This window comes from Salmo trutta, chromosome 8 (assembly GCF_901001165.1).
Source record: "Salmo trutta chromosome 8, fSalTru1.1, whole genome shotgun sequence".
Classification (NCBI taxonomy): Eukaryota; Metazoa; Chordata; class Actinopteri; order Salmoniformes; family Salmonidae; genus Salmo; species Salmo trutta.
This window is the reverse complement of record NC_042964.1, coordinates 23,657,598-23,801,776: the sequence shown is the minus strand read 5'-3', so window position 1 is coordinate 23,801,776 and position 144,179 is coordinate 23,657,598. Positions and strand designations below refer to the sequence as shown.

At 43.0% G+C, this 144,179-nt stretch overlaps 6 protein-coding genes across 14 annotated transcripts in view; 2 read left to right on the top strand and 4 right to left on the bottom strand.

The window, feature by feature from the left end:
- The window catches only part of LOC115198553 (sentrin-specific protease 3), an 18,348-nt gene extending 1,852 nt beyond the window's left edge, over positions 1–16,496 (bottom strand). The window contains exons 1-8 of the mRNA XM_029760570.1: positions 16,287–16,496; positions 14,732–15,493; positions 14,280–14,438; positions 13,504–13,615; positions 12,469–12,616; positions 5,300–5,347; positions 3,523–3,600; positions 3,121–3,258 (exon numbers count right to left, since the gene is read on the bottom strand). Coding sequence (XP_029616430.1) covers positions 3,121–3,258; positions 3,523–3,600; positions 5,300–5,347; positions 12,469–12,616; positions 13,504–13,615; positions 14,280–14,438; positions 14,732–15,455 — 1,407 coding nt within the window. The 5' untranslated portion in view covers positions 15,456–15,493; positions 16,287–16,496. The remainder of the gene's footprint in view (positions 1–3,120; positions 3,259–3,522; positions 3,601–5,299; positions 5,348–12,468; positions 12,617–13,503; positions 13,616–14,279; positions 14,439–14,731; positions 15,494–16,286) is intronic.
- A 4-nt stretch (positions 16,497–16,500) lies between these two features.
- acox3 (acyl-CoA oxidase 3, pristanoyl) lies at positions 16,501–45,190 on the top strand. Of its 4 annotated transcripts, none has more exons than XM_029760567.1 (18): positions 16,501–16,523; positions 17,216–17,369; positions 17,543–17,776; positions 18,468–18,542; positions 18,927–19,016; positions 19,271–19,414; positions 19,604–19,692; positions 20,117–20,213; positions 21,742–21,924; positions 22,528–22,650; positions 22,779–22,899; positions 23,339–23,461; positions 23,784–23,897; positions 30,178–30,293; positions 35,603–35,777; positions 36,109–36,176; positions 36,872–36,958; positions 44,451–45,190. In XM_029760567.1, exons 1-18 carry the CDS (start codon positions 16,516–16,518, stop codon positions 44,568–44,570), a joined length of 2,121 nt encoding a protein of 706 aa, XP_029616427.1. In that variant the 5' UTR covers positions 16,501–16,515; the 3' UTR covers positions 44,571–45,190. The 4 variants fall into 4 exon arrangements, with proteins under 4 accessions (XP_029616427.1, XP_029616428.1, XP_029616429.1 ...); XM_029760568.1 differs by lacking the exon at positions 16,501–16,523 and adding an exon at positions 16,567–16,703; XM_029760569.1 differs by lacking the exon at positions 16,501–16,523 and adding an exon at positions 16,718–16,837.
- Positions 45,191–63,771: 18,581 nt separating this feature from the next.
- LOC115198551 (serine protease HTRA3) lies at positions 63,772–78,461 on the bottom strand. Of its 2 annotated transcripts, none has more exons than XM_029760563.1 (9): positions 77,314–78,461; positions 70,144–70,243; positions 69,649–69,871; positions 66,692–66,886; positions 66,439–66,471; positions 65,999–66,194; positions 65,672–65,729; positions 65,482–65,577; positions 63,772–65,228 (listed from the first exon to the last, which is right to left on the bottom strand). In XM_029760563.1, the coding sequence occupies exons 1-9, from the start codon at positions 77,732–77,734 to the stop codon at positions 65,060–65,062; spliced, it is 1,491 nt and encodes a 496-aa protein (XP_029616423.1). In that variant the 5' UTR covers positions 77,735–78,461; the 3' UTR covers positions 63,772–65,059. The 2 variants fall into 2 exon arrangements, with proteins under 2 accessions (XP_029616423.1, XP_029616424.1); XM_029760564.1 differs by having other exon boundaries at positions 65,999–66,113; positions 77,314–78,460.
- Positions 78,462–82,711: 4,250 nt separating this feature from the next.
- Positions 82,712–110,652, bottom strand: LOC115198549 (SH3 domain and tetratricopeptide repeat-containing protein 1). 3 transcript variants are annotated; one of them, XM_029760561.1, is made up of 20 exons: positions 110,527–110,652; positions 106,915–106,986; positions 105,162–105,292; positions 104,477–104,582; positions 103,891–104,034; positions 102,013–102,211; positions 95,147–95,223; positions 94,676–94,874; positions 94,252–94,382; positions 94,085–94,126; positions 92,533–93,912; positions 92,340–92,448; positions 92,174–92,234; positions 90,708–90,900; positions 85,962–86,142; positions 85,701–85,851; positions 85,482–85,604; positions 84,781–84,931; positions 83,718–83,914; positions 82,712–83,335 (listed from the first exon to the last, which is right to left on the bottom strand). In XM_029760561.1, exons 2-20 carry the CDS (start codon positions 106,943–106,945, stop codon positions 83,057–83,059), a joined length of 3,885 nt encoding a protein of 1,294 aa, XP_029616421.1. In that variant the 5' UTR covers positions 106,946–106,986; positions 110,527–110,652; the 3' UTR covers positions 82,712–83,056. The 3 variants fall into 3 exon arrangements, with proteins under 3 accessions (XP_029616421.1, XP_029616420.1, XP_029616422.1); XM_029760560.1 differs by lacking the exon at positions 110,527–110,652 and adding an exon at positions 110,104–110,499; XM_029760562.1 differs by lacking the exon at positions 110,527–110,652 and adding an exon at positions 110,104–110,497 and having other exon boundaries at positions 93,781–93,912.
- A 4,204-nt stretch (positions 110,653–114,856) lies between these two features.
- On the top strand, positions 114,857–119,810 carry LOC115197916 (calcium-binding protein 2-like). The gene is made up of 8 exons (XM_029759599.1): positions 114,857–114,887; positions 115,380–115,469; positions 115,987–116,119; positions 118,203–118,233; positions 118,591–118,734; positions 118,825–118,934; positions 119,163–119,310; positions 119,516–119,810. The coding sequence occupies exons 2-8, from the start codon at positions 115,381–115,383 to the stop codon at positions 119,542–119,544; spliced, it is 684 nt and encodes a 227-aa protein (XP_029615459.1). The 5' UTR covers positions 114,857–114,887; position 115,380; the 3' UTR covers positions 119,545–119,810.
- Positions 119,811–122,937: 3,127 nt separating this feature from the next.
- tdrd7b (tudor domain containing 7 b) lies at positions 122,938–143,496 on the bottom strand. 3 transcript variants are annotated; one of them, XM_029760557.1, is made up of 19 exons: positions 143,330–143,496; positions 141,595–141,807; positions 140,995–141,139; positions 137,758–137,989; positions 135,681–135,760; positions 134,836–135,086; positions 133,810–134,438; positions 132,981–133,176; positions 132,647–132,758; positions 132,330–132,532; positions 131,957–132,091; positions 131,370–131,453; positions 130,818–130,952; positions 130,159–130,272; positions 127,814–127,965; positions 127,448–127,659; positions 127,040–127,223; positions 126,642–126,802; positions 122,938–125,232 (listed from the first exon to the last, which is right to left on the bottom strand). In XM_029760557.1, exons 2-19 carry the CDS (start codon positions 141,805–141,807, stop codon positions 125,012–125,014), a joined length of 3,459 nt encoding a protein of 1,152 aa, XP_029616417.1. In that variant the 5' UTR covers positions 143,330–143,496; the 3' UTR covers positions 122,938–125,011. The 3 variants fall into 3 exon arrangements, with proteins under 3 accessions (XP_029616417.1, XP_029616419.1, XP_029616418.1); XM_029760559.1 differs by lacking the exons at positions 140,995–141,139; positions 141,595–141,807; positions 143,330–143,496 and adding exons at positions 139,027–139,283; positions 139,483–139,591; XM_029760558.1 differs by lacking the exons at positions 140,995–141,139; positions 141,595–141,807; positions 143,330–143,496 and adding an exon at positions 139,027–139,591.
- Between the last annotated feature and the right edge of the window lie 683 nt (positions 143,497–144,179).

Genomic DNA, 144,179 nt, shown 5'->3' with positions numbered 1-144,179 from the left:
ACGCAGCAAAAAAAGAAACGTCCTCTCACTGTCAACAGCGTTTATTTTCAGCAAACTTAACGTGTAAATATTTGCATGAACATAAGATTCAACAGCTGAGTCATAAACTAAACAAGTTCCACAGACATGTGACTAACAGAAACGTAATAATGTTTCCCTGAACAAGGGGGGGTGGGGGGTCAAAATCAAAAGTAACAGTCAGTGTCTGCTGAGGCCACCAGCTGCATTAAGTACTGCAGTGCATCTCATCCTTATGGACTGCACCAGATTTGCCAGTTCTTGCTGTGAGATGTTACCCCACTCTTCCACCAAGGCACCTGCAATTTCCCGGACATTTCTGGGGGGGAATGGCCCTAGCCCTCACCCTCCGATCCAACAGGTCCCAGACGTGCTCAATGGTATTGAGATCCGGGCTTATCGCTGGCCATGGCAGAACACTGACATTCCTGTCTTGCAGGAAGTCACACACAGAACGAGCAATATGGCTGGTGGCATTGTCATGCTGGAGGGTAATATCAGGATGAGCCTGCAGGAAGGGTACCACATGAGGGAGGAGGATGTCTTCCCTGTAACACACAGGGTTGAGATTGCTTGCAAAGACCACAAGCTCAGTCCAATGATGCTGTGACACACCGCCCCAGACCATGACGGACCCTCCACCTCCAAATCGATCGCGCTCCAGAGTACAGGTCTCAGTGTAACGCTCATTCCATCGACGAAACACACGAATCAGATCATCACCCCTGGTGAGACAAAACTGCGACTCGTCAGTGAAGAGCAGTTTTTGCCAGTCCTGTCTGGTCCAGCAATGGTGGGTTTGTGCCCATAGGCAACGTTGTTGCCGGTGATGTCTGGTGAGGACCTGCCTTACAACAGGCCTACAAGCCCTCAGCCCAGCCTCTCTCAGCCTATTGCAGACAGTCTGAGCACTAATGGAGGGATTGTGCATTCCTGGTGTAACTCAGTTGTTGTTGCCATCCTGTACCTGTCCCGCAGGTGTGATGTTCGGATGTACCGATCCTGCGCAGGTGTTGTTACACGTGGTCTGCCACTGTGAGGACAATCAGCTGTCTGTCCTGTCTCCCTGTAGCGCTGTCTTAGGCGTCTCGCAGTACGGACATTGCAATTTATTGCCCTGGCCACATCTGCAGTCCTCATGCCTCCTTGCAGCATGCCAAAGGCATGTTCACGCAGATGAGCAGGGACCCTGGGCATCTTTCTTTTAGTGTTTTTCAGAGTCAGTAGAAAGGCCTCTTTAGCGTCCTAAGTTTTCATAACTGTGACCTTAATTGCCTACCGTCTGTAAGCTGTCAGTGTCTTAATCTCTCTTGGGGAGGTGGGATGCTAAGGTTCACACTATTCAACAGCCAGTGAAAAATCAGAGCACCAAATTCAAAACCACAAAATGTCATAATTCAAAGTTCTCAAACATACAACTATTTCACAACATTTTAAAGATACACGTCTCCTTAATGTAAACACATTGTCCGATTTCAAAAAGGCTTTACGGCGAAAGCATAAAGTTCGATTATGTTAGGACAGTTCCAACACAAGAAAAACCACACAGCCATTTTCCTAGCAAGGGCAGGCGTCACAAAAACCAGAAAACCAGCTAAAATTGTGCACTAACCTTTGACGATCTTCATCAGATGACACTCCTAGGACATCATGTTACACAATACATGCATTTTTTCTTCAATCAAGTTGATATTTATATCCAAAAACAGCATTTTACATTGGCGTGTGATGTTCAGAAAATATTTTGCCTCCAATACTGCCGGTGAATCAGCACAACAAATTTACAAAAATACTCATCATAAACGTTGATAAAATATTAAACTGTCATTCAAAGAATTATAGATGAACATCTCCTTTATGCAACCGCTGTGACAGATTTCAAAAAAGCTTCACGGGGAAAGCAGACTTTGCAATAATCTGAGTACTGCGCTCAGAAAAAGACATCAAGCAATACAGATACCCGCCATTTTGGAGTCATTTAAATCATAAATAGCATTAGAAATCATCACTTACCTTTGATGATCTTCATCAGAAGGCACTTCCAGGAATCCCAGGTTCACAATAAATGTTGTTTTGTTCGATAAAGTCCATAATATATGTCCAAATACCTAGTTGTTTGCTTGTTCAGTAAGCTACTGTAAGTGTAAGAAGCGCGGCCAAAATGTCACGATGAGAAGTAAAAAAAAGTTATATTTACGTTCGTTCAAACATGTCAAATGTTGTATAGCATCAATCTTTAGGGCCTTTTTAACTTAGAACTTCAATAATATTCCAACCGGACGATTCCAATGTCTTGAAAAACGTTTTGGAACACAGCTACCCCTCACGTGAAGGCGCGCCAATGAACTCATGTGCTTTCCTGAGTCAACAACTTCCAACTTCCTTTGTTCGCTCTCTGTTCACCATAGACGCCTCAAACAACTTTCTAAAGACTGTTGACATCTAGTGGAAGCCTTAGCAAGTGCAAAATGAACCCTAAGTCACTTTGTGTTAGATAGGCAATGACTTGAAAAGACTACAAGAACCTGATTTCCCACTTCCTGGTTGGATTTTTCTCAGGTTGAGTTCTCAGGTATGAGTTCTGTTATACTCACAGAAATCATTCAAACAGTTTTAGAAACGTCAGAGTGTTTTCTATCCAAATATAATAATAATATGCATATTCTAGGTCCTGGGCCCGAGTAGTAGGCCGTTTAATTTGGGTACGTTTTTCATCCGGCCGTGAAAATACTGCCCCCTACCCAAGAGAGGTTAACGACTGTTCCACAGGTGTATGTTCATTAATTGTTTATGGTTCATTGAACAAGCATGGGAAACAGTGATAAAACCCTTTACAATGAAGATGTGTGAAGTTTAGAATTTTACGAATTATCTTTGAAAGACAGGGTCCTGAAAAGGGGACGTTTCTTTTTTTGCTAAGTTTACATGTCAGAGAACAAAAAAGGTATGGCACAAAAAAGAACGTTCACTCAGATTTTAGCAAGCAAAGTTTCTCTATGTGACCCATGGTCAGGTCTCACTTGGGAAAGAGGTGTTCTGACCGTAACTGGACTTCCGAGTTAAATAAAGGTTAAATATGCATTTGAAAGATGGCCGTCTCACCTTTGGGCAGCGTCGGTTGAGAGTGCGTTGGGAGTCGAAGTAGGTGATTGCCCTACGGGGGATGTCTACGCTGACCAGGGACCAGTGGACCTCCAGGTGGATGGGGATCAGGAGGAGATCCTTCTTGAAGATGTCCACCTGGGAGAGAAGAGGTAGGAACATGTTCAGGCGTTGGTGGTTTAAGGCCCGGATCTCTACGCGTAACAGATTTTCCCCACTCATTAAATTCGTGACAGGTGCACAAATGTCAATTGGTTCACAATTTGTTGCATATTTAGTTATAATGCAATATACTGACAACATTTGATTGCTTGATTGAGAAAGGATAATGCAAAGCAGGTATATTGAGGACAACACAACAAAAAAAACTATTAGATAACGAATATCTTTATGGATCCTTACATTCTTTGTCCATCGTTTGACTCCATCGTAGCCTTTCGTCCTCAACTTGTCGTAGAAGAAACTGTTGAAGAAGTGAACCTGGGAGAGAAGGAAAAAAAGACATCAGATGCTACAGATGTTCTACTTCACTGAATATAGTGTCAAGAAAAAGTATGTGAACCCTTTGGAATTACCTGGATTTCTGCATAAATTGGTCATAACATTTGATCTGATCATCTAAGTCACAACAATAGACAAACACAGGGTGCTTAAACTAACACACAAATTGAATATTTGTATATTGAATACATCATTTAAAAACATTCATTGTGTAGGTTTTGGAGCCAGGAGTCAGCTAACCTGGAGTCCAATCAATGAGACGAGATTGGAGATGTTGGTTAGAGCGGCCCTGCCCTATAAAAAAAAAAACTCTCAAAATTTGAGTTTGCTATTCACAAGAAGCATTGCCTGATGTGAAGCATGTTTCAATCAAAAGAGATCTCAGAAGAACTAAGATTACCACTTGTTGACTTGCATAAAGCTGGAAAGAGTTATAAAAGTATCTCTAAAACTGTGGATTGATGAACATCAAGGTTAAGGCAAATGGTCTATAAATGGAGAAAGTTCAGCGCTGTTGCTACTCTCCCTAGGAATGGCCGTTCTGCAAAGATGACTGCAACAGCACAGCGCAGAATGCTCAATGAGGTTAAGTAAAAAACAAAAAGTTCCAGAAATATCTGGAACATGCCAACATCTCTGTTGACGAGTCTACGATACATAAAACATTAAACAAGAATGGTGTTCATGAGGACACCACGGAAGAAGTCACTGCTGTCCAAAAAAACATTGCTGCACGTCTGAAGTTCGTATAAGAACACCTGGATGTTCCACAGCGCTACTGGCAAAATATTCTGTGGACAGATGAAACTACAGTTGAGTTGTTTGGAAGGAACACACAACACTATGTGTGAAGAAAAAAAAGGCACAGCACACCAACATCAAAACCTCATCCCAACTATGAAGTATGGTGGAGGGAGCATCATGGTTTGGGGCTGCTTTGCTGCCTCAGGGCCTGGACAGCTTGCCATCAGACGGAAAAATGAATTCCCAGGTTTATCAAGACATTTTACAGGAGAATGTTAGGCTGTCTGCCAATTGAAGCGCGACAGAAGTTGGGTGATGCAAAAGGACAACGACCAAAAACACAGAAATCAATCAACAACAGAATGGCTTCACAGAAGAAAATACGCCTTCAGGAGTGGCCCAGTCAGAGTCCTGACCTCAACCCGATTGAGATGCTGTGGCATGACCTCAAGAGAACGGTTCACACCAGACATCCCAAGAAAATTGCTGAACTGAAACAGTTTTGTAAAGAGGAGTGGTCCAAAATTCCTCATGACCGTTGTGCAGGTCTGATCGGCAACTACAGAAAATGTTTGATTGAGGTTATTGCTGCCAAAGGAGGGTGAACCAGTTATTAAATGCAGGGGTTCACATACTTTTCCCACCCTGCACTGTGAATGTTTACACTGTGTGTTCAATAAAGACACGAAAACCTATAATTGTTTGTGTTATTAGTTTAAGCAGACTGTGTGTCTATTGTTGTGACTTAGATGAAGATCAGATCAAGTTATATGACAAATTTATGCAGAAATCCAGGTAATTCCGAAAGGGTTCATACTTTTTCTTGCCACTGTACTGTATTCAGGAGAAATATTATATTAATATTTATATAAAATGTATATAAAATATTAATATTATTAAGTATGTTGTATTATACATTTAAAATGGTTCCTACCTTCTCGGACACCGAGTCCATCACAAGGTCACCATACATGTTCATGACCTAAGAAGAGACATTGAATAAACAATGCACAATGCCTTGCTTTTAATCTGTTCAAAAGTAACAGATATTTGCATACAGGGCTCAATCTTAACTAGACATACCCACAAATAATTTTGCATAAGTCATGCAATATTTCAATGCAGAAAATGCTAAATGTATGCAGAAATTCATGTTACAAATCAAATCTTAGTCACATGCGCCGAATACAACAAGTGTAGACCTTACAGTGAAACGCTTACTTACGAGCCCCTAACCAACAACGCAGGTAAAAAAAATAAATAGATAAGAATAAGAAATAAAAGTAATTAAAGAGCAGTAGTAAAATAACAATAGCGAGACTATTTACAGTTGTGGCTAAAAGTTTTGAGAATGCCAAATATTAATTTTCAAAGTCTGCTGCCTCAGTTTGTATGATGGCAATTTGCATATACTCCAGAATGTTATAAAGAGTGATCAGATGAATTGCAATTAATTGCAAAGTCCCTCTTTGCCAGGCAAATGAACTGAATCTCCAAAAAACATTTCCACTGCATTTCAGCCCTGCCACAAAAGGACCAGCTGACATCATGTCAGTGATTCTCTCGTTAACACAGATGTGAGTGTTGATGAGGACAAGGCTGGAGATCCCTCTGTCATGCTGATTGAGTTCAAATAACAGACTGGAAGCTTCAAAAGGAGGGTGGTGCTTGGAATCATTGTTCTTCCTCTGTCAACCATGGTTACCTGCAAGGAAACACGTGCCATCATTGCTTTGCACAAAAAGGGCTTCACAGGCAAGGATATTGCTGCCAGTAAGAATGCACCTAAATCAACCATTTATCGGATCATCAAGAACTTCAAGGAGAGTGGTTCAATTGTTGTGAAGAAGGCTTCAGGGCGCCCAAGAAAGTCTAGCAAGCGCCAGGACCATCTCCTAAAGTTGATTCAGCTGCGGGATTGGGGCACCACCAGTACAGAGCTTGCTCAGGAATGGCAGCAGGCAGGTGTGAGCGCATCCGCACGCACAGTGAGGCGAAGACTTTTGGAGGATGGCCTGGTGTCAAGAAGGGCAGCAAAGAAGCCACTTCTCTCCAGGAAAAACATCAGGGACAGACTGATATTCTGCAAAAGGTACAGGGTTTGGACTGCTGGGGACTGGGGTAAAGTCATTTTCTCTGATGAATCCCCTTTCCGATTGTTTGGGGCATCTGGAAAAAAGCTTGTCCGGAGAAGACAAGGTGAGCGCTACCATCAGTCCTGTGTCATGCCAACAGTAAAGCATCCTGAGACCATTCATGTTTGGGGTTGCTTCTCAGCCAAGGGAGTGGGCTCACTCACAATTTTGCCTAAGAACACAGCCATGAATAAAGAATGGTACCAACACATCCTCCAAGAGGAACTTCTCCCAACCATCCAGGAACAGTTTGGTGACGAACAATGCCTTTTCCAGCATGATGGAGCACCTTGCCATAAGGCAAAAGTGATAACTAAGTGGTTCGGGGAACAAAACATCGATATTTTGGGTCCATGGCCAGGAAACTCTCCAGACCTTAATCCCATTGAGAACTTGTGGTCAATCCTCAAGAGGGTGGACAAGCAAAACCCCACAAATTCTGACAAACTCCAAGCATTGATTATGCAAGAATGGGCTGCCTTCAGGGGGCGGCCCGTCAGGAAGCCCAGGATCCAGTTGCAGAGGTGTTTAGTCCCAGGGTCCTTAGCTTATCAATGAGCTTTGAGGGCACTATGGTGTTGAACGCTGAGCTGTTGTCAATGAATAGTATTCTCACATAGCTGTTCCTTTTGTCAAGGTGTGAAAGGGCAGTGTGGAGTGCAATAGAGATCGCATCATCTGTGGATCTGTTGGGGCGGTATGCAAATTGAGTGGGTCTAGGGTTTCTGGGATAATGGTGGTGAGCCATGACCAGCCTTTCAAAGCACTTCATGGCTACAGACGTGAGTGCTACGGGTTGGTAGTAATTTAGGCAGGTTACCTTAGTGTTCTTGGGCACAGGCACTATGGTGGTCTGCTTAAAACATGTTGGTATTACAGACTTAGACAGGGAGAGGTTGAAATTGTCAGTGAAGACACTTGCCAGTTGGTCAGCGCATGCTCGCAGTACACGTCCTGGTAATCCGTCTGGTCCTGTGTCCTTGTGAATGTTGACCTGTTTAAAGGTCTTACATCAGCTGCGGAGAGCGTGATCACACAGTCTTCTGGAACAGCTGATGCATGTTTCAGTGTTATTTGCCTCGAAGCCAGCATAGAAGTAGTTTAGCTCGTCTGGTAGGCTCGTGTCACTGGGCAGCTCTCGGCTGTGCTTCCCTTTGTAGTCTTATGGTTTGCAAGCCCTGCCACATACGACAAGTGTCAGAGCCAGTGTAGTACAATTCGATCTTAGTCCTGTATTGACTCTTGCCTGTTTGATGGTTCGTCGGAGGGCATAGTGGGATTTCTTATAAGCTTCCGGGTTAGAGTCCCGCTCCTTGAAAGCGGCAGCTCTAGCCTTTAGCTCAGTGTGGATGTTGCCTGTAATCCACGGCTTCTGGTTGGGGTATGTACGGTCACTGTGGGGACGACGTCATCGAAGCACTTATTGATGAAGCCAATGACTGATGTGGTGTACTCCAATGCCATTGGAGGAATCCCAGAACATATTCCAGTCTGTGCTAATAAAACAGTCCTGTAGCTTAGCATCTGCTTCATCTGACCACTTTTTTTTCTAGTCACTTTTTTCTAGTCACTTCTTGCTTTCATTTTTGCTTGTAAGCAATAATCAGGAGGATAGAATTATGATCAGATTTGCCAAATGGAGGGCGAGGGAGAGCTTTGTATGCGTCTGTGTGTGGAGTAAAGGTAGTCCAGAGTTTTTTCCCTCTGGTTGCACATTTAAAATGTTGGTAGAAATTTGGTAAAACGGATTTAAGTTTCCCTGCATTAAAGTTCCCGGCTACTTGGAGCGCCGGCTCTGCGTGAGCGTTTTTTTATGGCGTAATATATCTCATTCAATGCTGTCTTAGCGCCAGCCTCTGACTGTGGTGGTATGTAAACAGCTATGAAAAATACAGATTAAAACTCTAGGTAGATGTTGTGGTCTAAAACTTATGAGATACTCTACCTCAGACGAGCAATAGCTCGAGGCTTCCTTAGATATCGTGCACTAGCTGTTAGTTACAAAAAATACATAGTTCCCTGCCCTATCTTACCAGACGACGCTGTTCTATCCTGCCGGTGCAACGTATACCCAGCCAGCTGTATGTTGATAGTGTCGTCGTTCAGCCACGACTCCGTGAAGCATAAGATATTACAGTTTTGAATGTCCCGTTGGTAGTTTAATCTTCAGCGTATATCATCCATTTTATTGTCCAAAGATAGCACGTTTGCTAGCAGAATGGAAGGAATTAGGGGTTCATTCAATCGCCCCCAAATTCTCAAAGACAGCCCGCCTTCCGGTCCCTTTATCTCTGCCTCCACTTCACACAAATCTGGGCCCATTCCCGAGAAAGCAGTGTATCGTTCGCGTTGGGCTCGTCAGACTCGTTAAAAGGAAAAAAAGGATTCTGCCAGTCCTGATGTCCAGAAGTGATTTTCGGTCATAAGAGACAGTAGCGACAACATTATGTACAAACTAATAAAATAAATAAGTTACAAACAAAGCAAATGCAAAAACAATTGGATGGGGGCACATAAAACGTCTGCCTTCTCCGGCACCATTTTACATGAGCAAATATCAAGTTAGAATCCTAGACCCTAGCATGTATGTGGCCTTACAGCGTATGAAAAATGTATTAGTGTGGCTCCACAATAATTGACTACACAAACTACAGATAAAACATTTTTAAAAAATGGTCAAACATGGTACAGTATTTCCTTTGGCGTCATCTATAATACATTACATCAATTGTAACATGCATGCATAAACAAAAAACTAAGTACAGTAGATAAAAAGGACAGAGGCACATATAGAAACACCTTCATTAGAGGATAGGTGGCAGGCTTTAGCACAGGCATTTTACAGTGCCTTCAGAAAGCATCATACCTCGAACTTTTGTTGTTACAAACTGAGATTAAAATGGATTTAACTTTTTGTAATCTACATCCAATGTCAAAGTGGAAGAATTGTAGTATTTAATTATTATTTTTTTTATAGAAAATAAAACAAATACTTGATTAGATAAGTATTCAACCACCTGAGTTAATTGATACATGTTAGAGTCACCTTTGGCAGCGATTGCAGCTGTGAGTCTGTGTAAGTCTAAGGGCTTTGCACCCCTGGATTGTCCAATATTTGCCCATTATTCTTTAAATTCTCCAAGCTCTGTCAAGTTGGTTGTTGATCATTGCTAGACAGCCATTTTCAAGTCCTGCCATAGATTTAAGTCAGAACATTCAATGTTTAATTATGTTACCTTTATTTAACTAGGCAAGTCAGGTTAACAACCAATTCTTTTTTTCAATGATGGCCTAGGAACAGTGGGTTAACTGCCTTGTTCAGGGGCAGGACAACAGAATTTTACCTGGTCAGCTCAGGGATTCGATCTTGCAACCTTTTGGTTACTAGTCCAATGCTCTAACCACTAGGCTACCTGCCCCCACCCCACACACACACACACTGCTCAAAAAAATTAAGGGAACACTTAAACAACACAATGTAACCAAGTCAATCACACTTCTGTGAAATCAAATTGTCCACTTAGGAAGCAACACTGATTGACAATAAATTTCACATGCTGTTGTGCAAATGGAATAGACAACAGGTGGAAATTATAGGCAATTAGCAAGACACCCCCAATAAAGGAGTGGTTCTGCGGGTGGTAACCACAGACCACTTCTCAGTTCCTATGCTTCCTGGCTGATGTTTTGGTCACTTTTGAACGCTGGCGGTGCTTTCACTCTAGTGGTAGCATGAGACGGAGTCTACAACCCACACAAGTGGCTCAGGTAGTGCAGCTCATCCAGGATGGCACATCAATGCGAGCTGTGGCAAGAAGGTTTGCTGTGTCTGTCAGCGTAGTGTCCAGAGCATGGAGGCGCTACCAGGAGACAGGCCAGTACATCAGGAGACGTGGAGGAGGCCGTAGGAGGGCAACAACCGAGCAGCAGGACCGCTACCTCCGCCTTTGTGCAAGGAGGAGCAGGAGGAGCACTGCCAGAGCCCTAAAAAATGACCTCCAGCAGGCCACAAATGTGCATGTGTCTGCTCAAACTGTCAGAAACAGACTCCATGAGGGTGGTATGAGGGCCCGACGTCCACAGGTGGGGGTTGTGCTTACAGCCCAACACTGTGCAGGACGTTTGGCATTTGCCAGAGAACACCAAGATTGGCAAATTCGCCACTGGCGCCCTGTGCTCTTCACAGATGAAAGCAGGTTCACACTGAGCACGTGACAGACGTGACAGTCTGGAGATGCCGTGGAGAATGTTCTGCTGCCTGCAACATCCTCCAGCATGACCGGTTTGGCGGTGGGTCAGTCATGGTGTGGGGTGGCATTTCTTTGGGGGGACCGCACAGCCCTCCATGTGCTCGCCAGAGGTAGCCTGACTGCCATTAGGTACCGAGATGAGATCCTCAGACCCCTTGTGAGACCATATGCTGGTGCGGTTGGCCCTGGGTTCCTCCTAATGCAAGACAATGCTAGACCTCATGTGGCTGGAGTGTGTCAGCAGTTCCTGCAAGAGGAAGGCATTGATGCTATGGACTGGCCCGCCCGTTCCCCAGACCTGAATCCAATTGAGCACATCTGGGACATCATGTCTCGCGCCATCCACCAACGCCACGTTGCACCACAGACTGTCCAGGAGTTGGCGGATGCTTTAGTCCAGGTCTGGGAGGAGATCCCTCAGGAGACCATCCGCCACCTCATCAGGAGCATGCCCAGGCGTTGTAGGGAGGTCATACAGGCACGTGGAGGCCACACACACTACTGAGCCTCATTTTGACTTGTTTTAAGGACATTACATCAAAGTTGGATCAGCCTGTAGTGTGGTTTTCCACTTTAATTTTGAGTGTGACTCCAAATCCAGACCTCCATGGGTTGATAAATTGGATTTCCATTGATTATTTTTGTGTGATTTTGTTGTCAGCACATTCAACTATGTGAAGAAAAAAGTATTTAATATGATTATTTCATTCATTCAGATCTAGGATGTGTTATTTTAGTGTTCCCTTTATTTTTTTGAGCAGTGTATACACACACACACACACACACACACGCAGTCCATGTCCCCATGTGCAGTTTCAAACCGTGTCTGGCTTTTTTATGGCTGTTTTGGAGCAGTGGCTTCTTCCTTGCTGAGCAGCATTTGAGGTTATGTCTACATAGGACTCGTTCTACTGTGGATATAGATACTTTTGTACCCGTTTCCTCCAGCATCTTCACAAAGTCCTTTGCTGTTGTTCTGGGATTGATTTGCATTTTTTGCACCAAAGTACGTTCATCTCTAGGAGACAGAACGCGTCTCCTTCCTCAGCGGAATGACGGCTGCGTGGTCCCATGGTGTTTATACTTGCGTACTATTGTTTGTACAGATGAACATGGTACCTTCAGGAGTTTGGAAATTGCTCCCAAGGATGAACCAGACTTGTGGAGGTCTACAATTTTTTTCCTGAGGTCTTGGCTGATTTCTTTTGATTTTCCCATGATGTCAAGCAAAGAGGCACTGAGTTTGAAGGTAGGCCTTGAAATACATCCACAGGTACACCTCCAATTGACTCAAATTATGTAAATTATTATGTAAATCAGAAGCTTCTAAAGCCGTGACATTATTTTCTGGAATTTTCCAAGCCGTTTAAAGGCACAGTCAACTTAGTGTATGTAAACGTCTGACCCACTGGAATTGTGATACAGTGAATTATAAGTGAAATAATTTGGATTTTTTTTTTAACACTTTCAGGTTTGTTTATCAGTTGGTGCCACTTTAGTTCATCGCTCTCTGAAAGTGCTGACTGAAAATCATTTTGGTAATTTATAGAATACACTGCGCCTGTAAGAGTGAGGGGTCATATGAATGGAGTTAAAAACAAGGCTGACATGGTATATAAAAATGTACAATTGTAACATCACAAGCCCATAAAAAAAATACATGTTGACAGACGTGCATTTGACAAATTACATAAGTGTTAGTAAAGGGTCCCACCCACTTGGTCATTGAGCCAATTCTGTCCATACAACGTGCTTAAGTCATCCATGGTGAGGACATGACGCTTGTAGTTGACACGGAACCCTCGCACCATGGCCGTGCCGGACGACCTCTGGTAGGACTGGATTAGGTGTTGGACCACTACTTTCCTGTTGGAAATGGAAACATGAGATGAGCTATATGGAACTTTTACAAAAGTTTTTCTGCATTATACCACCTTGTCTTTTTGGGAAATATCAGATGGAACTGTATCAGTCAAGGATTACTTGAACCATAAACATTTGTTTCTCGTTAAAACGTTACACTGGGCAACAGCTGGGTCATATTCATTAGTGCACAACATAGCGAAAACAAGCGTTTCTTATTGGAGAGTCCAACTTGTCCGTACCAGTTTCAATCAGTTTTCTTCCGTTTGGTTCCCAAGCTCTGGTGATGAACAGGGGGTTCCATCGCAGATGGTTTACATCACGATCTTCAATTTGTAACATTTGTGTCTTGTCATAACACGAAGACTCATTTCCATGAACATACTCAGAACTTGGGTGATACTAATGACATGTGGGTGGTTTCATCATGTGGGTGTTTCCCATTCCCTATGTTCCAATTCACTCCGGCAGAATGTGTTGGAAGTGTTAAAAACAACTCATTTGGAGGTCTAAAAATTATAGAATTGGAATAATTCTATGTCTGAAATTAGAGTGCTGCGTAGAAGCTAGAAGGAATACGTGACAACTCACCAGGATAGATGGACTTGGTTTACATTCCACCTGGCCTTGGCAAAGAGCACCAGGCTTTTTATGGCCAACATTTAAAAAGGAATCTCACATTAGGCAGACATCAGGGATATCAGATTGTGTAAATATTAGGCTGTGTTGGTGTCGTTCTCTATAAGATATGAGTTTGTACTGTATGTGTGGGCACTGTGTGAGAATGTGCACCTGCGCGTGTATTGCTTTGCATGTCTGTGCGTGTTCGCACATCTGCCTGTGTGTGTGAACGTGTATACTACGTGTGTGTGTGTGTACACGTCTCAGACCTGTGAGGCTGTGAGAAGTTGTCGTTGAAGATGTCTTTTAATTTCTCCACCACATCGTCAGCGTGGATGGGGATCAGACTGCCGTACTTCTGGAGGGAGTCATCCAGGATCCCTGAGACAACGGGAAAATAATACAGAATGTTGGGAGAGTAATATGGAATCACACTGACTGTAGAGGATTCTGTGACCTTGAGCAGCCAAGGACAGTCCTATATTCATATCCTGTTGGTAGCAGATGTGTAACGCTAAACCATACCAACATGTACACATTACCTCAACTACCTCATACCCCAGCACAATGATTTGAGAAAAGAACAAGCTAAATTTCCTACCTGAACAGGGCCCCGTTTCCCAAAAGCATCTTATGGCTAAGTTCATCATTAGACCCATTGAGGTCAATTCTATACAATGTAGCAATTTCGATCTCGTCTCATCGCTGTAACTCCCCAACAGGCTCGGGAGGCGAAGGCGCCCGGCACAAGGAGTCGCTATAGCACGATGAGCCATGTAAAGCCCCCCCCGGCCAAACCCTAATCTAACAACGTTGCGCCAATTTTGAGCAGCCCTATGAGACTCCCGATCACGGACGGTTGTGACAGCCCGGGATCAAACCCAGGTCTGTAGTGACACCTCTAGCACTGCCTTAGACCACTGCACCACTCGGGAGGCCCCCTGCCCAATGATTTCAATAGCAGGAAATCCTTGAGTTACTTCATTACATAATTTAAACTAGAAAAGGTCATTTTCCCAAAGCAAAATTGTATGTTTCAGTTTACCATGCACACAGCTCATGTGTTCCTCAGTGAGAGTGACCTCCACAGGTTTCTCTCTGACGATGGAGTACGATAAGGCCTCTGGTTCCCTTCTTCCGCTCTCCCCCAGACCACCCATCTGACTGGACTGGTAGTCTCCTGAGTAACCATTCAATCGGTTGTCTGCATGGACGACAAAAGTCTAGTAAGTGAATATTATGAAATAATTATAGTATAGTTTATATAAAAATTGTGATACCTTTTGAGATGCATAGTCACAGTCATTCAAACATATCAGCCCAGTGCCAACACAAGCATTCCAATTTTGCCAACAGTGGGTATATTAGATAATAATTCTATTTGCCAGCAAAAAATAGAGACTTGTGTGTACCCTCTGTTGTTTTGATCATATCAACAGCCCTTTCGAACACTGAGTCTTCAGTTTATCAGATACACCTTCCATGGGATCATCTCACCTCTTTCAGACCCAACGAGCCTCTCGTCATCTGACAGTGGGCTGCTCAGACCCGGGTCCGCTCCCCTCCTCTGGCGGTTGGAATACAAACTATACCGACGCCAACTCCTTGCCCTCCTGTGCCCCAGGGTGCCCACCCACTGTGCCCGGTGACGCCAGGTCTTCCAATGCTGGGTGAGACGGAGCCGTAGGCCTTCATGGGAGTGGAGCTTCCTCCAGCGCCTCAGCCTGCGCTGCCTGAGCCCGTTGAGCCTGGACTGGATAGGGATGCTGGGAAAGTCCCTGGCTTCAGGTTCGGCCTGGTTGTTGTCATGGTCATCCAGTGGTGATTGCAGCTGGTGATGATGATGATTCTGCTCTTGTAGGGATGTGGTGGGGACCATGTGTGGGACCTCCCATATGACCTCAGCCTCCTCTCCTTTCTCCTCAGCCTCCTCTCCTTTGTCCTCCTCATCATCATCCCAGCCCTCACCTTCAAAGTCTTCCTCATCGTTTTCCCCCTCCATGTCCATGTACTCGGCCTCCCAGGCCACCCTTTCCTTCTGGCCCAGCTTTAGGGGCATGGGGCTGGGAATCTGGTGGGTTGAGGTGGGGTCCATCTCCAGGTGACCCCCGGAGATTGCTACACCACCACCTCCTCCATCCCCACTGTCCTCCTGGCCCACAGCTAGGCCCAGCTGCCCTTGCCAACGGTTCTGTGCTAGGCTGCTACCACTGTCCCTCATGGTCCACGGGCACCCCACGACCTGCGCCAGCTCGTCGCCTGGGGAACGAATAAGGGGGAGAAATTAGAGACAAACGTCACATGATGCACCTCCAATGTTTTTCAGTAGGTAGGACACTACTATAATAAGCAAATCTACAACATGCAAAGCAAGTGCATAGAATTCTGCAAGCATGACTGTAACCCCATGTTGGTTTCTGCAACTCATTAGGGCATAAACTAGAACATTACTTTCCGGTTAGCCGAATTGTTGTAAGCAGCTCAACGCTTCAAATTTCAACATAGCGTGCATTGATGCATTTACATCCTGTGCCTTGCGAACGCCATTCATTTTGGTAGTCATTAATTGTAACGTTCATCTGGCGAGCTAGCAGGCTGCACTTTATATAAGAAACCTGTGTACTGGAAACAAAAGATACAACTATTGACGATGCAGAAAAGTGAATGATATGTCACAATGTATTCAATGTTGCTCACAAACGCTGGCAAGGTGGCTAGTTAACTATGCAGTTGATAGCTGTCGTTTGCAGCTAACGTTAGCAGCTGATAACTAGCTAACGTTAATGGGATAGCGATGAAACATGTTTAACTTGCTTCGACAGGACCGAAGTTAACTTTAAACTGTCAAAACTATTTTACAGTTCAGTATGTTGTTTTGTATGCACATTGTATAAGCAATGCACGAGTAACCAATTTAGCGAAAAACGATGCTAGCTACTTAGCAAGGATATAGCTAGCTAGCTACTTAGCAAGCTAACATTAGCTAAATAGCAACATAAACTGCCGGTCGCCTATCGTTTTTGTCTCAAGTAAAATGCAACCCCACACTCACCGTTAAACTGCAGTTTAGTGCAAATGTGTTTCTAATATACAGTTAAACGTTTGCGTAGTGTTCTAAATTATTTTTGGGACCAAAACAGACGCGACTTTTCTGTTAATAAACCTCATTCAATGAAGCAGACACTGATGTAGTAAAGCAATCGTCACCACCCCCCAGCTAACGTTGATCCCTTTCCGGACTTCCGGTTTCAAGAAAATAACATCGCTTTTAACAGAAAGGGATGGCACGGTGAATAATAATAACATATATTGAAATAAATGTTTGATAGTCTATAAGAGGTGCAAAGGAAGAAATAGTGCAGCAAGGCGAATTTATGCTAAAAACCCTCTCGACTGACAACACACGAAACCCGTCGCACTGCATCGCGTCATTTATGACCTAGCTTAAGCGGTGCAGGGCAGGGTACAGGTAAGAGTAGCACATTTTCGGCAAGATTTAGCTTCTCATGAAGTTAGAATAAATGTGTTATTTAAGCTATGGATGTGCTGCATCATAGAAAATAAACATTATACACAGTGGAAGCAGTGAAATTATGACAGGTGGTGAGTTCTCGTGCAGTGAGCTGTTGATCTGTTATGAAAGTTTGTTTATTTGCTTGTTGGTGTCAACAAAATGGCACGTTGATGTAATCTAGGTGATTGTGACAATCAATGTTATGAGGGTGACAGCTATTTGCTGGTAGAGCAGCAAGTTTTTGAAAGTCTACGTGATGTCATTCATGGTTTTGTCAGAAATTGACCCTTGCTCTATATAGCTGATTGTCTGGAAGGGACTTTTGAACTACACCACACGTGGCCTCCACTGCCATTGCGTGCTCTCTATCTCGCTCTCTCTGCAGGTTCTTAAGAATGTTATCCAGCTAGCTAAGCATCTTGTCCTTTTTAGTAAAGTGCCTTACATAATATAATGAGTGTCCACAGCTACACCAAGGCTAAGTACGACCGGAGTGACAAGATGGAGATGGATCTGCGTGACTTCCCTAGTGGACCTCTGGACATATACAGGAAGAAAGCATCCTTCAACTGGAAAGAGATGGTCATGTTCCTTGAGGGAGAGGACATGCTAGCATTGAAGGTAGGCTTTGTAATGAGCATTAAGGGTAGGCCGTGTTAGAGCCTTCTATTTGCAAATAGAACGCTCTGGGCTATGTAAAGAAACTCTGACAACAGAAACTGACTGTTAGACCTATTCTTAGAGGAATATTTTACACAAGTCACTTTATACTATTTTCTCCCACAATTCCACAGCAACACGTGTTCCGGATGTTGGAGAACGACCCTATCTTCGCCCGGCAGCCCGGCGAGGACATGTCAACGGAGAGGATGCGTGAGGTCACTTTCAGACGGTGTAAACAGCTGTTCCGGTATGACTTCTTGACACGCGATGACATCATGGCGAACCCGTGGAGGACGGTAGTGCTCAACGACTGTCTGGGCATGTACGATTGGTCATTGGGTGCCAAGTACTTCCTCAACAAAGGGGTGAGTTTAGATGGATGGAGGAAGGGAGGGAGAGAGAGTTAGATAGTGCTCAAGGACTGTATGTACATGTACAACTGGTCACTGGGGGCTAAGTTCTCCATCAACAAAGGGGGGACGGTTGTCAGTAGTGTTGTCAGTAGTTACGACCCTAAGTTTTGGTGTTTTATTAGGATCCCCCATTAGCTGCTGCAAAAGCAGCAGCTACTCTTCCTGGGGTCCACACAAAACATGAAACATGTCTATTAATGTTCTGTATTGTTCTGTATTATGTCAAGAACAGCTCAAGGACAGAACTACATCTTTTTTTTAAGGCACACGTAGCCTACATATCAATATATACAAACTATCTAGGTCAAATAGGGGAGAGACGTTGTGCCGTGAGGTGTTGCTTTGTCGTTTAAAAAAAACAAACAGGTTTGCTGTTCATTTGAGCAATTTGAAATGCAGTGGAGTTCCATGCATTAATGGCTCTATATAATACTGAATTTGTACTGGATTTGGGGACTGTGAAAGTGAGTTCACCCACTCACTTTGATGATCTCCCATGCAAGTCTATCTATTGCCTCTAAGCCTTGACCTTTAGTCATATGCATGTTGTAGAACCTCTGTATAGTATGACATTATACATGTATCTTCTCAAGAGTAATGATATGAGAGGTTACAGTATAATCATATTCATGCTCTGTTTCAGATGTTTGGTGCGACTGTGGCCAACTCCGGATCCCAGAGACACATCCAGTTTGTGCAGGATACAGAGGACATGATGGTAAACAAACAATCATCAGCATTCACATGAATTGATATTTACCTTCTTCCTTTCAAATGTATTGGAATCAATGTAAACACATCTTAAAAGTGATTTCATAGTTCCTTATTGTGTCAGGTTATTTCCTTTCAGTGTGTTATGTAAATATGCTCTTTGACCTCTATGCTGCTGGCTATGCATAGACTCTCACTCGAATGCTGTAACCAAAACACTACTTCTTACACAAATGGTTATTTAATAGCATTTTTTAATTATACAACAGACCGTTTATTTCTCTATTTCAAAAAACATGTATCCCCGTCACACAAAGCTGTTGAAATACAAGGTAACTGTTGTGGTGTCCCAAGTCCAAAGCTGCACCTGTTGTTGTTTGTCTATCCACAGACGTTTGGATGCTTTGCATTGACAGAGCTGAGCCATGGCAGCAACACCAGAGCTATGAGGACCACAGCCAAGTATGATCCCAGCACACAGGTGGGTGGGACACAGTTCACCGCAAGGCCTCTGACTCCATTTAGAACAGTATTTTATTCTATTCTGAATATTGAATTATTTAATCTGTCGATTTTGAATGTGTCAGTCCCCTTTTTTATTTTATTGCCTTTTGTTTGTATCTTGCAATTCAGCTTTTAGCTGTGTATGTATACACGATCAAATAAACCTATATATATTATGATCGTTAGTCTGTACTAAGAATACACTATACTCAAGTGAACTCTCTCTTTCAGGAGTTTGTGATCCATTCCCCTGATTTTGAGGCTGCCAAGTTCTGGGTGGGGAACCTGGGGAAGACGGCTACACACGCTGTGGTGTTCGCCCAGCTATACACCCCCGACGGAGCCTGTCACGGCCTGCACTCCTTCATAGTTCAGGTACAGTGAGCTTATTTAAATGAACCTTTTGCATACATGTACTACTTTGTGTCCTCAGAGTTAGCAATCCTTTATGATTTCCCAAAAACAAATCACAAAACGAATCTTAGATTTTAAAACTAAAATATGCTTCTACTGTCTTTGCTGGTGAAACTGTGATATTGTAACCTAAATGAATGTGTTTGACAGGTCAGAGATCCCAAGACTCTGCTGGCGATGCCAGGAGTAATTGTTGGAGATATGGGCAAGAAGCTCGGCCAGAACGGACTGGACAATGGGTAAGTTAAATACCATATGTTTTATTGCGAATAAAACGATGCCTTTCTCATCATCGCACCATCATCACACTATGGCATTCAGTCAAAATGAGCACCAGTAATAATATTACTGTAATATTACTAAAGAGAGTAATATTCATTGTGAACTTTGGTGGTGACACTCCGCAAGACCACCAGAGGGCACTTGAATCCTACTTTAAATTACTATAGAACTTCCACAATGTCCTGTGAAACAGACGTTCAACCATGAGAATGTTCTTTTTAATGAATGTTTTAATATTCTCTCCCAGGGTGTGCAGGATTTCTACAGTACCAGTGCTTAGAATTAGGCTGTACTGTATACATCACCACACTAACTATAATTTGAAATGTATTCCTAAGATAGGCTCAGACTTTTGTGCATGTCTTTTGTTTCCCGTACCAGGTTTGCGGTGTTTCACAAGGTACGAATCCCTCGGGAGAATATGCTGAATAAGACAGGTGATGTCACCCCTGAAGGACACTACGTCACACCTTTTAAGGTGAAGAAACACATACACGCATGAACACCTTTTGTTCCTCTCTGGAAAAAAGATATAAGGAAGGAAGTAGAAATCACATTTTTACAACTAACTATGATCAAATATATACTCTCTGTTCTTCTCTGGCTCAGAGCAAAATAGTTTGTCGTTGTAAAGTTCTAGCCGGGACTCCAACCTTCTAAAAAACTTGGCTAGACTTTACTCAGTTGTGACAGTGATGGGATGTCAAATTAAAATGTATATACAAACATTCTGGTTCGTTGTCTTCAGACAGCCACGCCTGATCTCACAGTAAAACTCTTTAATCTGTTTTTGTTCCAAACAAACATGGATGGGTTTGACCCGACACACGTGCACGCACACACACAAACATTGATGGGTTAGACAATCATGTAAAAAGAAAATACCAGGGCTCTCTGGGTTCTCTTGAATGATGGGAACTTGGTCTGAGGAGGCATCTGAGAAAACAACTTGGTCTGAGGAGGCTTCTGAGGAAACAACTTGGTCTGAGGAGGCTTCTGAGGAAACAACTTGGTCTGAGGAGGCTTCTGAGGAAACAAATAATGACTGTGGGAGGAGGTAGGCCTTAATTGTTCTGCGGTTCGTTTCAGTTTCAAGTTTTATTAGTCGTATGTATGGGATACACATGGTTTACATTGTCCAACGGAATGCTTACTTGCATGTTCCTTCTCGACATAGCAACAACAATAAGACATATTAAAAGAAAAGAATACAAACTTAAAGTAAACGGCTCAGTAGAATAGAATAAGCATTTACCGTAATTTCCAGACTATTAAGCGCACCTGAATATAAGCCGCACCCACTGAATTTAAAAAAATATATATTAGTTTGAACATAAATAAGCCGCACATGTCTATAAGCCGCAGGTGCCTACCGGTACATTGAAACAAATGAACTTTACACAGGCTTTAACGAAACACGGCTTGTAACAAAAATAAATAGGCTTTAACGAAACACGGCTTGTAACAAAAATAAATAGGCTTTAACGAAACACGGCTTGTAACAAAAAAATAAAAATTTGCAGTATGATTGGATCCCCTGCAAGGCCCTGCATGCTGGTCAAAATTGGTACCTTTTTACGGCTGGTTTAATTGGTAACTAGGAGCCTAAAGGAAGAAGGGGTGAGAAAGAAAGGGTGAGGGAAGGGTTGGAAAATGCTTCTGTACACATGAGAAATGTAAGGGGAGTGCGTCTTAAAATAAGTACTCTAAACAATCTGAAAATTTTCATGATCGTGGAAGTCAACAGTAAATAGAAACATGGACTTGGAGAACTTCACTCTCAACTTTGTTAATCAGTTGATTTAGTATTTGAGTGGGATTCCCCTCTTGAATCAGATTTTAAGTGAATACTTACTTGACAAGAGTTTTACACTCTTGCAATAAGCCCTATTTTTCAAAGTTTATTTAAGGGCTCCCAGAAATAAGCTATGAAACTATAGAAAAACTGAAAATATTAATATTCTCAAACTCAATGTTAATCCCTCCCTCCTCTCTCTGGCCCCCAGGACCCTAACAAGCGTTTCGGGGCGTCCCTGGGTGCCCTGTCGGGGGGCAGAGTCTCCATCTCCAGAATGGCTGTGGTCAACCTGAAGCTAGCCATGACTGTAGCTATCCGTTTTTCTGCCACCCGACACCAGTTTGGACCTAAAGACGACCAGGAGATTCCTGTCATAGAGTACCAGCTCCAGGTAATGTACAGTTATGGACCTTTCAGTTGGTTCATGGTTAGGTTGGTGGACATAGGTATAAGCCAGGAGTTTTCTCCCATTTTTCCAGAGACATTCCTGAGGATATCTGTCCCTAATAATCATTCCACTGAAGGTTAAATACGTTTTCTGTGAACCCCAGAGGGGTATGCTACAAAGCAGGATCAATGAGTTAGCCAGCTAATTTGCCTAAATATCCAGAAATAACTTTTTAGAAAGATTTACTCAACAACCAAAACACATGCGTTTAGCTTTCTTAATAAATCAGAAAATCAAAAGTAATTTTGTTTCTTAAAAATAACCACTACGCTACCTGCCTACAACAGGGTAAGAGCATTGGGCCAGTAACGGAAAGGTCGCTGGTTCGAATCCTCGAGTCAGCAAGGTGGAAAAATCTGCCGTTCTTGAGCAAACCAATTAACCCCCAACAATAACTGCTCCCCGGGCGCCGATGTTGTTGATGAACGCAGCACTCCGCACCTCTCTTATTCAGAGGGGTTGGGTTAAATGCGGAAGGCACATTTCGGTTAAACGTATTCAATTGTGCAACTGACTCGGTATCCCCTTCCCTTTGTCTGGTTGCAGCAATGGCGTCTAATCCCGTACCTGGCGGCCGTGTACGCTCTGGACTACTTCTCTAAATCCATCTTCGGGAACTTTGTGGAGTTCCAGATCGGTATGATGATGAAGGACAATAGCGACAGACAGGTAAAGAGGGGGGGGGACCGAGGTGGAGAGAGAGGAAGGGAGAGAGAGACAAAAGAAGAAATGGGGAGAGCGAAAAAGACATACACATACACCCATAGTTAGTTCTGTGCGGTATGTGTTTTAACTAGGCGGAGCTGGGCAGAGAAATCCATGCCATCTCCTGCTCCATTAAGCCCCTGGGGTCCTGGACGGCTCAGAGGGGTATCCAAGAGTGCCGTGAGGCCTGCGGAGGACACGGATACCTGGCCAGTAAGTCACACACATAATAATAATAAAACCCTAGCCCCAACCACAACCCTAACCCTAGCTTCATGTCCACATCCTGGTTCTACCTTACCCCAGCCTCATCCCTAACCCTAACTTCATGTCCACGTCCTGCTTCAACCCTAACCCCAGCCTCAACCCTAACTTCATGTCCACATCCTGGTTCAACCCTAACCCTAGCTTCATGTCCACATCCTGGTTCTACCTAACCACAGCCTCAACCCTAACCCTAACTTCATGTCTACGTCCTGCTTCAACCCTAACCCCAGCCTCAGCTCTAACTTCATGTCCACATCCTGGTTCAACCCTTACCCTAACTTCATGTCCACATCCCAATTCACAACTTGCCTCAACCACAACCCTAACTCTAATCCACATCAAATCTGTCTCCTAATAATGATGCTGGATGTTGACTCCCTTGTAGTGAATCGTCTGGGGACCATCAGGGATGACAACGACCCGAACTGTACATATGAGGGAGACAACAACGTGCTTCTGCAGCAGACCAGCAACTACCTCCTCAGCCAACTACATGCCAAACAACAAGGTTAGTATTAACACCAGGAACACTTTGTTTCATGGTCTGGTTCTAAATGCTTTATAAACCATTATGGAACTGCTTTGTAAATCATTACATATCAGTTTCAGAGAAACTGTGAAATCCTAAAGACCCTGGGGGCAGCTCATTATTATTTGTATGCTATTGAAATATTTCGATTTTACGCATGAGATTGTAATGTTAACTGTTTGTCTCACTGTTTTATGTGCTGGTTTTGTTGTTGTTTTTGTAGATGGAGTGAGGATTGTCGCCACAACCAGCTTATAAACTGCTTATGAATGTCTTCTAAACTATTATTTGTTCGTTGTAGATGGAGTGAGGATTGAGTCTCCACTAGAGTCTGTCAACTTCCTGGAAGACTTTGACAGCATTCTGGAGACCAGGTTCACGGCAACGTCGGTGGAGGAGTGCATGGACTCTGCAGGTAACAACACACACACCACACACTTGTCTCTGCAGCTACAACACCCACAACTCTCTCTAGTCACTACTCTGCTCCGTGCAGAAATTGCCTATGGCCAGTCAGTTATGTAAGATGCCCAGTGTTATTATACTACTGGAAAGCGCTTTACTGGAAAGCTATTTGTCATGATGCCAGAGGTAACACCCACTCTCCAGTTGTCACATCTGGTAGAAGGCAAGCAAGGCCATGCTGACCCTCTGAAGGACCCCATTCCTCCGCCAGGGCAAGCTGCCCCTGGAAGTGCCTGTTTAAAGCCCTCACAAAATCCCCATCTTTTCTATTGTAATATAGATCAACCATAGCTTTTAATTATAGAGGGCTGGAACAAAATGATCTACGTTTAAAGCCCTCACAAAATCCCCATCTTTTCTATTGTAATATAGATCAACCATAGCTTTTAATTATAGAGGGCTGGAACAAAATGATCTACATTTAAAAAGCAATCTAAACATACGCAAATAGAATGTGTTGAATCAAACACAGATACGCACACACACACACACACACACACACCGGCTTCAGCTGTGTTTTGCATGCTGCTGTGAGACTGAATGAATGCCCTTCCAAGGTAAAGCCATCCAGACAGCGTGGTTAAACCTTGGTTAAAGCCTCTTTCCTCATATGGCATATATATATATATATATATATATATATATATATATATATATATATATATATATATATATATATATATATATATATATACACGCAAAGCCTTCTCTTCCCCATCTGCAAAACATCTGGTCCATTTATTGACATTATACCACAGAGGGTGACTCGGGCCGCTGGTCGATGAGCGACCGAGGTCTACTCTGCCACCTAATTGACTGAATTGGAACGAGAAAGGGGGAAAATAAAGGCAGACATTTTGTGTACCGGATCGGTCACTGTCTGTCACCATCGTACTGTTTGTGTTGCCACAGTGAAGGCCAAGCAAATGCGTCTGTCTCATAAGGAGTAGGTGGAGTAACGTTCAAGACACGTGCAGGTGTGCTTCAGTTGCTTCCAACACTGTTGTGTTAACCGGGTTGGTTGCTAACGCACGCTGGTGACTTACTGTCATTGTTATAGAGATGGTCATCTCGTCCTGTTATGATGGGTTGCGCAACCTGTGCCGTTCGAATGCAGTCGCCCGACAACGGCACCACCACAGTACTCCCTAAAGGAGTATCTCATCCTCAACATGTTGATGACCAACTTTTGTTCTTATTTTCTCTCCCACCACTTTGATATTTTTACTCCTTCAAAAGTGAATTATGTTCAACTTGAAAAATGAAGGTTCCTGTAAACTAACATCATCTGAACACTAAATCGTAAACTCTAAAGCTCCCCAATTAGGGCTGACCCCATTTAGTCGACTGGTTGATTGTAGGCTGTTGGTTGACCGAGATTTCTGTAGTCGAGCAGTGACAAAACAAATGTAATATCATGGTGTACAAGACGACACCTACCTGATTCGTCCTGAGTGGACTGATCCATTGTGGAGGGCGTGGGGATGGCACAGTCCATCAGTCTATGACGTGCCACTGAAATTGTATATGGTTATATTACATAAGAACAATGGTGCAACACTAATACAAATAATATCATTTTATAACAAATGCGCTTTCTCCCTCCTTGGGTAGCGGTCGCTGTCCACGGTTCTGAAACACTGCGCTGTTGAATTGCCGTCTTCCTAGACCACGTTGCTATGTGCATAATAGCAAAGTTAACCAGCATATTAGTGTTGAGAACAATGCAGCAGCAGAATGAGGAGGTGAGAAAACAGCCCTTGCCTTATTGTCTAAGAAAAGTGAAGAGAGAGGAAACCCGAACTTAATTAGGTCTATAATCAACAGCCTAACTGTTTAATGTGCCTGGCTTTATAAATCATCCATATATATCTACAGCAATAATACAGATTCTGCTTCTGTTGCCTGTTTTGAGTGTTTGTTTATTAGCCTAGTGATCCCTCATGCAACGACATGTCAAGTAAACCCTTTAACACATTCGGCTGTTTTCAACCTGTGCTTTGCTGTAATAAAGTCTTTACCCTTTTAAAAAATATATATAATAACAGCCTCTCTGGTATTATTTTATAATTGATTTAGTGTTTACACTGTTCCAAATAGTAACACTTTTTCTTGATCTCCTTGTTATTATTACAATTATTGTGATCATCATTATAATAATAGGTAATAGGTCATTATCATTAGTAGGCTTAGTTTAGCAGGCTTGTTTAACCACCATCGAGCTGTGGGCCTAAGAGCACATCCTGTTTAGTCTTAATACCATAACTTACTTAGGCCTATTTTTCAATACTTCTATAGGCTACTGTATCAATCAGTCATTCATTCGTTCATGTCATCGCACAGCATAGGAGTCACTCATGATTTGAAATGCAATCTGGCATTTTAGTTTTAAAATAAAGTGAGCCTTGAATAATTGGCTTAAACAATAAATAAACCGTTCAGTTCCATTTCAGGAAATGTCATTCACGAATGAATGCAACTGTTTTTAGCCTTTGCTGTAATAAAAGGTTAACAAAAAAATACCGTTACGACAGACTCTGGTGTGGTTATACTTTATTTTGTGTTGTTTACAATGTTCCAAATGGTCAGAAAAATTATATTGTAATCTATACAGCACCTGTTTGGCACACATAATATGCACTCAGCGCTTGCTCCTTACCTTATTTTTCTTGATCTCCAGTATTTTCCACAACTAGTCACATTTATACCACACATCTGACTTTATTTTTACCTCCTGAGCAACCTGTAAATATTCCCCCTTTCGAGTGTATTTGTCACGTCCTCTGCATCCATTTTGCTGTCACGTGTTATGGTGTTCAGAGTTTGTTATAACGAATTTATTGATGTGATTATGATACGCTATAGGCATGGCATGGCCTGCCCGCTCTTTAGGCAGGATTAGATGGCTCCCTATGGCAGAAGATTAACTAGGACGGCATTTTCTGAGCTAAACTGACCAAAACGCACCTCCAACAACAACACACAAAACCTCACATAATTCTGCCCAAAAACAATGACAATTTCTCTCAACTCGGGGCATATGGGCATTTTGGGTGAGCACTGATGCCGCCCTTTGATAAGCAGTGCCCACTTTGTCAAAGGCAGGGGCCAAAAATATTTTTCTAGTCCATTCTCAGCGTATCTCTCCAGGGTGCTGTTCGATAAAAGCATCTCTGCAGCGCTCCACCGATGTTCAGTCAAAAAAAAAAAAAATAATATAAATCATGTAGCAGATAGAGTATGTGGCCTTTCTGTAACCTACAGGCTGGAGATAAAATGTGTGATGAGACCTGACACTTTTTACATCATGCAGGTTTCTCCGATCAAATAGCCTAACCTAAATGGCGCTCAATCAAATAAAAAAAAGTAGCTGTCATGTTATCAAAGCAACATATCCTAAAACAGGACAGGTCAAAGTAATCTGGACAATATGGAATTAACAATCACAATTGTTGTCCAGGAGTTTCACCCCATTGCTATGATCATTTGTTTCAAGTTTGTATCCGTCGATTATTGACAAGCTGATCATAGTGAAAAAGAAAATACTTCAGCATTTCCCGCTGTGTAAACACATTGCAAATAGGCTTGCGATAACTCCTGATAAAGTTGGCCAGCTGATATTCAGAGCTTAGATAGCCAAATTGATACGTCACAGGAATCAGGACTGATAAAGCCAATGCAATGGCCTGTTTTACAAATGGTGGGCCTACCACATGGATGGGCATTCATAAAATTCCATTGCGGGCCGACATGGTAGGCTACACCCTAGTACGCACGAGCTGACGTCTTTTTTGGGGGTCCTGTCTGGACATAGTTTTTTGTGTTTTACAAATGGTAGGCTTACCACATAGAAGGTCATTCATAAAATTGTATTTCAATCAACACTGTAGGCTACACCTCAGTAATCACGGACCGATGCCTTTTGGACGTCTTTTTTTGTTGGTGCAGTTCCGGACTGGACTTGATTACCACAACCACAGACAATGGTTTTTGGGCTGGTTCATACCAAATCTGAACCAATCGTAGACGTTTATGTTTGGTTCAGATTTGGTACGGTCTAGACCAGCCTTGATTTGGTCCAAACATAGACTTCTATAAATTATTTATTTTCAACTTTCATTCGGAACAAAAAATGAGTTTGATTTCAACATCAGATAAATACGCATATTTCAAAATATGCCTTTCAGTGCCCTGGAAAATATATATTTGAACCCACATATTTGTGATCATTGTTGAGTGGTCCTTGCAGCGTACCATTACATGTTTTTTGTTGTTGTTTTTTCCACCATTTATTATTCAAAATACAAATCAACAATTTACATTGTTACATCATACAAAACAGAACACAAGTATTAACGAGAAAATACTAAAACATACAAAAAATATCAAGTAATAAAAAAATACAATTCTAGTGCAATTACATTTGTGATAAACATTAGCAACAGAAGTATAACGCAACCAACCAGTCTAAACAGCATTGTCTGAAAAGCATCTAAACAATGTTTTGTACTGATGGTAAATAAAGGGCATCACAACTGTATTCCTAAATTTCACCTTTTATTGTAAAAGATAAATGCGAACTTCATCATCCAAACATCACACAGAATACATCCACATCCAAACTCATTCCACAAACCTGTCTAAATAACAGGTTGCGCTGATTTAAAAAAACTAAACATAAATTAGCGACCAAACAGCTAGACTGTTTACAATGTACCCCGTCTCTGGTGAGCACGAGGGAGAAATGTAAAATTGTTTAGAAAAGAGATGCGTGTCAGCTAAGCTAACAGCAGCTAAATTATTTATGATGGCGGACATGTTCGTTTATGTATGACAAGCAAAACTCCCTAATCCCAGAATTGCATTCACTGTAAAAAGCAAATAAACAAAGTCAAAGATGGCTGCGCCCATTGCCTGAAATATTACCTTAGTTTGGCCACTTTTCGGCATATTACAACTCTTCGATGTACGTGTTACAGTGTATACAAGAACCGGAGCACATGACTTGACAAGTCGTTTACCGTTTTTTGACAAATTACAAAGCAAATAAAATGTTATTACCCTAGAGAATCGCCTCGAATTCAAACTGTAGCGCGAACACTAAACAGGGACGAAGCCATTTTAGGGGGGGATTGTGTGGGGGTTCATTTCTTTTGTGTGTGTGGGTTTCAAGTCCATGGGGGGTAGAAATGGGGGAAGGTATCGTGGGGGGATATGATGCAGGAAATATCACTATGATGGGGGATTTATCAATAAATGGGGGCAAACACAGGAGAAGTTTATATGCTGAATAAAAATAAACCCCCTGGAAAGGGCGGTCTGGCCTGGCGATCCTGAGGTACCATAGTTACAATGTAATGCCATGTTCAAAACAACTGGGAACTGGGAAATCTCAGGGGGGGGGATGTGTCAATACATGGAAAAATACAGGTTTAATCGATTGGATTGAAAGAACAGATGACTCTTGGTCGACAAAGATTTTGTTTTTTTCTGGGACAGCCCTATCCCCAATATTCTCCTGTTATAACTCTTTCCTTCTCTGACCCTTCAAGGTTCTCAATGTCTCTGGTTAGTGTGTGTGTTCCTGCGTCTCCAAACCTTACAACCATAAAGCTTCTCATATCCTCCTAATAATCATTCCAGGATCATATGTTTGTTGTTATTCATCATCATGTTACACAGTCCTCTGCATACCTTGGCCCTAGAAGCTGTGAAAACAACCATCACACACACACACACCTGCACTCGCTCAACCCCCACTCCTTATAAAGCTAACCCAATAAAAAATGGTGTTATCATGGTCAAAAGGATTCAGGTTAGTCACTCACTACCTCTTCTATGTGATCTGACTTTTTGATTTCTAACAGACTATGACAGGGTTGTCCAAGAGATGTTCCATGACTTGCTAGAAGATTAAGTGTATTATGATAGAGAACAAAAAGTTGATTTGATACTGTATGCATTGGAAATCGTTCTTGATACTCTTCCATAAGTTCATATTTTAAATATTACCTGATAATCTCTGAAGTCAAAGTCATTTCCTTTTTAATACGCTCATATTGTAAATATTACCTGATGAAATCTGTGTTTTAAACACTAGAAAGCTTACTCATGTCTTCCATTATTTAATATTGTATATAAAATAATGGAATAAATAATATTAGCGGTTGAGATCTGTGTTTTTATGATCTGAAGCCCAACATATTTCCTTGTCTCTCTTTCCACCTCAGTGCCGTTGGCAGCGTATAAATGGCTGGTGTGTTTCCTACTGAGAGAGAGCGAGAGGAGACTGGCTAAGGAGAAGGCTTCTGGCAAGGCTGACTTTGAGGCCCGCAACAACAGCCAGGTAAATAGTACACACACACACAAGCAACGCATGCACGCACACACACACACAACAGGAGGGGACTAAGTAAGGTCAGATAAAACACTGAACTACTGGTCCTCCACTTTCATCTTCATCATCACCTTCGTGATTTTATTTTAACTTTATACAGCTGTCTTGACATTGATGTCATTGCATTTCAGAAGCTGAAAGGTCCTCATAAGATACTGTAGTTCTGGGCTATCCGCTTCAGGCACGTGTACCAACCAAGTGCTTCTAGAACAGTCATTAGCTAGCCTTCCATCCAATTGGCGAAAGATTTTCATGTAAATATTCTAAAACAATATGTGCATTTTCCCACCAGAGATGTTTCCATCAAATTGACTTGTTGCGGATGAAAGGCTGTGCGTCATGACGTAGTGCACATAAAAATTACTTTTGTGGTTAAATTCCCATGTACCGAATAATATATATATATTTTTTAAGTTAAATGGGTTTCCATTGCATTTTCAACTCTACCTATGGTTTTGTCACAAAAACTGTTGCGATAAAAAGCAAATGTTCCCAGTTTGGTCTTGGCACATGCACTGTAGCCCAGGGGTTTTCAAACTGTAGTCCACACCCCACTAAGGGTCTGTGGCAGTACTGCAGGGGATCCGCAAAGTTATTATAGTATTTTTGGGGGACAAATTGTTATTTTATGAATATCGCTAGCTGTAACAGAATACTATCGTGAATACCATTATGTCTTCGCATCCATTTTGAAGGAAGTTATAGGTAGTTTCATGAGCCAATGCTAACTAGCAGTAGCGCAATGACTGGAAGTCTACAGGAACAGCATGCTAGCTTTTCCTGTTCATCCGACTCTGGGGAAGTAGATAAAGGGCTTTAATGCCAAAATATCAAACAATCCCTTTAATATAGAGGAAATTACAGTAATCTGAGCTAATTACATTTTTTTTTTCTGTATAGAAAATTCTTAGGCACGCTGTGGTCATTTTCAGGATGGAAAAACAGTTTGTGTCAACTTAAATGACAAAAAACAGAAAGTATGCAGAAAATATATTGAACTTATATTAGCGGTCGACCGATTAATCAGAATGGCCGATTTAATTAGAGCCGATTTTAAAGTTTTTATAATCGGTATTTTTGGACAGCGATTTGCCGATTTTTAATTTTTTTATATATATATATTTTTTTTTTGTATTTTTTCATTTTTTAAAATTGTATATATATTTCTTAATTTATTTATTTTAATTTATTTATTTTTGTATTTTTTCTCTATTTTTATTTAAATTTTGTGATTTTTTTTATTTAATAAAAACAACATTTTTAAACCTTTATTTAACTAGGCAAGTCAGATTAAAACACATTCTTATTTTCAATGACGGCCTAGGAACAGGGGTTAACTGCCTTGTTCAGGGGCAGAACAACAGATTTTTTTACTTGTCACCACGGGGATTCGTTTTTGCAACCTTCCGGTTACTAGTCCAACGCTCTAACCACCTGCCTTACACTTAAATAGCACCTGTCTGGCAAAAACATTTCCCTCATTAAAATGCAAATCAATTTATAACATTTTTGACATGCGTTTTTCTGTATATTTTTGTTGTTATTCTGTCTCTCACTGTTCAAATAAACCTACCATTAAAATTATAGACTGATCCTTTCTTTATCAGTGGGCAAACGTACAAAATCAGCAGGGGATCAAATACTTTTTTCCCCCCACTGTGTGTGTGTGTGTGTGTGTGTGTGTGTGTGTGTGTGTGTGTATGTATATATATATATGTATGTATGTATGTATGTATGTATGTATGTATGTATGTGTGTGTGTGTGTGTGTGTGTGTGTGTGTGTGTGTATGTATGTATGTATACATATATTATATATATATATATATATATATATTATATATATTTGAGAACTAACAATCAAATAAAAGTTAGTCAGGAAGAATTGAAAATTCCCAAAACCAGGCATTCAGGCCACATGGCCATTGATTTTGTTATGTTTGAGCAGAGGAATACAGCATTAGTCATGGAAAAAAATGCATAGAATTGCAGGAAGTTACCTTTTAAAACAAAAAAAGTGTCTCTCAACTCCATGCCAAACTGTGTAGAATTGTTGGAAATTAGCTTCAAAACTGCAACATTTTATCTCAGCTCAATATATATTGATATTTTTTTTGTGTGCAGAAAATTACCTTTACAACGGCAACATTTTGGGTTGCCAGAGTACCTGGGTGGGGGTCCCTGGGCAAGAAAAGTTTGAAAACCCCTGCTCTAGCCAACAGCTTGCAGATACAGTGCGGGTGGGCTAGCCTACATGATGAGATTATTATGGACAAGAGCGAGATAGCCAAGCATCGATCATCACGTCACCAGAATAAGACCATCGATATTTATTGGAAAGGAGCATCAAGCTCATCACCGTGCAATTTCACCACCCTGTGAAGTTCATCCTAACTTATTTCATCTGTAGCCTTATAAACTGCGTTCTTTCTCGAGTCGTAGTGGGACGACCACACAACCTGTCATCGCGGGACTCTAAATTTACTTCGATATGATGGTTATTATATCAATATTTGCACAAAAGCCATTTCCACCACAATTTCTCCCATAAATAATTTCACAAACACAAAAAGATCCCACCTTGTCTAGCGTATTGTTTTGTCAACATTTGGAAAGTTTACCGACAAATTTGCTGTTTCCATCAACCTGTCATGAAATGTACTCTACTCTCATTAAGGCCTGGTTATTGACATTATACAGTCACGTCTCAACTATAATAAGGTTTAGTCCAATGATCTCTCCTGATCATTTGGGTATTTTCAGTGCTTTATAATATTTTACGTGGTGGCATGGTGAATATATTTCACCTCCATCTACTCTCTCCTCCCCACATAGTCCATGAAGGCAAGGCTCCCACATTCCAGTAGATACTGTTGCAGTCACAATACAGGATGTCCGAGAAGAACACACACACACACCATCACAACATGACCCCACAGCCCTGCACTCTGAATTATCTAATGGTTCTATGATATAATAACACAAAACAGATGGTTTTAAAGCAATGCTAAGACTGTAAAGATACAGCTAAGGTAGTGTGTAAGAATGTAAATATAAACAAGCATCATTACGAAGTTTGACAGTTTTAGCCTTCCTTGAGCACGTGTCATTACGAATCGAGGGTATTTTGGGTGTGCATGTGCTTGTTTCGTACAGTGCGAAGTCAGTTGAGCTGTATTCAGTATCAGTTTATAGGCCCAAAATCCTAACTTGGGATTCAAACACACAATCTTACATAAATCAGGGCTTACTGATTTATGTAAGATTACTGAGTGCAGTCCTTTTATCTTCTGGAAAGTCTTTGATACTCCAGGTGTGACTGTAGGAAAGGAAGTTTAGAGTAGATGAGATTGATGGCGCGGAACACCGATGAGACTGCTGGAATTTCTTATGGAACCAACATTAGGAATGTGCTGAAGTCAGGAAGACATCTGTTACCGCTGACACTCAGAGAGAGCGAGTAGGGGGAGAGCGAGCGAGAGAAAGAAGACAGAATATTTTCTGTCTTATCATATCTCTTCTCTGCCTCTTATCTTCTCTCTTCTTTAAAGGGTGCGTGTGCGCATCGCTTTAGAGCTGGGACGATAAACTGACAATTATCGACACCAACCACTTATCATGGACATTTTGATGTTATTGTCAATTACTATAAAATAGCCTATAGGGGCCTACTAGAGAAATGTGAAGTTTGAAATTATGTAAGCTTGCTAATATGGGTGATTGTTATTGCGACAATTGATAGATACAACATGAAAAGTAGTAGTAGTTGTAAGGGTAATACAAAAAAAATAACTGTGGTGCACATTTTAATCGTTCAATTTATCGTTATCGTGATATGGATTTTTGTCCATATCGTCCAGCTCTAGTGTGTGTGAAGAGTGAGCGTTTGCTTTGGCAACTTTCCTAGGCCAGTTGGCTCAGCGTGTATGGCTGTGGTGTTGTCCTAACCCGAACCCTGTATCCGGTTGGCTTAGAACAAAGATTAGCTAAAGACGGCTATAGTGTCAGCTCACACTTGCCTAATAAATGCGTTTATAACTGCTGAATCGGATCAATCAGAATGTGTTTTGACATATCTCATATGTTGCTGGCTGACTCCAGTTATTGCATGGTTAACGTCTGATAAGACTACTTCATACCAATATGGTAGGCTAATTCATGATTGCCTGCAATGAAAACCCCTCATAGGAATCGAACCCACTGCTGCTAGCAAGAGGGTTCTTTGCAACCATTCAGACAGCGAAGAACCTAGTGAAGAACCCTCTCCAAGAAAAAGGTTATTTGAGTAGAAATAGTATGACATAGAACCATTGCTCACTTCAAAGAAATTCTCAATAACCCTTTTTTTCTAGAGTGTATGACCAAAACAAGTTTGAACTCCACTATGGTGCCACATTATGACCAAAGGAAGTTTGTTTTCATATTCGGTCTATTAAGTGTCAGTGTTTTTAGTATTAAAAAAATAAAAAAATTGTCCATTACTGATGATTACTTCACCCATTGCTATAAAGGGACAGATGGACTGACTGACCTAATAGAAGGGGGGGGGAGAGTCCACAGATGTACAGCCAGAGAGCGATCTCATACCCACACTTGGGTTCAAATAGTTGAGCCTTTGCTTGAGCCTGGTTTGAGAGTGCCAGATGGGTAGGAGTTTGCAATTTTGGGACTTTTACATCAGTTCCTTTGCTTCTGCTGCACGGCAAGCTCAATCATGCTCATCAAGCTCAGCTAAAAGTATTGGAAATTAAACAAATACTATTTGAACCCAGGTCTTGTGTGAAATGACATGCAGAGAGGAGGCAGATCCAGAGTTCTCTTGTACCCAGACCAGGGGACTAGGCGGGGAACACAGCGACCTTGGCAGAGTGGTAGGGGAGTTCAGGGGCGTGGGAGAGGATCTGTGTTCTCTCTGCCGACATGGAACAGGAAGGGTGGGCATCGACCAGTCAAGGCCGGACAGGGGGAGAGACACACAATTCAATACCAGGGCTGAGAATGGGGTTATGATAACTGGAGGGGGGGTGGTGGATTGGGGTTTGTGTGTGTTTTGTTCAGTTTCACTCCTGCAGTGTTTGGAAATTGGAATCTAATAACACTGTTTTGTCTCTTGCTCTCTCTCTATGCGTGCGTCCGTTTAACTAGGAATAACTTTTGTCACTTTTTGTCATTCCTGCAGTGTTAGTACAAGTAGCTTTTTACATTTCCAAACGTTTTGCTCTCTGTGTGTTTGCGTACGTGTGTGTCTGTGCCTATCCAGGTGTTCTACTGCCGTTCCTTGTCCATCGTGTACATAGAGCACACCGTGGTGCAGAGGTTCCACGACCAGACCCATGATGAGGACACACCGGCTGGTCTCAGACCAGTTCTTAAACAGCTCTGTGCCCTCTACAGCCTGTGGACCCTCAGCAACCACATGGCCACGCTGTACCAGGGTCAGGTTCATTTGAGTGCTGGCCGTCTTTCTCATTCAAGTTTGACTTCCCCATATTCATATAGGGTCTGATCTAGGATCAGTTTACCCTTTTACATAATAAAGAATAAGATAACATGGACCAGGTAGGCCTGATCCTAGATCAACACTCCTACCCGGAGACACTTGATTCATACGGCCCCTGGTCAACATCTCCCAAAGACTGTGTCCTTGTAAGAGTTGAGCACGCCTGATTATGTATTATATTCTCTCTCTGTGTGCGCGTGTGTGTGTGTGTGTGTGTGTGTGTGTGTGTGTGTGTGTGTGTGTGTGTGTGTGTTGTGTTCCTCCAGGGGGTTATTTCTCTGGTTGGGAGCCAGCTGATTGGATCCAGCAGGCCATCCTTACCCTCTGCTCTCAGGTCAGTTCTCATATAAACTAGGGTTGGGCGGTATCCAGATGTTCATACCGTTTCTGTACCGTACCTGGGTATACACTTGGGCATGTATGTTTAATACAGTTAAAAATACATTTTAATTTGGGGGGGGGGGGCTGGGGGAAACAGGGATTTGGATCCAGGATGTCTCTGCTGTAACCAATAAGCTTGATCTTGACATCTCGCCACTTAGCTAGCAAGTTAACAAACCAAATGTATAGCTGGATCCCTGAGCTGGATATTATTTATTTGACACATCTTGGATTTCTTATAGTTATACTTAACTTATAGTTAGTTATAAGCAGTGGCGTAGCACGCACCCCTCAATTAAAAAAAAATATATATATATTATTTTTTAAACGGTATTGCAAATCATACTGTTGTTATCTAGAAATACCCGTGTTTACGGTATAAACAGAATATTGCCCAAGCCTAACATGCACACACAAATGAGATTGGCCTAAATAACCCATTAAATGTCATGTGGTCTTGAGTTAAAGTGATGATTGATTCATATGTTTGGTTTGGAGGACTGAGGGGGATGACCTCAAAGGTGTTTATTGGGTTGCAGTGTGCTCTCTTTAGAGAACAATCACTGTGTTTGTCTGTGTGTATAGTCTTTCTGTCTCTCTCCCTCCATTCTTCCCACTAGTCCCTCTCTCCTTCTCTCCCTCTAACAGCTGAAGGACGAGGCCATAGCTTTGGTGGACGCCGTTGCCCCTCCTGACTTCATCCTCAACTCACCCATTGGCAATGCGGACGGGGAGGTAAGACAAGTCAGACGTGTGAAATGTGTCAGCGCCAGAGTCATATCTAACCCTGATCCGGTGCATTTAAAGTACATTTTAGACACCGTCACAACTCACTATACAGAAACAAAAGTGGAAATATGAAAGGTTAAACTAGAAACAGAGGAGCCGAATGAGATTGTGGACCTATGGCTGCTTAACTTGCAGGAACAAAGCATTACACACACACACACACACACACACACACACACACACACACACTTGTCTGGTCTTACTCATTTACCCTAGTTTAATGGCTGGAGGTTAGCTAACATGACAAACTGCCAGCTCTTTAACAGAATGTATAGGTATGCATAATCCTTTTACTCATCTATTAAAACACACAATCCTTTCCGTGCTCTTCTGTTTGGATAACGAATAACACTAGACTTAATACTCATCCGTTGATTAAACCATGTCTGTTTGAGTAATGCTAGTAACCTATTCATCCATGAACTCAGACAGTGCTCTTGTGTTTGAAGAGTCTGTGGAGACACGACAATGTTTGAGACACTGAGTTTCCACATAGACCATCACAATGGTCCAAACAGCAAAAGGTCTCAATAAAACAATACAGAGTGTTCCGCTATTAACCTACTCTTAAAGGATGGGTGGGAACACTTTTTTTTTTTACTGGAACAGAGCAAGAGGAGAGTTCCAGAGGCTGCTGTCGTCTTCCAGTAAACACACTGACCCAAACCTATAAACATACAGACCCAAGTGTGTCAGCCAGGAGTGAGGTTGGGGAGGGACGGTGTATGTGTGTGTGTGTGTCTGTGTGGGTGTGTCCGCCAGGATAATGCATTACTAAGGAGGGATGATGTCGGAGTGTGTGTATGACCTTTAACTGTGTGTGTCATCTGTTTTGATTGGAGTCTGGCTTTCAAATGCTCCCCTCGTCTTTCTGGGCTCAGAAAATGGACGCTTTGTTTTCACTCTCTGAAGACTCACAGCTGCTTTCGTTGGCAGACAGTACTCACACTTGGAGATCTATGTTAATAATACTGGACCTGGAGAGAGTGGGATAAACATGCCTTCCTAGCTGAGCTGAGTAGTAGAATAAATCTGTGCAATTGTAAGCAAATCTAAATTGATCATTAATCAATATATTTATCATCATTGTTATTTAATAGTGACACTAATAGTAGAACGACAGAACAGTCACAGAAGCATGAGATGGAGTTCTGTGGTAGTAGTGCTGGTGGTAGTGGTAGTACTGGTAGTAGCAAGAATAGTGTTTGTCTTACCTGCTTTTGCTAGTAGCATTGCTATAAAATGTTATTGGTGTAGCTATTAATGCATGTTCACAGGTGCAAGTTTCAGAGCAGACATTTAACTATATTAGGGTTGTTTTATGGTGTCGTTGAAGCAATGGCATTTCCTTTCAACCTCACGCAATGGTGAGAGTCTGACCCTCTCTGCTCCCTGGCTGTGTGCTGTATAAGAAACATTTAGCTTTTTGACATTTAGCTTTAGTGTGTTTGAGACACACCCCTTCAGATTAGTGGATTTGGCTATTTCAGCCACACCCGTTGCTGACAGATGTACAAAATCGAGCACCCAGCCATGCAATCTCCATAGACAAACTTTGGCAGTATAATGGCCTTACTGAAGAGCTCAGTGACTTTCAACGTGGCACCATCATAGGATGCCACTTTTCCCACAAGTCTGTTTGTCAAATTTCTGCCCTTCAAATTTGTCAAATTTCTGCCCTTCTAGAGCTTCCCCGGTCAACTGTAAGTGCTGTTACTGTGAAGTGGAAATGTCTAGGAGCAACAACGGCTCAGCTGTGAAGTGGTAGGCCACACAAGCTCACAGAACAGGACCACCGAGTGCTGAAGCGCACAATGTCAAATACAGGTAGCCTAGTCAATTAATTAACATCCAATCACATTAACCGTTACTCTCTCGCGGGAAACCTTCACTCAGACATTTAGAAACGAAACATGACAATTTGAAAAATAAAACACGGGAGTTTTTTGAGCGTGAATAAAGACGACTTTCAAGTACTAGTAAGATAAATATAAAAGCAACCGGTACCGTTAATAAGAAGGGGCTAGAAGCGTCTTATATGGTGAGCTACTGAGTGGCTAGGACAGGCAAGCCCCATACTATTGTGGAGGACTTAATTCTTCCTGCTGCCGCAGATATGGCTGGGACAATGCTGGGGGAAAAGGCCAAAAAAACTGTACAGACAATGCCTTCATCAAACACTGTTTCACAACGCATCAGTGACATGGCAGGAGATGTTTTGAAACAATTACTGCTTCGCATACAAGCCAGTGAATTCTATGCGTTACAGCTGGATGATTCAACAGACGTGGCGGGCCTAGCACAGCTCGTATATGTCCGTTATGTTTATGGAGGGTCAATTAAGGAAGACATCCTCTTCTGCAAACCACTGGAAACCAGGACAACATGAGAGGATATGTTTAAAGTACTGGACAGCTTTGTGACATCAAATGGACTTTGGTGGTCAATATGTTGGTATCTGTACTGATGGCGCAAAAGCCACGACAGGGAGACATAATGGAGTGGTAACGAGCATGCAAGCGGTTGCTCCCGACGCCACTTGGTACACTGCAGCATCCATCGAGAGGTTCTGTTGACTCATCCAGCAACAGCGCCTCTTCAACCTCAGGAGGCTGAAAAAATGTGCCTTGTCACCGAAAACCCTCACTAACTTTTACAGGTGCACAATTGAGAGCATCCTGTCGGGCTGTATCACCGCCTGGTACGGCAACTGCACCGCCCACAACCGCAGGGCTCCACAGAGGGTGGTGCGGTCTGCACAACGCATCACCGGGGGCAAACTACCTGCCCTCCAGGACACCTACAACACTCGATGTCACAGGAAGGCAAAAAAGATTAAGGACAATAACCACCCGAGCCACTACCTGTTCACCCCGCTTCCATCCAGAAGTGAGATCAGTACAGGTGCATCAAAGCTGGGACAGAGAGATTTAAAAACAGCTTCTATCTCAAGGCCATCAGATTGTTAAACAGCCACCACTAGCACAGAGAGGCAGCTGCCTATCCATAGACTTGATATCATTGGCCATTTTAATAAATGGAACACTCGTCACTTTAATAATGCCACTTTAAGAATATTTACATATCTCGCATTACTCATCATATATGTATATACTGTATCCTTCACTATCTATTTTTTACTGTCTACTGCATCTTTCCTGCTCTGTCACTGCTCATCCATATATTTTAGACTTATATATTCTCATCCCATTCCTTTACTAGATTGTGTGTATTAGGTTTTGTTGTGGAATTGCTAGATATTACCTATTACTGCTGCACTGTCGGATCTGGAAGCATAAGCATTTCACTACACTCGCAATAACATCTGCTAACCATGTGTATGTGACCAATAAAATTTGACTTGATTTTGCTGCCAAGGGAATGCCTGAAAGACGAATTGGACACTACAGTGAAAATGGTTCACTTTGTTAAAGCAAGGCCCCTGAGCTCTCGTGTTTTTTCTGCATTATGCAATGATATGGGCAGCGACCATGTAACGCTTTTACAACATACAGAAGTGCGCTGGTTATCAAGGGGCAAAGTATTGACACGTTTTTTTTAATTGAGAGACAAGCTTAATAAAGTTTTCTTTTCTGACCATAATTTTCACTTGTCTGACCGCTTACATGATAATGAGTTTCTCACACGACTGGCCTATCTGGGTGATGTTTGTTTCTCACCTGAATGATCTGAATCTAGGATTACAGGGACTGTCCTCAACTATATTCAATGTGCTGGACAAAATTGAGGCTATGATTAAGAAGTTGGAGCTCTTTTCTGTCTGCATTAACAAGGACAACACACAGGCTTTCCAGCGTTTTTTTTTTTTGTGTGCAAGTGAACTCAAGCTTACGGACAATGTCAAATGTGATACAGCGAAGCACCTGAGTGAGCAATTACACAGGTACTTTCCCTAAACGGACGACACAAACAACTGGATCCGTTATCCCTTTCATGCCCTGCCTCCAGTCCACTTACTGATATCTGAACAAGAGAGCCTCATCAAAATTGCAATAAGTGGTTCTGTGAAAATGTTATTTAATCAGAAGCCACTGCCAGTTCTGGATAGGGCTGATCTCAGAGTTTCTTGCCTTGGCAAATCACGCTGTTAAGACACGGATGCCCTTTGCAACCATGTACCTATGTGAGAGTGGATTCTCGGCCCTCACTAGCATGAAAACTAAATACAGGCACAGACATATACTATGTGTGGAAAATGATTTAAGACTGAGACTCTCTCCAATACAACACAACATTGCAGAGTTATGCGCATTCTTCCAAGCACACCCTTCTCATTAACCTGTGGTGAGTTAGTCACCATTTTTGACGAACAAATAAGGTTTTCTATGTAAGATGGCTAAATAAAGTGCAAAATTATTATTTGTGCCCCGGTCCTATAAGAGCTCTTTGTCACTTCCCACGAGCCAATTGTGACAAAACCCAAACTCATTCTTATGTTTAATAAATGTGTTGTATAGTGTGTGTTTGTGGCAGGCTTACAATGATGAAAGAAGAAAAAAAAACATTTGAGAGTGCGCTGACCCTGGTGCTAGAGGGCGTACGCAGCTGGAGGTTGAATGTTTTGAAGGGGTACGGGACTATAAAAAGTTTGGGAACCACTGATGTAGTGTATTTGGTTGACTGTATATTAGGTAGAAACACATTATTTTTTAATTACATTGACATTTAGCTTAACACGATCCAGAGACTCATAACAAATGTGGAGCAATGTAGATCACCACGACAACACCCACCCAAACCCATATCAAGTGTGGGCCAAGAAATACTAACTAATACTGTACCGGTGAGGTCAGTGATATAGTGCCTGTGTCACAAATGGAACTCTTCCCTTTTATAGTGCAATATTTTTGCCAGGGCCCAGTGCACTATATAGGGAATAGGGTGCCATCACCCTGCAAACATTGTGTGAGTGACTGGACCATTAAAATTACATAAGTCATGCATTGTCCAATCAACACCCTGCCTGAGGTGTTGCCGGGGAAACAGTGCTGGAGATTGAGCCCAGAAGCACAGGGGGATTTCTAGAACTTCCTAGAAATTCTTCTAGAATGGGGTTGGACGCATTGAGGGGAATATACAATAATATACAGTACTATATGTACATCTATAGCTAGAAGATAGGGGTCAAATGTACCTTGAATATACTGAACAAATGGACCATAATGACTTGTGATGACAACAATAGCCCTGAGCACATACAATATTAGTGTCTGGATACTTGACTTGTCATAAAGGCTTTATAACAATCTAAATTATTAACATAACATATTGTAATCATTAGTGTGGTCTGTCTCTAACCCCCTGTTGTGGTCAGTAAATCATAGAGATCAGATAAGACTTAATGCTTCTTCTCAATCCTGTGTTGTACACACTAAACATAAATATAAAAGCAACATGTAAAGTGTTGGTCCCATGTTTCATGGGTTGAAAAAAGTTCCACGACATGTTCCATATGCACAAAAAGCTTATTTCTCTTAATTTGTGTGCCCAAATTTGTTTACATCCATGCTAGGGAGTATTTCTCCTTTGCCAAGATAATCCATCCACCTGATGGGTGTGGCATATCAAGAAGCTGTTTAAACTGGATGATCATTACGCAGGTGCGCCTTGTGCTGGGGACAGTAAAAGGCGACTCTAAAATGTGAAGTTTTGTCACACAACACAATGCCATAGATGTCTCAAGTTTTGAGGGACCGTGCAATTGGCATGTGGACTGCAGGAATGTCCACCAGAGCTGTTTCCAGATACATTTATGTAAATTTCTCTACAATAAGCCGCCTCCAATGTTGTTTTAGATAATTTGGCCGTATGTCCAACCGGCCTCACAACCACAGACCACGTGTATGGCGTCGTGTGAGTGAGCGGTTTGCTGAGTGTGAGTGAGCGGTTTGCCGCCCCATGGTGGCGGTGGAGTTATGGTATGTGCGGGCATAAGCTACGGACAACGAACACAATTGCATTTTATCTTTGGCAATTTGAATGCACAGAGATACCGTGAAGAGATCCTGAGGCCCATCGTTGTGCCATTCATCTGCCGCCATCACCTCATGTTTCAGCATGATAATGCACAGCCCCATGTCACAAGGATCTGTACACAATTCCTTGAAACTGAAAATGTCCCAGTTCTTCCATGGCCTGCATACGCACCAGACATGTCACCCATTGAGCATGTTTGGGTTGCTCTGGATTGACGTGTACTACAGCGTATTCCAGTTCCCGCCAATATCCAGCAACTTCGCACAGACATTGAAGAGGAGTGGGACAACGTTCCAAAAGCTATAATCAACAGCCTGATCAACTCTTTGTGAAGGAGATGTGTCGCACTGCACGAGGCAAATAGTGGTCATACCAGATATTGACTGGTTTTCTGATCCACGCCCCTACCTATTTTTTTAAAGGTATCTGACCAACAGATGCATATCTGTATTTCCAGTCATGTGAAATCCATATATTAGGGCCTCATTTATTTAAATTGACTGAGTTCCTTAAATGAATTGTAAGTCAGTAAAATCTTTGAAATTGCTGCATGTTGCATTTTATATATTTCTTCAGTAACTCCTATGTTGTGACCCAAATGGTACCCAAATCCCTTTTTATAGTGCACCACATTTGACCAGGGGAGCCCTCCAGTGTAGGGAATAGGGTGTCATTTAGGACACGGACATACTAGCCCAGCTGTGACTGTCTTATCGAGATACTGTATACAGCCACCTATGTCAAATCACCACATTGGTAACGTGTGTGTGTGTGTGTGTGTTTGTGTGTGTGTGTGTGTGTGTGTGTGTGTGTGTGTGTGTGTGTGTGTGTGTGTGTGTGTGTGTGTGTGTGTGTGTGTGTGTGTGTGTGTGTGTGTGTGCAACATCTCAATCATAAACCTCAGTGTTTTTATAAATATTGTCTCTTGTCAGCGTTACTCAACCAGCTCTTCTCAGAAACATCTCAGTTCATAACATAACAAACCTAGTTTAACACAGCTATAAACATAATGCTTTGTACCGTTTCTGTATGTGAAAGGTGTTTTTTGTGGTTGTTTGTGACATTAAGTATGTCCGGTTTGTTAGTGATCAATATTGGATAGACGCGAGGGGATTAGCAATAGGCTATGGCATTTTTTCGTCACTTCCCTTTGAAAGCCATTCTTTGTCCCGACATACTAGTTAAATAAAGGTCAAAATAATAATATTGTGAGCAATGCATGATTAAGATTAGTTGATTTTGACCTTTCCTAATTTTGCTTGTAATGCCAACAGTTCTTCAAGTAACTTGCCCCAATTACACACAGCAAACCGCCACTAGGATTCCAGCATGTTACTAAAAAAGAACAAAACATCAATCCAAACAGTTTGAAATCTTGTCATAGTCACACAAGACACTTCGTCCTATCAATTCTCGATGGTGTTGTTTTCCTGTGTTCCAGCTCTATAAGAACCTGTGGTCCACGGTGATGCAGGGGAACAAGGTTCTAGAGCGCCCGTCCTGGTGGGCAGAGTTCACCTCAGACAAGCCTGTGGTGGGTTCCCTCCGACCCAAGCTGTAGGTTTGTAGATCACGGTTCTAGAGTCCTCTGTTCCCCAGTTAAACTACCCAGTTTCATCAGCCCAGAAGACAACAAGAAGAGAAGCCTTCAGATTAGATGGATCTCCTTCTCCTCACTTTGAAATATGAACTTTGTATTATCAGATATGAAATGAATGACATATTGGGCCTTTTTAAGAGTGTAGAGGCAATGCAATTATAAACCGCTGTCTTCCTCTGAATATGGTAAAGAATGATAATCAACTATGTTTGTGGTAATTGTTGGAATCAGTGCCTATGACGGGAAGCACTCTAAAGAGAAGAGATTATGTTCAAGTACATTTGTTAACACGTTTCAATAGATTTGATGCCAGCTTCTTGATATGATTATGTATCTAACACTACATAAGGTTGTCTGTTATGTATAATTAATGTAACTATAAATTCATGTAATGTGATATTTGTGAAATAGAGCTTATTTTGATTGCCAAATGATGCAATGAGGCCACGTATATACTTACCACACATATAATACTGTGGTAATATATACATGTAATAAATTGTGCACATTTTGTAAAATAATGACTGAATAAAGGGTTTGTAAAATAAACAAAATAAAATATTTCTACTAATACAAATACATGAATTGCATTGATGGATTATTTCAGTGAATCAAAAACTCCTCATTTGATATTCTCAGCTCAAGTAACCATGCATGCTTGATAAGTAGTAACCTTGCCTGAGACCTGAAGACTTGTTAGCTCCCAAAGCATTTTAGCTCCCCAAGCTAAAAGGTTTTAGCTCAGCTGGCTAGCACTCGTATTTGAACTAGCGCTCTGCTACCTGACCCAAGCCCGATGGGGCCTACATCGGGTTAGACACAAAAAATAATAATGCTCCTTGAGTTGTTGGAGTTTAAAGTGATGACAAGTAGCTAGCTAACTGCTCTCTCATGTCTCGTTATTGAGCAGCGCAGCCCAAGCAGAGCTGTTGCTATGGATACTCACAGACCCAGACCCGATATGAGCAGAGCGCATGCAGTAGCGAGACAGAGATGAGCAGCTAATGGACTTTACTAACTGCGGAAGTTATTTCTGATATTTCGGCTTTCGGGCAGGGCCCGAGCCTTCAATTTGTCAGAAGCAGTCGGGCCTGGGTAGGGTAGGGCCTGAAGGTCTCGGGCATTGGTAGGGCTCGGGCTTAAAATTCATGCCCATGCAGGGCTCTAATTTGAACTCTAATGGGTCACATTAGTCGTTTTTTACGATCACATAACATTTAATATTGTTAGTCCTTTTATATACTCGTATTTTCTCATACCTATCAGTTGAGCTCCACGTTGGGCATTCAACATTCATTCCAATCAAAATCAGATTACATCCTTCTAACCTCCCAGAATGTCCAGATATTGTTTCTTTAAGCAGGGGGTTTGGTCATATAAATAGACATGGTTTTAAAAATAGCTTTGGGGCACTGCTGGCTTCTAAAATTAGCTATGTATTCTTAAGGAGGGACCGGTCGAGGTTCATCCATCTATGGGTCCGAACAAAGTTTGAAAACCCCAAAGATCCATTCTTATCAACACACCATCTAAGCTAAAAATGTGCTGATATTGTTTTCTTATGCAGGAGCTCGAGTCATGAATAGTTATGGGGCACACATAATTCTACATTTGGCTATGTCTTAAGAAGGGCGACCAATGTTTAGTTCATCCATCTACGGGTCTGAACAAAGTTTGAAAACCTCAAAGATTTCCCCAGTTTTGTGTTGTTAGTGTAGTGGTGGGTTAGCCTGGCGACACATGCACGCAACACACGCAAGCGTACACACGCATGTACGTCGTCTGGGAAATAAATGTTCATTATTCCACACTACAACCCTTGTCCTCCTACCTCTGGCCCTTCAAATTAAGCTTACATAAGGATGTGGAGGACATATTTTGTCCCATATTTTACAGTGTGTGTGTCAGTGTGTTGTAACATTCACTTAATCTCGGAAAGAATTGATCCTACATGTTTATGTTGCCGTTTCTCAGTGTATTGCAAACTTTCAAATCAGATAAGGGGTATTTATGAAGTAAAAGTGTGTTTAGGAGATTGCCGTGTAAGATATGTATATAATACCAGAGCGCCATTGAGAAAAGGGTTAGTCAGTCTCCAAACTTTTCTAGCATGAGCGTGATGTTGTGAGCTACTCATTTTTTTCTAACAGGCTAGTTCTTCTCTTCTCCCCTACAACTCTTCCTCCAGGTGTCGTAGGGTGCAGACCAAAACGCAGCGGGGAAATGTACACTCATCTTCTTTTTATTGAGTGAAGAAGGAAAACACAAACACCGTATACAAATACACAAACAAACTGGACAGTCTTGTCAGGCAAACAGCTAAACAAGAACAATCTCCCACAAAAACCCATGAAAAACAAACACCTAATTATAGGACCCTCAATCAGAGGCAACAATAACCAGCTGCCTCCAATTGAAGGTCCAACCCCAATAAGCTAAACATAGAAATACAAAAGACTAGATAGAACATAGAAATATACTAACATAGAACAATGACTAACAAACCCCGGACTAATAAATCAAATACCCCTCTACCTAAACACATACACAAAACACACCCTGAACCACATAAAACAAACACCCCCTGCCACGTCCTGACCAAACTACAATAACAAATAACCCCTATACTGGTCAGGACGTGACAAAGAGAAAGTAGTGCACTGTTTTCTGTCAAAATCCTTGGTAAAATAATTGTTAATAAACAACTCTAAGGGGGCCCTATAATATCAGTGTTGTTTTATTCCCCAAAATTATGTTTTCTTGGTTTTATTTTAGTTGGTTTTAGATTTTTTTGGTTTTTCACTCAAAAAAATGTAATTGTTTATAGAGAAACATCAAAATGGAATGTTCTAAGTCCATGTCAATGCTTAAATCACATCAGGAGACCCTTTTCTTTTAGGTCTGGAAGAAAACTAACACATTTAAAAATGTTTTGTGTAATTCCCCTTTAATTGCGAATCTGGCCCTTTAATTGCACATCTAAAGAGTGAGGAATGTGCCATCTAATGTGCCGGTCTAGCGATGGTTCTGTAGGCATACTGCTGCTGCTCATTTCATGGCAAAGTTTCCAAATAACAAATAATAGATACAAATGATATACTTGCTCATGATTTACTTCTGCCAAGTTTGCCTATTTTGCAGATATCATTTAATTGAGAAGGTTTAAAGGGGAAAGTATTTATGTCAACCCACAAGACGATTAGCACATCAACTGGCTGGCTGCACACCGTGTGAGACAAACGCACGCACCACACAGACAGATGGGCAATATTGCTGGAAATGTGGGATAATGTCAATCTTGCGTTGATTAGATAGTAGCTGGGAGCTTGCGGTGTCTGATATTTGTTTATGGCAGTTTGCGTTGGAACACTTGGCAATTGCATGTACTTAAAGAATTACTTGTCGAGCTACTGTTGGAGATCCCTGGTCTAAACACTTGACTTTAGCCTTATTTCTTACACAATAGTTCACAATAGATTCAGTGAGATTTGTCCCAAATCTGTCAATGTTTAATGTCAGTAACCTGGTGCTTAGAGAGTCTGCCCTAAGATTGGAAGGATGGGAGTTCGATCATTGGAAGGATTTTTTTAAATTGAACCTTTATTTAACTTGGCAAGTCAGTTAACACATTCTTATTTACAATGACGGCCTACCGGGGAACAGTGGGTTAACTACTTTGTCTAGGGGCAGAACGGCCCAACGCTCTAACCCCTAGGCTACCTGCTGCCCCAATTATTATAAAAAAAATGTTTCACCTTTATTTCACCTTTATTTAACCAGGTAGGCCAGTTGAGAACAAGTTCTCATTTACTACTGCGACCTGGCCAAGATGAAGCAAAGCAGTGCGACACAAACAACAGCGTTACACATGGAATAAACAAATGTACCGTCAACAACACAATAGAAAAGTCTATATACAGAGTGTGCAAATTAAGCAAGACTAGGGAGGTAAGGCAATAAATAGGCCATAGTGGCGAAATAATTACAATTTAGCAATTAAATACTGGAGTGATAGATGTGCAGAAGATGAATGTGCAAGTAGAGATACTGGGGTGCAAAGGAGCTTAAAAATAAATAACAATATGGGGATGAGGTAGTTGGGTGGGCTATTTGCAGATGGGCTATGTACAGGTGCAATGATCGGTAAGCTGCTCTGACAGCTGATGCTTAAAGTTAGTGAGGGAGATATAAGTCTCCAGCTTCAGTGATTTTTGCAATTAGTTCCAGTCATTGGCAGCAGAGAACTGGAAGGAAAGGCGGCCAAAGGAGGAGTTGGCTTTGGAGGTGACCAGTGAAATATACCTGCTGGAGCTGCTATGGTGACCAGTGAGTTGAGATAAGGCAGGGCTTTACCTAGCAAAGAGTTATAGATGACCTGGAGCCAGTGGGTTTGGCGACGAATATGAAGCGAAGGCCAGCCAACGAGAGCATACAGGTCGCAGTGGTGGGTAGTATATGGGGCTTTGGTGACAAAACGGATGGCACTGTGATAGACTGCATCCAATTTGATGACCTAGACTTGGACCTAGACTTGCCTTGCGGTAGCAGAGAGAACAGTCTATGACTAGGGTGGCTGGAGTCTTTGATAATTTTTATTGTGCCCAGCACAAGGTGCACCTGTGTAATGATCTTGTTGTTTAATCAGCTTCTTGATATGCCAAACCTGTCAGGTGGGTGGATTATCTTGGCAAAGGAGAAGTGGTCGAAGGGATGTAAACAAATTTCTGCCCAAAATGTTAGAGAAATACGCTTTTTGTGCTTATGGAACATTTCTGGAATCTTTTATTTGAGCTCATGAAACATGGGACCAAAACTTAACATGTTGCGTTCATATTTTTGTTCAGTATTAATTCAGCAGTTGTTCTGCTGAAATCGGAGTAGATAGCCAGAAAGAATTTACGATTGCACCCAATGTTAGCGAGCAGCTTGTTCATGTCGAAAGTAAAATGTCAACATCATGAATTGCACGTAGACTTATGTAATTCATTTCTTGGAGACCAATTGAACTACTTCTGACCTACAAACAACAACTGGTGAATCCAAGATAGATGACTTGTTGAAATTCATTATTTCCTGTTTAAGGATGGACAGGACCAATGAATTAAAGTTCTTGGCAGTACAAACAGTGTAGACACTTGTCTTCCCTGTAGATGACCATTGGCACCTAAATACACTATATGACCAAAAGTATGTGCTCGTCGAGCATCTCATTCTAAAATCATGGGCATTAATATGGAGTTGGTCCCCCCTTTACAGCTACAACAGCCTCCACTCTTCTGGGAAGGCTTTCCACTAGATGTAGGAACATTGCTGTGGGGACTTGCTGCCATTCAGCCACAAGAGCATAAGTGAGGTCGGGCACTGATGTTGGGCGATTAGGCTTGGCTCGCAGTCGGCGTTCCAATACATCCCAAAGGTGTTCAATGGGGTTGAGGTCAGGACTCTGTGCAGGCCAGTCAAGTCCTTCCACACCAATCTCGACAAACCATTTCTGTATGGACCTCGCTTTGTGCACAGGGGCATTGTGATGCTGCAACAGGAAAGGGCTTTCCCCAAAATATTGGCACAAAGTTGGAAGCACAGAATTGCCTAGAGTGTCATTGTATGCTGTAGCGTTAAAATTTCGCTTCACTGGAAATAAGGGCCTAGCTCAAACCTGAAATAGCCGAATCCACTCATTTGAAGGGGTGTCCACATACTTTTGTATATATAGTGTATGTGTGTTTGGATGGGTTCTTGTTGCTACAATTCTCCAGGCTTGACCACCGCATTAGATCTTCAGCGATACATGTGGTTGGGTTGTCTAGGACAGCCATGTTTTTTTCTGCTGTCTCCCTCCTTTCTATGTCTGTACATTCGCTCATTCTTTCCTTTCCTCCCTCCCTTCCTCCCTCCCACCCCCCCTCCCTTAAATGTCTGTCTGTTCTGCCATCACTCTTTCTTCTCCTCTCCTTTCTTCTTTGTCTCTTTTCCTCCCTCATTTTCTATATCTTTTCCATCTCTCCTACCCTCTCTCTCCCTTTTCTTCAATGTCTGCTCTTCCATCACTCCATCTTTCTCTCCTTCCCTCTCTGTCTCAAACTTTCTTTAGGTTCACTGACTGCGCCTCTATGCGTTACATTCCAGACATTCATTCTAGAACCCCAGGAGATTCTAGGAGGCCAAATTCTAGCTGTTTGTTTTCTGGAAGGACAAGTTCATTCCAATTAATTTCGAATAGAAGACTATAACTCAATCCAAACTGCCAGGTCATAAAAAGTCTCGCTGTGTCTATTACTGTATTGTCAGCAATATTTAAAGCTTCAACTCAACTTAGAGCATACTGAGCATACATTAGCCTAGATATGAATGTATTATTTTATAGCTAACATTATGAACTGTTTCACAGGGTTTGAAGCTCATAGCTGCAAAATATAAAGATTAATTCTAGTCAGAATAAAGGGGTGTGCTGAGCAGAGGTGAATTTTGAGGTAGAGCTATATATTGGTGTGAGACTGCACCAGTGGTTTGGGTTTGAGACACTCCTTTTCAAACACGTGGTCTGAAACAGAGATGGAATGGAGGCTCCAGCTGTGTCTAGAGAGAGGGAGAAAGAGAGAGAGACTGAAAAAGAAGAAGGATACTCAATGCATGGGATCCACATAAAACTGTCAACCAACTTCGGAGAACTAGACATTACCCATAAAAGGCATTATTTCTGATGCATGTCCTACTGAACCATATTTGTAGGCCAGAAAGTATCTTACATTACTTGATGATACATCCACTTGCGTTACATTACTTAGAGCATCTTGCATTGCCAAAATCCATAGTCTCACATTCAATCTGAAGGGAAAGGCTTGATTGAGGCTACTTGAGCTACGTTTAGACAGGCAGCCCAATTCTGATATTTTTTTCACTAATTCGTCTTTTGACCAATCAGATCAGCTCTGAAAAAGATCTGATGCGGACAGAATCTAATGTGATTGGTCAAAAGGAAAAATGAAAAATCTTTGCGCTGCCTGTCTAAACGCAACCATAGAACTAAAGAAAGTCTTCGATATGAACTTGGGAATATATTTTATGGTCACGTCTGTGTGTGTACTACTCAAATTGAGTACTGAATTGGCATGTTAAACAGAAAAGGCTTGACTCCTTCCCCATTCACTTTCGTCTAGCTAGAATACAAACACACATAAACAACCATCTACCACCCTCAGAAGATCTCCAATCATCTTCTGGCCTTGTGGTCTCATACCTCCACGCTTGCCGTGTTCAAAATAACTGGGAACACGGAAAAAAACAAGCTCTGACTGGGGAAAAAAGTTTGTAATTCCAAGTCGGAAACTCTGGCATCTTTCTAGAGTTCTGACTTTCCGACCTGAAGATTAATGACGCCATGATATGACCTACCTTTTCCCCAAGTTCCCAGTTGTCTTGAAAGCACCAAGAATTGAACCTTTTCCAGCATCACAGAAGTTCTACTTCCTCTCATTCCACCCACAATTTCCTGTTCTTGTTTAACTATCTTGGATCAATTAACTGCCAATGTCTGTTTGTCTTGACCTGAGATTAAGACACATCTATTTCTTATTTGTTATTAAAAAAAAATATTTTTACCCCCTTTTTTCTTTCTCCCAATTTCAATTACAATCTTGTCTCATCACTGCAACTCCCCAAAAGGCTCGGGAGAGGCAAAGTCATGCATCCTCCGAAACATGACCCGCCTAACCGCGCACCTTAACACCTGCCAGCTTAACCCGGAAGCCAGCCGCACCAATGTGTCGGAGTAAACACCGTTCAACTGGCGACCGGGATCAGCCTGCAGGCACCCGGCCCGCCAGAAGGAGTCGCTAAGGCGCGATGAGCCAATTAAAGCCCCAAACCCTACCCTAACCCGGATGATGCTGGGCCAATTGTGCGCCGTCCTATGGGACTCCCGGCCACGCCCGGTTGTGGCACAGCCCGGAAATGAACCCAGGTCTGTAGTAACACCTCTAGCACTGCAATGCAGTGCCTTAGACCGCTGCGCCACTCTGTTGCACATATTCATCACATATGCAGGAGAAGTGAGACATATTCATCACATATGCAGAAGTGAGACATATTTATCACATAGTGAGAGTTTGTTGTCAGTTAGTTTCACCGCTTGCATGTTGGTTTCTCAACTCTGTTAAATTTACATTTCCTAAGGTAGATGTTGACATGACTTTTATATCTATTTTCTCTTTAACCACAATTGCAAAACACTCACACTTTCATAGGTCAGTTTAAGGAGAAATCTAAACATTAGTCAATCTGTATCTCTAGCGCTAGCACCATGTCCTTCTATGAGAGAGGCAGAATCTATCAACACTTATTTTTAAAGTGACACCAGCGAGTTAAGCCTGTATACACTATAGTAAAAGCACTTCACCATTTATAGTATCAGTCCTCTCCAGCGTTTATTTCGTAAACATTAAATTGTACATTGGCTTTAAAATTAGAGCTGACAGAGATGAGACACACGCACGCACACACACACACACACACACACACACACACACACACACACACACACACACACACACACACACACACACACACACACACACACACACACACACACACACACACACACTTAGGGTTACAAGAAAGAGAGCCAAACCAAGACCAATTGCACAGGAGATGCAAGCCTTCTTATGTGGGAAGGATCTTTGGCCTCAACTCTCCTCTCCCAAATACATGCTCTATGATCCCCTTTGGACATTTTCCACTGACTTCACTGACTTTCCCACCCCATATTAGCTAGCTTGCATTTTAACTAAAATGTAAATTAAGTTTTCTGCCAATTTTCCTTCTGAGTCATGAAAGATGGCAGTTTAGAATGCAGAGGATTATCATTCATTGGGCGGATTGTGAAATGAGAAGTGAAGTGATACATTTATTAGATATATCTGTGGTTTGGTTCGCCAAAGTCAACAGTATGGTTGTTATCTGATTATATTTGGTTTCTGTCATCATGGAGATTCTCAGGATGGAGAAAAACAGTGTTTTATAATCTGTCAAACTCCTATTATGGTAGTTACCCAGATTAGGTTCAAGTTTTAGTTTAAGTATATTGTATCTAAGTTCATAGATTCAGTATATATAATCATTGATGCTATAAAGTTATAACACCATCCTCCTTATCTTGGCATTGCCCATAAGTTATACTAAGTTCAAGTTCATTAAAGGTACTCCCATGCGAGACTCATACATACAAAGTCGATGTTGCAAAAACCATGATCGAACCATCTGAAAACTAGCTTTCCTTCGACACAGTCTGGAAATCTAATATCTGGGGTTTAGGAATGCTTCTGTAATACTTTATTATATATCCATGACGGAGCAATACACTAAATCACATGGCTCCTACGTCCATATTGGATTCATCAGTTACCCACACAGATTGGGGTTTGAGGTTAGGGCTGGGAAAGTGGAGTCCGGCGGCCTCGCTCTGTGCCAAGACTTATAGGAACTGGGCTGAAAGGCTAGTATTACCATGGCCTATATAGGTAATTTTACAGAAGTGGGGCAAAATGGGGCTATCGGCGGAGCCGAGGAATGAGCCAGACACCGTCAGGGAGTCGAAGGAGGAACTCGATGAAAGATTCCGGAGAGAGGTGGTGGCGATGAGAGAGCTGCAGCGTGGGCGTGCTGAGGAGTGTGACATCAGTCCGGTGTCATCTGCACCGGTTTCACGCATCTGGCCTCCAGTGCGCCTCCCCAGTCCGGTACGTCCTGTGTCTCCTCCACGCACTCGCCCTGAGGTGTGTAATTTGTGCCGGTTCTATGCACCAGGTCTCCAGTGCGCCTCCACAGCCCAGTACGTCCTGCACCTGCTCCCCGCACTCGCCGTGCGAAGTGTGTCATCTGTCCGGGACAATTTGTGCCAGCTCTACGCACCAGACCTCCAGTATGCCTCCACAGCCCAGTACGTTCTGTGCCAGCTCCCAGCACTCGGCGTGCGGAGTGTGTCATCTGTCCAGGACAATTTGTGCCAGCTCTACGCACCAGACCTCCAGTATGCCTCCACAGTCCGGTACATCCTGTGCCTGCTCCTCGCACACGCCCTGAAGAGCGTGTCACCAGTCCGGTGCAACCTGTGCCGGCCCCAAGCATCAGGCTTCCAGTGCGCCTCCCCAGTCCGGTACATCCTGTGCCTGCTCCCCGCACTCGCCCTGAAGAGCGTGTCACCAATCCGGTGCAACCTGTGCCAGCTCCACGCATCAGGCCTCCAATGCGCCTCCCCAGTCCGGTACATCCTGTGCCTGCTCCTTGCACTCGCCCTGAAGTGCGTGTCACCAGTCCAGAGCCTCCGGCGACGGTCCCCAGTCCGGCGCCTCTGGCGACGGTCCCCAGTCCGGAGCTTCCGGCGACGGTCCACAGTCCGGAACCCCCTGCGACGGTCCCCAGTCCGGAACCCCCTGCGACGGTCCCCAGTCCGGAACCCCCTGCGACGGTCCCCAGTCCGGAGACTCCGGCGACGGTCCCCAGTCCGGAACCCCATGCAACGGTCCCCAGTCCGGAGCCTCCGGCGACGGTCCCCAGTCCGGAGCCTCCGGCGACGGTCCCCAGTCCGGAGCTTCCGGCGACGGTCCCCAGTCCGGAACCCCCTGCGACGACCCACAGTCCGGAACCCCCTGCGACGGTCCCCAGTCCGGAGGCTCCGGCGACGGTCCCCAGTCCGGAAATCCCTGCGACGGCCCACAGTCCGGAACCCCCTGCCACGGTCCCCCGTCCGGAACCCCCTGCGACGGTCCCCAGTCCGGAAACCCCATGCGACGGCCCACAGTCCGGAACCCCCTGCGACGGCCCACAGTCCGTAACCCCATGCGACTGTCCCCAGTCCGGAGCCTCCGGCGACGGTCCCCAGTCCGGAACCCCCTGCGACGGTCCCCAGTCCGGAACCCCCTGCGACGGTCCCCAGTCCGGAAACCCCTGCGACGGCCCACAGTCCAGAACCCCCTGCGACGGCCCACAGTCCGGAACCCCCTGCGACGGTCCCCAGTCCGGAGGCTCCGGCGACGGTCCCCAGTCCGGAACCCCCTGCGACGGTCCCCAGTCCGGAAACCCCTGCGACGGCCCACAGTCCGGAACCCCCTGCGACGGTCCCCAGTCCGGAACCCCCTGCGACGGTCCCCAGTCCGGAAACCCCATGCGACGGCCCACAGTCCGGAACCCCCTGCGACGGCCCACAGTCCGGAACCCCATGCGACTGTCCCCAGTCCGGAGCCTCCGGCGACGGTCCCCAGTCCGGAACCCCCTGCGACGGTCCCCAGTCCGGAACCCCCTGCGACGGTCCCCAGTCCGGAAACCCCTGCGACGGCCCACAGTCCGGAACCCCCTGCGACGGCCCACAGTCCGGAACCCCCTGCGACGGCCCACAGTCCGTAACCCCATGCGACTGTCCCCAGTCCGGAGCCTCCGGCGACGGTCCCCAGTCCGGAACCCCCTGCAACGGTCCCCAGTCCGGAACCCCCTGCGACGGTCCCCAGTCCGGAAACCCCTGCGACGGCCCACAGTCCGGAACCCCCTGCAACGGCCCACAGTCCGGAACCCCCTGCGACGACCCACAGTCCGGAACCCCATGCTACGGTCCCCAGTCCGGAGCCTCCGGCGACGGTCCCCAGTCCGGAGCTTCCGGCGACGGTCCCCAGTCCGGAACCCCCTGCGACGGTCCCCAGTCCAGAACTCCCTGCGACGGTCCCCAGTCCGGAACCCCCTGCGACGGCCCACAGTCCGGAACCCCATGCGACGGCCCACAGTCCGGAACCCACTGCGACGGCCCACAGTCCAGAACCCCATGTGACTGTCCCCAGTCCGGAGCCTCCGGCGACGGTCCCCAGTCCGGAACCCCCTGCGACGGCCCACAGTCCGGAACCCCCTGCGACGACCCAGAGTCCGGAACCCCCTGCGACGAGCCACAGTCCGGAACCCCATGCGACGGCCCACAGTCCGGAACCCCCTGCGACGGTCCCCAGTCCAGAACTCCCTGCGACGGTCCCCAGTCCGGAACCCCCAGCGAAGGCCCACAGTCCGGAACCCCATGTGACGGCCCACAGTCCGGAACCCACTGCGACGGCCCACAGTCCGGAACCCCATGCGACTGTCCCCAGTCCGGAGCCTCCGGCGACGGTCCCCAGTCCGGAACCCCCTGCGACGGCCCACAGTCCGGAACCCCCTGCGACGACCCAGAGTCCGGAACCCCCTGCGACGAGCCACAGTCCGGAACCCCATGCGACGGCCCACAGTCCGGAACCCCCTGCGACGGCCCACAGTCCGGAACTCCATGCGACTGTCCCCAGTCCGGAGCCTCCGGCGACGGTCCCCAGTCCGGAGCTTCCGGCGACGGTCCCCAGTCCGGAACTCCCTGCGACGGTCCCCAGTCCGGAACTCCCTGCGACGGTCCCCAGTCCGGAACCCCCTGCGACGGCCCATAGTCCGGAACCCCCTGCGACGGCCCACAGTCCGGAACCCCCTGCGACGGCCCACCGTCCGGAACCCCCTGCGACGGCCCACAGTCCGGAACCCCATGCGACGGCCCACAGTCCGGATCCCCCTGCGACGGCCCACAGTCCGGAACCCCCTGCGAAGGCCCACAGTCCGGAACCCCATGCGACGGCCCACAGTCCGGAACCCCCTGCGACGGTCCCCAGTCCGGAACCCCCTGCGACGGTCCCCAGTCCGGAGCCTCCGGCGACGGTCCCCAGTCCGGAGCCTCCGGCGACGGTCCACAGTCCGGAGCCTCCGGCGACGGTCCCCAGTCCGGAGCTTCCGGCGACGGCCCACAGTCCGGAACCCCCTGCGACGGCCCACAGTCCGGAACCCCCTGCGACGGCCCACAGTCCGGAACCCCATACGACGGCCCACAGTCCGGAACCCCATACGACGGCCCACAGTCCGGAACCCCCTGCGACGGTCCCCAGTCCGGAGCCTCCGGCGACGGTCCACAGTCCGGAACCCCCTGCGACGGCCCACAGTCCGGAACCCCCTGCGACGGCCCACATTACGGAACCCCATGCGACGGCCCACAGTCCGGAACCCCCTGCGACGGTCCCCAGTCCGTTGTGGCCAGAACTGAAAAAGCGTGTGTGAGCAAGGAGGCCTACAAACCCGACTCAGTTACACCAGCTCTGTCAGGAGGAATGGGCAAATGTATTGTGGGAAGCTTGTGGAAGGCTACACGAAACGTTTGACCCAAGTTAAACAATTTAAAGGCAATGCTAAATAGTAATTGAGTGTATGTAAACTTCTGACCCAGTGGGAATGTGATGAAAGAAATAAAAGCTGAAATAAATCATTCTCTCTAGTATTATTCTGACATTTCACATTCTTAAAATAAAGTGGAGATCCTAACTGACCTAAGACAGGGCATTTTTACTATGATTAAATGTCAGGAATTGTGAAAAACTGAGTTTAAATGTATTTGGCTAAGGTGTATGTAAACTTCTGACTTGTATGTAAACCTCTGTAGCTCAGTTAGTAGAGCATGGAGCATGTAACTTTTAAATGGATCTCTATATCTCTACTGTGTCAATTGTTTCGGTTGTGACCATTTCGGTTTGTACAATTTTGACTTATTTTGAACTTTAAAGAATCTCCATAGCTAACATATGGCTGGCTATCTTTCATTTGCACAGATGTACATCCCAGCAAATATACACTACCCTTCAAAAGTTCGGGGTCATTTAGAAATGTCCTTGTTTTGGAAAGAAAAGACCACTCCTCTTTCTATTCTGTTTAGAGCCAGTTTGCGCTGTTCTGTGAAGGGAGTGGTACACAGCGTTGTACGAGATCTTCAATTTCTTGGCAATTTATCGCATGGAATAGCCTTCATTTCTCAGAACAAGAATAGACTGACGAGTTTCAGAAGAAAGTTATTTGTTTCTGGCCATTTTGAGCCTGTAATCAAACCCACAAATGCTTGATGCTCCAGATACTCAACTAGTCTAAAGAAGGCCAGTTTTATTGCTTCTTTAATCAGAACAACAGTTCTGTACGCCTATGTAGATATTCCATAAAAAATACTCTGTTTCCATCTACAATAGTCATCTACAACATTAACAATGTCTACCCTGTATTTCTGATCAATTTGATGTTATTTTAATGGACAACAAATTTGCTTTTTTCTTTTTTTGTCCCATAACCATACTTTACATATTTCTTGATATATTAGATATTCAGTCGGTAGTAATACTTCTTAAAAAGATGAAGATTTATCAACTTGCTCCATAAATTTCTCCAAAAAGTTTTCAGACAGACTACTCATCATGTGGCCATGCTGGAGAGGGGTGCAATCCCATCACCTGGTGGTATTTGTAGGGTCGTAGTTTAAGGCACATTCATTCTACAGTCTTTTAAAGTGTGTGTTTCGGTAGTGACCTCAAAAGGTGGGACAGCATTTTTAAGAGAAAGATATAAAAATGTTTACAAAACAACTTATTAGATCAGTATTTTAAGTTTAAGTTTAGGAGTCAGGGTTTGGGACAGCCACCTCTCAATAGAAATAACTGTACAAACAATGACTTTGTACTATATTCATTTAACAAGATGTTTGTTATTACCTTGGATTGAATTAGAAATAACTGTTTTTTTTCATTGTTTTTTGGGGTGGGACTGTAATTTGCACCACTTCTGTAGAATCACCCATATCTGATGTCGTTGTCTTAACTACCAACAAATCTCCTGTATGTCTGAGTAAATCTTCCAATGTACATACTCAGCTAAACCGAAATGTGCATGTTCATAAGGCTGAAACGTTACAGTGTTGCAAATAGAAATGTAATTTATAGAGCAGACATGATAGATAATGCTCTGTGACAAAGAATATTATCTGTTCAACATGATGTATTTCTATCTGGACTTTCTTCAATGTTTCAACCTCTGGAATAAGGACCTTTATTGAGAAAGCATAGGAGTGCTAATGTAGCGTCAGTTTTGCATTTTAGGTCATAATAAATTAGATTATTTGGACAGGAGGGACCTGATCCTATATCAGCTATTCTACTCTGAGACGCTTGATACATATGGCCCCTGGTTTCTTCTCTTTGTTTGAGCGACTCAAACTAAAGCAGGATGGAGAATAGATTGAGTTTCTTTTTAATACCTTTTACCTAGAAATCATTTCTGGAATCACAAAGCTTTAAACCAAACGTGTACCTTGGCTGTTCCTTACTCCTTGGGGGATCTGTTCCAAGTTCCAAATGGTGATTGGTTACTCATTGGGTTAAGAGTGAAGTTGAGGGGCAAGTCAACACCCTATTGTGATGATAATATTCATAAAGGGTTTCAGGAGGGTTATGCTTGAGCAAGATGGATAAACCATGACCTAAGTCGTATAGTCAATATTGATGGGGAAAACTGAACCCAGACGAAAATAATTTTATTGTTTTATGAGATCCAAGAGAGACTTCACACTGAGAAGACTATTAGTCGAGGCACACCCAATAAGGTTGTTATACTTCATAATCAATGGATCTGCAGTTGCATGTATAGCCCTATTCACCGGGTACAGGGAGAGAATCAAATCAAATGTATTTATAAAGCCCTTCTTACATCAGCTGATATCTCAAAGTGCTATACAGAAACCCAGCCTAAAACCCCAAACAGCAAGCAATGCAGGTGTAGAAGCACGGTGGCTAGGAAAAACTCCCTAGAAAGGCAAGAACCTATGAAGAAACCTAGAGAGGAACCAGGCTATGAGGGGTGGCCAGTCCTCTTCTGGCTGTGCCGGGTGGAGATTATAACAGAACACGGCCAAGATGTTCAAATGTTCATAGATGACCAGCAGGGTCAAATAATAATAATCACAGTGGTTGTCGAGGGTGCAACAGGTCAGCACCTCAGGAGTAAATGTCAGTTGGCTTTTCATAGCCGATCATTCAGTGTATCTCTACCGCTGATGCTGTCTCTGGAGAGTTGAAAACAGCAGGTCTGGGACAGGTAGCACGTCCGGTGAACAGGTCAGGGTTCCATAGCCGCAGGCAGAACAGTTGAAACTGGAGCAGCAGCACAGCCAGGTGGACTGGGGACAGCAAGGAGTCATCAGGCCAGGTAGTCCTGAGGCATGGTCCTAGGGCTCAGGTCCTCCGAGAGAGAGAAAGAAAGAAAGAAAGAAAGAGAGAAAGAAAGAAAGAGAGAAAGAAAGAGAGAGAAAGAGAGAGAGAATTAGAGAGAGCATACTTAAATTCACACAGGACACAGACAGTAGAAATACTCCAGACCCTAGCCCCCCGACACATAAACTACTGCAGCATAAATACTGGAGGCTGAGACAGGAGGGGTCGGGAGACACTGTGGCCCCATCCGACGATACCCCCGGACAGGGCCAAACAGGCAGAATATAACCCCATCCACTTTGCCAAAGCACAGCACCCACACCACTAGAGAGATATCTTAAACCACCAACTTACCATCCTGAGACAAGGCCGAGTATAGCCCACAAAGATCTCCGCCATGGCACAACCCAAAGGGGGCGCCAACCCAGACAGGAAGATCACGTCAGTGACTCAACCCACTCAAGTGACGCACCCCTCCTAGGGACGGCATGGAAGAGCACCAGTAAGCCAGCGACTCAGCCCCTGTAATAGGGTTAGAGGCAGAGAATTCCAGTGGAGAGAGGGGAACCGGCTAGGCAGAGACAGCAAGGGCGGTTCGTTGCTCCAGTGCCTTTCCGTTCACCTTCACACTCCTGGGCCAGACTACACTCAATCATAGGACCTACTGAAGAGATGAGTCTTCAATAAAGACTTAAAGGTTGAGACTGAGTCTGCTTCTCTCACATGGGTAGGCAGACCATTCCATAAAAATGGAGCTCTATAGGAGAAAGCCCTGTCACCAGCTGTTTGCTTAGAAATTCTAGGGACAGTTAGGAGGTCTGCGTCTTGTGACCGTAGCGTACGTGTAGGTATGTATGGCAGGACCAAATCGGAAAGATAGGTATGAGCAAGCCCATGTAATGCTTTGTAGGTTAGCAGTAAAACCTTGAAATTAGCCCTTGCCTTAACAGGAAGCCAGTGTTGAGAGGCTAGCACTGGAGTAATATGATCACATTTTTTGGTTCTAGTTAAGATTCTAGCAGCCATGTTTAGTACTAACTGAAGTTTATTTAGTGCTTTATCCGGGTAGCTGGAAAGTAGAGCATTGCAGTAGTCTAACCTAGAAGTGACAAAAGCATGGATTAATTTTTCTGCATCATTTTTGGACAGAAAGTTTCTGATTTTTGCAATGTTATGTAGATGGAAAAAAGCTGTGTCCTTGAAACAGTCTTGATATGTTCGTCAAAAGAGAGATCAGGGTCCAGAGTAACGCAGAGGTCCTTTACAGTTTTATTTGAGATGACTGTACAACCATCAAGATTAATTCTCAGATTCAACAGAAAATCTTTTTGTTTCTTGGGACCTAGAACAAGCATCTCTGTTTTGTCTGAGGTTAAAAGTAGAACATTTTCAGCCATCCACTTCCTTATGTCTGAAACACAGGCTTCCAGCTAGGGCAATTTTGGGCTTCACCATGTTTCATCGAAATGTACAGCTGCGTGTCATCCGCATAGCAGTTAAAGTTAACATTATGTTTCCGAATGACATCACCAAGAGGTAAAATATTTAGTGAAAATAATAGTGGTCCTAAAACGGAACCTTGAGGAACACCGAAATTTACAGTTGATTTGTCAGAGGACAAACCATCCACAGAGACAAACTGATATATTTTTCCGACAGATAAGATCTAAACTAGGCCAGAACTTGTCCATGTAGACCAATTTGAGTTTCCAATCTCTCCAAAAGAATAATGTGATCGATGGTATCAAAAGCAGCACTAAGGTCTAGAAGCACAAGGACAGATGCAGAGCCTCTGTCTGACGCCATTAAAAGGTAATTTACCACCTTCACAAGTGCAGTCTCAGTGCTATGATGGGGTCTAAAACCAGACTGAAGCGTTTCGCAGAGGAAGAGAGGAATGGGAGATTCGATATAGGCCGATAGTTTTATATATTTTCTGGGTCAAGGTTTGGCTTTTTCAAGAGAGGCTTTATTACTGCCACTTTTAGTGAGTTTGGTACACATCCAGTGGATAGAGAGTCGTTCATTATGTTCAACATAGGAGGGCTAAGCACAGGAAGCAGCTCTTTCAGTAGTTTAGTTTGCAGCTTGAAGGTTTAGAGGCCATGGTTATTTTCATCATTGTGTCAAGAGATATAGTACTAAAACACTTGAGTGTCTCCCTTGATCCTAGGTCCTGGCAGAGTTATGCAGACCGAGGACAACTGAACTTTGGAGGAATACGCAGATTTAAAGAGGAGTCTGTAATTTGCTTTCAAATGATCATGAGCTTTTCCTCAAAGAAGTTCATGAAGCCATCCTCTCTTGGGGAATGCTACTTTTTAGTTAGCTTTGTGACAGTATCAAAAATACATTTTGGATTGTTCTTATTTTCCTCAATTAAGTTGGAAAAATAGGATCATCGAGCAGCAGTGAGGACATTTCGATACTGCACGGTACTGTCTTTCCAAGCTAGTTGCAAGACTTCCAACATGCTCAACTCATCCTCTTAGGTAAATAAATCAAAGGGTCCTTGGAGCCAACAATCCATCATATCAGAAATGGGGAAAAAAGGGGCCAGCATGAGCACCCACTTAAATATGAGTTGCAATTAAATCTTTGTTGGAATTGTCTTTCTGTCATAGCAACATGTCAAGTTTGTATACAGAGCTAACTTAGCAGTAGCAGAATTAAGGAGATTAGCCAACAATACACAGACTCTCTGGCGGACCAGAATATGGGTCAAGTCTACCATGGAAGAAAATGGTGTATGAAACTCTCCCAGTTTCCTTCCAGACATCCTCCTAGGACATCAGACATACATTTATGACCTGTGACAAGACAAGTAAAACTGTATGACTATTTTTAGGACCCTTAACTTAACATAAATACGTCTTCACCTTACCCCATGACTGATTGTGCTGGTGGAGGATGGAAAAGTATGCCCCCTTCAGTGTGTGTGTTTGTGTGCGTGCGTGCGTAGCAGCCACAATAACCTGATTGTACTTAAACAAGGCTAAGCTCCTTACAGCCTGCAGCAGTAAACATTCCTAGCTTCCTCGTCAACCATGTCCAAGTACAGCAGAATGTTGTCAAAGGAATCACACCCACACACGCATGTACGCACACACGTCTCACTGGATCAATGCAAGAACGTCCTATACAGCAATTTATTTTATTTTATACACATTATAAAAGTAGCAAAAACTAAAACAATCACTCCCATTGACATAGCCTGTTGGTAAGGAATCCAGATTTGTAAACATTGAATCTGTTCTTAAGTCATGATGATTAAGATATAAGTAACTGACTGTAAAGGGAATTTATTTATTCATGCTATAAGCACAGGTCAATATTGTAAAGTGTTTATAAAACTGCTTATAACACCTTTACAAACCCTTTATAAACCCTTAGGACATTAATGTAAAGTGTTCCCAATGGGTCGGTTATAGTAGAAGACATCAAGAATCCAGTAACAGTGAGATTCAAACAGACATTTGCTTACATTTTACCAGTTGAATAAAAATGTGGTCTTTCTTTCAACTTATAACTGAACATTTCTGACCAAATGTGGTCTTTCTTTCAACTTATAACTGACCAAAAAAACAACATTCACAGTTGGTTATGGAATGGTTTCAAACTGAAAGCATTGGACACATAGCAACTGTACTCGCATGTACAGAAATAAGTTCTGTTCAACAGATAAAAAAGCCTATAAAAGCAGTGTAACAATGGACAAATCTTTGAATTAACTATATGCTAAACTTGTCTTACCAATGATCAGTTGCATTGGGAGTAAGTGAGTCTCAAAAAACAGCTAGTATGCTTTGACAAAGACAGATGATACAAGATACAAAACACAAAAACAACAATACTAAAAATCAAGTGTTTCATTTCGCTGGGCGTTCCAACATTCAGTCCTAAATGCATCCAGATTCCAGAATTTTCTGGCTGGATTTACCAAGCAAGGGTCAGTCAGTCTCTATTGTTTCCAGATCAAGGTTCCAACAAACACAGTTTTCTGTTTCTTGACTTGTTTTTGTTGATCGTTCTCTCCGTGGCTCTGAGTAGTTAAAAGTCACCCTTTAGGCACTGAGTTAGGATCAGTTTTACCCTCCCAAAACAAATACAAATTGCCCTTAGATCAGTAACTATAGGGGCAGCTTTATCAGTGTATAGGGCTCTCAACCAGAGTTTTTGTTTTGTTTTATTTTGTTTGCTCATTATACTTTTTCAGTCTCCCGGGTTCCACACCACGGTTGCTGTGATTACTGCATGAAGACGTCGTCTGGCTCGATGTTGAACAGCTGGGAGCATGTTCACGAGTGACGTTGTAACGTTTACAGAATGTTTCGATAGAAATATATCTTGAATATGGTACTCCTGGCCATTGTCTTCATGATTACTGGGTTACTGCATAATGACATCAGGCTGGATGTTGAAGAGCAGGTCGTCGTTGCCCCTCCTGACCTCCAGCAGCAGGGCTGTCTCCTCCGTGAGCGCCCCTTGTAGGTCAGCTGTGGTCAGCAGAGGACGGCCGTTCAGCTTCACGATGATGTCACCGTCTCTGATACCACCTCTGTGTGTAGAAAGGAGGATGAGGGTAAAAACCCATTATTTTGAGATGGGAAAGGCTATAGTGCAAAGAGAGACACTTGGGTAAAGATATTATAAGTATGAAAGAGAGTGATAAATTACTCCTTTAAGAAAACCAAGAGATGTAATGAAATAGTCCATGCTACGAAGTCATCTTGACCCTTCTCAGGGAAACTATGCTATTTGCACAGTGTATGGTAGCTTTGACAATGTATGGTAGCTTTGAGGCCACCTACTTCTGTGCAGGAGAGTGAGGCACCACTTCATGGACGTAGATCCCACTAGAGACATCAGGGAAGTCTGAGTTCTGCTGCTTCAGCTCCTCAACCAGCCTACACAAGACGAATTAGAAACGTCTGTCTTAGTTTAACACAGTATTATTGGTAACTGTAGTATTGCACAGTGTCATGCTTGTATAAGACTTACGCTGGGTTGATGGTGAGCATCCTTATTCCAATGAACCGTTTCTTCAATGATCTCACTTCTTTAAAATAAAAAAACAATAATTTGCCTTTAACATACATAATAATACATAATTTGCCTTTGTTGAATTATAATGTGATCATACTAGTAGCTAATAGCTGTCTGGCTATCTCAGACATAGTTACCTTTGCTCTGCTTGTCCATTGATTCGTTGAGGAAGAGTGTTATCCTATCATATACGAGGGGCGGGCCTGGCTTTACTTTTCGTTTCCATTGATTCGTTGAGGAAGTGTGTTGTCCTATCAGAGGGGAGGGGAGGGGCGGGCCTACCTTTGGTCTGCTTGTCCATTGATTCCTTGAGGAAGCGCGTGATCCTATCAGAAGGGATGGCGAAGGAGATTCCAGCAGCCACTTTCAGAGTGTTGATGCCAATCACCTCCCCGTCCTGGTGGCAGTCAGACAAACAACTTAACAGAGTGTTACGAATAGGAACTGGATCACAACTGATACCGATCACCTCCCCGTCCTGATGGCAGACAATACAGGGTGAAAGGTTATAAGGGGTTTAGAACAGGGCTGGCTCCATTGAATTAAATAGAACACTACAACAGACATTAACATCCTGGTAACGTGACCAAAAAGATGGCCATCTTGGGATACTTTCATACTAATGTATTTAAAAAGCTCTATAGCTGTCTCACTACTGCTTCTACTCAATATTATCACAGTGAAGATCGTGAAAAAGTGTTGGGGGCTGACATAACACTTACCAAGTTAACAAGAGGTCCGCCTGAATTTCCATACTGAGAAAATATCAAAAACAATAAATCAATCAATTATTCAGTCAATCAATGGGATGTGTATGTATTTGTCTGTGTATTTGATCTCTATGATCATACATGCCCTCTTCTAAAATGTCAAAACAGACAGCTAGACAGCCTTTTGAGTTGGTTATAAGTGACGTCTGCTATAATTGGCCTTTAAATAAAGTTAAGCTAAATTGTATTGAATTGATTGTCTCACGTTGATGATGGCGTCCGTCTGTATATAGTCCATGTCAGAGTCTCTGATGCCCAGCTCCTTCCCGTCTCTCTGTGCAGTGCTCACGATCCCTGTGGTAACCGTGTTCTGGAGAGCGAAGGGGCTGCCAATGGCAACCACAAACTCACCAGGTCTAAGGTCGGCCGAGTGGCCTAGCAACAGCACCGGGAGATTTTTCTGAGAGGGAGGAAGGGGATAGAGAGAGAGGGGAGAGGGAGAGAGGGCCGGAGAGAAGCGTTAAAGGGGTGCTGAATTTCCTGATTTGGACACATTTTTCGGCCTGGCCATTAAGAAATGCAGCGGCCATGACTGACACCAAACGAGAGTTGTCTGTGGGGTTGGTTTAATTTGGGTGTCTCTTGTGTGTGTGTTCGCATGTGGCAAGCGTTTGTACATTTAGTACACAGTTACAGTCACTAACCCTTCCAGATAACTTGTGTCTTGAAGTCGCCTAGGCTAGCTAACTTCTTTCGCCAATTAGCTTCAGCTGGCTGGTGTGCAACCTTGGCAAAGTTGGTTTGACATTGGATAGATAGCCTATCTCTGGGGCTAGTTAGAGACTGTCAATAAATTACACAACGTAATTGAGACAATATTTTTATGTTGCACATCTTTTAGTTGTCTCATTAAATGCTTTCAATATTTGTATATTAATTGTCAAAAATGTTATAAATTGATTTGCATTTTAATGAGGGAAATAAGTATTTGACCCCCTCTCAATCAGAAAGATTTCTGGCTCCCAGGTGTCTTTCATACAAGTAACGAGCTGAGATTAGGAGCACACTCTTAAAGGGAGTGCTCCTAATCTCAGTTTGTTACCTGTATAAAAGACACCTGTCCACAGAAGCAATCAATCAATCAGATTCCAAACTCTCCACCATGGCCAAGACCAAAGAGTTCTCCAAGGATGTCAGGGACAAGATTGTAGACCTACACAAGGCTGGAATGGGCTACAAGACAATCGCCAAGCAGCTTGGTGAGAAGGTGATAATAGTTGGTGCGATTATTCGCAAATGGAAGAAACATAAAAGAACTGTCAATCTCCCTCGGCCTGGGGCTCCATGCAAGATCTCACCTCGTGGAGTTGCAATGATCATGAGAACGGTGAGGAATCAGCCCAGAACTACACGGGAGGATCTTGTCAATGATCTCAAGGCTCCTGGGACCATAGTCACCAAGAAAACAATTGGTAACACACTACGCCGTGAAGGACTGAAATCCTGCAGCGCCCGCAAGGTCCCCCTGCTCAAGAAAGCACATATACATGCCCGTCTGAAGTTTGCCAATGAACATCTGAATGATTCAGAGGACAACTGGGTGAAAGTGTTGTGGTCAGATGAGACCAAAATGGAGCTCTTTGGCATCAACTCAACTCGCCGTGTTCGGAGGAGGAGGAATGCTGCCTATGACCCCAAGAACACCATCCCCACCATCAAACATGGAGGTGGAAACATTATGCTTTGGGGGTGTTTTTCTGCTAAGGGGACAGGACAACTTCACCACATCAAAGGGACGATGGATGGGGCCATGTACCGTCAAATCTTGGGTGAGAACCTCCTTCCCTCAGCCAGGGCATTGAAAATGGGTCGTGGATGGGTATTCCAGCATGACAATGACCCAAAACACAAGGCAACAAAGGAGTGGCTCAAGAAGAAGCACATTAAGGTCCTGGAGTGGCCTAGCCAGTCTCCAGCCCTTAATCCCATAGAAAATCTGTGGAGGGAGCTGAAGGTTCGAGTTGCCAAACGTCAGCCTCGAAACCTTAATGACTTGGAGAAGATCTGCAAAGAGGAGTGGGACAAAATCCCTCCTGAGATGTGTGCAAACCTGGTGGCCAACTACAAGAAACGTCTGACCTCTGTGATTGCCAACAAGAGTTTTGCCACCAAGTACTAAGTCATGTTTTGCAGAGGGGTCAAATACTTATTTCCCTCATTAAAATGCTAATCATTTTATAACATTTTTGACGTGTTTTTCTGGATTATTTTGTTGTTATTCTGTCTCTCACTGTTCAAATAAACCTACCATTAAAATTATAGACTGATCATTTCTTTGTCAGTGGGCAAATGTACAAAATCAGCAGGGGATCAAATACTTTTTTCCCTCACTGTACATGTTTCTGAGTCATATCGTGATGTGAGATTCAGAAATAGAGATAAAGAGAGAGGGACCGGGCTGTGTAGGAATTCTTTGAGGTCTTTCTCACTGCTCACGCGGTTCCCTGTCATTCTCTCTGTAGGCCGATCCATTGTTTTGGAGACTTTAGGGGCTTTCGTTGACTGAACACTTACGTAATATGGTTGACTGGCCCATCTTAAAATCCCCCTACTTATCCCTAAAGTGGTAGGGTCCGTGTCATAAACTATGCACCTGGGCCTAAAACATTCAGCTACACCCAGGGGGGAATTGAATTGAACTGTGTTTCACCACGCCTGATTAATCCTATCACAAACAGGATATGACATCAGTCATAACTATTTGTGACCTCAGACATTCATGACATCCATCAAATAGCTATTCAACTCATTAACATACAGGAATTCCCCCTGCTTTTTTCTTTTCTTTGCTGTTTCTTTGTTCCTATTCCCCCTGTATTTAACAGTAAGACCATATTGTAGAATACAATACAGCTATTATGTGAACCAGAACATAGTATTTGGACGGTTCCATTTGAAAAAATACAGTGTCAGTCTTCCTCTAACCACAAACATTGTTGTCACATATGTCTCGTTACAATGAACAATAGGTCTAGAGATTTGACAATAGGGCTATGCATAAGAACATGCCTAAGACAAAAAAAGCAGCATGTCTTTTGTCTGACTCTTACGCAATATCTAATTCAGAAAGTAAACAACAATTGGATTTGGAATTTCAGTGTACTTCCTGAATTGATTGGAATTGAAGCGAAATTGACCACAATCCTGAGACACTCCTCTCACCAGTGGGTTGACTTTGATGGTGGCGATGTCTGACTTCTTATCGATGTCCTTGATGGTCGCTTCGTAGACGTCACCATTGTGCATCTGGACCTTGAGCTGCTGACGGCCCGACACAGGCCTGGTGCTGGAGACTACATGGGCGTTGGTCACTATCAAACCTGTGTCTGACATCACAAAGCCTGACCCACTGGACAGAGGGACATTCCGGCCGAACAGAGGGTGCCTGGAGGTCAAGAGGTCAATATAGAGCTCAAAAGAGGTCAAGATAGAACAACAACAAGACAAGAGTTTACTGTGATGTGTTTTGTGTTTATTGCTTATGATGAAAGATTACATAAGATCTACACTGTTGTGAAGTTACTACCAGTAAGTTATATGTGATAAAAAGGATTATTTTGGTTCAACCATCATTACACATACTTTACAGACACAACACACACTGTAGTACGACTACATAAAATTGTGTCTGAGTCTGCCTACACAAACACACCGTACCTGAGGAAAAGTTCAATGTGGACAACAGCCGGCGCAATCTTCTCAACCACGTCAGCTATGAAGTTAAACTTGTACCTGGGACTGGTGGGGTGTGAAGTACCTATACTAGCAGGAAGAATTACTCATGTTAATAATATAACACATTCACTCCTCTACACTATCACCTCTCTAACAATAGTACTATCGCTTCTTAACATGTTACCTGCAACCTTACGTGCAGAAAAAAATATATTGGAAACGCTTTACTTAAACCATCCACATATAATGATGTATAACTTGTTATAAGCATGTATGAGCCTTTATAATGTTGTATAACGCTTTTATTAAATGCACTGCTTAAAAGTGGCCACAAAGTAATTGAGGCCAGGAGTGGTTTCAGGTTTGATCAAGTGGTCCGAAAAAAATGTGACTTTAAAAATAGCCACAAGAACAGCAACAACAACATCAAAATAGCAATGGCACATATTTCTTTAGTCCGACAAGTACAGGTTCTTAGGTGAACTTCCTTTGCAATACCCTGCAATATTTTTTTTCTATACTCCACCCCTTCCTACATGAAACCTCAGTAATTTGGTCTAAAAACAGCCGGGTAGTTTTGCCGGGCTGCGCTCCTTCAGGGCCATGAAAAAGCCTTAGTGGCCTGTGCATGAGTGTGTGGGTTTGTGTGTGTGTGTGGCGTGCTGCAGTAAACTAATGTTAATTACAGTCGGTTATTTCCAGCACATGGCGGTCTGCTCCGCTGACTGGCGTTCGTTCTCCTCAGCTGACCGTGGCTTCCTGTGACTAGACTGCTTTGGCTATGTGTGTGTGCGTGTATGTGCATGCATGTATGCGTGCGTATGTGTGTGTGATCGCCTTGGCTCGTATAAACAGTCAGGTTACACAGCTGATTTTAGAGAGCAAACAAACAACACACCCTGTCCTGGAACTAGCTGGCGGTGTACTAGTGACCTAAATATGAAAAGCATGATGTCCATTCAGTTACTCCCATTCATCTCATGCAGCGTTAGCAGGGCCAGGAGTTTTTCCTGCACAGATGACCTGCTCAGGAAAAACTTCCTATAACTATGGTCCAGAGTTTTTCTTAGTCAGGTCACATGGCTAGGGAAAAACTCCTGTCTCTACATTTTAGACTCTACATGGCTCTACATCTGGCTCTACATTTTAGACTCTACATGGCTCTACATTTAAGATTCTACATGGCTCTACATCGGTCTCTACATTTTAGACTCTACATGGCTCTACATCTGGCTCTACATTTTAGACTCTACATCTGGCTCTACATTTTAGACTCTACATGGCTCTACATTTTAGACTCTACATGGCTCTACATCGGTCTCTACATTTTAGACTCTACATGGCTCTACATCTGGCTCTACATTTTAGACTCTACATGGCTCTACACCGGTCTCTACATTTTAGACTCTACATGGCTCTACACCTGGCTCTACATTTTAGACTCTACATGGCTCTACATCTGGCTCTACATTTTAGACTCTACATGGCTCTACACCTGGCTCTACATTTTAGATTCTACATGGCTCTACATTTTAGACTCTACATCTGGCTCTACATTTTAGAACTTTTCCCAACACATCCTATCCATTTGCTAATCAAATATTTGGCTATGGTCATCCTCCTAACCAATCGGAAATTGTTGGCTATGGGAGTGTAGAATTAAACACGCAAGCAAAGGGGAATCTCAGAAGAGCATATTTCAGCACTAGGTTACAAATTGGCCCTCTTCAGTTGGCTAACCAAGCATTAGAAAACCAAACCAGTGGATGGCACAATCTTGGCAGTAACCATGGAAAAATCCAACTCGGCTATTATTCTAGCCTGCTCCCAGATTTGTTTGTGCTGTTTTGCCAACAATAACCATATGAGAGTAACAAATCATTACAAACAAATCTGGGACTGCAGGCTACTATTATCCTGAGTGGTGGACAAAGAGCTTTGAGATGACTCTGGAAAATGTGTTTTTTGATCGAAGAACAGTTTGAAGATACTAAACATGTCATTAGCCTGAAGGCCAGCCCATCCTAATGATAATGACAAGATCATTTTAGGTTTAGTCTAAAGTGGTAGTAGACCTATCTGAAATAACTCAAGGATGACTTGAAATACATGTTGTAAGTTGAATGGGTTCATATGATGATATAGTATTTGACTGAAGTAAGTAAGAGTGAGTAATTCTGATCTTTTGCCCAATTATTATGGTTGATCAAAAGATCCATTAGTGGAAAAAGATCAGAATTGGCCTGCCTGTTTAAACATAGCCATATAGACTGAGACGTGAGAGGCAAGTGAAATGTACGTGGGATCTGAGAAGTAAAGACAAAATGTAAACAGTACTCATCATATGATAATATCATACACATATTCACTACCGTTCAAAAGTTTGGGGTCACTTAGAAATGTCCTTGTTTTTGAAAGAAAAGCAAATTTTTTGTACTTTAAAATAACATCAAATTGATCAGAAATACAGTGTAGACATTGTTAATGTTGTAAATGACTATTGTAGCTGGAAACGGCAGATTTTTTATGCAATATTGACATAGGCATACAGAGGCCCATTATCGGCAACCATCACTTCTGCGTTCCAATGGCACGTTGTGTTAGCTAATCCAAGTTTATCCTTTTAAAAGGCTAATTGATCATTAGAAAACCCTTTTGCAATTATGTTAGCACAGCAGCTGACAACTTTTGTTCTGATTAAAGAAGCAATAAAACTGGGCTTCTTTAGACTAGTTGAGTATCTAGAGCATCAGCACTAGTGGGTTCGATTACAGGCTCAAAATGGCTAGAAACAAAGAACTTTCTTCTGAAACTCGTCAGTCTATTCCATGCGAGAAATGGCCAAGAAACTGAAGATGTTGTACAATGCTGTGTACTACTCTCTTCACAGAACAGCGCAAACTGGCTCTAACCAGAATAGAAAGAGGAGTGGGAAGCCCCGGTGCACAACTGAGCAAGAGAACAAGTACATTAGTGTGTCTAGTTTGAGAAACAGACGCCTCACAAGTCCTCAACTGGCAGCTTCATTAAATAGTACCTGTAAAACCAGTCTCAATGTCAACAGTGAAGAGGCAACTCCGGAATGCTGGCCTCCTTGGCAGAATTGCAAAGAAAAAGCCATATCTCAGACTGGCCAATAAAAATAAAAGATTAAGATGGGCAAAAGAACACAGACACTGGACAAAGGAACTCTGCCTAGAAGGCCAGTATCCTGGAGTTTCTTTCAAAAACAAGGACATTTCTAAGTGAGCCCAAACTTTTGAACGGTAGTGTATATGTCACGGGTGTTGTAGGAAGGAGCGGACCAAAGTGCAGCGTGATTATCGTTCCACATTTTTATTGAACTGTGAAACTATGCAATACATATAAATAAACTGAATAACAAAACAACAAACCGTGACGCAGAGGTGAAACATACACTAACTCAAAGACAATCTCCCACAAACCCAGGTGGGAAAAACCCTACTTAAGTATGATCTCCAATTAGAGACAGCTGCCTCTAATTGGAGATCATCCCAAACAAAACCCAACACAGAAATACAAAACTAGAACATAACAACAGAAAACTAAACAAGAAAACCCCCCTGTCACACCCTGACCTACTCTACCATAGAAAATAACAGCTTTCTATGGTCAGGACGTGACAGTACCCCCCCTCCAAAGGTGCAGACTCTGAACGCACCAACACACAAAAAAAAGGGAGGGTAAGGGAGGGTGACAAATGTCTATGGCGGCTCTGGTGCAGTACTCAGAACCTTCTCATCCAGCAGAGGAGGCGGCTCCAGTTCGGGGCGTAACCTCCGCTCCGCCCGCTGATCCCTCCGCTTTTGTGTCACCGCACTCTGGATCGTCGCCGAAGGACCCGGACCGAGGATCATCACCGGAGGTTCTGGACTGCAGACCGCCGCTGGAGGTTCCGGACTGCATGCCGCCGCTGAAGGTTCCGGACTGCGGGCTGCGCTGGAGGTTCCGGACTGCGGGCCGCCGCTGGAAGTTCCGGACTGCGGGCCGTCTCTGGAGGTTCCGGACTGCGGGCCGTCTCTGGAGGTTCCGGACTGCGGGCCGTCTCAGGAGGTTCCGGACTGGGGGCCGTCTCAGGAGGTTCCGGACTGGGGGCCGTCTCACGAGGTTCCGGACTGGGGGCCGTCTCACGAGGTTCCGGACTGGGGGCCGTCTCACGAGGTTCCGGACTGGGGGCCGTCTCACGAGGTTCCGGACTGGGGGCCGTCTCAGGAGGTTCCGGACTGGGGGCCGTCTCAGGAGGTTCCGGACTGGGGGCCGTCTCAGGAGGTTCCGGACTGGGGGCCGTCTCAGGAGGTTCCGGACTGGGGGCCGTCTCAGGAGGTTCCGGACTGAGAACTGTCGCCGGAAGCTCTGGACTGGGAACTGTTGCTGGAAGCTCTGGACTGGGAACTATCGTCGAAAGCTCTGGACTGGGAACTGTCGCCGAAAGCTCTGGACTGGGAACTGTCGCCGGAAGCTCTGGACTGGGAACTGTCGCCGGAAGCTCTGGACTGGGAATGCGCACTGGAGGCCTGATGCGTCGGGCTGGCACAGGTGGTGCCAGAATAGTAACACGCACCTCAGGGCGAGTGCGGGGAGCAGGTACAGGACACCCCGGACTGGGCAGGCGGGCTGAAGGCCTGATGCGTGGGGCTGGCACAGGTGGCGCCAGACTGGTGACACGCACCTCAGGGAAAGTGCGGGGAGCAGGAACAGGACACACCGGACTGGGAATGTGCACTGGAGGCCTGATACATGGGGCTGGCACAGGTGGCGCCAGACTGGTAACACGCACCTCAGGGCGAGTGCGGGAAGCAGGAACAGGACACCCCGGACTGGGCAGGCGCACTGGAGGCCTGATGCGTGGGGCTGGCACAGGTGGCGCCAGACTGGTAACACGCATCTCAGGGCAAGTGCGAGGAGCAGGCACAGGGCGTACCAGGTTGGATAGACTCACTGGAGGCCGGGTACGTGGGGCAGGCACAGGATATACTGGGCCGTGGAGGCGCACTGGAGGTCTCGAGCGTAGAGCTGGACCGACCCGTCCTGGCTGGATGCTCAACCTAGCTCGACAAATGCGGGAGCGCGGGCACAGATCGCACCGGGCTGTGAATGCGCACTGGCGACACAGTGTCCATCACACTGTGCTTGCTTCGTCACTCGCTCCCCACAGTAAGCACGGGGAGTTGGCTCAGGTCTCCAACCTGACTCCGCCAACCCCAGCCTGCCTCCAGGGTCCTTTCCCGTCCAATATCTCTTCCCAGGTCCATTCCTGTTTCTCCTGGGCACGCTGCTGGGTCCATTGGTGGTGGGAGATTCTGTCACGGTTGTCGTAGAGAGGAGCGGACCAAAGTGCAGCGTGTGTGTCGTTCCACATTTTATTTATACTGTGAAACTATGCACTACATAAATAAACTTAATGACAAAAACAACAAACCGTGACGCAGAGGTGAAACACACACTACTCAAAATTAATATCCCACAAACCCAGGTGGAAAAACCCCCTACTTAAGTATGATCTCCAATTAGAGACAACAAGGACCAGCTGCCTCTAATTGAAGATCATCCCAAACAACACCAACATAGAAATACAAAACTAGAACATGAACATAGAAATACAAAACATAGAAAAACACCCCCTATCACGCCCTGACCTACTCTACCATAGAAAATAACATCTTACTATGGTCAGGACGTGACACTTATCTTGTTAAGTGTGTTCAGGTGTGTTGGCCGCACCCACTAACTGGCCACACCTGATCTTAACGTTTCCTTTGAACAGCTTTGTATAAGTTTAAAATAAACCATGGCATGCTAGCTCCATCCTGGTGGTGCAGTAGACTAATTCCATGGATAGAGAACAGAATATAATAGTGTTTGAATCTCACTGATGCCATGGCACAATAAAAAATAAATGTGTTTGCATGATTAATGCAAATTAATTTCCATTTGTCCTATCTGTGCTTGAAGTTCAAAACAGTTAACTTAAGCTAGCAGTCTTATTGAAACATTCGGTGAACGTTTTAAGGAAGTTATTCAAAAACCTCCAAATAACCTTTTCATTTCGAATGTTATTTAATTACACTCAAATAACATAATTGTCATTCTCAGAATGTTAATAAAACCTCCCAGGAAAACATTCAGGGAACCATAGTAAAACTTCTCAGAACCTCCCTGCAACCTACAATTAACGTGCCCAGAGCAAGATACATTTTCACTTCCTTTCTCAGAACATTAAAAAAATGTTACATTTTACCAGTCAGACTTTGTTCCCAGAACCAATGGGAAACCGAAAACTTATATTGCCACCACTTCTAAGGAACCAAATGTGCTAGCTGTAATTTTGTTCACATTATATACGAGCTAAAAAACAATAAGAGCTAAATAACAATAATAAATGTCCTCTGTAGTGGACATCAGGATGTGCCAACTATGTTTTTTGTCTACTGTCCCCATTTTACTGTCATGTTTATTTTACCTAATGGCCACTACAATGCACATACGATAATAATAATACTTTTGTTATTTTTTCTGTTTTTTTCACACTAAACACTTTTGTTTTTGCTGGGTATTAGGAGGAAAAAAGAACACAGGAAATCCTAATAAAAAATAGACAGGAAAACAAACACTACATTCTGACAAGTGAACTCAGTCATTCAGTGGCTGGTCATTAGTTTTATCATGTGACACTGTAATCTATAGGGAGTCTGGCTGAGAATAATTATGGTGATCAGTTTCGCTCCCCCAATCTTAAACTAAATGATTTGGAGAACCACAAACCTGGCCTCAGGTCAGTGTCTAGGGGCAAAGTTGTAGGGTTTAACTTTAATGACCCAGACAGTCTGCTGTCTGCCCCTTTTGACAAAGGAGGGGTTAAGGGGTTGCTAATTATATTCCTCTAGCCTAGACTATATTTATGTCTCAAATGACACCCTATTCCCTATACAGTGCATTGAGCATTGAGTCCCCAAAAAAGTAGTGCACTATATATAAACATCTATTAAATTATCCATGTCTATTGCATGAAGTGCAACTGTGTATGCAGCCTATACATTTCTGCTGTTACTGATTAATGTTGAGCTACAGTATGCCTATATGTTGCAGCTGTTATTGTTGTTGTTGTTTTCTTTTTAGACACAAATGACTTACCTTTGTTATTGGTGATTTCGCATGGTCCCTTCTGGACCGAGTTGATGGCGGGCAGCCCCTGCTGCAGAGCCTTCCTACTCTGCGCCTTCAGCTGACACACGTTCCCATAGGTAATGCCGTCACTGCCGCAAACTTTGTGACCCAATTTGCACTGACAAAAGCCCTTGGCTAGCCGCTTTCCAGCCGGGTGCTTGCATTCGAGTCCATCACCGCAGGGTAGGTCATCTTTGCGGCCGCATGGGTCGCTTTCTCCCTGGGCGCAAACCAGGCAGCAGTTGCATCGGTCTGGAACGTACCCCATCGCGCAGCTAGGGCTGGGGCAAATGCTCACGTCGCACCGCTCTGGGCATTTTGGTTTGGGCTCAGCCCCGACGAAGTTCACGATATAGTAAAGAACGGTAGCAAACAGTAGGAACTGCATCGTTTGCGATCAAGTGCAGTGGAGATATGAGAAAATAAAAACTATAAAATAATAACAAATAATGTTAGGCTAAGTATTTACACGGTCATGTTCGTGGTAAAACGGTCGCGGGTAATTTGGGAAGATTGAACAACGAGCAACACTCCACACTTTTACGCATCTCTTTCACAGGACTGTCGAGATAAAGTTACGCATGCAGGGCAGACATCCGGGATTTTCTTAAAACTGGAAAGTTCTCAACTCATATGCAGCCCGTTCTTGGTCCAGATTAAATGGGAAACGTTATCCCAAAGAAGTGGAAACTGATCCCAAATATACCGTTATTGTGCGTCTAATCGATGCACTGTCGCTATATTTGCAATGAACACCAATGAGTCTCAGTACAGCCGTGCGGTGCCTTTTGTTTTTTCTGGTTTTTGAAGATCCAACATCATTCGTTGCGTCTGGTCTGGATCTGCCCCTCCAAAGCGCAAGTGATCTTGACCAACCACCATGTCACAAGAGGACAACAATGGAAATAAATCCCAGACATTATTGTGTGTTATCTTCGATGATTTTAATTGTATTTTTCAAGTTTTATGTGTGCTTGTTTTTAAAATCGTCGAATTAATAAACTAAGCCAAAGTAGCTCCGCAAAGTAGGTCTTTGATAATAAAAACGCGACCCCAGGAAGCGGAGAGTTGGATCCTCTTGACCACGCATAACTCTTCGGTCTACTCTTTATCATATCTAGCATGAACGTTGTCATCATACCTTGAGAAGCATGATTTGGAAATGAACGTTGTTGTCAGTAGCAACACAACCTGGACAATATTATACTGGGGGCCAAAAAAGTGTCGAAATAACTGATGTAAATTATTGGGTCTCTGTCAAACAACATGGGCATCCATGCAGCTAGTGACTGATCTGACACGTTCTATTTTTTTTCCTTTTCAAAACATTAAGTAATCCATTCCTCAGTCTGGATGTGAATGAGTGCATGGTTACGTCCCAAATGGCACCATATTTCCTATATAGCAGACTACTTTTGAGCCTTATGGGCCCTATTTGGGACACATTCTGTATAGTACCATGTTTTTATAAGTACCCCTTTTAAGGACAATTTATGATGACCTGCCAGTACAGACATAATGGCAGATGTGGTTCTGTTTTTAGCACATAATTCTTTCTTTTTTACTCTTTCTTTCTTTCTTTCTTTCTTTCTTTCTTTCTTTCTTTCTTTCTTTCTTTCTTTCTTTCTTTCTTTCTTTCTCTCTTGTTCTTGTTCTCTTTCTCTCTCTCGCTCTTGTTCTCTCTCTCTCTAAGGGGAATGGATATAGCATGGTTAGAGCTAATAAATGTTTGTTATGGTAGAGAAGTGAGGGTGTCCAACAAGTCATGTGGGATGCATCCCAAATAGCACCCTATCCCCTGTATAGTGCACTACTTTATACCACGGCCCATAAGTGGGTATGTTTATTTGAAAACTCGATGTCAATCACTCCTCGGACTTTTCGGAAACACTGGACCCCTTGTTCCAGTCACATGTATCCATTGTGCTGGCCGTTAATGGGCAGGGTTGCAAACTGTTGAGGGCCCAAAAATGTGACACTTTTGTTTTGCACTGAAACATGCAAAAAATCCCTTCAGGGTGAAATGCAGGTTTTAACTAATTAAACAACAAAGAATATGATCTATATGATCAGTCTCTGTGTGTAAAATAGACTTTACCGCAAATGACACTCAAGTCTTGAGAAAAAAAACAATACACTAATATTGCAGTTAGCCATGACAGCCTTTATAATAGAACGCTTGTGACCACACACATCTAAATATTGCACTTGGGGAAAAAAATAACATTTTTATTTAACTAGGCAAGTCTGCTCTGAACAAATTCTTATTTACAATGACGACCTACACCGACCAAACTCTAGACGACACTGGGCCAATTGTGCGCCACCCTATGGGACTCCCAAACACGGCCGGTTGTGATAAAGCCTGGATTTGAACCAGGGTGTCTGTCGTGACGCCTTTAGCACTGAGATGCAGTGCCTTAAGACCGCTGCGCCACTCGGGAGCTAGCTTAAGTAGAAATAGAATGAAACAAACAGGCATTCTATTTTTGCTCTATTATAGTGGCCACTATAGTAGGGAAAAGGGGGAAACCTAGTCTGTTGTCCAACTGAATGCATTCAACTGAAATGTGTCTTCTGTATTTGACCCAACCCCTCTGAATCAGAGTAGACATAGGCTACAGGTGTGCAAAAATGTCTGACTTTCTCACCCCGGTCTCCATGGTCAGGTTTCTCACCTACCTCTTCGATACCGTTAAGGCCAGGGGACGTGCTGCTGCTGTAAGTTAACTGGCAAACTGCCTTTCCACCCTCTTTACAGTTGATGCTGTAACTAGCAAATAGGTTGTCTCTTCAGTCGCGTGCTGCATTCTGTTGTTATGTGAACGATTGGCTGAGCCTTGGATACAGTCAGTATTGCTCCAAACCTGCATCACTCTTTCGCATACAGTCAGTAATCATCCAAAGCCCCCCCCCCCCCCCCCCGCCCGAAAGGTGATTAGTTTCGGTCCCTAAATGGGGGAAGCAGTGCTTGGTGATATTTTGACGATTCCTAAGCATACTTTAGATGTGTTATTCATAGGATTAAAATATGGAATTGTTGCTGAAGTTCTGATATTGCTGTACTGAATATGCCACTCATTACAGAAAAGCAAGACGCAGCATTATTTTCTCTCTTTGTCTGTAACTACATTTTAGCAGTCATGCTTTCAAGGCATATTTTGTTTACATAATTCCAATGCAGCATGTTGTTCATTTGAGGTCTTTGAAGTGTGTCTTTGAAGTGAGTCCACTGGCAGATTACTGGTCTCTTTCTCTCCATCTATCTCTCTGCTTTTCTACACCATCTGGAGAAGGCAGACAAGCATTCCATCTGGCATGATTTTACCCAAGCACCCTCACCACTGCTCAAAGATTTAGGGCCCAGAGTTTTTCTGTCAGGAAAAAACTCCTGGCCCCAGTTATGACAGACATCTTGAAGATGCTTCACAATGGGAACCCACATAGAAAGAGTTTGCGGAACTTATTTTAGCATGTGGACTTTTGTAAAAACATCATCACAGTGATTGTTTATTGCAAGAAACAGAGAATAATTACAAAAAAGGTATTGGTGGCTCATCAGTTATGATTATAGGGGGCTGGAGTTTTTATTGACTAGAGATCTGACCAGGAAAAACTCAAGGCGCTTGTTACGGCTCTATGCTTCCCTTGAAGGACATGGCTATGATTAGAGGTCAGGGCAGATATCCACGAAGAGTCTGATTTAGGATCAGTTTCGTATTTTAGATAATAATGAATAAAATTATATGAACAGATCCTAGATCAGGACTTATTGTGGATAGGGTCCCAGGTGTGCAGTCCATGTTGTTTTTACTCTCAAAGAAATTCATGCGACTATAACCTTTAACAACTGGACCTTCATACTCCCGTTATCTTCTCTTAAATTACTTTTATTACATATACAGTACCAGTCAAAAGTTTGGACACACCTACTCATTCAAGGGTTTTTCTTTATTTTTACTATTTTCTACATTACAGAATAATAGTGAAGACATCAAAACTATGAAATAACACATATGGAATCATGTAGTGACCAAACAAAGTGTTAAACAAATCTAAATATATTTTATATTTGAGATTCTTCAGAGTAGCCCCCCTTTGCCTTGATGACAGCTTTGCACACTCTTGGCATTCTCTCAACCAGCTTCACGAGGTAGTCACCTGGAATGCATTTCAATTAACAGGTGTGCCTTGTAAAAAAATAATTTGTGGAATTTCTTTCCTTCTTAATGCGTTTGAGACAATCAGTTGTGCTGTGACAAGGTAGAGGTGGTGTACAGAAGATAGCCCTATTTGGTAAAATACCAAGTCCATATTATGACAGCCCATCATTACTTTAAGACATGAAGGCCAGTCAATATGGAACATTTCAATAACTTTTAAAGTTTCTTCATGTGCAGTCACAAAAACCCTCAAGCGCTATAATGAAACGGGCTCCCATGAGGAACACCACAGGAAAGGAAAACCTAGAGTTACCTCTGCTGCAGATAAGTTCATTAGAGTTGTCAGCCTCAGAAATTGCAGCCCAAATAAATGCTTCACAGAGTTCTCAACATCAACTGTAAAGAGGAGACTGCGTGAATCAGGCCTTCATGGTCGAATTGCTGCAAAAGAAACCACTACTAAAGGACACACCAATAAGAATAATACTTGCTTGGGCCAATAAACACGAGCAATGGACATTAGACCGGTAGAAATCTGTCCTTTGGTCTGATAAGTTCAAATTTGAGATTTTTGGTTCGAACCGACGTGTCTTTGTGAGACGCAGAGTAGGTGAACGGATGATCTCTGTATGTGTGGTTCCCACTGTGAAGCATGGGGGAGAAGGTGTGATGGTGTGGAGGTGTTTTGCTGGTGACACTGTTGTGATGTATTTAGAATTTAAGGCACAATTAACCAGCATGGCTACCACAGCATTCTGCGGCGATACGCCATCCCATCTGGTTTGCGTTTAGTGGGACTTTCATTTGTTTTTTAACCAGAGAATGATCCAAAACACACCTCCAGGCTGTATAAGGGCTATTTGACCAGGAGAGTGATGGAGTGCTGCATCAGATGACCTGGCCACCACAATCACCCGACCTCAACCCAATTGAGATGGTTTGGGATGAGTTGGACCGCAGAGTGAAGGAAAAGCAGCCAACAAGTGCTCAGTATATGTGGGAACTCCTTCAAGAAAAAGCATTCCAGGTGAAGCTGGTTGAGAGTGTGCAAAGCTGTCATCAAGGCAAAGGGTGGCTACTTTGAAAAATCTAAAATACATTTTGATTTGTTTAACACTTTTTTGGTTACTACATGATTCCATATGTGTTATTTCATAGTTCTGATGTCTTCACTATTATTCCACAATGTATAATAGAGTCAAAATAAAGAAAAACCCTTGAATGAGTAGGGGTGTCCAAACTTTTGACTGGTACTGTATGTCTTTCATGATTCATTCCGTTTACCATGACTTCATCTAATTTCAGGTCATCAACTGAAGACAATTGTAGATATTGCTGTATGATTCTATAAGTGAAATTGTTCAGTACGGCACAGAACCCTAATTGGCAAAATCACATCAACATATCTTAATGGTTTAAAAATCTCAAAATTACATATGTACACTTCTTCAAACCCAACATACGACATCCACTTGGCACAATTTCCTCTGATACCTTAAACTCTCCATTCTTCTGCCAAACTTCAAACCAAGATGGTGGTTTGGTGGTTACTTTGTTGTTGGTTCCTGAGTGCTAACCCTATTCGACTTGTACTGCGACATACTACTGAAGTTCTGGTCGGGCGAGAGGTTGATGCGGCGTACATTGAGGTCTGAGGCGAACGCTCGCGCTTTCTGGTAGAAGAAGAGTGAGAGCTCCCGGTCAACCAGAAAGTTGTGGTAGATCGTAGCCAATCGCGTGCAGAGCTGGAGCTGGGACTTCTTATTGCCGAGGTCCATGGCTGCTGCCAGCGCTAGGTGGTAGTACCCCGCGGCATCGTAGGGGTCCTAAAGGTCAAAGGTGAAAGGTTATGGGTCAGGGTTTAGAGGTGAGATTGGATGGGGTCAGTGGAGGAATCGTTAAAGCTGTTTCGGTCCATGTGAGTCATGCAGTTTTATGAGTGGGAGAATATGAACACAATGAAATGCAAATTCATGCATCTTTTTGGATCCTCTATGTTTTTCAGGGTTGGGGTCAACTCCATCATGACATGGAATTTCTCCAAAGGAGTGCAATTCAAATCCTGTATTGACTTCAACAACTCTCATGTACTCGTCAACCATCAGTTTTAAAATCAAAACCATTTGTATTTCTTTCAATAGTGTATTTAAAACTTAAAATGCAAAAAACTATCCATGTATAACTTCTATTGTTTTCAGATTATTTCACCTTCAGGTCATAGAAGATGATGTCCCCTAGCGTCTGATAGACTCGAACGTAGTACAGGGTTTCCTCATCAAACTCCAGGGGCGTGGGGCAGAGGGAGAGGGTCTTCAGGTAGTAGTGTTCAGCCAGTTCAAACTGACCCAGACAGTGGTACAGGGTGGCCAGCCGGTGGAAGGCCACGCGCTCATTTAGACGATTTCCTATTTCAAAATATACAACCATCATTTCATTAGTATTTCTTTAAAAAATTAGCTATAACCAGGCTATGGCATTGCACTTGTTTTTTTCTTCCCTGGCACAATTTCTGCTGATAATGGCTATTTTTCCGTTTTATTCTACCAAACTTAATTGAATGCATTCATGCAGGTTGCTGTGGATAAGAGGATCTGCTAATTGTAAATGCAGAATTCTCTAGGGAAATAGAAGTAAGGACTAGCTGTGAATCTCATACTACTCCCTCGACCCTACCAACTCGCTCAGAGGGTCATCCGTTGTCACGTGTTGTTGACTAAACTGAGGGTGACTTCCAGAAAGGGGCAAGGGGGAACAATAAACCCATCAACTTTGGGACACACTCATGACTTGAATGATGTAATTCATGTTCCACTTTTAAATAATAAAACACGCATGAAATTCAAATGAACAAATCCCCCTGTCATTTTACACGATATAAACCTCAGTAACAGTTAAACATTTCATTTGGGAGGTATTTAATCTTTTGTGTGTCAAGTCTCGTCATCAGACATACAAAAATACACATGGTATATAATTAGACACGCCTCTCCATTCTTTTGTGTGAAATTGCGATAAACTCGCAAATTGTGGAATCCCATATGGCACGGCGCTATTTCTGGACCAATTAGGCCCTACATCCTCCATAATTTTCACACCCTCAACTTTGGGACACTTGTGCATATGGCGGAGGAGCGCGTCAACTCGAAAAAGGAGGGCAGAGGGGCTAGGGGAAGGAGAAAGGGGTGATTTGGGATTCAACCTAGGTCTGGGCTAAGTTAAGTCTGACATCTGGTGGCCATAGCTAGAATACACTAGCTCTGTTGTGTCCTACCCAGTGTAACACTGATGTCCAGGGCGGCCTGGGCGAACTCCACGGCCTCTCCATACAGCTTCAGTTGCAGTAGCAGCTCCACCAGCTTGTTAGACAGCCTTAGTCTGGCCTCTGTACTGCTGGTCCTCACAGCGATGGGCAGGGCACGGTCCTGGAGACACACATGGATACACACACAAGTGAGATCACCTACAATACCAGTCAAAGGTTTGGACACACCCACTCATTCAAGGGTTTTTCTTTATTTTTGACCATTTTCTACATTGTAGAATAATAGTGACGACATCAAAACTTTGTTGAGATGTGTCTGTTGGAAAAGCTTTCCTCATGCAGCTGGTTGAGAGAATGCCAAGAGTGTGCAAAGCTGTCGTTAACGCAATGGGTGGCTACTTGGAAGAATGTCAAATATAAAATATAATTTGATTCGTTTAACACTTTCTTGGTTACTACATGATTCCATGTGCTATTTCATAGTTTTGATGTCTTCACTATTATTCTTCAATGTAGAAAATAGTCAAAATAAAGAAAAACCCTGGAATGAGTAGATGTGTCCAAACTTTTGACTGGTACTGTACATGTACACACACAAAGACATTAGGTCACACACACACATGTAGACATACACATGCATGCATGCACACGCACACACACACACACCCTCTGTCCTACCCCATATAAGCAGTGTGTGTATGTGTGTGTACCCTATAGAAGCAGACAGCCTTCTCTCTCTCCTGGTTGAGGTTGAAGAAGACATCCCCAGCTGCCTCCAGCAGCTGTAGGATAAAGTGTGTGTCTCCTGTACTCAGGCCCACATCTTGGGCCACCTGTGAGGATTACAAGAAGCAATAAGTCAATGTAACTCGGAGTCAATGCTGTCTGCTCTGTATAATAGAATAAAATACAGTAGAATAGGTTCTGACCTGTACATAGAGGTCCACTAGTTCGGTTTGGCCCAGCATTTGGTATATCTTCCCAGCCTGCAGCCAGGCATATGCCTCCTTTTCCTTACGGCCCAGGTCTATGAAGATACCCAGGCTACGCTTGGTGTAGTCCAGAGCCGACCGCCTAGCCCTGGACACGGAGATAGAAAGGAAGGGAAAGAAATGTTAGAATTTTCTGCCAACTAGAGACAGACAGACATACACACACACATCTCACACCCCTGCCCACTCCACACACACCTCTCTGTCCCCAGACTGAGGTATAGCTGGCTGATGGTCTCCAGCACCTCCCCCTCCTGTCCCCTGTCTCCCCGGGTCGCCAGTATGGCAAGCTGATGTTCTTTGTAGATTATGCACTGAGCTTCGTCAGAACATACAGCTCCGTACAGGTGGCACAGACGCCGCGTCGCACTTAACTGGCCTGGGACACACATAACATGGATGGATAGAGTCAGGTCAACATAGCAACAGTATATACACGGAGTGTACAAAACATTAGGAATACCTTCCTACTATTGAGTTGCACCCCCTTTTGCCCTCGGAACAGCCTCAGTTCGTCTGTGCATGGACTCTACAAGGTGTGGAAAGTGTTCCACAGGGATTCTGGCCCATGTTGACTCCAATGCTTGGGTAATTAAGTTCTGGTCAAATCACAAAAAAAAGAACACAACTTTTTGGCTTATTCAACGCCATAAAATTGCCACTTTCTATACTTTGCCGAAATTACACTTATGTTTGTTCCTTATATAATGACAAACCGGGGCGTAGGTTTAACTACTTTTAATGAACATATACTTCAGCTAGAAAACTCCATGTTTAGCCATGCAAGGCATTCTTCAATTAGCCGCTTCCAGTATAGCCTGCTGGGTAACGTAGTCTAAATGTTATTAACACATAACAACACATACACAAGAATGTTACAAAACCTCCAGGGCGCCCTATTGTAGCGTACATTGACGCAGTAACTGCCCCTTTATCGACTTTTGAAGATTTTTTTTTAATTAGACCACTCGCAGAACAGCTCCCCTCCTTTGTAAAGGACACCAGCAGTATGATCTCTATTATTGAATCTCTTGAATCTCTCCCTGATAATACTTTGTTGGTTACTTTTGATGTTGAGTCGTTATACACGAATATTCCACACGAGTGCGGTATCGAAGCCATGGAACATTTTCTTTTGCAACGTGACCCGAATGAACTACCTTCCAGTGCATGCATTATAACATTGGCTGAAATAGTACTCAGAACTACTTGTTTCTAAATTATTTCTTTATTCAGACGAAGGGTACCGCTATGGGATCCCCTATTGCTCCTAACTATGCTAATTTGTTTGTGGGTTACATGGAGAAACAGTTTATTTTCAATCCTCTCAAAAATGTTTTCTTGCCCAACATTATTATTTGAAACGGTACATTGATGATATTTTTGTTCTATGGTGGAGTGATGCAAAACTGCCCTAGGCATTCCATGCTTTTCTTAACTCTTGTTCTGAGCACCTGAGATTTACTATGCAATCTGACACACAAATCAGTTTCCTTGAGCTTCCGATTTTGTGTGGGGATACTGTTCTATACACTGATATTTACAGGAAACCTACTGATCGTAACAGTTTGTTGAGGGGTGATAGTTGTCCACTTCCCTTGAAAATAGTTTCCCCTTCAGCCAATTCTGTTGAATCAAAAGAATTTGCAAAAAACAATCAGATTTCAATAGAAATGGTCAGATTAATACTGCCATTGGGAAATTCAAAACAAAACATTATCTTTTTAAAGGACAGTCTCGCAAAAAGACGCATTCTTGCGTTCTAACTACCCGCTATGCTCTGAACAAATTAAGGGTATCGTCCACAAACATTGGCACATTCTGAAATCCGATGACAGCATCGGTAATATGTTTTCGGACCCTCCCGTGGATGTATTCTCGCGGGGCAGAAATCTCAGCGATCAATTGGTAAACTCTGATTTACCGCCCCCAAATTTCCCTGCACGTCTATTTGCGCCTCTACCGGATGGAAACTAAACTCAGCATAAAAAGAAACGTCCCTTTTTCAGGAACCTGTCTTTCAAAGATTATTTGTAAAAATCCAAATAACTTCACGATCTTCATTGTAAAGGGTTTAAACACTGTTTCCCATGCTTGTTCAATGAACCATAAACAATTCATGAACATGCACCTGTGGAACGTCGTTAAGACACTAACAGCTTACGGTAGGCAATTAAGGTCACAGTTATGAAAACTTAGGACACTAGAAAGGCCTTTCTACTGACTGAAAAACACCAAAAGAAAGATGCCCAAGGTCCCTGCTCATCTGCGTGAACGTGTCTTAGGCATGATGCAAGGAGGCATGAGGACTGCAGATGTGGCCAATGCAATAAATTGCAATGCCCGTACTGTGAGACGCCTAAAACAGCGCTACAGGGAGACAGGACGGACTATGATCGTCCTTGCAGTGGCAGACCACATGTAACAACACCTGCGCAGGATCGGTACATCCAAACATCAGACCTGCGGGACAGGTACAGGATGGCAACAACAACTGCCCAAGTTACACCAGGTACGCACAATTACATTTACATTTTAGACATTTTTGTCATTTAGCAGACGCTCTTATCCAGAGCGACTTACAGTAGTGAATGCATACATTTAATTTCATAAATTTTTTATTTGTGCTGGCCCCCCGTGGGAATCGAACCCACAACCCTGGCATTGCAAACACCATGCTCTACCAACTGAGCTACAGTGCTCAGACTGTCTGCAATAGGCTGAGAGAGGCTGGACTGAGGGCTTGTAGGCCTGTTGTAAGGCAGGTCCTCACCAGACATCATCGGCAACAATGTCACCTATGGGCACAAACCCACTGTCGCTGGACCAGCCAGTACTGGCAAAAAGTGCTCTTCAATGACGAGTCACGGTTTTGTCTCACCATGGGTGATGGTCGGATTTGCATTTATCGTCGAAGGAATGAGCGTTACACCGAGGCCTGTACTCTGGAGCGGGATCGATTTTGGAGGTGGAGGGTCCGACAGGAATGTCAATGTTCTGCTATGGCCAGTGACGAGCCCGGTTCTCAATCCGATTGAGCACGTCTGGGACCTGTTGGATCGGAGGGTGAGGGCTAGGACAATTCCCCCCAGAAATGTCCGGGAACTTGCAGGTGCCTTGGTGGAAGAGTGGGGTAACATCTCACAGCAATAACTGGCAAATCTGGTGCAGTCCATGAGTAGGAGATGCACTGCAGTACTTAATGCAGCTGGTGGCCACACCAGATACTGACTGTTACTTTTGATTTTGAACCCCCTATGTTCAGGGACACATTATTCCATTTATGTTAGTCACATGTCTGTGGAACTTGTTCAGTTTATGTCTCAGTTGTTGAATCTTGTTATGTTCATACAAGTATTTACACATGTTAAGTTTGCTGAAAATAAACGCAGTTGACAGTGAGAGGACTTTTTTGTTGTTGCTGAGTTTACAAGTGTAATGGCTGCGCTCAATGCAATGGCACAGATCCTTCAAACACCCCCAAACAGGGAAATAGTTATTTATCTTATAACTTGTCCTTGTGGTAAAAATGATGTGGGTAAAACAAAGTGCAAATTAAAAGTACGAATCTCGGAGCATCGTAGCACCATTAGGTGCAAAAACACAACTTACCCAGTTGGGGCCCAGTTTTTGGATGCGAACCACTCGATTTCGTCCCTACATTATATCAGCATCGAACATGTCACCCTCCCTAGGAGAGGGGGTGACCTCAAAAATGTATTGTTAAAACGAGAGGCTGTATGGATCTCTGCTGGGAAAGTTAAATAAAGGTTATACATTTAAAAATGTTTTTACATTTAATTTAAATACCCTTGCTTCCTTCGGTCTCAACGTAGACTTTGATCTGCAGTGTTTGTCATTATAGCCTGATGAAGACAGCTTGTCTGTCGAAACATTGGTTATTAGGTTATTAAATTATTGTATCTGAGCTCCTTGAGCAGGGGTGGGCAAAGTTTTTGGATTGGCCACATCGGGATTTTGAAATTCAAAGGAGGGCCCCGTTTTTCGGGGGACCAATTGTTTGTTAAAATCAATTTGCGGGGGCTTCTCGAGTGGCACAGCGGTCTAAGGCACTGAATCGCAGTGCTTGAGGTGTTACTACAGAGGAGGGTTTGGACGGCCGGGATATCCTTGTCCCTTCGCACTCTAGCGACACCTGTAGCGGGCCGGGCACATGCACGCTGACGCGTCGCCAGGTGTACGGTGTTTCCTCTGTGGGCCGGATACGGCACGCGGGCTGTACTTTGCCCATCCCCCCTTGTCCTAGAGTGTGCGTCTCTCCTTTACTCCGCTACCCAGCACCTCACCTAAACAGGTGTGCGTTTTCTTTCGCCTCCAGACTCCAATGATTCCCACAGTTGTGTCAAGTTGTCTGGATGTCCTTTGGGCAGTGGACCATTCTTGATACACAAGGGGAACTGTTGAGCTTAAAAAACCCAGTAGCGTTGCAGTTATTGACACAAACCGGAGCGCCTGGCACACACTACCATACCCCGTTCAAAGGCACTTCAATATTGTGTCTTGCCCATTCACCCTCTGAATGGCACACCTGTCTCAATTGCCTTCTTTAACCTGTCTCCTCCCCTTCAGCTACACTGATTGAAGTGGATTTAACAAGTGACATCAATAAGGGATCATAGCTTTCACTTGGATTCACCTGGTCAGTCTATGTCATGGAAAGAGCAGGTGTTCATAATGTTTTGTATACTGTATATGTGACCAAAAGTGATTCAAACCTCTCCTGCAGGCCACAAGACTGTTAGCCTGCAAAGCTCGAGTGGTTAATGGATACGGACTCAAAACATATTTGAGGATGAAATGATGAATCAGGAATCTTGCATGTGGAATTCATTTCACGTGTGTGTGTGTGTGTGCGTAAGTTAACCATTTCTATGCGTAACACACTTACACTGAGAAAAGGAGGTAAGCAGTAAAAACACTTACTGTCTAAATGGTTTGACTTAATGGCCATCAGCAGAGCCCACTCAAAGTAGATCTTCCCTCTTTCCAGGAGTCTCTGGTTCACACAGTGTTGTCCCAGCTCCAGCAGCACTGTTATAAAGTTCACCTCATGCTCTTCTCCACCCAGCTCTGAGAACAGCTCCACGGCTTCCGTGAGATGCCTCTCCGCCAGACCCTTGAATTTTATTTTGGGTGAAATAATATATATATACTGAACAAAAATATGAACGCAACATGCCACAATTTCAATGATTTTACTGAGTTACAGTTCATATAAGGAATTCAGTCAATTGAAATAAATAAATTTGGCCCTAATCTATGGATTTCACATGACTGGGAATACATATATGCATCTGTTGGTCACAGATACCTTTAAAAAAAAGGTAGGGACATGGATCAGAATACCAGTCAGTATCTGGTGTGACGACCATTTGCCTCCTTTAGTACGACACATCTCCTTCGCATAGAGTTGATCAGGCTGTTGATTGTGGCCTATGGAATGTTGTCCCACTCCTCTTCAATGGCTCTGCAAAGTTTCTGGATATTGGTGAGAAATGGAACACTGTCGTAAACCTCAATCCAGAGCATCCCAAACATGCTCAATGGGTGACATGTCTGGTGAGTATGCAGGCCATGGAAGAACTGGGACATTTTCAGCTTCCAGGAATTGTGTACAGATCCTTGCGACATGGGGCCGTGCATTATCATGCTGAAACATGAGGTGATGGCGGTGGATGAATGGGACGACAATGGGTCTCAGGATCTCGTCATGGTATCTCTGTGCATTCAAATTGCCATCGATAAAATGCAGTTGTGTTAGTTGTCTGTAGCTTATGCCTGCCTGCCCATACCATAACCCCACCACCACGGGGCACTCTGTTCACAACGTTGACATCGGAAAACCGCTCACCCACACAACTCCATAAATGTGGTCTGTGGTTGTGAGGCCGGTTGGAGGTACTGCCAAGTTCTCTAAAACAACGTTGAAGTTGGCTTATGGCAGAAAAATTAACATTCAATTCTCTGGCAAAAGCTCTGATGGATATTCCTGCTGTCAGCATGCCAATTGTACGCTCCCTCAAAACTTGAAACATCCATGCAAATTTTACTGTACCCTTTTTTTGTCCCCAGCACAAGGTGCACCTGTGTAATGATCATGCTGTTTAATCAGCTTCTTAATATGCCACACCTGTCAGGTGGATGGATTATCTTGGACAATTCTGGGATCTTTTATTTCAGCTTATGAAACATGGGACCAACACTTCACATGTTGTGTTTATATTTTTGCTCTGTGTACATCTAGCAAGATGTGGATTTGATCCCAGAGGATATCACTAGAAAACATCAATTAAAACATTTATTTCCAAAGTGGTCCTCGATGGTAAAACAAACAATGTTGAATGTAAAAGACAAGAAGAAGTTACAAAACCAAAACATTACAACCCTACCTTAGCCCCAGCCTTCAGACACAGCAACCCCAGGTTACCCTGCGCGACTGCCCAGTTGGCCCTGAGAGAAGGGTTTATTTTACAATAAGGAAACATTATATAGTATCAATAGGCTGATTTATTTGATACAATGTACAAATTTACAACACACAAGAATGATCATTACCTGTCCTCAAACTCCTCACACACATAAATGGCTGCCTGGTAGCTCTCTGCCGCCCTCCGCAGGTCTCCCATGCATCGAAGGGCCACACCTCTCATGTTGTGGACCAATCCTTAATAATTCAATTCCTCAATCTTAATTTTTTAACAAACATACAGCAGATATAAACATAAGATAAACAGCAACGAGATCAGACCTTCCTGTGGAGTAGTGCAGTGTTCTGGCATGGAGGCCAGCACTGAGTCGAGGACATCTAGTGATACCTCCGGTTGGCTGTCACAGATGTGCAGCCAGGCTAGCCACACGAGGGCGCTGATGCGTTCAGGGCTGCTAGTGGCGCCTGATGATGATGACGACGCGCAATGATTGTCTATGAGAGTGTGCATGGAGCGCACCGCACGTCCTAGTTTCCCGTGTTTCTGAAACAGCTGGGATAGGCAGAGTGTGAGTGCCTGGCTTAGAGTGTGGTCACCATTGCCACCGACTCCAGCTAATTCCCCAGTGAAAGAGAGCGACCGGCTCAGATACAGAGCCACTTGAGCTGGAATGGTGTCTTCCTGCTTCCGGATCCCATAGAGTCTGGCTGTGTTCTCCAGCACTAGCCCCATTCCATTCAGACAATCGGCTAGCCTAGCGGACGGATGCATTGTGGCTCTCCTGGCTGAGCTGACACAGAGATGGGGGAGGGAGAGCTGGCTGTACAGTCTCCCCAGGCTCAGGTAGCCGTGGCTGGGCCTGACACTCTGGACACCTGCTGGCTCTGCCGAGAGAACCAGAAGTCTCTCCAAGAACGGGACAGCGTCCGCCCCCTCGCCTCGCCTCCAGTGGAGCTTTGCTAGAAGGAAACAAGCACGTGCTTCAGCCATCTTGTTATGAGCGAGAACCGCTTTCTTCAGGATGAATTTGAGAACTTCAGAGTCTTTTTCTACAGTAGAGACGCAGTCAGGGATACCCATAAGCAATGCAGCAATCCGCTCTGACAAAGCAAAGTACTTCTCTGTGTTTTGTTGCATGAGATAGATCCCAGCTAGGTTTACGTAGATGTTAGCTAGCATTAGCATGTCCGTGAATCCTTCTCGAGGGATGCTGAGGGCCTCCTCGAAGTAGACTCGAGCCTGGGAGAATTTTGAACTTCCCGCGCAGAGTTTCCCCAAAAGCAAACAGAGGCGGCTCTGCGACCAATGGAGACGCTTCTTCCTGGCTGTTTCCCTGGCTATGCCTAAGTATGCCACCAATTCGTCAATGTCGTCCGAGTGGCCGTTGAAAGTGGCAAGGAGCAGTTCTGGGGTTTGTCCGTAGAGGGTGCCAAAATCTGGCTTGTAGTCAGAGCCGCCCAGAAAGGATAGAAAAGGAAGGAGTTTCTCTTGGTTGGTGGTGGTGCCTTCCTCTACTGGGTGGACGGTGAAGTGAGGCCCACTGGGTAATGTAGTCTTAGAGGACTCACTGTGGTCCTCCAGAGTTCCGTTTGTCATCACAGTCGCACAAGGCACTTTCTCCTTCCCTTCTTGTAGAATCTCTTCTATCTTCCTCTTCAGTTCTGCTTGTTGGTGAGCGTCCATGTTTCCTTGGGAACCATCTGTAAGACATTAGATGAAGATGACTATTTATGATATGGTGGACATGTGGGAGGAGCCAGAATAAGTTATTATTTGAATATTTTTTTATGTTGAGAAGAAAAACAATATAATACTCAAACCCAACCGTCCAGACTATGCAGATTGTACAAAGCAAACAATAAATATGCCTACTTTGAGTTGGTTCCTTTGGAGAATCTGGTTGATCAATCAGATCTGGAATAAAAGGGATAATTCATGAATCAATATCAAAACTGACCATCTTTACACAGTATGGCAGTCGTAGAGAGCTGTTCATCACGAACAAAATGCGCTTGCACATTTCTCAATTTCTGTCCCACCAAGTTTGTAGACGGATCCAACATCATTCTGGGAGATTTTCTTCAGCAAGGCAATAGTTTCTTCTTTGATCTGCTCTTCTTTCAGGTTAAAAAATAACCTTTCTTCTTTGTCTAGGAATATGTCCGCCGACCTAAAAGGGGATTGATGAAGCAAAAGAAGGTAGAATAATAACACTTTTTAAAAGGAACGCGAGGACCTTCTATGTGTGTTTTGAACATCTAATTCCCCATCTCTGATAGCATTGTCCAAAGTCTATGTGCATTTACTGCATACACTAGAATGGCTGATATCAAAGAGCTGCATAGTTGCTGGGAAACATCATGACGCAGTTCATCAACATATAACTCATCAGAAGGATACACTTACAAAGGATATCGGCTGATTGATTGATTGATTGATATAACTCAGGGAGATTACACTTACTCACAAAGGGTATCATCAGCTGGCTTGACCAGTGTTGTCATCACCAGTCCCACCTCTCCTGTCCTCTCTAGCCTACCAGTGAACCACTTGAAGCACGACACCAACAGGCCCACTATGAGGATGTGATCACCCTGCTCCAGGCTCAGCTCATCTGGCCCTCCTGCGTCATACTCCACAGTGGCAATGCAGGAGCCTGTGGCTAGCATGGGGAGAGGAGGATACAGAGAGGGAAGGATGGAATTAGAATTTTAGGGTTGGTTTAGAATTCCCCCACTAGTGGGTTTAGAATTCCCCCAATAATTCAAATTCTATGGGAAAGAGACTGGACGGAGGAGACCTTAGAACTAAGATATGTCTAGGAAATGATCCTACAGATGGGAGAATGGGAAGTCAATGAAGAATACTACAGAACTAGATTACATTGATTTACTGTGTAGAAATCTGTACAGTGATGGAATAGGAACTACTTACCAAACTGGCAGAGGAAGTCACATGCTGGCTTGCCACTACCAACTAAGATGTTCTCCGCACAGGATTTCAAGAACCATCTTTAAAGAGGGAAATAATATAAAGTTTATTTCCAAAATGCTATATATCTATTTTCAGAAATGTTGGTAAATTAGCTTTTATTGTTTAATGAATTTATGAAAGATATTGGTGTGTTTTTTTTTCACTATCTAATCATGGCATTGGGTTGTTCAATGACAGACGTATTTGTTTAAAATCTATCACGATGGTTTCATTTCAGAAAGACATTAAAAAAAAGAAATCAAAATAGTACATATCCGCCTCCCTCCTAGAGAAATAAGCAGTGCTGCTGCTAGGTTTAACATTTTTTTTATAAAGAACTGTACAAATGTTAAATTTGTCACATGTACATTTAAAAATAGTAAAAAAAAAAAAAAAATTACAGGAGGTTGGTGGCACCTTAATTGGGGAGGATGGGCTCATGGTAATGGCCGGAGCGGCATAGGTGGAATGGTATCAAATACATCAAACACATGGTTTCCATGTATTTGATGCCATTCCATTGGCTACGTTTCAGCCATTATTATGAGACATCCTCCCCTCAGCAGTCCCCACTGAATTAAATACAGTAATATGAGATCTGTATTTATAACATTTACATTTAACACTTTAGCAAGTGTTCTTATTTTTTATTTTAACTAGGCAAGTCAGTTAAGAACAAATTCTTATTTACAATGACCCTAACCCGGACAGCGCTGGGCCAATTGTGTGCCGCCCTATGGGACTCCCAATAACGGCCGATTGTGATACAGCCTGGAATTGAACCAGGGTCTGTAGTGACATCTTTAGCACTGAGATGCAGTGCCTTAGTCCACTGCGCCACTCGAGTGACCAGAGTGACTTAATGTTAGTGCATTCATCTTAAGATATCTAGATGAGACAGTCAAATGTAAAGGATACGAACATTCTATTCCAGCTATACAATGGATATATACAGTTTAAGTCGGAAGTTTACAAACACCTTAGCCAAATACATTTAAACTCACTTTTCACAATTCCTGACATTTAATCCTAGTAAAAATTCCCTGTCTTAGGTCAGTTAGGATCACCACTTTATTTTAAGAATGTGAAATGTCAGAATAATAGTAGAGAGAATGATTTATTTCAGCTTTTATTTCTTTCATCACATTCACAACAGAAGTTTGCATACACTCAATAAGTATTTGGTAGCATTGCCTTTAAATTGTTTAACTTGGGTCAAATGTTTCGGGTAGCCTTCGACAAGCTTTCCACAATAATTGGGTGAATTTTGGCCCATTCCTCCTGACAGAGCTGGTGTAACTGAGTCAGGTTTGTAGGCCTCCTTGCTCGAACACGCTTTTCAGTTCTGCCCACAAATTTTCTATGGGATTGAGGTCAGGGCTTTGTGATGGCCACTCCAATACCTTGACTTTGTTGTTCTTAAGCCATTTTGCCACAACTTTGGAAGAATGCTTGGGGTCATTGTACATTTGGAAGACCCATTTGTGACCAAGCTTTAGCTTCCTGACTGATGTCTTGAGATGTTGCTTCAATATATCCACATTATTTTTCTCCCTCATGATGCCATCTATTTTGTGAAGTGCACCAGTCCCTCCTGCAGCAAAGCACCCCCACAACATGATGCTGCCATCCCCGTGCTTCACGTTTGGGATGGTGTTCTTTGGCTTGCAAGCCTCCCCCTTTTTCCTCTAAACATAACAATGGTCATTATGGCCAAACAGTTATATTTTTGTTTCATCAGACCAGACGACATTTCTCCAAAAGTACGATCTTTGTCCCCATGTGCAGTTACAAACCGTAGTCTGGCATTTTTTATGGCGGTTTTGGAGCAGTGGCTTCTTCCTTGTTGAGCGGCCTTTCAGGTTATGTCGATATAGGACTCGTTTTACTGTGGATATAGATACATTTGTACCTGTTTCCTCCAGCATCTTTACAAGGTCCTTTGCTGTTGTTCTGGGATTGATTTGCACTTTTCGCACCAATGTACGTTCATCTCTTGGAAACAGAACACGTTTTCCTCCTGAGTGTTATGACGGCTGCGTGGTCCCATGGTGTTTATACTTGCATACTATTGTTTGTACAGATGAACGTGGTACCTTCAGGAGTTTGGAAATTGCTCCCAAGGACAAACCAGACCTGTGGGCGTCTACCATTTTTTTTCTTTTGATTTTCCCATGGTGTCAATCAAAGAGGCACTGAGTTTGAAGGTAGACCTTGAAATACATCCACAGGTACACCTCCAATTGACTCAAATTATGTCAATTAGCCTATCAGAAGCTTCTAAAGCTATGACATAATTTTCTGGAATTTTCCAAGCTGTTTAAAGGCACAGTCAACTTAGTGTATGTAAACTTCTGACCCACTGGAATTGTGATACAGTGAATTATAAGTGAAATAATCTGTCTGTAAACAATTGTTGGAAACATTACTTGTGTCATGCACAAAGTAGATGTCCTAACCAACTTGCCAAAACTATACATTTACATTACATTTAAGTCATTTAGCAGACGCTCTTATCCAGAGTGACTTACAAATTGGTGCATTCACCTTATGATATCCAGTGGAACAACCACTTTACAATAGTGCATCTAAATCTTTTGAGGGGGGGGGGGGGGGGTTAGAAGGATTACTTTATCCTATCCCAGGTATTCCTTAAAGAGGTGGGGTTTCAGGTGTCTCCGGAAGGTGGTGATTAACTCCGCTGTCCTGGCGTCGTGAGGGAGCTTGTTCCACCATTGGGGTGCCAGAGCAGCGAACAGTTTGGACTGGGCTGAGCGGGAACCGTGCTTCCTCAGAGGTAGGGGGGCCAGCAGGCCAGAGGTGGATGAACGCAGTGCCCTTGTTTGGGTGTAGGGCCTGATCAGAGCCTGAAGGTATGGAGGTGCCGTTCCCCTCACAGCTCCGTAGGCAAGCACCATGGTCTTGTAGTGGATGCGAGCTTCAACTGGAAGCCAGTGGAGAGAGCGGAGGAGCGGGGTGACGTGAGAGAACTTGTGAAGGTTGAACACCAGACGGGCTGCGGCGTTCTGGATGAGTTGTAGGGGTTTAATGGCACAGGCAGGGAGCCCAGCCAACAGCGAGTTGCAGTAATCCAGACGGGAGATGACAAGTTCCTGGATTAGGACCTGCGTCGCTTCCTGTGTGAGGCAGGGTCGTACTCTGCGAATGTTGTAGAGCATGAACCTACAGGATCGGGTCACCGCCTTGATGTTAGTGGAGAACGACAGGGTGTTGTCCAGGATCACGCCAAGGTTCTTAGCACTCTGGGAGGAGGACACAAGGGAGTTGTCAACCATGATGGCGAGATCATGGAACGGGCAGTCCTTCCCCGGGAGGAAGAGCAGCTCCGTCTTGCCGAGGTTCAGCTTGAGGTGGTGATCCGTTATAGTTTGTTAACAAGAAATTTGGGGAGTGGTTGAAAAGCAAGTTTTAATGACTCCAACCTAAGTGTATGTAAACTTCCAACTTCAAATGTAGCGTTTTGCAAAGAAACACATTTTAAGACATCTAGAACAGTAATATTTTACACACATCGGAAGATACCCATAAGAAATCATTTCTGATGAAAAATACAATGTGAAAAATTGGTGGATATACCATTTTGGAAATAAACTGTTCATTAATACAGTACCAGTCAAAAGTTTGAACACACCTGCTCATTCAAGGGTTTTCTTTGTTTTTACTACGTTCTACATTGTAGAATAGTAGTGAAGACATCAAAACAATGATGAAATAACACATATGGAATCAAGTGTTAAACAATTGAAAATATATTTTAAATTTGAGATTCTTCAAAGTAGCCACCCTCTGCCTTGATGACAGCTCTGCACACTCTTGGCATTCTCTCAACCAGCTTCATGAGGTAGTCACCTGTAATGCATTTCAATTAACAGGTGTTTTACTACAATTACTACAACTACCAATAATAAGAAGAGACTTGCTTGGGCCAAGAAATATGAGTAATGAACATTAGACCGATGGAAATCTGTCTTTGGTCTGATGAGTCCAAATTGGAGATTTTTGGTTCAAACCTCCGTGTCTTTGTGAGAAGCAGGGTAGGTGAACGGATGATCGCCGCATGTGTGGTTCCCACCATGAAGCATGGAGGAGGAGGTGTGATGGTGCTTATCTGGTGACACTGTCTGTGATTTATTTAGAATTCAAGGCACACTTGACTAGCATGGCTACCACACCATTCTGGAGCGAAACGCTATCCCATCTGGGTTGCGCTTAATGGGACTATCATTTGTTTTTCAACAGGACAATGGCCAGTGGTGGAGAAAGTACTCAAATGGCATACTTGAGTAAAAGAAAAGATACCTTAATAGAACATGTGTAAGTCACCCAGGAAAATACTACTTGAGTAAAAGTCTTAAAAGTGTTTGGTTTTAAATATACTTAAGTATCAAAAGTAAATTGAATTGCTAAATATACTTTAGTATCAAACGTAAAATAATTATTAATTTCAAATTCCTTAAATTATGCAAACCAGACAACACAATTTTATTGTGTTTTTTAAAATGTATGGATAGCCAGGGGCACACTCCAACACTTAGACATTAATTTACAAGCGAACCATTTGTGTTTAGTGAGTCCGCCAGATCAGAGGCAGTAGGGATAACCAGGGAGGTTTTCTTGATAAGGGCCTGAAGTTGACAATTTTCCTGTCAAAATGTAACGAGTACTTTTGGGTGTCAGGGAAATGTATGGAGTAAAAAGTACATTATTTTCTTTAACCTCTTACGACACCAATCGCATAGGGGGCAGTATTGTCACTTTCAGATGAAATACGTGCCCATATTAAACTGCCTCCTACTCAAGCTCAGAAGCTAGGATATGCATATTATTAGTATTTGGATAGAAAACACTCTGAAGTTTCTAAAACTGTTTGAATGATGTATGTGAGTATAACAGAACTCATATGGCAGGCAAAAACCTGAGAAAAATCCTACCAGGAAGTGGAAATCTGATGCGTGGAATCTTTCCAAGTCATTGCCTATCGAACACACAGTGACTAAGGATTCATTTTGCACTTCCTAAGGCTTCCACTAGATGTCAACAGTCTTTAGAAAGTTGTTTGAGGCTTCTATAATGAACAGAGAGCGAACAAGACGGCTGGGAAGTTGGTGACCCAGGGAAGGACATCAGTTAATTGGCGCGCATTCACATGAGAGGTAGCTGTGTTTCAAAACGTTTTTCAAGACACTGGAATCATCCGGTTGGAATATTATTGAAGTTCTAAGTGAAAAAGGCCCTAAAGATTGATGCTTTACAACGTTTGACATGTTTGAACGAACGTAAATATAACTTTTTTTACTTTTCGTCGTGACATTTTGGCCGCGCTTCCTACACTTGGAGTAGCTTACTGAACATGCAAACAACAAGGAGGTATTTGGACATAAATTATGGAGTTTATCGAACAAAACAACATTTATTGTGGACCTGGGATTCCTGGAAGTGCCTTCTGATGAAGATCATCAAAGGTAAGTGAATATTTCTAATGCTATTTATGATTTTAGATGACTCCAAAATGGCGGGTATCTGTATTGCCTAGTGTATTTTTCTGAGCGCAGTACTCAGATTATTGCAAAGTGTGCTTTCCTCTTGAAGCTTTTTTGAAATCTGTCACAGCGTTTGCATAAAGGAGATGTTCATCTATAATTCTTTGAATGACAGTTTATTATTTTATCAACGTTTATGACGAGTATTTTTGTAAATTGTTGTGCTGATTCACCGGCAGTATTGGAGGCAAAAAAAATTCTGAACGTCACCTGCCAATGTAAAATGCTGTTTTTGGATATACATATCAACTTGATCGAACAAAAAATGCATGTATTGTGTAACATGATGTCCTAGGAGTGTCATCTGATGAAGATCGTCAAAGGTTAGTGCTTCCTTTAGCTGTGTTTTGGGTATTTGTGATGCATCTAGTTGCTTGGAAAATGGCTGTGTGGTTATTTATGTCTATGTACTCTCCTAACATAATCGAATGTTTTGCTTTCGCTGTAAAGCCTTTTTGAAATCGGACAACGTGGTTCGATTCAGGAGAAGTGTATCTATAAAATGGTGTAAAATAGTCGTATGTTTGAGAAATTGAAATTATTAGATTTGTGGTTTTGAATTTGGCGCTCTGATTTTTCACTGGCTATTGTCAAACTCAGTCCCGCTGACGGGATTGGTGTCGTATGACGTTTAAGAATGTAGTGCAGTAAAAGTAAAAGTTGTCAAAAATATAAATAGTAAAGTAAAGTACAGATACCCCAAAAAATGACTTAAGTAGTACTTTAAAGTATTTTTACTTAAGTACTTTACACCACTGACAATGACCCAACACACCTCCAGGCAATGTAAGGGCTATTTGACCAAGAAGGAGAGTGATGGAGTGCTGCATCAGATGACCTGTCCTCCACAATCACCTAACCTCAACCAATTGAGATGGTTTGGGATGAGTTGGACCGCAGAGTGAAGGAAAAACAGCCAACAAGTAGTCAGCGTAGCTTGGAACTCCTTCAAGACTGTTGGAAAAGCATTCCAGGTGAAGCTGGTTGAGAGAATGCCAAGAGTGTGCAAAGCTGTCATCAAGGCAAAGGGTGGCTACTTTGAAGAATCTAAAATAAATCCTGATTTATTTAACACTTTTTTGGTTACTACATGATTCCATGTGTTATTTCATAGTTTTGATGTCTTCACTATTATTCTACAATGTATAAAATAGTAAAAATAAAGAAAAATCCTTGAATGAGTAGATGTCTAAACTTTTGACTGGTACTGTATATATATTTATATTGCAGAATATTAACAATGGTGAAATTATATATTTTACTGACTGGTGGAAGGGTATGACGGGCTCTAGGGCTGGTTTAGGCTTGGTCCCCCGGGCTCCATCCCCCAGGGAGAGTACAGTCCACCCCGACCCCAAGAACGGGGGCTCGAACAGGGCTATGTCCCCCTGCTCCAGGTAGAGGTCACTACCAGAGGTGGAGCTGTCAAACATCTGGGTGGAACTGCAGCTGGCGAAGAAGGAACCTAAGAGAGGGGAAGAGATTTGGTAATATTTTATTTGAAGAGCTTCTAGGAATGTATAACATTGTACCTAATATCTGATAAAATCCCAGCTAGCAAATTTTGTTCCTTGGAAGTTGTGGGAATGTACGTTTTTGGTTTCCCATTAGTTCTGGGAACAAAGTCATATGTTTCCTGACCGGTTGTCATGATTGTTATATAAATAATCGGACCAAGGCGCAGCGTGAGTAGAGTTCCACATATTTATTACAGTGAAACTTCAAAACAACAAAAAATTAACGAACGTGCACTACGTAGCGCACATAAGCACACACAAACAATATCCCACATCGCAGGTGGGAAAAAGAACACACTAAGTATGATCCCCAATTAGAGGTAACGATTCTCAGCTGCCTCTAATTGCGAACCATACACATACACCAACATAGAAATAAACTCACTAGAAATCCCCCTAGTCACACCCTGACCTAAAACACCATAGAGAACCCCGAGGGCCCTCTATGATCAAGGCGTGACACCGGTAAAAATACAAGTTTTTTAACGTTTCGCCTGTACTAGGAACATACATTTTTAGGTTGCAGGAAGGCTCTGAGAACTTTTTACTATGTTTCCCTAAATGTTTTCCTGGGAGGTTTTATTAACGTTCTGAGAATAGAAATTATAGGTTATTTGATGGTAATTAAATAACGTTCTGAGAACATTTTAATAACAATTCTGATAACAATGCTAGCTTAAATTAACTGTTTTGAACTCCAAGTACCGATATAAATGAATTTGCTTAGGCATTAATCATGCAAACACAGATTCAAACCTATGATCTTCTGTTCTCTACTCATGGAATTAGTCCACTGCGCCACAAGGATGGACCTAGCATGCCATGCTTTTTTAAACTCATACAAAGCTGTTCATTTTAGTCTATTCAACAGACCCCTTTTCAAAGGAAACATTGAGATCAGGTGTGGCCAATTAGAAGGCGCGGCCAACACACCTGAACACACTTAACAAGATGGAGAATTGAGAGAGTTTTGTTGATGCTGGGAATGAAATATATGTCTTTTCCAATACCATTCTTAGAACGTCATTTGAACGTTACTAATATTTTGTGTTTTTATGGAAAGTTTTCTTAATGTTCTGAGAACATGACTTTAAATAGAGACATGAGGAAAACCTGCAGAAAACATGCTGAAGTATTGAAATTCCAACAGAAGAATATTGTTTCTTAACTTCCTCTGAATATTCTGAGAACATGACTTTAAATAGAACCACGAGGAAACCTGTAGAAAACGTTATGCATAAGTACTGAAATTCCCACCTAAGAAACATATGGTCCTCAGCTGGGTATCCTGCACCATTCCCAGAACATTGTGGGAAGTTTGTATGCAAAATAACCATAGGACAACCACGCTCTCAGAAACATATGGTTTTCAGAACGTTATATGCTAGCTGGGATAACTGTACCATCTTATAACACTATAAGCTTATTTTTTTGAGGACTTGGCATGATTGGACTAGGGATCGAAGTCCCAACCTTCCAATTTTAGGTCGGACACTCTAACCATAAGGCCACTGAGTTGGTCAACAACAATGTACATTGCAAACATAGAAAAAAGCTGTCAGTCAGATATCTTCATGTTAAAATTAACAGCAACATTTTAGGAATGAGTAGAGAGTTAGAGAGTTACCCTCTTGCATGAGGATGCCTTTGTACATTAGGTTGAGAGTGTCCTCTTGGATAGAGATCTCTATGCCCACGTTCTTCTGGTCCATAGAGCTCAACCAGAAATCCTGGTCTAGGAGCAGGTTCTCCATGCACTGACCCAGAAAGCCTGGGGAACAGAGGTCAGAGGTTAGAGTGCAATAGGTCAAAGGTCAGCCAGAAGTCCTGGTCCAGCAGCAGGTTCTCCATACACTGGCCTAGGAAGCCTGGACAACAGAGTTCAACAGGTCAAGTTAGTGAGGAAACTGTCATTTAAAGTCCTATTCCAGTTGGTATTTACCTAGTATTTGTTAAGAAATTATGTAGCTAGTACTTTCATGTTCTAAGAAAATATAACACATTTGATTTGAACATCTAATTAATTAAATTCAAATGTATTTATAAAGCCCTTTTTCATCAGCAGATGTCACAAAGTGCTATACGGAAACCCAGCCTAAAACCCCACACAGCAAGGAATGCAGATGTAGAAGCACTGTGGCCAAGTATCCTCTTATCCCAAACAGAGTTTGTTGTTCTGTAGTGTCCCTTATCTGTGTGTTTATAAGACATACCCATTGTGTAATATGTGGTGAACTTCCATATCTCTTCGAATGTTTTGAATGCGACGAATATAACGTTTTCTTCACTGTTGATGGTGACCAGCCTGGCAGAGAGTTCCTTAAGAACAGGAGAGGAGAACAGAGGAGAGGTTGTACATGAGATGTTGACTCATTTAAACCTGTTTGGTCAATATGAAGCAATGTAATCAGTGAGTAAAATACGTATTGGTATTCAATGTGAACAATCACAAACTGATAACAAAACCATTTAAAGGGATACTTTGGGATACTTTGGGATTTTGGCAATCTATCTATTTCCCCAGAATCAGATTAACTCGTGGATACTATTTTTATGTCTCTGTGTCCAGTATGAAGGACGTTAGAGGTAGTTTTGCAAGCCAATGCTAACTAGTGTTAGCACAATTACTGGAAGTCTATGTAGTGGCAAAGCAGGTTATAACAAATCTGCAAAAATGGCACCACCATACATAAGGCATTCCTTCCATTCAATCTATCTTTACACACTTGCGATAATTCCACAAAAGCTGTGACAAAGCATGTTGACCAAGTGGGGTGTAACTGAGAACAGTATCCTAGCGAATGCGGTTTAGCTGTACATATAGATGACTCTTGAAGAAACATATTTCCTCAACAAGACTTACCTGGATACATAAATGTTGAACGAAGAGGGTCATACCGTAAAGAGAGCGTTGACCTCCGCGCTGTCGGCCTCCAGGAGGCAGAGTTTCCCCCGCAGCACTTCCTGAGACCCCTCGTCTGCAGGGTGCCTGTCGGGCCCCTCCACGATGGCCAGCAACATGGGTAGAGCTGGAACACAACGTGACAGGAACACAATATAATACAACAACATGTAGGCAGGAAGCCTGTCCGGCCCCTCAACCATGGCCAGCAGCATGGGCAACGCTACAACAATATGATACATCTAAAATGACACCCTATTCTTTATACAGTATAGTGCACTGTGTTGACCAAGACCCATAGTGTGTATGTGTGTGTGTGTGTGTGTGTGTGTGTGTGTGTGTGTGTGTGTGTGTGTGTGTGTGTGTGTGTGTGTGTGTGTGTGTGTGTGTGTGTGTGTGTGTGTGTGTGTGTGTGTGTGTGTCAATCTGCTCCTTTGCAATGGACATTGAGTACTTTTAAAATACAATTCGTTATAATACTCCAATCAATATCTGTCTCTAACGCCAATCTAAGGATACATTACATCTACATTACATCTCCATTACAGTCTATGACAAGCTGAGTATGAGCAATTCTTCTCTAGTTAATGTTTTGTAGGGAAAAAAAGTGGTGACAGAGATACTCAGGTGACTCAATAATAAAACAAGAACATTGTGTTTTAAAACACCATGCTGAGGTAATTAACTTCCTCATTCCACAATTATAGCCTATTCTATAACATCCAAAGGTAGGTCAAGAGTTTAGTTAAGATTTGCTATAGTTAGAGACAAAAAACAACTTGAAACTCTCAGAAATAATGTCAATATGCTGACCGGTATAGTACTAATACTTTATCCTCAATTTTGTTTAACTTCCTATTTCTTTATTAACTGAGGGCTATTTTGGAGCCTACCATATCACCAGTCTGGTGACATTTTGACTGACTGACAGTGACTGACCTATAGAGATTAATCAATGACTTCAAAGAGTCTTTCTCAGGCTCTCTCAGGTCCAAGGTGCAAGATAGTTAAAGTTCACTGTCAACCACATGATTTACCATAATGAGAAGTGAATTCCTAGCCTGGTCCCAGATCTGTTTGTGCTGTCTTGCCAACTCCTATGGTCACTGTGATGCTAAATGTAACAATGACCATAAGAGTTGGCAAGACAGTTCAACAGATCTGGGACCAGAAAAACTCAATTCAATGTCACCTCGCCTGCCCTAAATTAATTTCAGGGTTTTTAACGATAATAAGTCTACAGTGGTAGTGTGGATCAAACTACTAGAGCAGAAGGCAACCAACTGAACCCAAAACACAGTTTGTGGTTCTCAACCCCTGCTATTGATATCGGAAAAAATCAGTCTGCATGAACTATGAAATATCATGATGGTTCGTAGCAGAATGTCAGTCAAAACCCACAGTTAAATATGAGAGAGAGAGAGAGAGAGAGAGAGAGAGAGAGAGAGAGAGAGAACCCATGAACCATAACTACTCCAACTGCTGAAGCCAAATCCCAAACTCTCTCCACTCCTCATTAGAATACTGTGGTTGGAACTTTTGTAAAATTCCATTCAATTTCATGAAAGTTCCACATTGAGAATGAAGTGTCTGATATACATGCATGAGAAGATGGAATTGACCCTTTAACTGGTGTCACATTTCTGGGTCCATCCATAAAGCATCTCAGAGTAGGATCCGTTTTGCTTTTTAGATCGTAATTAATTACATGGACAGGTGGGACCTGATCCTAGATCAGTTAAATGTTACCTGTTGGGAAGCTGTCTTCAGACGTTGACATGGTTCCCCTTACACTGCCAGCTTCTCTGGAGAATGACCTCTCTGTAATAAACAGGTGCATTGGTTATGAATAGAAAGACACAACATATTATAAGCCTTGTCATAAGACATTTTAATGGGTCATACATGCTTAGGACAAGTTATAACTCATTGTACTGGGATGCTTTAAGTAGAGTGGTAACAACATATTACCAACAATTGAAGACAGAATTTTTACTATTGTGATAAATATAAAAAATGCTTAACTGGGTGGTTCGAGGCTTGAATGCTGATTGGCTGACAACTGTGGTATATTAGACCTTATATCACGGGTATGACAAAACATTTATTTTTACTGCTCTAATTACGTTGGTAACCAGTTTATAATAGCAATAAGGCACGAGGGGATGTGGTATATGGCCAAAATACCCCGGCTAAGGGATATTCTTATGCACGACAACGCAGAGTGCCTGGATACAGCCCTTAGCTGTGGTATATTGGCCATATACCACAAACTCCCGAGGTGCCTTATTGCTATTATAAACTGGTTACCAACGTAGAATGCAAGATTGTAAAAAAATAGGTAACAAATCAAACTTTCTATAACTTTGTAGTACTTCATTGTTCATTTTGGTGAGTCAGAGGGTGACATGTCTTTCATGTTGTTTATTATGACAAGTGCAGGAAAGAGAGACAGAGAGAGAAAGAGAGAGAGAGAGAGAACAGGAGGCATCTGCCAAGCTCTGATTTCATAGTGTCCCCATCTAAACAGGAAGAATAGAAAGGGAGGGGAAGGGGAACAAAACAAACCACCATAGACCTTTAAATCATCAAGTTGTCAAATAATTCAATCAAATGGAGCTATTATGACTATTCATAGTACTAGACAATCATCAAAATATTAGCACGGTCAAATTAGTTTTACATTAGATATTTGGTGGATATTCGTTTTTTTCTCTCATCAATAGTTATTGGACCAAGCATGCCATGACTATGAAAATGATATATTCTGAATCAGGGGAGGATGGACAGAAATTCACAACTTTTTTCATTTGTTAAAATGTAGATATAATTTTTGTTGTTGCTTTCAATCTTCAATAGATCTTAGAAAAAGCGTGCCATGACTATGAAAATGATATATTCTGAATCGGGGGAGGATGGAAGAAAATCCACACATCATATTTTTTTGGTCCATCCGCCCCTGATTCAGAATATATCATTTTCACAGTCATGGCACACTTTGTGTAAAAACTATTGAAGATTGAAAGCCGGAAGAATATTCTCTTAATACATTTCAAAACAAAAAAAGCAGTGGATTTGTGTCCATCCTCCCCTGATTCAGAATATATTATTTTCATAGTTGTGGCACACTGTCTAAGATGTATTGAAGATTGAAAGAAGAAAAATATATATACAGTACCAGTCAAAAGTTTGGACACACCTACTCCTTCAAGGATTTTTCTATATTTTTACTATTTTCTACATTGTAGAATAATAGTGAAGACATGAAAACTATGAAATAACACATATGGAATCATGTAGTAACTAACCTTGATGACAGCTTTGCACACTCAAACCATCAAGCGCTATGATGAAACTGGCTCTCACGAGAACCACCACAAGAAAGGCCCAGAGTTACCTCTGCTCCAGAGGATAAGTTCATTAGAGTTACCAGCCTCAGAAATTGCAACCCAAATAAATGCTTCACAGAGTTCAAGTAACAGACACATCTCAACATCAACTGTTCAGAGGAGACTGAGTGAATCAGGCCTTCATGGTCGATTACTGCAAAGAAACCACCACTAAAGGACATCAATAAGAAGAAGAGACTTGCTTGGGCCAAAAAACACGAGCAATGGACATTAGACCGGTGGAAATTTGTCCTTTGTTCTGGAGTCCAAATTTGAGATTTTTGGTTCCAACTGCCGTGTCTTTGTGAGACGGCAGTTGTGATCTCTACATGTGTGGTTCCCACCATGAAGCATGGAGGAGGAGGTGTGATGGTGTGGGAGTGCTTTGCTGGTGACACTGTCTGTGATGTATTTAGAATTCAGGACACAGCATGGCTACCACAGAACTCTGAAGCGATACGCCATCCCATCTGGTTTGCTCTTAGTGGGACTATCATTTGTTTTTCAACAGGACAATGAACCAAAACACACCTCCAGGCTGTATAAGGGCTATTTGACCAAGAAGGAGAGTGATGGAGTGTAGCATCAGATGACCTGGCCTCCACAATCACCTAACCTCAACCCAACTGAGATGGTTTAGGATAAGTTGGACCACAGAGTGAAGGAAATGCCACCAACAAGGTCTCAGCATATGTGGGAACTCCTTCAAGACTGTTGGAAAAGCATTCCTCATGAAGCTGGTTGAGAGAATGCCAAGAGTGTGCAAAGCTGTCATCAAGGCAAAGGGTGGCTACTTTGAAGAATCTAAAATCTAAGATATATTTTGATTTGTTTACACTTTTTTGGTTACTACATGATTCCATATGTGTTATTTCATAGTTTTGATGTCTTCACTATTATTTCTACAATGTAGAAAATAGTAAAAATAAAGAAAAACCCTAGAATGAGTAGGTGTGTGCAAACTTTGGCTGGTACTGTACATATTTCAAGAAACAAAAAAAGTGGTTGATTCTGAATATATAATTGTCATAGTCATGGCAGGCTTTGGTAAGAGCCATTGAAGATTGAAAGTCTGAATATTTTTCTCTGTCCAAATTTCCCCACAAAAAACAGCTGTAGATTTTGTCAGTCCTCCGCTGATTCGGAATATATCATTATCATGGCACGCTTTATGTAAGAGCTATTGAAGATTGAAATCAGAAATCATATATATTTTTTAAAGTATGGATTATTCTCCATCCACCCCTGATTCAGAATATGCCATCTTCATATTTATGGCATGCTTGGTTCAATAGCTATTTAGAAGAGAAAACCGAATAACCACCGAATATCCGATATAAAACCAATTTCACCTTGGTCAAACTATTCCTAAAGATTATCATTACCTAAAGGTTTGTATTTGAGAAAATAAATACATCTAATGATTAATATAGGCCTTGGCCTGTAATATATCTCCAAATAGTCCTAATTAATAACAATATCACTGTAGACTACTACTGCAGAGTGTTGTACATCTGAGTGTACTTTTTTACTTGTATCACTTACTCACCCATTTTTCTACTTCGGGTGATACTCTCAATTTTTACCGGATCATGGTGATGATGCTTGTGGTCATCTGCTGAGAGCTCTCTCCAGTAACGGCGACTCGTGTCAACTCCGTTACCCACCGCCGCCGCAACCGGTTCTACCTCCTGTACCGCATTTGACATCTTCGATCAAATCATTTCCCACTTCTCCATGTAACCTTAATGGCCCTACCGAAAAGTCCGCGATCGACAGTGGATCACGCGCCACCGCGCCCTCCTCGCGCCTCGCCCGCACTATCCACGCAGAACGCATAGGGGAGGGGGAAAGGGCTCATAAACCTTTACTATCCCGGTCGAAGATAACATGAAACGTTTGAGTAAACCCCACACTTAGAGATGCATTGTCATAGAATAATAGCAATATGGTGTTGTCAACTTGTACTTACGGTATTCTAAAGTTGTATATTTAGAGAAAATCGCTGTTTTGCTTATAGATTTCCCAACATCATCAGAATTGTCATGTCCTTTCCTGTGACGTTTGGCTCATGAGACTCTCCAGTTGACTGTGTCACAGGTGCGGAGAAAGTGCACTGAACAGGTTAATAATCCCTGACTAAACAAATAAAGTTTCTTTATTTTCCAAAATCCACCGCGCTGACTGTTCTGTCAACAGAAACAGGAATTCCCAGTTATAAATATAGGCCATAGGCCTGTGGGAAAAATGGTACTTATTTTTTCAATTCTCAACTTTGAGTTCTGGGTGTTTTATATAAAACATTTCCACCTCTCTGACTGTATAGTGTCATTCCTAATTCCTTGGTATTTCAGCTATTTCACATTCTGAAACTGATACTGCAGTAAACTAGTCAGAATCAAATCATATCAAATTGTATCGGTCACACACATATTTAGCAGATGTTATTACGGGTGTAGTGTAGCGAAATGCTTGTACGCGTGCACACGCTTACACGCATACACACACGAGAAAATGTATACATCCAAATGTATTACGCTTTATCCAAATCTAAGAATGTTTAACACTTGCATAGACCTATTGATACAATTTAGAATTCCAATTCCTATATAGCCTATAGGCCTAGCCATTGAATCATTTGAACATTTCCACAGTGTCTCCTGCATGCACTAATGTGTCCTTTGCCAAAACTAAACTCTGGCACATCCTAGGAAACATCAGCGTTTCCCTTTCCTCTTCTATATCAGCCTGGAGTTAACACTTAGTATAGTCTGCTGTAGGCTTACACTACAGCGCTATAGAGTGAGTCCAACTGACTGAAAAGAATGACCCAATATTGCCATTAGTATCTGTAGTATTAAATGTGGTTTCAATCACTTTTCGCGCTACTAAGAATTGTGTAACCTATGAAATGCGGACACAAAGCAAACATAAAAACACACAATAATAGACCATAACACAATAACAAAATATGTAATCAATGCAACACAATATTTAAAAAATGTCTAACACTACTTTTAAAAAACATTTTTTATGAAAGAAATACTTTGTGATATGCATGTTTTCTTTCTGAAAAAGTCGCATTTTTAGTTCTGCTGTTTACCAGGAAATAATAACCTACTGTAAAAAAAAAAAAATAGAACACATGGCAGATATCAATTATGACATCGGGGTTCTATCATAATTGAGTTCTATGATGTATCCGAATTTTCACATGATTCCCTGGGAAACAGAACCAAACATTAGATTGGAATGCACTTTTCAGAAAATATATGCAAATCATTTCAGAATTCAAACATTACTTTCAATGAGCAGAGGTGTGTGAGTTACAATGACATCCAAACTTTTTCAATCCCCCATCCTTCACCAAGAAATGGATCTACCAAGTGGTAAGACTACAAACTGTTAAATTATTAAAAGATTGTGAATGTATTTACATAAAAGGTTTACTATAAAGAAGGTTTATTTGCTTGAATGTGTCTTTTTCTCTGTAATTTACAAATAAGTCAGCATACATTTCCAAGTACTGGCTTGATGACCCAAATGGCACCCTTTTCCCTATGCAGTGCACAACGTTTGACCAGGGATAGGGTTCTGTTCAAAAGTAGTGTACTATGTGGCGAATAGTGTTCCATTTCTCTAGTCACAAGTAGTGCACTTTGTAGGGAATAGGGTGCAATTTCTCTGGTCAAAAGTAGTGCACTATGTCGGGAATAGGCTGCTGCTTTGGACATGAACCTTTACTTCTGCCTGTCTTCCTTCCACAGTGTATTTTGATGAGGTATTTAGTATTCAGGAGCATGACCAGCCGTCTGGCAGGGCCAAATGGCGCTACTCCATACCCGATGACCCTGAGGCAAACCTGGGAGGCACCTCCAGAGTCCCCGACCACCTCCAGGCTGGTTTCCTCTACCGTGTCTCCGTCCACCAGGACCTGACTGAGGGAACAGACGACCAGGGCTTCCAGGGCTACCAATGTGGCCTGTGTCGGCTGCTCCTCCCCAGCCTTGCTTCCCTCCAGGCCCACCTCTTGGTCAGCTGGACCCACAGCACAGGCTGTAACCGCCTCTACAGTGACATGATCAGGCTGTGTCCGTCTCCTCCTGCTCCGTTGGTGCATGTATCTGAGGAGCCATCCCCATCTTCCCCCAGCCATGTCCACAATAACCAGCAGGACCAGGAGGCTGATAGGGCCTGTCATCTCTACGCCGTCCCCAATGACCTTGAGGCGAAACTGGGATCGCGGCGAGGCAGATGCACTGACCACCTCCAGGCCGACTTCGTCCGCTATGTCTCCAGCCAGGTCTATGTGTGTTGTATATGTGTGTGGAGGAAGGGGGAGAATTGAGCAGAAGACACATTTCTGTTGTTTACTGAAACATATGGACAATAAAGTTGTATTGTATTTTGTTGTAGGCCTCCAATAACAGTCCAGGCTCCCACCAGGGCTACCAGGGCTCTGAGGGCAACCAGTGTGCCCTGTGTCAGCTGCCCTTCCCAAGCCTGGCCTGCCTCCAGGCCCACCTTCTAGACAGCTGGGAAGACAGGCAGGCCTGTAGCTTCCTCTACAGCCAGATGATCAGGCGTTGTCCCTCTCCTCCTCCTCCTCCTATGGTGGTGAAACCAGTTCTGCGCATCACTGGCTCCTCCTGCTCATCCTCTGTTTCAGTCACCAAGAAACTTCCAAGACGCCATGCAGAGCACCTTCATCCATACTTGCCTTCCACTTCATCATCCTCAGTCTCAGCCACTGTGGTATCTTCATCATCCAGGCACCATGAGCATGTACTGTCTCCAGTCCTGCCTTCCTCCTCCTCCTCCACACCCTCCAGAAAGAGAAGGAGAGACAACGACGTGAGCTCGAGAGGGGCCCCCAGGAGCCCCAGCCTCCACCCCAGCTTTAGCACTCTGTCTCGGGGAGACGAGAGTTACCAGGCTGGCCCCTCCTTGATGAGACCCATGGATAACCTCCAGAGCTACCTCCCTCAGCCCTACTGTTCCCAGCCCAGCCACAGTACTCTGTCTTGGGGGGAGGAGAGCCATCAGGCGGGCCCCAGCAAGAGACACAGAGAGCTGGAAGCCACCAGACAGGGATACCCTGGACCCAACTGCACGGCACGCAGGCGAACGACATGCAAGACAAAGTGCAAGATGCTACAGAGGAAAGCCCTTGTGTATCCTCATGAAGTTGGCCCCAGTGATATGCCCAGGGCTAAACCTACTATGTGAAGATGAATAGGTCATTAAGTAACGTTTTTTTGGTTCTGGTGTGTTTTCAGTCCACTGTTGACTTGTTTTTTACTTAAGTGTGCATGACTATTATCTATGTAAGGTTTGGGTCAATTCAATTCCATTTTTTTCTTATAGGAGGCAATGACGTAAATGTGATTTGATTTAGGAATTTCTGTTTAATTCCTCAATTGACTGATTTGAAAAGGAATTGACCCCAACCTTGTATCTATGCACCATTTGGTACCATGTAGTTATGAATTGGGGTTAGAAATAAAGAATACCTGTTGATATCATGTTATTTCATGATAAATGCTGCACTCCTAGGACAGCCGAAGAACCCTTTGGAACCCTTTTTTTCTAAGTGTAGTTGTAAACACTATATGAAATGGTACCGTAAAATAAAGTGTTACCACACAGCCTATTTATGTGAATCCTATATAAAAAAAAAATCTTCATGAATGAATTTGCTCTGCATTTGATGAATTTAAATAAAATTTAAATGAAACATCGTACATTTTCTTTGTGCTTTGTTATGTTTAACCAAATAAATGAGTTGTATTTCCATTTGTCCGAATCAGAAATGAAACAGAAATACCATACGTTCAAAATACTTTTTACACGTCTAATTGGGTGGCCAATAATGTACCTCAAATAATACCTTTGACAACACTATTAACTATCACTGACCTCGAACTACAAATACACTTTAAAAGATATCAGGTAGCTACCTAATACAATAATACCCTTGACAATACACTTTGTTTATAATTTGTGTCTCACACACACACACACACACACACACACACACACACACACACACACACACACACACACACACACACACACACACACGGTGTGACTGAACGACTGTGTGCGAGCTAGTGTGTGCGAGAGAGCCACGGTCAGTCACACTGTGTCAAGTGTGGTGTTTAGCTTTCTGACCTAGACACATTTAGCCAGGTAATCACCTGGTAATACTCTTTGATGGATGGAGGGATAGACAGAGGGAGGGAGAGAGAGGAGGAGGGGAGGGATGAAGGTTGAGGAGAGCAAGTGGACCCAGTCCTGTCATTCACATTACTGCAGGAGGACCAGCTAAAGGTAAGGACATTTTCTGTCTGTAATATTTACATTAAATAGAGAGTGGAAGTGACTTTTCCATGCAGGTTGGTTGATTACCTACACCTTGACTGTGTATGTGTGTATGTTCCTAAAGTAGGTTACAGTAAAAAAAAATATATATATATATATACACATTGTAACATACACCAGATAGGTGCAGTGAAATGTGTTGTTTTACAAGGTCAGCCAAAACACCCATGGAGCAAATTAGGGTTAAGTGCTTTGCTCAAGGGCACGTCCAATTTTTCACATTGCCCGCTCAGGTATTCAAACCAGCGACCTTTCAGTTACTGACAAAATGCTCTAACCACGATGCTACCTATTTTCACAGTGTGTTGAGTATGCTTTGTAAACCGTGACACCTGGCAATATCAGTTTCTGAGAATGTAGCTATCAACACACACACACACACACACACACACACACACACACACACACACGCTCTCTCATCTGTATATTCATTTTATTCAGGATGTCTAAGACCCCGTCCACCACGTCTGCAGCCTCTGTAACCTCTGCAACGTCTGCAGCCTCGGCAACGTCTGCAGCCTCTACAGACAGGTAAGATCAACGTCTACGTTTGAGACTGGAGAACTTGATTGGCCATGATGGGCACAATAGAGTTATTGAGAGAAATTGGCTCTGTACACACTCAGTTTGTACAAGTGATATTGTTGACTCACTGGTTGTGATATCCCTGATGTGTTTGTGATATCCCTGATGTGTTTGTGATATCCCTGATGTGTTTGTGATATCCCTGATGTGTTTGTGATATCCCTGATGTGTTTGTGATATACCTGATGTGTTTGTGATGCCCTAAAATATCGACAAAACCGTCAAGCGGCGTCTCCACAATACTTGTACGAATATTTTTGTGCGGACAAACTCTCTACTGTATCACAACTATTAGTTGTAAGACTTGAATATGTACGACGAAGCCATTGAGAGATGATCCTATTTGTGTGGCTTCGTCCCATGTTCATTACAGTACTGTAAGTCAAGTCAAGGTGTCAAGATAGCTCTTGCCAATGTCTCCAAAATTGTGAACACCTGATGCCTCTTGGCTCATGTTCTGTAGCAAAGGTGGCAAATCCCGGAAGACTTCGTCCTCGGGTTCGGAGTCGGCTCCCAAGAAGGTGTCTAAGAAAGAGCAGAAGAGGAAAGACATGGAGAAGATACACACCACCCTGCTCAGCAGCGTGTTTGGAGCGGTACGCGCAAACACACACACACACACACACACACACACACACACACACACACACACACACACACACACACACACACACACACACACACACACACAGTTATCCTCTCCAGCTAATCCTTATAGATCCTTAGTGTGGCTCAGCGTCACCATTCATTAGGATTAATGGGTAGAAGCTGCAGGAAGAGCATCGAACACAAAGGGAAAGTTGTATGATTGTTTTAGGAACTTTTTTTTGTTTGGGATGTTTGTAAGTGTTTAGATCCACCAGTGACCGGTGTGATATTGTGTGTCAATTGATGTCTGATGTTAAATGAACAATTTCTGCTTTTCTTTGTTTCTTGACACTGTAAAACTTAGCTCGGAGACATTGATTTAGGATAGAATCATTCGGACTAGAACTTAAACTAGATCATATTGAGCATGCGGTGTGAGTAGGCTATGCGTGTAAACACAACACGCTGGGGCGGCAGGTAGCCTAGTGATTAGAGCGTTGGGCCAGTAACCGAAAGGTTGCTGAATTGAATCCCGAGCTGACAAGGTAAAAATCTGTCGTTCTGCTCCTGAACAAGGCAGTTAACCCACTGTTCCCCAGTAGGCCATGATTGTAAATAAGAATTTGTTCTTAACCGACTTGCCTAGTTAAATAAAAAAAAACACGTGTGAATGAGGTTGACTGGTGTCCCAAACAAACAGGATAGAAACCATAATGATTTAATCCACCATGATCAGGAAATAGCCCCACCTGTCCCCAATCCCTCACTAACTTGCTACCACACCAGATCTACCTGATCCTAAAACTTCCAACCTCCTCTTACACAACTGTGTACATCTCAAATCGCCTGTGCTAAACTTCCATCCAAAAATACCTGTATTTGACTCTTTAAGGTGAACCCTATCCAGTATATCTAGATCTAAACACTATAATATTACTCAAAAGGCAGACAGTGTTGTTTCTCTATGGCAGCTCCCTTACTAAAACACACGCTACATTGCCAAAAGTATGTGGACACCTGCTCGTCGAACATCTCATTCCAAAATCATGGGCGTTAATATGGAGTTGTCCCCCCTTTGCTGCTATAACAGCCTCCACTCTTCTGGGAAGGCTTTCCACTAGATGTTGTAACATTTCTTACGGGAACTTGCTTCCATTCACAAGAGCATTAGTGAGGTCGGGCACTGATGTAGGGCGATTAGGCCTGGTTCACAGTTGGCATTCCAATTCATCCCAAAAGTGTTCATTGGGGTTGAGCTCGCGGCTCTGTGCAGGCCAGTCAAGTTCTTCAGCACCGATCTCGACAAACCATTTCTGTATGGACCTCGCCGAACTATGAAAAACAGCCTCAGACCATTATTTATCCTCCACCAAACTTTACAGTTGGCACTAGGCATTCTGACAGGTAGCGTTCTTCTGGCATCCACCAAACCCAGATTCGTCCGTCAGACTGCCAGATGGTGAAGTGTGACTCATCACCGAAGAGAAAGCGTTTCCACTGCTCCAGAGTCCAAAGGCTGCGAGCTTTATACCACTCTAGCTGACGCTTGGCATTGCTCATGGTGATCTTAAGCTTGTGTGTGGCTGCTCGGCCATGGAAATCCATTTCATGAAGCTCCTGACGAACAGTTCCTGTGGTGACGTTGCTTCCAGAGGCAGTTTGGAACTCTATAGTGAGTGTTGCAACCAAGGATAGACGATCTTTACACACCACGCGCTTCAGCACTCGGTGGTCCCATTCTGTGAGCTTGTGTGGCCTATCACTTTGCGGCTGAGCTGTTGTTGCTCCTAGACTTTTCCACTTCACAATAACAGCACTTACAGTTTCCGGGGCAGCTCTAGCAGGGCAGAAATTTGATGAACTGACTTGTTGGAAAGGTGGCATCCTATGACGGTGCCACGTTGAAAGTCATTGAGCTCTTCAGTAAGGCCATTCTACTGCCAATGTTTCTCTATGGAGATTGCATGGCTGGGTGCTCGATTTTGTACACCAGTCAGGTGTGGCTGAAATAGCCGAATCCACTAATTTGAGGGGGTGTCCACATACTTTTGTTTATACAGTGTCTCTCCTTTGCCCGTTGTCTTCCTTTAGGAGAGGGAGTTGGCCCAAGCAGAGTTGGATGGTGAGTCTTCTTATCACAGTGATATTGCACATACAATAGAATGCTTTACTTACAGTAGATTGACTAGTTGCACAACTTATTACACTGAACCCGTGTTACTCAAGTTAGGATTCAGACAGGCATTATATTTGTGAAAAGGGGGTATCTTTGAATCATCCATAGAAATAGTTTGACTAGATTGGGGGAAAAGCCCCTCAGACCACGGCAATTTGACGGTACATTCATGGGTACACTCAATATGGCAGCCGGTCCACCCATCACGGAACGTTGACTTGAATGGCAATGTCCTTTCTGGTAGTTCTATTTCTATGGTGTCATCCTCACCTTCTGACCTCTAGCCTTTAACCTTTGGCACAGAGCTGGACTTTGCCTTCAAGGAGTTTGACTACGACTGTGACGGCTACCTCAACTACAAGGACGTAGCTGAGTGCATGAGGACCATGGGCTACATGCCCACTGAGATGGAGCTGCTGGAGATAGTGCAACAGATCAAGATGAGGAGTATGTCAATTTTAAGCCATTTTCATTTAAATGTGATTATTGTCCAGTTCCTACCTGTGTCCTGACTGTTGATTGGCTGTCTCCCTTCAGTGGGCGGTCTGATGGACTTTGATGATTTCTGTGAGCTGATGGGTCCCAGGATAATGGGAGAGACAGCAGACATGCTGGGGCTGAAAGAGCTCAGGTCCGCCTTCTCACAGGTAGGAGACTGACACGGAGCCAAAGAGACTGAAATTGAGTGAATGATCATAAAACACAGGCCTACAAACACAGGCGTTATGGCCCTACACAAACTCTCATTAACATCTCCCAGCTTCTTCATTATTGTTAGGCCCTCGGCCAATATTAACTCCCATGTTCACTTAATCACCCACATTCTCTCCTCCTCAACATCCCTCCATCATAACTTTACCCTCTCCTCCTCTCAGTTTGACCAGGACTGTGATGGGAAGATCAGCCAGGATGAGATGAAGGAGGCGGTGAAGAGTCTACTGGGGGAGAAACTGAAGAAAGGAGAGCTGGAAGAGATACTCAAAGAGATAGACATCAACGGAGACGGAAGCATCGACTTTGATGGTGAGGAGATAACTGTGCATAGACACATACACACACATGTAAGGTCACACACACATGGAGGAAACACTCACAAACATGCAGAAACAGGTCGACACACAAACACACACAGAAGTAAGATCACACACATACACAAAAATACAATTATCTAATGCAGTGGTGCCCATACATTTTGTAGCCTTTCTCATTTCCCTCTCTTGCCTTCCAGAGTTCGTCATGATTTTGTCCATTCGGTAAGTGCTGGAAGACCTGAGAGGATGCTATCATTTGTGTGTTTGATCAGCTTTAAAGATGAGATGTACTCTCATTTCCTCACTCCTTTTCTCTCCTCTATACTCTGTCACTGAGAAAATAAATATGGTGTACAATGGGCAAGAGTATATTCGTAAATGTATTTGAAATGTATTTGGATTAATCAGTTTGTAGAAACTGATTGGCTGTATGTAATATGACATCTAAATAAGATACCATTTTGCTATTTTAATAAATAATTTGAATTTCAATCTGAGTTGCTGACTGAGTTACAACCACAGACTTTTGAAAACACATTTTTTTGTATAATTTTTTACAGTCTGCATTTTCTAAGTACAAAATAAAGACATGGGACAGAAGAAATATCTACACATGTACAGTTGAAGTCAGGAGTTTACATACACCTTAGCCAAATACATTTAAACTCAGTTTTTCACAATTCCTGACATTTAATCCAAGTAAAAATTCCCTGTCTTAGGTCAGTTAGGATAACCACATTATTTTAAGAATGTGAAATGTCAGAATAATAGTAGAGATAATGATTTATTTCAGCTTTTATTTCTTTCATCACATTCCCAGTGGGTCAGAAGTTTACATACACTCAATTAGTATTTGGTAGCATTGCCTTTAAAATGTTTAACTTGAGTCAAATGTTTTGGGTAGCCTTCCACAAGCTTCCCACAATAAGTTGGGTGAATTTTGGCCATTCCTCCTGACAGAGCTGGTGTAACTGAGTCAGGTTTGTAGGCCTCCTTGCTCGCACACACTTTTTCAGTTCTGCCCACTATATTTCTATAGGATTGAGGTCAGGGCTTTGTGATGGCCACTCCAATACTTTGACCTTGTTGTCCTTAAGCCATTTTGCCACAACTTTGGAAGTATGCTTGGGGTCATTGTCCATTTGGAAGACACGTTTTCGACCAAGCTTTAACTTCCTGACTGATGTCTTGAGATGGTGCTTCAATATATCCACATAATTTTCCTGCCTCATGATGCCATCTATTTTGTGAAGTGCACCAGTCCCTCCCGCAGCAAAGCACCCCCACAACATGATGCTGCCACCCCCGTGCTTCACGTTTGGGATGGTGTTCTTCGGCTTGCAAGCCTCCCCCTTTTTCCTCCAAACATTGGATGGTCATTATGGCCAAACAGTTCTATTTTTGTTTCATCAGACCAGAGGACATTTCTCCAAAAAGTACAATCTTTGTCCCCATGTGCAGTTGCAAACCGTAGTCTGGCTTTTTTTATGTCGGTTTTGGAGCAGTGGCTTCTTCCTTGCTGAGCGGCCTTTCCGGTTATGTTGATATTGTCACGCCCTGACCAGGTGAACTCTGCTATTTTGGTCAGGGTGTGGCATTTCTATGGTTTATTTTCTATGTTTTGGTTATAGCCTTTCTTTGTGTTTTATTTCTATGTTGGGCTCGGGGTGATTTCCCAATCAGACAGCTGTCGCTTGTGAAGTCTGATTGGGAATCACATTTAAGTTCCTTTTCCCCCACGATGTTTGTGGGTTGTTGTCTCTTTTGTTTGAGCAAGTTAACGTTTCGTCTATTCTTTGTCTGTTTTGGTAACGTGTTTATTTGTGTCTAAATAAACATGTGTTCGCTCCCAGCTGCGCTTTGGTCCGCTTCCTTATCACCCGACGACGAGCGTTACAGATATAGGACTCGTTTTACTGTGGATATAGATACCTTTGTACCCGTTTCCCGCAGCATCTTCACAAGGTCCTTTGTTGTTGTTCTGGGATTGATTTGCACTTTTCGCACCAAAGTACGTTCATCTCTAGAAGGAATGCGTCTCCTTCCTGAGCTGTATGACGGCTGTGTGGTTCCATGGTGTTTATACTTGCGTACTATTGTTTGTACAGATGAACGTGGTACCTTCAGGCGTTTGGAAATTGCACCCAAGGATGAACCAGGCTTGTGGAGGTCTTGACTGATTTCTTTCATTTTCCCATGATGTCAAGCAAAGATAGACCTTGAAATACATCCACAGGTACACCTCCAATTGACTCAAATTATGTAAATTAGCTTATCAGAAGCTTCTAAAGCCATGACATCATTTTCTGGAATTTTCCAAGCTGTTTAAAGGCACAGTCAACTTAGTGTATGTAAACTTCTGACCCACTGGAATTGTGATACTGTGAAATATAAGTGAAATAATCTGTCTGTAAACAATTGTTGGAAAAATTACTTGTCATGCACAAAGTAGATGTCCTAACCGACTTGCCAAAACTATAGTTTGTTAACAAGAAATTTGTGGAGTGGTTGAAAAACGAGTTTTAATGACTCCAACCTAAGTGTATGTAAACTTCCGACTTCAACTGTATCAGGCACACTCAATTAACCATAAGCCTGTAAACTTTACTTCTGCAAATAACTGGACAAATTTGAAACTCTTTTTTTTAACTTTATTCCTAAAACGTTGTACATACTGTATGCAATTAACCAAGGCTAAATGTTAGGTTAACAAAATGAAAATAAAATAACCCTTAAGCAAAGGAAATATAACCTGGTCCCAGATTTGTTTGTACTGTTTAGCCAACTCCATTAGCAAATGGAGCAATAGAATTGGCAAGACAGCACAAACATATCTGGGACCAGGCGAGAGTACTCCCAGCTAGAACATAACGTTCTGAGAACCATATGTTTCTTAGAGCGTGGATGTCCTATGATTATTTTGCATACAACCTTCCCACAACTTTCTGGGAATGGAGCAGGATAGTTGCTTGGATTTGGAACATTCTCAGCACGTTTAAGGAACTTGACAAAAATGTTATTTTCATGGTATTTCATTACTTTAACAAAACATTTCAGAACATGGCTACATTTAATTAAAATGTTGGTAATGTTCTAGGTACATTCTCCAACTGGTTTGACATTGGGAATGTTCTCAAATAGTTCAGAGAATGTTAACAACGTTCTCATGTGGGAATTTCAGTACTTCAACATAACATTTCCTTCAGGTTTACTTATGGTTCTATTTAAAGTAATGTTCTCAGAACATTCAGAGAACATTAAGAATCAATGTTCTGTGGAAATGTAATAAAAACTTTAGTAACATTCAGAGAAAGTTCTAATAATGTTATTTTAAAACACATTTCATTCTTAGCATCAACAAAACTCTCTCTATTTTCTCTCTTGTTAGGTGTGTTCAGGTGTGTTTGCCGTGGCCACTAATTGGCCACACCTGAACTTAATGAGTGCTTGTTTTCTTTGAAATGGGGTCTGTTTGAATAGACTAAAATGAACAGCTTAAAAAAAACATGGCATGCTAGTTCCATCCTGGTGGCGCAGAAGACTAATTCCATGGATTGAGAACAGTAGATCATTGGTTAAAATCTCACTGACGCCCTGTCACAATATATATATTTTTCTCTTCCCATGTGTGCTATCTGTGCTTAGAGTTTAAAACAGTTCAACTAAGCTAGCAGTGTTATTAAACGTCTAATTGAAACATTCAGTGAAAGTTTAAAGTAAGTTATTACTTATTTAATTACCTTCAAATAATCTATAATTTACGTTATCAGAACGTTAATAAAACCACAGACAAAAACGTTCAGTGATCCATAGTAAAACGTTCTCAGAACCTTCCTGCAACCTAAACATGGACTTTCACCCAACAGGCAAAATTTTCACCTCCGTTCTTAGAACGTTAAAAAACATTCAGTTTTACCGGTCAGAAAACGTATGGTTTCGTTCCCAGAACCAACGGGAAAACAAAAACGTACGTTCCCACAACTTCCAAGGAACAAAATGTGCTAGCTGGGCTGTAATTATTCAGTTTTCAGTAAAACTCCAACGATCCCATCACTCCAACGGTAAAGCAGAGAGTATCGTCAGGTAAACACAACTACTGGTTAGCATATATTGTATTATCAAATTATGTGCACGCAATTCAGCACAATTTCCAACATATCATGCAGTGTATCTAGGGCCAGGAGTTTTTTCCGACCTAGATGACATGACCAGAATTTTTTTTTTGGCCCTATAGTACAGTAATATCCTAATACTGTAGCTAGGGCCCCCAAAAATGTTCTCGGTCAGGTCACGTGGTCACTCAAAACTCCTGGTCTAAGAATACTGTATCTGCAGAAAGTCTTGTTGTCTGACACAAAATCACAAAATCAATGAATTAAAAATAAATAAATTAAAACCAACATTTTTAAAACCGAGCTAAGTCACATGAGCGGGAAATAGAAATAAGAAATAACAATGGCTTCTTTGCATCATCAATTCACTAGAGGGAATGTCTTAAAGTGATAGTTCAGTGATTTTAACATATTTACTTATTTGTTTCCTTACCTTGAAAGCGGTCTATGGACAAAATAATTGCCGAACTATCCCTTTAAACTATGTTTTGTAAACCTTCATGACGTCAGATTCAAATTAACAGGCCTGGGTAAAGTAAAGGCCTTCATACTGTAACTCTGTGCCTCAATTAACAACAGTCTCTGACAAGTTGAGTTAAATACTTTTTGTGCGTTGCTGATCGATAATGTATCACATAATGTATCACATATATACCTTTTATATCAGATTCCCATGAACAGACCTTGGTAAAGTTAGCCTGGTTATAACAGACCGAATGCGGCACTAACTATTGTTGGTCACCTTTCAATCTAGTTTAACCAGGCTATTGGTAAAGGCCTTTAAACCAACCACAGTATCTTACAAGTTGAGTTAAATACTTTTTGTGCATTGTTGATCGATAATGCAGCTAATGCACCACATATACATTTCCATAGCTTGTATAGCCAGAGTAGGAATTCTTTATATAGACACTGTGGCCTAATGAAAGCTACTAGCCTTAGGTGAGTTTCCAAAATCCTTTGTAGCTAATGTTGACTGCTATTTCTTTCTACAACCTGGACAAGAGAGAGAAACAGATATATCAATGTTTTCCAGTTAAGGAACGGAATTTGTCAAATGAAGCACTTTGCTGTTCAACAAGTGATGTGAGTCTGGGTTGTCCAGAGAAACAAAGTACTGTACCATATTATTAGCTACGAAGGCTTTGGGAAACCCATCCCATATCAAGACTAGATATTCAACAGTTTACTATGACAACTCCTCTGTGTGGCAAAGCTTTAAGGTAAGTCAGCACGAGGGTGATATTATTGAGCTTTTGATGAAAATATCATGCCATGCTGCTGCGAGTGTGTTTCACTGTCACTGTGTCACCCCACTCTCAAACACAAAATGACAAGCCTAAGTGACATATCTCTAAACCATCTCCCAATGGTCTCCCATAGCAACCCCAACAAGCGTTCTGGTTTCTCATAGCAACGTCCGCAGCAAAGTCCAGCATCCAACTACACTTAGGTATCCAAAACAAATGTGTGTGTATATATATATATATATATTTTTTTACATTTGTTCTGGATAGACCTACCTAGTTGTTCCTGCCATAGCCTGCACTATAGATGCACTGTTGTGCACAGTTTATCCAACTACACTTCTTTGGTGAGTTCATCTGTGAACTCAGCCATGATGTCATGCACCCAGATATCCCTCTCCTCCTGCGAGGTGTCGACCAGGAAGACGGTCAACTTCCTGTCCCAAGGGTGATGCGCTTCCTGTACGGCCTCCAGCTGGGCCACCAACGGCTTCTTCTCTACGTGGTTCCGGAACACGATGGAAGCCTCCTCCGACCACTGCCTCGGCTTCACTCCTATTGGTGGAGAGAGAATGTTTGTCAATGAAGTTCCATTCCTATTGGTGGACAGAGAATATCAGTCACTAAAGTTACACTCTTATTGGTGGAGTGAGAATGTCACATAGCCTTACACCAAAATAATGAATACTGTACATCAGCATTGAATGACGAAAACTATTAATATCCTAGAAATAAACAAGCGTTATAACAAAAGGCACACGAAAGTACCTTATAATTTCATAAAATGGAAAGGCATTTCTCCAGTCAATGGCCGTGTCCAAAATCTGTGTTACTTACTAAAACTACAGCATGTGTACTATTCTTACTACATACATTTTTACTAAACATTACATTCTAAATAGTATGTAGTAAGCAACAAATATGAACATACTACTCATCCATAATGAGAAGGCATCATCTAATGCGCAATCGTGCTTCTTCCCGCCATTCATACATTTCTGTAGAGCGTGTCCCCTATTCTGATTATCAGCTATTGTCAAACACACGTGGGTGTGAAAAGATGATTCTCTTCCTCAATAGTGTGCAGCGAATTTTACCAGATGAAAATCCGACATCTTGGCATTTAAAGCACACAAAATGTTCTAAATTTCACATACTATAAAACTTTCTTATACCCAAACAGCCTACTATTTAGAATGCAAGTATGGGTATTCCGACACGACCAATGTCTATCGTTGCCACCAGAGGCCTCCCTTCACAAAGGTTTTGAATTAATGGAATTATCAGGACGTTAAGGAGCTTAAAGTTCCAACACAACATTTTTTTTCTCTTCTCAATATCAAATCATTTCTGGGTAACAATTAAGTACCTTACTGTGATTGTTTTCAATTAAAATTGTAAAAAAGGAACAAAAATAGCCTCTTAGCGTTTCTCAAGCATGAATTTGGCTAGGATTGTCAGGGAGTGGTTGAGGGAAAAACTGAAAACTAGCTTTTATAGGCAGATAGGTTTGGAACTCTCTTTCTTATTGGTCTATTAACTAATTTACCGCCTGGTAATGTCACCAGGCAGACCAAAACTCCATCCCACCAAAACAGGCTGAAACGTCAGTCTTTTAAAACAGCTCTTACACTAAAAGAGCATTATCATGAGTTCCACAATTTCACAATATTATTCCAATCTCATAGTATGGAAATATATATAAAATATAGGGAAGTCATGTTTTTGACTGCACTGGGCCTTTTAAGGCCCAAGTGACACACTACTAAGTGAGGGTAGGGATGCTTTATTTGTGTGTTCACAACAACAACAAAAAGGAACCCCTTTTTAGTGACATAACTATTTTCCTAACGTGTGCCAATAACAAGAACCACTTGTTGTAGATTACTTTGCTATGTTGAGGTGAATAGCAAAATCTAAGGTACATAATATGGTTGCCGGGAGGACAACACTTCCTTAGTTACCTGCGAGTTGTGCAGTGATGCCCTGGAATGGCAGCTGTCTGAACTCCTGGATTAGTGGGCGAAGCTGGGTGCCGCTGACCAGCTCGTGTTTACCGTAGTCCAGCTCATAGACAGACACCAGGCCGTTGGTCAACACCCCCTTCACCAGCACACGGTGCCAACTGGGAGGGCACCAAGAGAGGTCAGAGGTTAGAGGTCAATTAATCAAGTTCATTTAGTTAATTCAAGTTAATCCTTAGCCCGTGGGGCCCAAATAAACTAGATGGCTAATCAAATTATTGAATGCAGTCAGACTATCCTACTAGAAGCACTACCCAAATCCCTCATACACACTTGAAATCTACAGTGCCCACACATACTCCCAAGACACATTCCCACCCACTCCTCCCTCTACTCACTTGTTCTCCACCTTAGCAGCGTATATCTGGTTCTTCTCCACTTTGAGAGGCTTCTCCTCCGTTTTATTATAGTACAGGATCATCTCTCCCATCAGAACTACCAGCTTGTACATATCTCTCCAGGGTTGCAGTACGAAGTGACCCGGGTGGCAGGCCACAGACACATAGATATCCATGTTGTGACCTGCAGCAGAGGCATAGATTTTGAGAGTTTGGACATTGAGGTTTCAGCACTACGATGCATAGATTTTTTGGGGGGGCATCAATCTTTTTAAATCAACGAACGGGACAGGGGAAGGTGGAACAACAGACAGGAGGTTGGAAACAGCTTTGCACAAAACACAAGTACTTTAATTTTCAGATAAAAAATAAAACATTATGAAGCCTGTAAATATATATGTCTCTGACCTGCAGGAGGGAGGTCCAGCAGCGGGGGTAGCTTAATAGGGGCGGTGGTTGAGGGAGGTGGGGGAGTTCCAGGAGGGGTGCTTGTACCCCCCGTTGGTCTGGGTCCCGAGCCAGAGTGGGCGCGTCGTAGCTGGGGCTTGGTCCCATTGGAGCTGGGAGTGGTTGTGGTTGTGAGGGTGGCAGTGGAGTTACAGGTGGAGGTCTTGGAAGGGCTGTGATAACATAACATCTACTTTATTGTCAACTGTCACTAAAATGTGTATTTTTCCTTTATCCAAACCCCACAAGAGTCAAGCACAATGGCAGGAGACTCCACACTTTAGGAATCAGGAATAGACTGTTTTTGGAATCAACTCCTAGCCCTACCTGTGGCTGCTTAGGAAGACGTCTCCTTGGTGTTTGAAGAGGTCAGAGGCGGCCATTTGGTGGTTGAGGCTTCTCGTGGGGTCGTGGAAGTTCTTGTCAGTGAACAGGTAGACATGGACTACGCTGCGCTTGGTCTTGTCCAGCTTGGCTATCTGTGGAGGGATAGAGGGAGGGGGTGGAGAGAGAGAGAAAGAGAATTCAGAGGATTTCAACTGTAACCCTTTCCTGCAGTCAATGACCAAAAGCACCCTCTTTGGCCTCATGGGTGGAATGTTATTAATATTTTTCATAATTAATCAAGAATATTAATAAAGAAAGACAGAAATCCTGTGTTTCTATGTCAAACCGTTTTGTTATATTTCAGTCTTCTGTAATGTATATAAAGTGTAATATTGGGATGCAAACTCAAAATGTAATACATTTCAACTCTATATCTGACATGGTACAGGTGTCTTCTTTTTTTAAGCCCATAACCATGTGTGTGAGGTGTGTACTTTTGCCTCAGATAGATTTGTTTAAGAATACCAAGAATCACTCTGTGTGACCCTGATTTAGCCTACTGCAGTAAAAGGTAACTTTAACAAGAAATGATGAAACGGTCACTGGTGGAGTAAAAAAAAAAAAGACTACAGTTGAAGTCGGAAGTTTACATACACTTAGGTTGGAGCCATTAAAACTTGTTTTTCAACCACTCCACAAATTTCTTATTAACAAACTATAGTTTTGGCAAGTCGGTTAGGACATCTACTTTGTGCATGACACATGTCATTTTTCCAACAATTGTTTACAGACAGATTTCACTTATAATTCACAGTATCACAATTCCAGTTGGTCACAAGTTTACATACACTAAGTTGACTGTGCCTTTAAAGAACTTGGAAAATTCCAGAAAATTATGTCATAGCTTTAGAAGCTTCTGATTGACATAATTTGAGTCAATTGGAGCTGTACCTGTGGATGTATTTCAAGGCCTACCTTCAAACTCAGTGCCTCTTTGCTTGACATCATGGGAAAATCAAAAGAAATCAGCCAAGACATCAGAAAATAAATTGTAGACCTCCACATGTCTGGAAATTGTTTCCCAAGGATGAACCAAACACCTGAAGGTACCACATTCATCTGTACAAACAATAGTATGCAAGTATAAACACCATGGGACCACGCAGCCGTCATACCGCTCAGGAAGGAGACACTTTCTGTCTCCTAGAGATTAACGCACTTTGGTGCGAAAAGTGCAAATCAATCCCAGAACAACAACAAAGGACCTTGTGAAGATGCTGGAGGAAACAGATACAAAAGTATCTATATCCACAGTAAAACGAGTCCTATATCAACATAACCTGAAAGGCTGCTCAGCAAGGAAGAAGCCACTGCTCCAAAACCGCCATAAAAAAGCCAGACTATCATTTGCAACTGCACATGGGGACAAAGATTGTACTTTTTGGAGAAATGTCCTCTGGTCTGATGAAACAAAAATAGAACTGTTTGGCCATAATGACCATTGTTATGTTTGGAGGAAAAAGGAGGATGCTTGCAAGCCGAAGAACACCATCCCAACCGTGAAGGACGGGGGTGGCAGCATCATGTTGTGGGGGTGCTTTGCTGCAGGAGGGACTGATGCACTTCACAAAATAGATGGCATCATGAGGGAGGAAAAGTATGTGGATATATTGAAGCAACATCTCAAGCCATCAGTCAGGAAGTTAAAGCTTGGTCGCAAATGGGTCTTCCAAATGGACAATGACCCCAAGCATACTTCCAAAGTTGTGGCAAAATGGCTTAAGGACAACAAGGTCAAGGTATTAGAGTGGCCATCACAAAGCCCTGACCTCAATCCTATAGAAAATGTGTGGGCAGAACTGAAAAAGCGTGTGCGAGCAAGGAGGCCTACAAACCTGACTCAGTTACACCAGCTCTGTCAGGAGGAATGGGCCAAAATTCACCCAACTTATTGTGGGAAGCTTGTGGAAGGCTACCTGAAACATTTGACCCAAGTTAAACAATTTAAAGGCAATGCTACCAAATACTAATTGAGTGTATGTAAACTTCTGACCCACTGGGAATGTGATGAAAGAAATAAAAGCTGAAATAAATCTCTCTACTATTATTCTAACATTTCACATTCATAAAATAAAGTGGTGATCCTAACTGACCTAAGACAGGGAATTTTGACTAGGATTAAATGTCAGGGATTGTGAAAAACTGAGTTTAAATGTTTTTGGCTAAGGTGTATGCAAACTTCTGACTTCAACTGCATATCATGCGTCTCAGCGCAGATTTACAGCATGTGTTTGTGTATGCATATGTGTATGTGTATGTATACACGGGTGTGTGCGTTCATGTACCTTCATACTACAGTCAGTAGAGTTGAGCACGGCGTCTCGGAGCCACTGAACAGCGTCTGGAGTCCAAGAGCCCACACCACTAACAGCCAGGTCAGCCAGACAACACTTCACTGCCTGGAGAGAGACTACTGCACATCAGACTACATTACCCAGAAAACACTTCACTGCCTAGAGAGTGGGCGTGTTCGAGCGGATCACTTTAGTCAAGTCGATGACCATCGTTGGTCACCGCCTTTCAGAATATTTGCATTATGGTTAAAAAAAATTATTAATGTGATCAAAGTTCATGCAGTTTTTGATGAAGTCGCCTTCAAGTTGCTGCAGTTGCTTTTCACCAACTGCACCACGCAGACATCACTTGCATTGTGGGAGGCTCTATTTCAGGGTTCCCCAACTAGAGGCCCACGGGTGGTTTTATTTGTCCCCCCCCAAGTTTTCTGAGCAACAAAAAAAAGTCATTTATATACATATTGTTTGTATTTTCATTGTTGGACATTACCATTCACATCATATCAGTTTACCAGGATGTCAGACTATCTGAACACCTATAGGCCTTTGTTTCAAAGCAAAACCCTCAGGATGCACGCTCATAACAAACCACACACACACACCATCCCCGTCCCACACATCATCTCTCCTCTGCCCTCTCATGTGCTGACCTGTGGTGGAATAGCAATCAGGTCGCGTAGGAAAGGGGGAGGGACTTCCCTCAGTTCAAACACCTCCACCGAGGCCTGGACCCCCAAGTCTATGAAAAGGATGTCTAGGACTCTGCTGCCATGGAGGTTGGTTATCTGTAGGAAAGCAGCAAGAGAGGTCATGAGTCTGGGGTATCTCTGTACACAATGAGTTCAGCTCAGTTGATATTTTTTTTAACCAGGACAATCCATTCAGCAACAATTATCACAGGTTTCCAGGGTGTCCTGGGATGGATAAAATAATACAAATTATATAATAAGATAAGTAAGGTTCACTCTCAAAGATAGGACACTCCTATGATCAGAGTGCATAAAGGACTGAAATTAACTGTCACTTTTTTTCATTCTGGACCAAAGTATAGACATCATTCCTATTTGGCAGCAGCTAGCAAAACGTATCCATCTGTCTCTGCCACATCAGCTTTACAGTATTGACTCTAAGGTAATAGAATCCATCCGTCTCTGCCACATCAGCGTACAGTATTGACTCTAAGGTAATAGTATCCATCTCACCTCCACGCGAGACCATTTGCCTTTGTAGCGTGCTAGACAGCCTTTACCACAGAACGGTCTGGACACCAGGAACTCTGATGTCACCTGCCACACAGAAGAGATTATGTCATCAACGTGAGACAGACACAGGGAAAAAGAAACATGAGGCCTATGGTGACTGTTGAAGCAAAATATTTCAGGTCACAGTCAATATTTTTTTATATAACAACAATACATCAAGGTAATAACAAAATACCAGATACATATAAAATTATGTAGCCTGCCCTTGTGCTATGTATACATCTGTATTGTATGCATCTGAAATAATCTGAACAATTTGACCCGTTTTAATGAATTATAACTGGGGATTACGCTAGGTAGTAGTAGTATGTGGCTTGTAGGTCAGTCCCAGTAGGTCAGTCCCAGTGCCATGTGATCAGATTAAGTGGCCTGTGTCTTAACCCCAGATTATGTTCCTTAATCTCAATCTGGGAACAACTATCTGCCACTATGCCTCCTCAGAGTATAAGGATAAGTGACAGAGGCTCTACCACACACGCAGGCACATACATACACAAGCTTGCACACGCACACACACATAGAGGTACCTGTGAGTGGAAGTAAGCCTCGGTCTTCTCCAGTATCTCAGTGAGTTTGGCAAGGCCTCGAGATGGGAGCTGGCAGTATATGGTCCCGTCTGAACACACACTTCTCACCGCCACGTTCATATAGGCACTGTTTACCTACACGGGGAGAGAGAACCATGGCTGGGTTAGACATGATCCCATTACACTTATTTAAACATGCGAAGGTGCAATCTGGCATCTGGGAATCTGTTCCATGGTTCATTAAAGTTTATTTAGATATTACCCAAGATTAAAATAATCATGACTGAAAAACATGGATTAGTACAGTATTGATGAAGGATGCTCAAGAATCTCTTCAACCCACTGACAGCAAATTACAATAACAGTAGCTCACCTGTAGGGGGCTGGCTAGGGTCTTGTCCTGCAGGGCTTTGATACAGGCTGCGTTGATGTTGACATCATCATCCTGCGACGTGTCATACAGGACCACCAATGGGGTCTGCTCTCTCTCCAGGATCTCAGCCAGTAGGATCTTTCCGCTAGCCATGGACTCAAACTTCTTCAGAACAGCAGGTTCCTGGCAGAAATTCTCCAGACCTGGATAAGAAAACAGAGACAGACAGACACTTCATTGAGAAGAAAGAAAACGGAATCCAACCCTCAACACTATTGTTAAAAAATATATCACTGAAAATTCTAATAAAAACTCACCAGCCAATTTACACTTGGTGGCCTGGAAAGGCAGCTTGAAAAACGTATCATGCAGCTCAAACACTTTGGCCTTGCTGATGACTTCCGAAAACCCGTGATCCACATAGTAAACCTACAGATTCGCCAACAGACACAAAAAGTATGTGTGGAAAAAAGCAGAGAGATGCAATTCACTTTCTAAAATGTCAAACCATAAACTCTCATCCTATTCTCAAATCATTAACCTGGCACCATAGATGTGATGTTTAATATGACAAATAACCTAAGCAATAGAAATCCATGTATCTTTATTCAATTCCATTGTCATATCCAACCAATTGACCTTTGACCTCACCTTGACCTTGTCGGTCATGACCTCTGTGACTTGTGCTCGTAGTATCTCCTCCTCCTCCTCAGCCCTGACGGCTGTCAGCTGACCCGAGGTTGGAGAGGTCAGAGGGGTACGACTGTTGTTGTCTTGGCAACAGTAGAACTCTCTCATCTCATCCTCCAGAGCCTCCTGGGCCTGGGAGTAACCCTCTCCTATGTACCTGGATCGAGTTAATACACACAGGTACGGGCAGACACACACACACACACACACACACACACACACACACACACAGAGAGAGAAAGAGAGGGTGAGAGGGGTTAGGAGCGATTAAGAGGAGGAAGAGAGAGAGAGCGAGCACAAGCACATTTTATGGGACAGCAAAGTCATTTTTGTTAATTTTGAGTGCTGTCAGTCCAGCTCCAACAGCACCAAGGGGCTGGTCAACAAACCATGCCCTGTTCATAATGAACTATAACCAAACAACTGTCCCTCTGAGCCAGTATCAATCACCCATAACCAAACAACTGTCCATCAGAGCCAGTACCAATCACCCATAACCAAACAACTGTCCCTCAGAGCCAGTACCAATCACCCATAACCAAACAACTGTCCATCAGAGCCAGTACCAATCACCCATAACCAAACAACTGTCCCTCAGAGCCAGTACCAATCACCCATAACCAAACAACTGTCCCTCAGAGCCAGTACCAATCACCCATAACCAAACAACTGTCCATCAGAGCCAGTATCAATCACCCATAACCAAACAACTGTCCATCAGAGCCAGTACCAATCACCCATAACCAAACAACTGTCCATCAGAGCCTGTGCCTGTTACAGAGGTTCTTACCGAAGTATGACTCCGTTGGTATTGGTAGCTTCCACCACCAGCACAGAGGGGTACTCCTCCCTTGGGATGAGGAGAGGAGGTACAGCCTGGGTACTGAGCCTCCTCCCTACCTCCTCTCTGGCCCTGCGCTCCTCCACTGACTCCCTCCTGTTGCAGCTCTCCTCCTCCCTGGTCCTCTTGTACAGGATGGCCCTCTTGGGGTTGTCCGGCATGGGGTAGTCTACGGTGCAGAAGTCGGAGAGCAGCGAGAGATTCTCCAGGACGTGTTCGGGGAGTTTTGTCTTGTACGTGTCCAAGTAGAGTTTGGGTAAGGCGTGGGCCCATAGACCGTTGCTGTATTTTACTAGGAGCTCCCCGAGCTTCCGTTTCAAGTCGGGGGAGAGGGTGGAGGGGGAGGCTGGGTGACTGGGGGAGGAGGAAGGGGGGGTGAGGGGGAGAGGGCTCATGGTGGTGGTAGGGGGGCTGGTAGGGGGCTTTGACTGGGGTTTGATGTCCGTGGATGGAGTGAAAGGGGCGGAGGTGGGGGATAGGACTCTGGTAGGGACAGGGGATGGGGTCTGTGTAAGTGTTGGTTGTTTAGCTGGGTACAGGAGTAACTCTTTTGGGTTACTGCTGCAAGGTTTCTCTACCTGAAACAGAAGAGAAGGCCAGACCCTTCTTCAGATACATAGAACCAGCAGATCTAAAACACACTCTAAAACAATAATACAGGACTAATCAATCATAAAATAGAACATATTTCACCATATGCTATGCAGCTGTGGGGACATACAGGCTATTTGACTAAGAGAGTATGAACTTTTACAAAAGGTCTAAGATGCAAATATTTTTGCTCATGCAAACCAGATGATTGAATAACGCATACTGATGAGTATATATCTAACTATAGGAACATTTATTTACTCAATGCACCCCTGTACAATATCAGTATTACACTTTTGCAAACACATTTCATTTATTTATCTTTCCTATATTCATATTCATTAAAATATGTGACCTGTAAATAAAGTATCGAATATAACTTACAGTGCATACGTGTGTCCAGTGCTCCAGATCCTTGAGTGCTTCGCTAGGCAGGTCCTGTTTGTACAGTTCTCTGTAGAGCTGGGGTAACTTAGACACCCAGAAGCCATTACTGTATTTGTTCAGCACCTCTCTGAGACGCCCCTGCACCTGCTGGGGGCTGTAGTTCCCACCGGCAGAGGGGTTGTAGTCCTTGGGGGAGTGCTGCGGCTTGGGCTTCCCAGAGCCAGCACTCTCATTGAGGTTTGAGGGAGCTGAAGGAGAAAATAAGGGGACGAAGACATTTTAGGTCAAGCGTATGTTGGTTAGGCATGGACGTGTACCAACTTCTACAGGTATATCCTGGTTATTGGGGTGATATGTAATAAATAAGTCAAGTGACTCTGTCCTGACCAGGCAACTAGGGCCCAGAAAAAAACTGGACCTAAGTAGGTGTAGCTTATCTAAGAACGACGTGTTACATTGCGAGAGACTCTTGGTGTATCAAGGTAACACAACAAAAAAAACTGTCTGTTTCCTGGACCTGTATCTTATTACTAAGAAGAACATCATGAGTTTGTAGCCTGACGCTAAACTCTAGCCTGTAATGTTCTTGCTTTGCGATGTGTTGCGTTTAAAAGGACAGTAATTTAAAAGGCCAGGAACCAGAGGGGCCAGTCATTCATATGTTAATAACTGTTTGAATAAGGTTCTAGTACCTGGAAAGGCCTCAGATGTAAAAGACTCATCTCTGAACGAGGGAATACATCCCTGATTAGAGTGCAAGGATGAAAATAGCCATGCTGTGTACCTTGAAAACCCTTGCTCTTGGACATACACCGAGCTACTTTTACAGAGTCCCTACTTACTGTTGCTTTGGGTATTCCGGGATAGGTGAGCGTGCACTTCCTTCTGGAACCGGGACGGAAGTGCCATCCTTTTGTCTGACCTACACAAAAGGAAGAGAGAAAATAAAGTGTTGACTTTGAGCCATTTGTTTCCTGTTTGGAAACATCATTTCAGTTTGCGTCCCCATTTCTCAACCAAACAGAAACTTTGGTGGAAGAAGCCAGCGAAATCACTCAGTCAACGCAGTCAGTGCTAGACTAGACTAGACTATACTCTACAGTATTCTGTACACACTCCATAAACAATACCCCTGTGCTCTAATGTCTAGAGGCCTGAGATAGTCTAGAAGCCTCCTCATGGAAGTAGAATAATTCCTAAAACGGTCCCCATTCAAGTACATGGGTTGGTGAGCACACCTACAAATACCACTTCTAATGATGGCCTCTCTGATTACACCATACTACCCATAATGCTCTCTGATGGGAGTCTCTCCATCCCAGAATGACCTTAGACAATAGGGACATAACATTATGAATACATACGCTTATACAACTGGGTCGCCGGGCAGAATAGTACTGATGCACCATAAACAGGCCTTTCTTTGGCTGCACAACCCCAGACATACGTAATTGGGGCCAATAGTTTGTCATAACCACATTATGTTGCCTGATTGACCAGGAAAAACTCCCCTAGTTGTAGCCTATGAGTTTTTTCCTAATCAGGAGAGGGCACATGCTCAAAACTTCTGTCCCCACTGTATATAAAACTGAGATGTGACTTTGACTGAAATCTACATTAAACTATTAGAAAATAAATATTGTAAACTATGCTGGATTGCTATAACTGTTCAATTTTATTAGCCCCAACAGTTAACAGGAAGCCAGACAAACTTTTGAGAGCGGCCAAAATGTGATTGACCCCACAAACCCTCACATACCACCAGTATGTACTTGACAATGGCCAAGCGATCAGTGGCTGCACCACCCAGATTTTCCCTCTAGTTGCAGATAAAAGTGTGTTTGTGAGTGTGTATGTGTGTCTGCACTCCTGTGTGTGTGTGTGTGTGTGTGTGTGTGTGTGTGTGTGTGTGTGTGTGTGTGTGTGTGCTGCTTTGTTTGTGTGCTCCCACGCGCGTCCCTCTGCATTTGATCTGAGGCGTCAGATGAAAGTGCCCAGACTGTACTACTACAAATATGCTGATTCATTGGGCTGTTAATCTGCAGTAGAATAGGAGAGGGATTAGCCTGCCTTGTCCCTATGCTTTCAGCCATGTCACTCCGGTCTCTCCTGTGGTCCATTGTCTGGTTAGAGAGCGCCAATGATACACAAAAAAAAAGTGTGAGTTGGGGTGAGGTCAGTTGTTTTCATTAGCTAGCTGTTAGCCACATTGTGCTTGAAAAGCGAGAGAGGAGGAGAGAGAGGTGGGAAAGGGAGGGGGCGGGAGAGGGGGGGGGCGAGAGAGAGGCTGCTGCATCCCTGGTGCTACTGCTGAATAAGCACAGAGGGGGGGAAGAGACTGAGGGAAGAGAGGGAGGGAGGGAAGAGATGGCTGGCCCCACTAAACTAAACCAACCATTGGGTTCCAGCGCCCTTCATTCACGATTCTATTCTCATTCAGGTCATGCACCAAGGAAGAAAAAAAAAAAAAGAGGAGGACAGAGGAGGAAAGAAAGAGAAAGAAAGAAACTGAGAGGAGAGTGACTGACAGATAAATAATCCTTGTCTTAGTTCTTTTTGTCCTTTCATTTCCCTGATTCTTAGACCATGGAACAAAATTCCCCCCCTCACAGTGATGGCAATGCTTCCAACTCAAAGTAATATTTCCCAAACAGAGGAAGAAACTCAAACTATTTACATAACAGCACGACAACCTAAAGGGACCAAATAAGAAGCCCTCATTTTTGGTTCCTAGAGAGTAATTCTACAGAGACAGCATTTTAAACAACCCCAGAGGAAAGTTATTCACACTACTAGGCCCCCAAGGGGAGAAAAGTTTTTTCCCTCCATTATTTTTTATGTAACTAATTTCAGTCATGATTAGAATTAAAAGTGTAGTCTAACCAGTCTAGTCTATGGTTCTCACTAATAACCACTCACCTCTCTGAGGGCACAGAGGACCTCCTGGTGGTAGTGGTGTTTGGATGGGTTGGTTTGTTCTGGTTGGAACTCTGATTAGTCTTCCCTTCTGATTGGGTGTCCCTCATGTCCCTCCCCTGTCTAAAGTCATGTTGGCCCCCTGACCGGCCGCCCCCACCTCCTCCACTTCCTCCTCCTCGCCCCACACCACGACCCCTATGGTCTGGCTGTCTTAGGGAGGTTCTGGGCTTGGCTGGGGAGGAGAGAAAGATAGTGATGTCAGGATGATAGGAAATACACACATATACAGAAATACATATGTACAGTATATATCCCTCATAAAATCTGGACTTGGAAGCAAGCTCCACTGCTTTTTTCCCCCATTCTGCCCCACCAATCAGGGACTGCTTTAGACCTGGAACACCAGGTGGATGCAATGAATTGTCAGGTCGAAAAAAAAAAACTGTCGTAATCTGGACCTCAATTTGAATTCATCTGGTATATACTTTACATACATGGATAAGCAATGCGCACACACACACACGCACACACAGTCATCTGCAAAAGGTCAGTTGGCAAGAGGAGAAATAATACATCTAAACAAGACATTGAAGAAGGGCTGTCTGCCTATCTTTAAGTCAATCATAAAAACAGCCGAGTCACTAATACTGTCACTGTAGATCCCACCATTGTCATTATTATGCCTTGCTGTGCAGCAAATAGACTACATCATAGAATACATTAAGCATTCTGCTAAACACGTGCATGTGACCAATGCATTTGATTTGATACCTTCTAGTTCACTCTGCAATGACTTCATAACTTAAAGCGAGGTTGACAAGTCATAAAACCTTCAGTGCGATCGTCATCCAACTGATGAGATCGTAGATTCCTAATCTGCTCAATCACGACATCGTCATACTTATTTTTTTATCCAAGCTCTGATTGGATGCCAGATATTCTACAAAGAATACCCCTGCAGCACTAACATCACATCACACCCATTAACCTAGTTCCGACACCCTATCCAATCCAGAGCCTTCTATTTACATTGTAAAGGCTCTGATCCGATCCGACCCTAGTATGACATCATCAGCCTGAGCCCCACTCTGGTAAGAAATCATCCATATCAGCCCAACCCAGCTGACATGACATCACACAGCAAACAGCCCAGATCTAACACACCACACCTCTCAGCCTGGCTGTCTCCTCCTCCCTCCCTGCTCCACTGTTCATCCTTTCCGCTCTTCTCTTCCTCCCTTCCACTCCTCTGTAGAACATAGTACTCACCAAGCCTTGCTATGACTGAGAATGAGACACCACAGCAGCAACCATCGGCAGCCTCCGTATCCCACCGCCTTCACAGATATCGGCTGTAGCTATAGCTAATTACAGTACGCGCTGGCCTGTCTCAATGCATACCAGTGACCCTCCCCCTCTAGGGACATGCCGTCTGAGTTTAGGTGAGGCGACACCGGTGGTGGCGAGACAGAGACGGCAGACACAGCAGCAGTAGCGGCATCACAGTCCCAGATTCCCCTGGTTTTCTGTTTCAGAAAGGATCAATATTACTAGCTGGGATCAGCTCCTGTTCAGGAGATATGAAGGAAGAGAGAGAGAGAGAGAGAGAGAGAGAGAGAGAGAGAGAGAAAGAGAAAGGAAGAGAAAGACAGAGGAGAGAGAGCGAGAGAGGAGGGAGAGAATGCAGGAAGAGAGAGGCTGCTGCGTTGGCATATGAATCAGCACCTCGCCGTTTGCTTCTAAATCCGCTGTTCGCTGCTGCGATGAGACTGCATGAGCTTCTCTCCTCCTCCACCTCTCTCTCTCTGTCTGCTTAGACTCCCTCTCTTTCTCCTTCCCTCTCTCCCCATCTCTCTTTGTCTCTTGCTCTCCCTCCCTCGCTCTCTCCCACCCGCTCCCTCTCTCCCTCCCTCCTTTCTCTTCCTCAATCTCCCTTCTCCTCCCCTCTCTCTCTCTCCCTTCACATTTCCTGAACGGGGGCTGATCCCAGCTAAGACTATTGATCCAAGCGAGGGTGTCTATACAACGACTGTGTGTGTGTCTCAGTACAGCAACTCGGTGTGTGTGTGTGTGTAAAGAGTTTCATTCCAAAACACTATATATATACACATTTTCTGAAATGTTTGTAAATGAGCTTTTATTGTATAAAGAAATTATGAAAGAGACTGGTGTGTTTTTTCACTATCAAATCATGGAATGGGTTGTTCAATGACAGATTTTAAACAAATACGTGTCTATCACTTAATGGTTTCAGAGCGACAAATAATCATGTTTTTTGCAAAATGCTATATATCCGCCTCACTCTCAGAGAAATAAGTAGTACTGCTAGGTTTTACAGTCAAATATAACAAATAACTACATTTTTAATAAAGAACTTTACAAATTATACATTTTAAATAAAAACATTCAATACAGTAACATGAGATCTGTATGTAAAACATTTTCATTTGACATTTTTGTAATTTAGCAGATGCTCTAATCCAGAGCGAGTTACAGTTAGTGCAATCATCTTAAGATAGCTAGGTGAGACAACCACATATCACAGTGAAATATACAGGATACGGACATTCCATTCCAGCTAAACAATGGATATATAGCATTTAGCAAAAAAAAACATTTTCATACACATCTAAAATCTATGAATTAAAAATCTGAGAATAGTATTTTACACATGAATGTACCCATAAGCAATCATTTCTGATTAAAAAAACAAACACAAATGTGAAAAATTGGTGGATATAGCATTTTACAAATAAACTCTTAGTGTGTCTGTGTCGGTAAAGCGTCTGGTCTTGTACGAGGCTTTTATTCTTAGTACCTCTGGACCGGCCCAAAATATCTATAAATTAACTTTCAACCTGTCAACTTAGAATTGTATATCAAGTACATACATTGTCCTACATCATTGTCCCATTGCAAACTCGTGTAGGGCATTGAGTTCAGGCGTATTCTAAAAACAAGCTCAAGTGTCTGTGTAATTTGATAAGTCAACTGAATGTTCCCCAGTTTTGATCCAAAAGGTGGCATTCCATGGAATCAGTATGAGGTGAAATCTTAGTTTCAAAACACTTGAATTTCACCTCTCTGCTAACACAATAAAAGGCATTCAGTGACAGTCACATAAGCCTCCTCTATTCAGATAAGACCCAATTTGCCATTCTATAGGTCTACAAGTCTAATGGTTATGGAAAAAGCAGATGGATTTAGGCAGTCAGACAGAACACACACACACCTTACCGTTGAGGACGAGAGGGGCGGCAGGCTTCACTCTCATCTGACAGTTGACCATTTGGGGTCGTCCAGTCTTCTTCGAGGTGCGCTGGCGAGCCACCAGCTTGGCGACGTGGGCAGTCTCACCAGAGACCGAGGCGAAATACACCATCTGGAGAGGGAAGGGAGAACACCCCCCACACACACACAAAGATGCACACACGCAGACACACACACACAAACACACAACAGTTAGCTAATAGCTACATTATCAGCCTGCATTAACTTTTGAACTGGTAATCAGGGGATAATTAGAACGCTTGAACTGTTCATTTTATCCAGTGGCTGGCTGGCTGGAAAATGACGGTTTCAAAAGTCAATGATTCTGAACGATTAGCATCCAGATGGTGTGAGCTAAAGAGTGTTTGTACCCTGTGGTACCCCACTCTCAGTGTCTTTGTATGTGTGTGTGTGTCTGTCTGTTCATCCACACACACACACACACACACACACACACACACACACACACACACACACACACACACACACACACACATACATACATACATACATACATACATACATACATATACATACATATACATACATACTCTCTTCTCTCCTCACCTCCCCAGAGCGGTTGCGCTCCATGCGGACCACACTGGGCATGCTGTGCAGCAGAGCGTCCAGGTTGCCATGACCCATCTGCTTATGAGGGATCTGTTCACCAGTCAGGTCCTTGTATTCAGACTGGAGGCGGGACAAAGACACCCCGGGTCCGCTCTTATTGGCCGTCAGTACCTCCCGTAACATCTTCTTCACCAGCTCTACGTCTGCCATCTAGATAGAACACAAAACAAGGGCATTTTATATACGACCATTTCTATTTTATTTTACCTGGTTGTCCCATTGAAGTCAAAATACCTCTTTTTCAAAAGGAGGTATAGAGGCCAAGAGGGAAGAGGCCTGGCAAAATGGTTGGTAGCACTTTACATTATAGCAAAGTGGAAATAACATGGTAATAGTTGCTATGGTAACGAAGCTATAGTTGTAGGTCTATGTTTCTGTACCTGTCTTTGGGGACAATACAGATTTGTTGTATTAAAAAGGATTGGTCCAATGGGTCAGGGGTGCCTTGTCAAACAGGTTTCTCATCACTGATCTGAGAAAAGAGCAGGATCTAGAGTTTCTCTGGTGGGTTCCAGTGTTTTTGTTGAAACAGACTGGCACCGGGCCCTCCAGTTTGTAAAAGTTCAGTGAAGTTTAACCTCAGTATAAACATCAAGTTCAATATCTGACACTGACAAATGCAAAACAAAAATATATGATAATATATGTTTATGATACAATTAGAAAATGTCTAAATACAACTTTTGTAGCCTATAACCGAATCATGTTAAAAACTAAAACCATAGCCCCACATTGTAAACTAATATCAGGTAAACATAGAAAGCAGTCTCTATATTGAAAGCAACTTAAGCAAATACCTTATTATTATTATTTTAACTAGTTACTGCAGTCAACATGTTGACTTTCTCTCATGATGGTCAAATTAAGTTTCACTATTACATTTCACTGTAATCGAGGTCATTAAGTTTCGTGTATAACTTCAGCACACTGCACAACGCCCCAATCTGGAATTTGCAGTGTATGCAGTTTGATTTAGCTTCAAATAGATATTTGTAGAGTCGTTTTATCGCAAGAGGATTTTGTGTTTATTTTCAATTATTTGATTTGATATAACATACAGACAGTTCTCGAATTTGGCACAGAAAGGCACGCCCTCAATTTTCTCCAGCAACTTTCTTTTACGCTCTCTCGACTTTTTGTAAATACTGTAAACCTAAAGACATATTACTAAATAGGCCTATGACTTAAGAAGTGGGTCTAAATGCAAAATAAAATGTGGATGAAAACCAGATATGTCAACATGATAAATTGTTTATAATAGGTCAGTGAACGCGTCTCTCTGCCCAGGATTTCCTCTCCACAGAGAACAAGTGGTGACGTAATATGTCACATCCATACCCTCCATGCCAACGGAGAATTGGATGAAGTTGACGCTCTATTCGCGGACATTAACAACCGAAAAAGCAAAGGATTTATTGGGATAAATTAGGCTGTAAAATACAATCTAAATTCTAAATGTGCATTTGCAACTGTCACCAACAGCAACAAGCCCCAAGTGTCATGTCAAGCGACGTTGCGCTCTATCGAGTTCCGTACTCATGTCACTACTTTGGGGGCACTCAAAGAACGCTTATCCAAAGCGTTCACCTCCAACAAATAGGCTAATATCAAACTGAAATCGTTCAATTTTTTGTGAAATAATTCAATAATCACACATTCAATAAACTCTTACCTTGCTGGGAAGGAATACGGGGGATGGTGACCCGGTTAATTTATTCACGACCTGCTCGTCACACTCCCTGAAAGTCTAACCCTGACTGCTCAGAGCTATCCCTTCTCTCACTCAACGCTGCGCTCGAACCAAGCCAAGCGTCTCCCAGTCGTCCGGTTTGTGGTTGGTGTAGCCACGTGTGTGTCGTGAACAACATTAGCGTGAGCAACAACGGTGGAATCGGCGATTTGCATTCAAAATAAAAGTCCCCCATTGAAACTGACGCAAACGGATAAAAATATGGCAAACGTGCCACAGTTGGACTAGATCATGCTAAACAAGGGTTTAATGTTGTTATTTAAATTAAACAGAAGAGAATTATGCCTCATCCGTGATGTGATTGGCTAACTTCATGTGATTGGCCAACTTCGCAGCTTTGCACAGGAGGCGATGAAACATGGTTTCCACTAGCTTCCATAGCCACAAAGTCAGATTCCAAAGCCATAGTCAAAATTGGCTACAAAAATATAGCTTTTTAGTCTTAGGGTTAGGCATAAGGTTAGCAGTGTGGTTAAGGTCAGGGCTAAGGTTATTGTTAGGTTAATAAATTGTAGTAATGGGCAGGGTTTATGACTTTGTGGCTATGGAAGCTAGTGACGACCATGAAACATCGGAAGCCATTCATTTTCAATGGGGGAAAGCGAAGTGGGCGGGGGACCATTGGGCAATGCAAGCATGGGCGCAAGAGCGTCAACACGGCAGGACCTAAGATGGGGAAAGCTGAAATGTATGCAAGTACTCAACAATATCGCGGCGCCATTGACCAATCGAAGCTCACTATACCTGCCAGCCCCTACTGGATTGGCTGTTG

Excerpts from the sequence above, each read along its gene's own strand:
- acox3 (XM_029760565.1), top strand. The coding sequence starts at position 17,202 with ATGAGTGTCCACAGCTACACCAAGGCTAAGTACGACCGGAGTGACAAG. Across the intron at positions 19,415-19,603 it reads TGCACTCCTTCATAGTTCAG|GTCAGAGATCCCAAGACTCT; the intron begins GTACAGTGAGCT and ends TGTGTTTGACAG. Across the intron at positions 22,651-22,778 it reads AGGACAATAGCGACAGACAG|GCGGAGCTGGGCAGAGAAAT; the intron begins GTAAAGAGGGGG and ends TGTTTTAACTAG.
- LOC115198551 (XM_029760563.1), bottom strand. The coding sequence starts at position 77,734 with ATGCAGTTCCTACTGTTTGCTACCGTTCTTTACTATATCGTGAACTTC. Across the intron at positions 70,244-77,313 it reads CGAAATCACCAATAACAAAG|GTACTTCACACCCCACCAGT; the intron begins GTAAGTCATTTG and ends CTGCTAGTATAG. Across the intron at positions 69,872-70,143 it reads CACATTGAACTTTTCCTCAG|GCACCCTCTGTTCGGCCGGA; the intron begins GTACGGTGTGTT and ends CTTGACCTCCAG.
- LOC115198549 (XM_029760560.1), bottom strand. The coding sequence starts at position 110,263 with ATGTCAAATGCGGTACAGGAGGTAGAACCGGTTGCGGCGGCGGTGGGT. Across the intron at positions 93,913-94,084 it reads TCCAAAGGAACCAACTCAAA|ATGGTTCCCAAGGAAACATG; the intron begins GTAGGCATATTT and ends AATGTCTTACAG. Across the intron at positions 85,852-85,961 it reads CTCAGTCTGGGGACAGAGAG|GGCTAGGCGGTCGGCTCTGG; the intron begins GTGTGTGTGGAG and ends CTCCGTGTCCAG.
- LOC115197916 (XM_029759599.1), top strand. The coding sequence starts at position 115,381 with ATGTCTAAGACCCCGTCCACCACGTCTGCAGCCTCTGTAACCTCTGCA. Across the intron at positions 118,234-118,590 it reads GGCCCAAGCAGAGTTGGATG|AGCTGGACTTTGCCTTCAAG; the intron begins GTGAGTCTTCTT and ends CCTTTGGCACAG. Across the intron at positions 119,311-119,515 it reads CGGAAGCATCGACTTTGATG|AGTTCGTCATGATTTTGTCC; the intron begins GTGAGGAGATAA and ends CTTGCCTTCCAG.
- tdrd7b (XM_029760557.1), bottom strand. The coding sequence starts at position 141,807 with ATGGCAGACGTAGAGCTGGTGAAGAAGATGTTACGGGAGGTACTGACG. Across the intron at positions 132,533-132,646 it reads CACCAAGTGTAAATTGGCTG|GTCTGGAGAATTTCTGCCAG; the intron begins GTGAGTTTTTAT and ends TTTCTTATCCAG. Across the intron at positions 131,454-131,956 it reads AGGCTTACTTCCACTCACAG|GTGACATCAGAGTTCCTGGT; the intron begins GTACCTCTATGT and ends TCTGTGTGGCAG.